The sequence below is a fragment of the Ovis aries genome, chromosome 5, assembly GCF_016772045.2.
Source record: "Ovis aries strain OAR_USU_Benz2616 breed Rambouillet chromosome 5, ARS-UI_Ramb_v3.0, whole genome shotgun sequence".
In the NCBI taxonomy this organism is placed as follows: domain Eukaryota; kingdom Metazoa; phylum Chordata; class Mammalia; order Artiodactyla; family Bovidae; genus Ovis; species Ovis aries.
In genome coordinates, this window is record NC_056058.1 from 4,797,353 (window position 1) to 4,923,062 (window position 125,710).

Here is a 125,710-nt window from a genome sequence, read left to right on the forward strand (position 1 = left end):
GCTTCTCCATCTCTGGCTGCAAAGAATATAGTCAATCTGATTTCAATATTGACCATCTGGTTATGCCCATGTGTAGAGTCTTCTCTTGTGTGGTTGGAAGAGGGTGTTTGCTATGACCAGTGCATTCTCTTGGCAAAACTCTGTTAGCCTTTGCCCTGCTTCATTTTGTACTCCAAGGCCAAATTTGCCTGTTACTCCTGGTATCTCTTGACTTCCTACTTTTGTAGTTCAGTCTCCTATGATGAAAAGGACATCTTTTTTTCATGTTAGTTCTAGAAGGTTTTGTAGGTCTTCATAGAACCGTTCAACTCAGCTTCTTCAGCATAACTGGTTGGGGCATAGACTTGGGTTACTGTGATACTAAATTGTTTGCCTTGGAAATGAACCGAGTTCATTCTGGCATTTTTGAGATTGCATCCAAGTACTGCATTTCGGACTCTTCTGTTGCCCATGATGGCTACTCCATTTCTTCTAAGGGATTCCTGCCCACAGTAGTAGATATAATGGTCATCTGAGTTAAATTCACCCATTCCAGTCCATTTTAGTTCGCTGATTCCTAGAATGTCGATGTTCACTCTTGCCATCTCCTGCTTGACCGCTTCTAATTTACCTTGATTCATGGATCTAACATTCCAGGTTCCATGCAATACTGCTGTTTACAGGATCGGACTTTACTTCCGTCACCAGTCACATCCACAGCTGGGTGTTGTTTTCGGTTTGGCTCTGTCTCTTCATTCTTTCTGGAGTTATTTCTCCACTCTTCTCCAGTAGCATATTGGCACCTACCAAACTGGGGAGTTCATCTTTCCGTGTCATTTCTTTTTGCCTTTCCATACTGTTCATATTCTTCATTAAGGTGGTGTAATCTGCATATCTGAGGTTGTTGATATTTCTCCCGGCAATCTTGATTCCACTTTGTGTGATTCATCCAATGCAGCATTTCTCATGATGTACTCTGTGTATAAGTTAAAGAAGCAGGGTGACGATGTACAGCCTTGATGTAGCACTTTCCTAATTTGGAACAAGTCCATTGTCCCATGTCTGCCTCCGTTGCTTCTTGACCTGCATACAGGTTTCTCAGGAGGCAGGTAAAGTGGTCTGGGATTCCCATAACTCTCTGCTTTCAGGTTGTGACTAGTTTTTTAGTCAACAGAGAAAATTAAAAAAGCAACTGCTGGTCTTCAGACTCCAATGAGCGATCATTTCTCCAATTGTCTTATTCAGTTTTCAATAATTGGGATATGGCCGCAAAGGCTGAATGAGACCAGAGAAATATGCATAAGGCCCAAATGATTGCAGCGGCTTTGTCTGCTCAGAGTTGACAAACCGGGAGACTGCTTCTTCTGGCCAATCTGGCCCTGGCAGGCCACTAGGTCCATGGGTACCCGAACAAGGAAGGTGTATCCGACGTGGACAAAAGGGTCACTGGAGGGAAGATCATGATCAATGTGCCCTTTGCACATAGCCAGGGCACGGGCAGATGGATGCCCCAGGGGCCAGAGAGTGAGGTGCGGAGGCCCTCCACCCTTGTTGGTTTCACAGTCAGAAGACCTACCCGCCCAAAGCTAAAAGGGGCTCTGCCTGGAGATACTATCTACATAACTAGCCTCAGGTGGTTATTGATGTGCCAGGCTACTTGACAGAATTTCTTGTAGACAACCTTCTCGATCATAACCCAAAGGATTGGAGAACTTAGCAATCATTATTTGACAAGTTTTAAAACTTTTTGACAAACGTCTGGAATACCAAATTTTAATTAATTTTAATTAAAGTTCCAATTTCCAGCTTTAGAGGGTCTCTGAAAGAGAAATATTTAACACACACGTATTTGGTATGTTATGTTAAATATTATTGTAATGTAATGTAATGTAAATGGTTATTGTATCCAAGATTTTTTTAAAAATCAGTTACACTGTGTGTTGTGTGCTTAGTTGCTCAGTCGTGTCTGACTCTGCAACCCCATGGACTGTAGCCCACCAGGCTCCTCTGTCCATAGGGATTCTCCAGGCAAGAATACTGGAGAGGGTTGCCATGCCCTTCTCCAGGTATCTCCAGGTATCTTCCCAACCCAGGGATCAAACCCAGGTTTCTCACATTGCAGGCGGATTCTTTACAATTACACTGTAATCCTCAGATATTTAACTATGCCTTTTAAGTCTTTTGTCATTTATAGATATTTTTGTACTCTGGTGCTGCTACAAAAAGTGCTTCATCACCCAAAAGATTCTTAAGAAGGCTAAGGAAGTGTTCACTGTAGCAAATACTGATTGCGGGACCCTGTTATGTTAGTGCTCATCCAGTCCTTGTCCTCTCCACCCATTTAACCTACAGATGTCTGTTCTCCCTCTCTTTCTTGCTTAACTGCACTCTGAGAATGATTGCCATCTAGCTACATTTGATGTGTATCCTTCCAAGACAGCACTCCCTAACAATCCTTTCCTCTGGGAGCATTCTTCATTCCAGAAAGAACGTTTCAGGAGGATGACCTCTAAGACTGCCAGAACCTGTCTTGGAATCACATGATGCCTCATGATCTCTGTGGCCCCAGGAGGAGGAGAAGAATGTAAGACCACAGCAACTCTGATACTTGTCTTCAGCCTTATTTTCCATCCTAAGACTCTAAGGCCTCTTCTAACGTCCCAGGAGGTGTGGCATGGTCTTGAAAGCATTAGCTTGCTGCGGTCTCCCTTTGCCTTGCAAAGTAATAACCCTACTCCTTTCTACTCCTCCAAAACTCATCTCCATATTCATATGTGGCATCGATGAACAGAGCCCGTTTTTTTTTTTTTTTTTTTGCAACACAGTGGTATCAGTTCCACACGAAGATGCTGGCTCTGTAGGGGTTCTAGTCCACACAGATTAAAACAAGGAGCTGTCCTGAACTGGGGCGGTATCTGGAGATTTTTACTCACTCACAGGAGGGTCCACACCCCTGTTCAGCCTTGAAGCAGTTACAGAAGATACCACCCTCGTCCTTCTGCTTCTCATAAGAACATGGGAGTAAAATCTCTGAGTGGAGAACGAAACAGGATGGGAGGAGACAGGGCACAATTTTTGAAAGAATGACATAGCCCAAGGACACAAAATAAACTGATGAGAACCAAATGGGTTCAAGGTGGTGGACAAGCCAACCTCCCTAGACCTTGAGCCTCAGTATACGCTCACTGTAACACATCCACAAGCTAAGTGACACACTCACACACGTCCTGACAGTTCCAAGGCTGACCCTCAAAGATCAAAACATGGCGGCCCAACTCCTGGAAATCTCTGTCCCTTCCCAAATAGTTGGGATAATCCTGCTCATTAACTTATGTAATTACCCAGCCCATAAAAGCTAACCACACCACATTTTGAGGCCTCACTCGCCCTCTGCGACAGCCCACACACTTGTCTGTGGAATATGTTTTTTCTAAATAAATCTACTTCTCACCTATCACTTTGTCTCTCACTGAATTCTTTCTGCAATGAGACAACAAGAACCTGAGCTTCATTAGGTCCTGAAACCGGGTGTTGTGATCTCAGCTGGAAGACTGGGTTTTGGCTGTGTTCCAGCCCCAGCCCCATGGGTTCAAGTCCTAGTCTGAGCTGAAAGTGAAGCGAAAGTGAACGCTGCTCAGTCGTGTCCGACCCCATGGACTGTAGCCCACCAGGCTCCTCTGTCCATGGAATTCTGCAGGCCAGAATACTGGAGTGGGTAAGCTGTTCCCTTTTCCAGGGGATCTTCCCAACCCAGAGATCAAACCCTGGTCTCCCACATTGCAGGCAGATTCTTTGCCAGCTGAGCGACCAGGGAAGCCCACAGACTGGGCTGATGGATGATGTCATTGGCAGGGCTTCCCAGGTGATGCTAGTGGTAGAGAACCCACCTGCCAATGCAGGCAGGAGACATCAGAGACATGGGTTCAGTCCCCGGGTGGGGAAGATCCCCTGGAGGAGGGCATGGCAACCCCATCCAGCATTCTTGCCTGGAGAATCCCATGGACAGAGGAGCTTAGCGGGCTATAGTCCATAGGGTCTCAAAGAGTCGGACACGACCGAAACGGCTTAGGACGGGCACACACACAATGTCATCAGGGACTGGGAGTTTGGCTTCATCTGACCATTTGGCATTCCCTATCAATGGGTTACTGATTTCTGGTTGGAAAGAAATGGAAGATCCATTAAGGATTTAGTGCCCAGGGACTAGTTAGGGACTTCTTCGGCCATCCAGTGGTTAAGTTTCCATACTTCCACTCCAGGGGGGTTGGGTTTGATCCCTGGTCAGGGAACTAAGAACCCGCATGGTATGGACAAAGTTTTTTTTTTTTTTAAGGTTTAAATGTCAAAAGAATTTAGAGCCCATCAGGAGGAACAGCTTTTGATGTCTGGACCAGTGATTTTGGGTGTTTCTGTTGAAAGAATTCAGAACATGTCACCGCCTGCACCCCCCCACCCCCACCCCACAGTATGCTACTCTAGCAGATTGATTGAGTTCAGGCATTAGTATAACAGCAAGATGCAAGAAGGGCTCTGGGAACTTCCTTTTTCTTCCTGAAAGCAAGAAATAAACTTCCCATGGGAAAGTTTTCTTCCCTGTACTGGGAGGAAGAAACCTTTTATCCTCAGAGACAGAGTCAGATTTTTCTCAAAAGATTTTTTTCTGTGAGGAAAATCCATACCAACAGGTCTTTTGAAATAACTTATCTTCCTTGTCTCCCCCAGGTATTTCAATAGCGTTTCTGTAGTTGCTCCTCTGTTCAGCCTAGTAAATAACAAGTCTTTTGGTCTTCATTTTTTTGGTCAAAGATTCCCACCTACACATAAATAAAGTTTGTGTGCTTTCCCCCTGTTAATCTGTCTTCTATGTCAGTTTCAGTTGGAGACCCTAGAAGGTGGAGGAAAATTCTACATCCACTATGGTTCTGGAAACAAGAATGGGTTAGCACTGGCAGGGATGCAACTGACTCCTGGGTCTGCAACTTAGGGATCCAAGGACCAGGCTGGAGCAGAAGCTAGAATCCTTACCATATCTGTCTCCCTGATTGCTGTCTGTGGTACCTCGCAGAGAGAAGATGATAAACAATTTCTCCTTATCTTTTTCTTTCCAGGTGGATCGGCCAGAGAAAAGCATTCATAAGGATTAGTTCTTTGGGTAGTTAACTTTTGTGAGATTTTTCCTTTTTTTTGGCCATGCTGTAAGGAAAGCAGGATCTTAGTTCCTTGACCATGGATGGAACCTGTGCCCCCGGTAATGGAAGCTCTGAGTCCTAACCACTGTATCACAAGGAAATTCCCAGAACTCTTGTAACTTTTGTGTGGGGTACCCACTTGTTAACCCTTTCCCTCCCAGGGACAGCTATTTCCTCTTTGTTTCCTATTGTGAGCTGAGAGCTTGGCTTGGCTTTCTGTCTTCTGGGACATGCCGGCATGTTTGGTCCTAAGTGTCAGACCCTCAGGTGAGAACCTTGAGAGTATGCTGATGGCCACACACAAATGTATATTGCACCCCATTGGTGGCTAGGGTCCTACCGACCACTGGGCCCCGTTGCCAGCCTCTGAGGGAAATTGTCCAAGTCTTTCTCTCTTTTGGTCGTCTTTGAGAGAGGGTCTGGATCTTGAAAGGGCTTCCCAGGTGGCACTAGTAGTAAAGAACCCACCTGCCAGTGCAGGAAGCATCAGAGATGTGGGTTCGATCCCTGGGTTGGGAAGATCCCCTGGAGGAAGGCATGGCAATGCACTCCAGTATTCTTGCCTAGAGAATCCCCTGGACAGAGGAGCCTGGTGGGCTATAGTCCATGGGTCCCAAAGAGCTGGACACGACTGAAGTGATTTAGCATACTTGCTGGATTTGAGAGGGTGCCATTTTTTGCACTCTTCGGGAAAATCTCATGCATCCGTGAGAGGGCTTCTCTGGTGGCTCAGATGGGAAAAAATCTGCCTGAAATGTGGGAGACTTGGGTCGGGAAGATTCCCTGGAGAAAGGAATAGCTACCCATTCCAGTATTCTGTCCTGGAGAATTCCATGGATTAAGAATCCTGGTGGGGTTACAGCCCATGGGGTCATCAAGAGTCAGACACAACTGAGGAACTAACACTTTCACTTCACTTCACGCCCCATGGTTTAGTCACAGGAGACTGACTGATTTTGAATCACTTGAAATAAGTATGCTTTTGGTTTAAAAATAGCAGGAAAAAAAATGAGTTCAGTACTGTTGGGAAATTTTACTGTTTGTCTGAGCTGAAACCAGATATTGAAAGGATTTTTTTTTTTTTTAAAGGAAGCCTATGGCTTATTTGGTGGAGAAGGCAATGGCAACCCACTCAGGTACTCTTGCCTGGAAAATCCCATGGACGGAGGAGCCTGGTAGGCTGCAGTCCATGGGGTCATGAAGAGTCGGACACGACTGAAAGACTTCACTTTCACTTTTCACTTTCATGCATTGGAGAAGGAAATGGCAACCCACTCCAGTGTTCTTGCCTGAAGAATTCCAGGGACGGGGGAGCCTGGTGGGCTGCCTGCCGTCTCTGGGGTCTCACAGAGTCGGCCATGACTGAAGCAACTTAGCAGCAGCAGCAGCAGCAGCATGGCTTATTTGGAGAAACTGGCTCAGTTGGAGATATATTCAGAGTCTGATTGGAAGGATAATCAAGGCCTTCTCTCCTAAGCTAAAATGGAATTATATATCAGAGGGCTATTTGGAAACACACTGGCAAGCAAAAAAGTTTTAAAAGCCTCTTTTCAAGGGCTTCCCTTGTGGCTCAATGGTAAAGAATCCCTCTGACAACGCAGGAGACGTGAGTTGAATCCATGATCGAGGAAGATCCCACGTGCCTTGGAGCAACTAAGCCCATGTCCAGAACTTCTCCACAATGAGAAGCCTGCGAGTCTACTAGAGAATCAGCTGGAGAGTAGCCACCACTCTCTGCAACTAGAGGAAAGCCTCTGAAGCAACGAAGGTTCAGCATGGCCACAAATAAATGAATAAAATTATTTTCAAAAAGCCTTCTTCACAAACCTTAGTAAACTTGGTCCATCTGCCAGAAACCCAATTTGCACCCAACTGCTATTTCTTAAATAATGAATTTAAAATTCTGGTACCTGCTTCACGGCTAAACTTTAAGAATAAAAGCTACAAACTCTCTGCTTGCTTCTGTCTCTATGATCGTTTGTCTGTATATCTATGTTGTTGCAGTCCTTTAATGGACTGGAACCTGGTGGTCCAGAGTCGACGATAAGAAAGTGAGAGAGAGAAAGAAGCTAGTATTTCCTGGTTTATGCAGAGAACCAATAAAACCCTAGAACAGGGCTCGCACTGCTCATGAAGGCACAGGACGTCCTTTCGAGGAGGTCTTGAAAGCCCGGGCAGGTTTCCATGCTCCAGAGAATTAGACGGAGGGAGAGAGAGAGAGAGAGAAAGAAAGACACGGGGACCCAAGTCTCTGGTGGAGCAAGGGTGTTTTAATGATCTTTTTGTGAGTAAGTATAGGCTGTTATACAAGGAATTTCTTTTGACAATGATAAAGATCAGAAAACCAAATGTACAGCAACCGGTATCAAGGAAACAAGGAATCAGCAATGATCGTAAGGTCAGAAGACAATCCATATCTCAAGAAAGAGAGTCGTGACTAAGCAGTTTTGTCGTAAGGAGAATGTTTACTGAAGGAAATCCACAAATGTGTTTTATCTCATGACCTCATTCCTGGGAGCAACATGACTCTCCACTTGTTCCCGTTATCAGGAACTGATAAGGAACAGAGGATTTATGAGAGACAGGAAACAGCACACAGGAATCCTGTTAAATGTTTCCTGACAATTCCCCCTTATTTATTATATTTGTTAAAAGGGTCTTGACCATTTGAGTTTGTTCAGTTTTAACAATTTTTGTATGAAGGCAATGGTAAACAACAAATATAATTGTCAAGACAATCACCAAAGTCATAGTTCCAGACCCAATGCTATGAGTAATGTTTTGAAACCATCTGCATGAGTCCAGCCCAGATAATTGATCAGCTAGTTGTTCAGCTAAAGTTTTCAAATTAGTAGAAGAGGGCAAACTTTTAGAAAAGGTTTCAAAGATTTTCTTTTTGTAATAATTGTACATTCAGAGAAGTATTATCATGTATGTTTTGTAAATGAATTGATTTGTTCCCAGTTGTAGGCACTATGATTGAATTGAACAGGACTGGAAGAAACACAAGCTGGAATCAAGATTGCCGGGAGAAATATCAATAACCTCAGATATGCAGATGACACCACCCTTATGGCAGAAAGTGAAGAGGAGCTAAAAGCCTCTTGATGAAAGTGAAAGAGGAGAGTGAAAAAGTTGGCTTAAAGCTCAACATTCAGAAAACGAAGATCATGGCATCCAATCCCATCACTTCATGGGAAATAGATGGGAAACAGTGGAAACAGTGTCAGACTGTATTTTTCTTGGCTCCAAAATCACTGCAGATGGTGACTGCAGCCATGAAATTAAAAGATACTTACTCCTTGGAAGGAAAGTTATGACCAACCTAGATAGTGTATTCAAAAGCAGAGACATTACTTTGCCGACTAAGGTCCGTCTAGTCAAGGCTATGGTTTTTCCTGTGGTCATGTATGGATGTGAGAGTTGGACTGTGAAGAAGGCTGAGCACCGAAGAATTGATGCTTTTGAACCGTGGTGTTGGAGAAGACTCTTGAGAGTCCCTTGGACTGCAAGGAGATCCAACCAGTCCATTCTGAAGGAGATCAACCCTGGGATTTCTTTGGAAGGAATGATGCTAAAGCTGAAACTCCAGTACTTTGGCCACCTCGTGTGAAGAATTGACCCACTGGAAAATACTCTGATGCTGGGAAGGATTGGGGGCAGGAGGAGAAGGGGATGACAGAGGATGAGATGGCTGGGTGGCATCACTGACTCAATGGACACGAATCTGAGTGAACTCCGGGAGTTGGTGATGGACAGGGAGGCCTGGCATGCTGCGATTCATGGGGTAGCAAAGAGTCGGACACAACTGAGCGACTGAACTGAACTGAACACAAAATCGAGTAGAATTTCAACCACATTTTAGCATCACCTTTTTTTGTTCGTCTATTAATTGATCTCCAACCCATTTGATGCCTGTTTTTAGTTCCTGTATTTCATCTTGAATATCTTCATCTATCTGAGCCTGAATGGCCCACATAGTATGAGCATCTTTAGTCCAATTTTGGATAAAATTATGTGTTTGAAGTGAGGTTTGTAAAGCAACGTCAGTGACAGTAGCAGTGGTGTAAATAGCTGTTAATCCAAAAATGCCAAGAATCAGCCATCTGATGAATCGTTTAGATCACCAGAGCAGTTTAGTAAGTAACTAGGAAGCAAGTCCAGCCATGAGACCTTCTTCCCAGGGCCGCTGGAGATTTATTGGTAACCATAGACTACGTTGAGATCAAAGAATCAAAAGGGGGTTTATTTTTTAAGAGAACAGAAGAGTTAAGATAAGTATATAATTTACAATTTATATAAGTTACAGAACATAAAGTCTTATTGAATTGTAAGTTTTCTATGTTATAACAAAAGGAAGGGGAACACAAGCTTGTATGAAATATGATTGATTATAATGGAAGAAATCGTTGATGTGACTACAACTGGTCTCTGTGAAATGTCCAGTCCAAGTTCCAAGTTCTTCAGTGCTTGCAGCAAGTTTTCAGACGTCCCATTGTTTAGGCCCAGTTCATTTATTGAGGATGATTTGAGGTCGAGAAGGTGTCATTTCGCCATCAAGCCAGCCAAGGAGTCCTTTTCATGGAAGTGTTTCATTGAACTGTTGGTAATCTTTTATGTTACTCGAGTAACACAATCACATATAGTACTGCTAATATCATCTGAGCAGTTAGACAGCCATACAGCATGGGGTCTCTAATCAACATTGGTGCAATTGGCCACAAACATTAACTTTTCTGATTTAGCTTGACATCTATCTCAATAAACAGGAGTATATTTAAAGTCTTTATAAGTAAACCTCTCATATTCTAACTTTTGTCTTTTTTCTAGAGTTTTGATAGTATTGACATGGTTTTCATAAAAGGACGGGGCAGTAAACAGTTTAAGCAATGTGTGGAAGTTCTTTTTTGGAGGCAGGACGAAAGCCCGTGTTTGTTGACTAACATTAATACATAATTTTGTTGGGCCCATGTGTAAAGGAAGGATTTCAGAGCCTAGAGAAATGTTCATTAGTTTTCTTTCTTTTTCAGGCAGGATGAGAGGGACCCTCCAAGCTCCAAGGAGGGGGCATATGTGTTGAGTCATTAGTGGATATGATTGGTCTTATATCTGTCCATCCTACAACCTACAATAAAAGGGGGGTTAGGTATATAAGCCCAGTAAGTGTGATCAATCAAGTCAGCCTGAGCGGGGGAGGCAAAAGCAAGCAAAGCAAGCATAGCAACAAAAATATTTTCAGGATTCTGAGGCATTCTCTGTTGAGAAACCAGATTTTCTGTTTGATTAGTAAGGGTTTTTTAATCTGTCTCCAAGTAGGGAGATCATAAGGTTGATGACGTCGAGTGTGGTCTTTCTTGGAAATTTTTAAAGCCGCCATGGCCTGTACTGGAAATATCTCTTCTGGGGATTTTGCTGTTTCTTCTCTATCTTTAATGTTGGTGACTCCCCTGGGGTGGATCTTCTGAAGAGGGAGCCAACTGATTTTGTTGGATCTATCTGGAGAAATACAAACAAATGCAAAAAAGCAAAATGGCTGTCTGGGGAGGCCTTACAAATACCTGTGAAAAGAAGAGAGGTGAAAAGCAAAGATATAAGCATCTGAATGCAGAGTTCCAAAGAATAGCAAGAAGAGATAAGAAAGCCTTCTTCAGCGATCAATGCAAAGAAATCAAGGAAAACAACAGAATGGGAAAGACTAGAGATCTCTTCAAGAAAATTAGAGATACCAAGGGAACATTTCATGCAAAAATGGGCTTGATAAAGGACAGAAATGGTCTGGACCTAACAGAAGCAGAAGATATTAAGAAGAGGTGGCAAGAATGCATGGAAGAACTAAACAAAAAAGATCTTCATGACCCAGATAATCATGACGTGATCACTAATCTAGAGCCAGACATCTTAGAATGTGAAGTCAAGTGGGCCTTAGCATCACTATGAACAAAGCTAGTGGAGAAGATGGAATGAGCTGTTTCAAATCCTGAAAGATGATGCTGTGAAAGTGCTGCACTTAATATGCCAGCAAGTTTGGAAAACTCAGCAGTGGCCACAGGACTGGAAAAGGTCAGTTTTCATTCCAATTCCAAAGAAAGGCAATGCCAAAGAATGCTCAAACTACTGCACAATTGCACTCATCTCACATGTTAGTAAAGTGATGCTCAAAATTCTCCAAGCCAGGCTTCAGCAATACGTGAACTGTGAACTCCCTGATGTTCAAGCTGGTTTTAGAAAAGGCAGAGGAGCCAGAGATCAAATTGCCAACGTCTGCTGGATCATGGAAAAAGCAAGAGAGTTCCAGAAAAACACCTATTTCTGCTTTCTTGACTATGCCAAAGCGTTTGACTGTGTGGATCACAATAAACTGTGGAAAATTCTGAAAGAGATGGGAATACCAGACCACCTAACCTGCCTCTTGAGAAATCTGTATGCAGGTCAGGAAGCAACAGTGAGAACTGGACATGGAACAACAGACTGGTTCCAAATAGGAAAAGGAGTACGTCAAGGCTGTATATTGTCACCCTGCTTATTTAACTTCTATGCAGAGTACATCATGAGAAACGCTGGACTGGAAGAAACATAAGCTGGAATCAGACTGCCGGGAGAAATATCAATAACCTCAGATATGCAGATGATACCACCCTTATGGCAGAAAGTGAAGAGGAGCTAAAAGCCTCTTGATGAAAGTGAAAGAGGAGAGTGAAAAAGTTGGCTTAAAGCTCAACATTCAGAAAACGAAGATCATGGCATCTGGTCCCATCACTTCGTGGGAAATAGATGGGGAAACAGTAGAAACAGTGTCAGACTTGATTTTTGGGGCTCCAAAATCGTTGCAGGTGGTGACTGCAGCCATGAAATTAAAAGACACTTACTCCTTGGAAGAAAAGTGATGAGCAACCTAGATAGCATATTCAAAAGCAGAGACATTACTTTGCCGACTAAGGTCCATCTAGTCAAGGCTATGGTTTTTCCTGTGGTCATGTATGGATGTGAGAGTTGGACTGTGAAGAAGGCTGAGCGCCGAATAATTGATGCTTTTGAACTGTTGGAGAAGACTCTTGAGAGTCCCTTGGACTGCAAGGAGATCCAACCAGTCCATTCTGAAGGAGATCAACCCTGGGATTTCTTTGGAAGGAATGATGCTAAAGCTGAAGCTCTAGTACTTTGGCCACCTCATGCGAAGAGTTGACTCTTTGGAAAAGACTCTGATGCTGGGAGGGATTGGGGACAGGAGGAGAAGAGGATGACCCAGGATGAGATGGCTGGATGGCATCATGGACTCGATGGATGTGAGTCTGAGTGAACTCTGGGAGTTGGTGATGGACAGCGAGGCCTGGTGTGCTGCGATTCATGGGGTCGCAGAGAGTCGGACACGACTGAGTGACTGAACTGAACTGAACCCTTTTCCCTGTAATATTAATTTTCCAGATTTTTATTGTTGTCAACCCGTCTTGATACCAAATGGGCAGAGGAAGGAAGGTGTCCTTCAGTGTCTCGAGACGTTTTTCTGTTTTTGTCAAAATATCTCCTTGTGGTAAGTTAAAAAAAATTTAAAGCAAATAAAGCTGTATTAACAATAGTTATAGGCTTAAAGAACATACTGCATTGGAATCTAGTAGAGTCTGTTCTGGATAAGGAAGATAGAAGTGTTTCTGTGTATTCCCCCCCTTTTAGTTTTTTTTATTTGTAGTTTTAGTGTGTGATGTGTTTGTTTAATTATGTCTTGTGTTTGTGGATTATAAGGAACGTCTATAATCTGTTTAATAGAGAATGAATGTAAAAATTGTTTGAACTGTCTAGAAATATAGGCAGGGTCATTGTCTGTTTTTACAGAATTAGGTGTTTTCATTACTGTAAAGCAAGCTAACAGATGGGTTATAACATGTCATGTAGCTTCACCTCGGAGAGGTGTGGCCCGTATAAAAGAAGAATTTGTATCGATTGAGATATGTAGGAAGGAATAGGAAGAAAGTTTAGGGCAATGAGTTACATCCATTTGTCATAGGTTATAGGGGCGTTGTAATCTTTGAGCATTGATATCTTGTGTAATGGGCCGAAGATGTAGGGGCCTATAAGTAGAGCAATTACTAATGAATGTCTTAAGAAACTTGTATCACGTATAAAACTCTCTTTTATTTGTCACAAACTTTTTTTTACATTTTCTGTTTTCATCACTTATTTGTCTATTCATAGAACAGCCATTGGTAAGCTATACTTCTTTTTGTCTTAATAAAATGTACCACACATAGAACTTTCTTTCTGGGTTTCACTTTCCACACAAAGGCAGTTTAATGTCTTAAGCATGCATAAAACTCTCTTCTACTTACCACAAACCTTTTTTACACTTTCCGTATTCAGCACTTTATTTGTCCATTTATAGAGCAGCCATTTATAAGCCATACCTCTTTTTCTCTTAATAAAATGTACCACACATAGAACTTTTTTGGGGGGTTTCACTTCCACAAATCTTTTTACACTTCCTGTATTTATTGCTTTATTTGTCTATTCATAGATATTCTCTTGGTTTAAGGAGAGCTTTTACTAAAATTTGTCAATCATAGGGAATAAAGTTTCTGATAGAAGATGTCACAGCATCTTAGAAGTTCTTTAGTAAAAGGTGAATGTGGGTCATGCATAGTTACAGCCTTTTTTCATTTGCTGGGGTTAATATCTTTATACTGCACCAAGGCAAAACGTGACAAGAGTGTTTCAGCTTACGGACTCTCTGAAGGTTATCCAGCCCACCTGTATAGGTTTGTCCGGCCACATTACAGCCTACCTGAGAGCATGAGATTTTAGTGGGACAAGGATGTCTCAGGTCAAACCTCTCTGCTGACAGACTAGCTTGTGTGACAGGATTATCCTTACCACCACATGATTGTTTACTACCTCTCAACCATAAACAGCACAGAGAGTTTTGGAGTATTTTGAGAGTCTTAATTAGCATAGGACTTTTCTTCTGTTTGAGTCAATGATTGCAAAAATACTAGACTTTTTAGTTAATGGATTTTCTCGCAGAAAGGATTTTCATTTGCGCTGAAATAAGTATTAACCTTTAAACATATAGGAGATAAGTATTAACCTTTAAGACTAATCATGTTAACCTTGATTGTAACTCACTACACCTCACCCTATAGGAATGTAACACTCATGGCTAAAAGATGATGTAATATCCTAAGTTGCTGACACGTGACTCTGTATATTATTCAGTGCACTATCCATTTTACAATCTCTCTATATCTGTGCAGAGCACTGAGGATTTTTTAAAACTGGAAAGGCAGAAAAACTATTGGCTTTAGAGACTTGTGATTGTAAAGCCAGCAATTTAGAGAGGCTCTGTCACAAAGGAGAGTGAGTAAATGTCGATTTTTTTGTAAATATGAGTCTGCGTTAAGGACTTATCATTATTATCCGGAAAAGTTTGGTCAGTTTTGGTGTCAAAAAGTGTCTCAGGAGAGTTGTTGTCAGAATCATTAGGTTCTAGCAAAGAAGAGATTTTTGGATCCATGCCTGCTGGCAGAGGAGGAGCGTTTGGAGCAGCTGGGACAGGGCTTGTATGAAAAATTCTGAAATATTTTATGTTGTTCTAATTGGGACTTTTGTAAAGTTTTATCATCTAGTTTATATCCATGTAATGTGTTCTGTCTGTTGTCAAATATTGGGAGGGCTAGAATTACCCTGAAATGGCAGAATTACAACTTTAATGAGAGCCACAGGGGCCAGAAATCAACTGGAATATTTTTTCTCTGTCTGGTGGCTCGTTCAACATTTTCTTTGACCCAGTGCCAAGTTTCTAAATCAAAACTGTCTTTATCAGGGAACTAAGGACTACATTCAACCTACCGTTTGAAGGTAAGCCTCTGTTTGTTGGCGTGTAACCAAAAGTCCCTGAACTTTAAACAAGTGGTGAGGTAAAGTAGAGAAATGATCGGGCTTTCCAACTGTTTGACCCATGTCGTAGTGCTTACCGACCTCAATAGGTCCTGAGTCACTCCATCCGAAATGCCATGTATACCGGGTCCCTGTTCGGGCGCCACTTGTTGCAGTCTTTTAATGGACCAGAACCTGGTGGTCCGGAGTCGTCGATAAGAAAGTGAAAGAGAGAAAGAAGCCAAAATTCCCTGGTTTATGCAGAGAACCAATAAAACCCTAGAACTGGGCTTGCACCGCTCACAAAGGCACAGGGCGACCTCTCGAGGAGGTCTTGAAAGCCTGGGCAGGAGAGTGAGCTCGGCGGGTTTCCACGCGCCAGAGAATTAGCCGTGGAGAGAGAGAGAGAGAGAGAAAGAAAGAAAGACATGGGGACCCAAGTCTCTGGTGGGAATGATAAAGATCAGAAAACCAAATGTACAGCAACTGGTATCAAGGAAACAAGGAATCAGCAATGGTCGTAAGGTCAGAAGCCAATCCATATCTCAAGAAAGAGAGTCGTGACTAAGCAGTTTTGTCCTAAGGAGACTGTTTACTGAAGGAAATCCATGCATGTATTTATCTCTTGATCTCACTCCTGGGAGCAGCATGTCTCTCCACTTGTTCCCATTATCAGGAACTGATAAGGAACAGAGGATTTATGAGAGACAGGAAACAGCACGCAGGAATCTTCCTGTTAAACATTTCCTGACACTATGTTACATGTATGTAGTATTTTTCTACCTCTAGGAAGTATTGCTTGGAGAAGGACATGGCAACCCACTCCAGTGTTCTTGCCTGGAGAATCCCAGGGACAGGGGAGCCTGGTGGGCTGCCATCTATGGGGTCGCACAGAGTCGGACACGACTGAAGTGACTTAGCAGCAGCAGCAGCAAGAAGTATTGCTAAAAATTAACTTGTAAAAGACCTCTATTTAGTTGGCTTTAAAAAAAGGCACTTACATAAATTGATTAGTCAAACAAACAAATTTAGTTGTCTCGGCTAAATGTTTAAGATTTTAAAACCATGAACCCAACTTAAGGACAAAACAAATGATAACAGTGAGTTGCTTGACATATACCAATAGTAAATTTTAAAATTACAGAAGTCTGGGCTTCCCTGGTGGCACAGTGAATAAGAATCCCCCTGCCAGTGCAGGGGACACGGGTTCCATCCCTGGTCCAGGAAGATCCCTCTTGCTAGGGAGCAACTCAGCCTGTGTGCCACAGCTACTGAGCCAGCTCTAGAGCCCGTGCTCTGCAACAAGAGGGGCCACCACAATAAGAAACCTGGACACGGCAGCAAAGAGTCGCCCCCACACACCACAGCTAGAGAGAGCCTGCGCACAGCAACGGAGATCCTGCGATCCAAAAATAATCGATCAATTAAGAAATAATTAAAGGAAGTAATATATTTAACTTTTTATAGTCTTTGCTTCTGTGATTTTTGACACTTGCCTGATTTATCAACAAGAAAAACAGTGTAAGGTCAAGGCTAGCTATTTAACGACTCAGGAAAATTTCATGAGTAATCTAAGTATAATTGTTAGAAAACAAGTAATACATATAAATGAGATACATGTTTATAAGTGAGCTTTTCAACAATAATTATGTGTTACAATATGTGTACTTAAAAATAGCTTCCAGAATCATTATGGAAACTTGAAACTTTGGAGTTATACTAAGTTAAGAAATGATGGATATTCATTGAATACGTAGATCATTTTCAAATAAGGGAAAATACTACAATATTAATTAATAAACATAAGCTTATCTCCTTGGCTTCTTAATTTTTACAGAGGCACTAATGATGTTTAGATTACTAATGTGTCCTTTGCCACATCAAAAAATTGTATTATAAGGAAGCATATGCCTCTACAGATTATTAAATTATATATTCATAATTTTGTGAGTCTACTGCAGAATACTGGGATAGACATTAGTACAAATGTTGGTATGGCTACAGACAGTTTACAATTGCTTGCTTCCTAGTTTTCATTGGAAATTAGAGTTACTAATTACTATACAGTCCATGGAATGCTCCAGGCCATAATACTGGAGTGGGTGGCCTTTCCCTTCTCCAGGGGATCTTCCCAACCCAGGGATCGAACCCAGGTCTTCCACATTGCAGGCAGATTCTTTACCAGCTGAGCCACCAGGGAAGCCCAAGAATACTGGAGTGGGTGGCCTATCCCTTCTCCAGCTGATCTTCCCGACCTAGGAAACAAACCAGGGTCTCCTGCGTTGCAGGAGGATTCTCTACCAGCTGGGCCACCACAGAAGCCCATAATCAAGGTAAGTAAATTAAAAAAAAGAAGAAGAAGACATGAGTTTGAGCAAATTCCAGTTGATAGTGAAGGGCAGGGAATTCTGGTGCGCCGAAGTCCATGGGGTCTCAAAGAGTCAGACATCACTTAGCAGCTAAATAACAACAAGAGTAAATGAAACCACTGGGAATAATAAAGGTACAGAAATAACCTTGTATGTGAAGTATGTAAGGAAAGTAAGATGTGTTTTTGTTATGAGGTAGGAAGGATCATTCTTTTTTTAAAATATTTTTTAGATTTATTTTATTTTTGTCTGCTCTGGGTCTTTGTTGCTGCGCACATGGGCTTGCTCTCATTGTGCACTGCGGGGGCTACTCCTCATTGCGGTGCACAGGCTTCTCACTGCGGTGGCTTCTTTTATTGTGCACCTTGGGCTCTAGGGCGTGCAGGCTTAAGTAGTTGCGGCTCCCAGGCTCCAGAGTGCAGGCTCAGCAATTGTGGTGCAGGGGTTTAGTTGCTCGGTGGCATGGGGAATCTTCCCTGACTGGGGATCGAACCCTTGTCCTCTGCACTGGCAGGCTGATTCTGAAGTCTGAAGGATCAGGGAAGTGTGAAGGCTCATTCTTAAGAAGGAAAAAGAACAGTGATTTGATCCTTGTTTAAAAGTATTTAATGATTGTTTCAAAGTACAAAAGAGGAAAATAAAGAAGATGAAAACCTAAATGGATTTAGAAAGTGGAAGAGGAAGAAAGAAGAAATCTTATCTAGTGTGGTCAAACTGGTGAAAAATAAATGGATTACTCTAAGAATTTTAACAATGACCTTTATTTTCTAAAATTTTTATTGAAATGTAGTTGATTTACAGTGCTGCGTTAGCTTCAGATATACAGCAAAGTGATTCAGTTATACATATATATCCTCTATGCTTTTTTAGAGTCTTTTCCACTGTGAGTTATTCCAAGATATTGATTATAGTTCCCTGTGCTACACAGCAAGGCCTTGTTAGTTATCTACAATGAGCTTTAATATCAACAATGTGACTATGCAAAACGCAAATTTGATTTTCTTTCTTTGCTAAAAGGACAACATTTTCTTGGATTACTGTAAAAGATTTTTCTTTACCTGTTAAGTAATTCATATTGAAAACAAAGATTCTGTTTTTATCAAAATGTTGTCTTTATTGGATCTCTAACTAGGAAAACTGAGTCGTCTCAAAGTTATAAGACCTGGAACTTTTTCTTTCATTATGTAACTTATTGTATTTGCCTATACGATCTTTTACAGTCACTTTGGTTGAACAGGTAACTAAGAATGGTTGCATAGTAATCTATGAACTTATTTAACCAAGTGTTCAAATCTTTGATGTTTTGGACAGTTCAGTTCAGTTCAGTTGCTCAGTCGTGTCTGACTCTTTGCAACCCCATGAATAGCAGCATGCCAGGCCTCCCTGTCCATCACCATCTCCCAGAGTTCACCCAGACTCATGTCCATCGAGTCCGTGATGCCATCCAGCCATCCCATCCTCTGTTGTCCCCTTCTCCTCCTGCCCCCAATCCCTCCCAGCATCAGAGTCTTTTCCAATGAGTCAACTCTTCGCATGAGGTGGCCAAAGTACTGGAGCTTCAGCTTTAGCATCATTCCTTCCAAAGAAATCCCAGGGCTGATCTCCTTCAGAATGGACTGGTTGGATCTCCTTGCAGTCCAAGGGACTCTCAAGAGTCTTCTCCAACACCATAGTTCAAACACATCAATTCTTCGGCACTCAGCCTTCTTCACAGTCCAACTCTCACATCCATACATGACCACAGGAAAAACCATAGCCTTGACTAGATGGACCTTAGTCGGCAAAGTAATGTCTTTGCTTTTGAATAAGCTATCTAGGTTGGTCATAACTTTTCTTCCAAGGAGTAAGCGTCTTTTAATTTCATGGCTGCAGTCACCATCTACGGTGATTTTGGAGCCCAAGAAAATAAAGTCTGACACTGTTTCCACTGTTTCCCCATCTATTTCCCATGAAGTGATGGGACCGGATGCCATGATCTTCGTTTTCTGAATGTTGAGCTTTAAGCTAACTTTTTCACTCTCCTCTTTCACTTTCATCAAGAGGCTTTTTAGCTCCTCTTCACTTTCTGCCATAAGGGTGGTGTCATCTGCATATCTGAGGTTATTGATATTTCTCCCAGCAATCTTGATTCCAGCTTATGTTTCTTCCAGTCCAGCGTTTCTCATGATGTACTCTGCATAGAAGTTAAATAAGCAGGGTGACATTATACAGCCTTGACGTACTCCTTTTCCTATTTGGAACCAGTCTGTTGTTCCATATCCAGTTCTCACTGTTGCTTCCTGACCTGCATACAGATTTCTCAAGAGGCAGGTTAGGTGGTCTGGTATTCCCATCTCTTTCAGAATTTTCCACAGTTTATTGTGATCCACACAGTCAAAGGCTTTGGCATAGTCAAGAAAGCAGAAATAGGTGTTTTTCTGGAACTCTCTTGCTTTTCCCATGATCCAGCAGATGTTGGCAACTTGATCTCTGGTTCCTCTGCCTTTTCTAAAACCAGCTTGAACATCAGGAAGTTCACGGTTCACGTATTGCTGAAGCCTGGCTTGGAGAATTTTGAGCATTACTTTACTAGCATGTGAGATGAGTGCAATTGTGCGGTAGTTTGAGCATTCTTTGGCATTGCCTTTTTTTGGGATTGGAATGAAAACTGACCTTTTCCAGTCCTGTGGCCACTGCTGAGTTTTCCAAACTTGCTGGCATATTGAGTGCAGCACTTTCACAGCATCATCTTTCAGGATTTGAAATAGCTCAACTGGAATTCCATCACCTCCACTAGCTTTGTTCGTAGTGATGGCTTTCTAAGGCCCACTTGACTTCACATTCCAGGATGTCTGGCTCTAGATTAGTGATCACTTCATCATGATTATCTGGGTCGTGAAGATCTTTTTTGTACAGTTCTTCCGTGTATTCTTGCCACCTCTACTTAATATCTTCTGCTTCTGTTAGGTCCATGCCATTTCTGTCCTTTATCGAGACCATCTTTGCATGAAATGTTCCCTTGGTATCTCTAATTTTCTTGAAGAGATCTCTAATCTTTCCCATTCTGTTGTTTTCCTCAATTTCTTTGCATTGATCACTGAAGAAGGCTTTCTTATCTCTTCTTGCTATTCTTTGGAACTCTGCATTCAGATGCCTATATTTTTCCTTTTCTCCTTTGCTTTTTGCCTCTCTCCTTTTCACAGCTATTTGTAAGGCCTCCCCAGACAGCCATTCTGCTTTTTTGCATTTCTTTTCCATGAGGATGGTCTTGATCCCTGTCTCCTGTACAATGTCACGAACCTCATTCCATAGTTCATTAGGCACTCTATGTATCAAATCTAGGCCCTTAAATCTATTTCTCACTTCCACTGTATAATCATAAGGGATTTGATTTAGGTCATACCTGAATGGTCTAGCGGTTTTCCCTACTTTCTTCAATTTAAGTCTGAATTTGGTAATAAGGAGTTCATGATCTGAGCCACAGTCAGCTCCTGGTCTTGTTTTTGTTGACTGTATACAGCTTCTCCATCTTTGGCTGCATAGAATATAATCAATCTGATTTCGGCGTTGACCATCTGGTGATGTCCATGTGTAGAGTCTTCTCTTGTGTTGTTGGAAGAGGGTGTTTGCTATGACCAGTGCGTTTTCTTGGCAAAACTCTATTAGCCTTTGCCCTGCTTCATTCCATATTCCAAGGCCAAATTTGCCTGTTACTCCAGGTGTTTCTTGACTTCCTACTTTTGCATTCCAATCCCCTATGATGAAAAGGACATCTTTTTGGATGTTAGTTCTAAAAGGTCTTGTAGGTCTTCATAAAACCATTCAACTTCAGCTTCTTCAGCATTACTGGTTGGGGCATAGACTTGGATAACTGTGATATTGAATGGTTTGCCTTGGAGACAAACAGATATCATTCTGTCGTTTTTGAAATTGCATCCAAGTACTGCATTTTGGACTCTTTTGTTGACCATGATGGCTACTCCATTTCTTCTGAGAGATTCCTGTCCGCAGTAGTAGATATAATGGTCATCTGAGTTAAATTCACCCATTCCAGTCCATTTTAGTTCGCTGATTCCTAGGTCAGGGGGAGCGGCCTAGAGTGCCAGGCTGCTATGGTGCAGGAATGGCCGAGAGGAGCTACCCCATGTCCGAGGTCAGGGGCAGCGGGGAGAAGCCACCTTTCGCCCGAGGCCAGGGACAGTGACCCTGAGGAGCCACCCCGAGCCCAAGGCCAGGGGCGGCAGCTGGGAGGAGCCACCCACACCCAAGGCCAGGGCCGGCGGCCGGGAGGAACAACCCAGGAGCGGTGGCTGCGCAGGCACAGGAGGGCCTAGAGGAGCTATCCCACGTTGAAGGTCAGGAACCGCGGCAGTAAGGAGATACCCCTTGTCCAAGGTAAGGAGCAGCGGCTGTGCTTTGCTGGAGCAGCCGTGAAGAGATACCCCACGCCCAAGGTAAGAGAAACCCAAGTAAGATGGTAGGTGTTGCAAGAGGGCATCAGAGGGCAGACACACTGAAACCATACTCACAGAAAGCTAGTCAATCTAATCACACTAGGACCGCAGCCTTGTCTAACTCAATGAAACCAAGCCATGCCTGCGGGGCAACCCAAGACAGGTGGGTCATGGTGGAGAGGTCTGACTGAATGTGGTCCACTGGAGAAGGGGATGGCAAGCCACTTCAGTATTCTTGCCTTGAGAACCCCATGAACAGCATGAAAAGGCAAAATGATAGGATACCAAAGAGGAACTCCCCAGGTCATTAGGTGCCCAATATGCTACTGGAGATCAGTGGAGAAGTAACTCCAGAAAGAATGAAGGGATGGAGCCAAAACAAAAACAATACCCAGTTGTGGATGTGACTGGTGATAGAAGCAAGATCTGAGGCTGTAAAGAGCAATATTGCATAGGAACCTGGAATGTCAGGTCCATGAATCAAGGCAAATTGGAAGTGGTCAAACAAGAGATGGCAAGGATGTTTTGGACAAGCTTCCCAAAATCAAATTCTAAATTTTACTTCCCCTATGCTGTTTCTCTTGACCCACAGCTGAACTTTATGAAGCTATAAACTCTGTCTGCATGCCTGGTGATGGTTTAGTTGCTCAGTCGTGTCTTAACTCTTTGAGACCCCATGGACTCTTGCCCGCCAGGCTCCTCTGTCCATGGGATTTTCCAGGCAAGAATACTGGAGTGGTTTGCCATTTCCTTCTCCAGGGGATCTTCCTGACCCAGGGATCAAACCCAGGTCTCCTGCATTTCAGGTATTTCTTTACTGAATGAGCCACCACCTGCATGCCTGCTGCTGCTAAGTCGCTTCAGTCGTATCCAACTCTGTGCGACCCCATAGATGGCAGCCCACCAGGCTCCCCTGTCCCTGGGATTCTCCAGGGAAGAACACTGGAGCAGATTGCCATTTCCTTCTCCAATGCATGAAAGTGAAAAGTGAAAGTGAAGTTGCTCAGTTGTGTCTGTAATTCAGAGAGGCCTTTATGTCTCACTGTGAGTATATTTTTCTATATCAGGAAGTGTGAGAGGCAGCATTCTAAGATATGGCCCCAAGATTTCTGCCTCAGATGTGCATCTGTACATCCTCCTTGAGTGTAGGTAGAACTCGTGAATATGATAAAATGTGAATATGATGTGATGTTGTATTTTAGAAGGAATTTGTAAAAAATTTTATTTTACTCTAGTTTGGTTGCTTTACAATGCTGTGTTAATTTTTAGAAGGGATTTTGTAGTCACAATTACTCTAGTCAGTTAATTTAAAAGGAGCTTGGTTAGTGCCCTCCCTGTGACATATTTCTTTTTTTTCATTGATGTCTAGTTGATATATTATAATATATAAATTAGTTGTACAATATAAAGATTCAAAATTTTTAAAGGTTACACTCCATTTGTAGCTATTATAAAACATCGGCTATAGTTTCCGTGTTATACACTATATCCTTGTAGCATATGTGTGTTGGTCGCTCAGTCGTGTCTGACGGCAACATAGAATTCTCCAGGCAAGAATACTGGAGTGAGAAACTGTTCCCTTCTCCAGGGAATCTTTCTGACTGGGGGAATCAAATCCTGATCTCCCACATTGTAATCAGGTTCTTTACCGTCTGAGCCACTGGGGAAGCTCATCCTTGGAGCGTGTGTGTGTGTGTGTGTGTGTGTGTGTGTGTGTGTGTGTGTGTGTGTTCAGTCACTTCAGTCCTGTCCGACTCTTTGAGACCCTAGGACTGTAACCCACCAGGCTCTTCTGTCCATGGGATTCTCCAGGCAAGAATACTGGAGTGGGTTGCCAGGCCCGCCTCCAGGGATTCCTCTCCACCCAGGGATTGAACTTTCATCTGCTTCCATCTCCTGCACTGCAGGCAGATTCTTTACCTACTGAGCCACCAGGGAAGCATATTTTATGCTCTATACCCTTTGTAGCATATTTTATGCTGATGGTCTGTACCTCTTAATCCCTTACCTCTATATTGCCCCTCCACCCTCTCCACTGGTAATCACTGTTTTGTTCTCTATATCTGGGAGTCTGCCTCTTTTTTGTTATATTCACTAGCAGATTGTAGTCTCTAGCTCTGTGAAACATTTCTACGTGGCAGATTCCTGAAGGGGCATTTACTGATATCAGGGAGCCACAGGACAGACTTATCAGTCCTAATTCCAGTTATTTGTTCAAATGTAAACTTGGCCATGATCCCACCATACTGGGGGATGTTATCCCTCTCCTTAGGCGCCTCCGGTCTCTAATCTTTCAGTGTTTTTTCTTGTTTTTTATAACCATGATGCCTTTGAAGAGGACCGGTGGGGCATTTGGTAGAATGTCCCTCCATCTGGGTTCAGGTGCTGTTTTCTCGTGGTTAGACTGGGGTTCACAAAGGTGGTGTCCGTGTGAAAGCGCGTGATACTGCATGACTTACTGTTAGTGACGCTGGCTAGAAGCCTGCAACCCTCACCTGGACCATGTGGTTCAGGGGCTGTCTGCCAGCTGTTTCTGCTCCACTATCGAGTTACCATGTCTCACCTTCCCTCCTTTGGAATTGAGTCCCCAAATCCAGCCCACTCTCAGGGTTGGGGTGAGGGGGTGGAATTAAGCTCCACTTTCTGGGAGAGAGAGAACATCCTCAGATAGGATTTCACCAACCAGTGTCAAGAGACTAAGTCGGACTTTTGGGAGCAAGTGCTACAAAACCCTCTCAGGAAAGCTGGCTTGTATCTAGCTTGCAGGGTAAGCCTTAGAGATCCAGCCAGGCCAACCAAGATCCTTCGCATATTTCAGGGACATCAAAGAAGAGCCAAATTCAGCAAAAGGCGTAGATACAGCAGGTGAAGCTCGGGCTGTTATCTTCAGTTAGCAAAGGATAGAGGCTTTTGGAAGTCCACTTTGAGACTCCTTATGGAAACTTCCAGTAAAGCAAGCTGAACTCCTGCTGTACCTGTGTAAAATAATCAGGGCAAATTCAATGAGACCTGGTCAGGAAGGTCTTACTTTGAGATTATTTTTAACAAAAGGGACAGCTCAAATATTATTTAGTCATTAAAAAAAACCAGAAGGAAATCCTGCTATTTGCGGCACCGTGGATGAAGCCAGAGAACAGAGAGAAATTAGCCAGACAGAGAACACTTAAAATCTGCATGATTTCTCTTATACGTGGAAGTTAAATTAGCCCAACTCACAGAAACAGAAGAATGCTGGTTTTCAGGAGGTAGGGGATGGGGTGAGGAATGGGGCGATGCTGGTCAAAGGGTACAAACTGTTACCATAAGCCCTGAGGATCTAAGGTACAGCATGGTGACCATAGTTAAGAGTGCTGTATTGCTACATGAGAAAGTTGCGAAGCAAGTAAATTTTAAGCATTCTAACCACATACACCAACTCCAGATCACGTAGGACTGTATTTATTGGGGGAAAAAAATCTGCGTAGGGTGTTTCCCTGGTGGTCCACTGAATAAGAGTCCGCCTTTCAATCGCCTTGCACCGATTCCATCTCTGGTCTATTAAGATCCCACATGCTGAGCAGCAACTAAGCCTGTGTGCCACAACAAGCCTGCGCTCTAGAGTCTCTGAGCCGCAATGAAGCCTGAACACCTTCAAGCCTATGCACGGCAACAGAACACTGCAATGAGAGGCCCATGTACTGCCGTGAAGAGTAGACCCCAGCTCGCTGCAACTAGAGAAAGCCTGCCTGCAGCAACAAAGACCCAGCTCAGCCAAAACTAAATAAATAAAATTATTTTACAAAATCCGTGTAGAAGCGGATCCATGCAGTTCAAGCCTGTGTTGTTCAAGGGTCAACTGTATTAAAATTATACACATCATAAAACTGGGTGCAAAAAAAAGGGAAAGCTGATCATTTCTCTGCCCCTTGAGTCAGTTTTGCCCGATCAATATTCCTGATCTATAAACCTGTTTGTTCTTTGAATATCTGATCAGGTGCCCCTCATAAATCATGAAATAAAGACAATCTGTAACATGTATTCATTTCACACCAGCGTGAGAACTGTGACTTTTTCCCCTTCTTTGAAAGTTATCCATGCCCTGTTGTTCTTAGATGCCTCAGCCTGGCAGTCTAACTCCAGATCTTGTTGCTGTCTGGGTCTTTTCACACTTGTTTCCCTTCCCTGGAACTCCATGACTTCTCCCCAGTGAACATATTCTTTCAAACTCCCCAGACAAGGTCACTGCCCCACCTGTGGCCTTGCATGATTCCAGTTACCACCTTCTGGCTTAACCCATAACACCCTAGTGTGGGGCAGCGAAAAAGAGTAGCTAGGGATGTGTGTTGATGTAACAGATATATGTTTTGCCTAATGAACTCCTAGTCACCCTTCAAAACCCCAACTCCAATGTCTCTCCTTCCTATGAAGAATCTTCATTTCTCCTCTGGACTCCTCTAGTACTGGTGTCTCCCCGTCTGGCCCATCCCCGCCCCCATGGGACTAGGGACTCTGGCTCTTCATCCCCAGGACAGGGAGGTTCTCAGGAGTCCCAGCATTGTGCATATCTGGAAAAAGGAGATTTGCTGAATCACAAAATCCAAAAGTGTTTATTAAGTGAGTTTTGATGTAGCACCATTCACAGTAAGGCAAGATTCTTGATCCTGGGGCAGAATTTTGAGTCTGGGCTTTGTAGAGTAGGTAGAAGTAGTGGCTTTGCCGAGTCAGGGATCAAAAACAAGGACAGGTATGACTTCGTTCTTGCACCAGCTCCCTCCCAGGACACGGGTTGTCAGTCACTTCAAGTGGACTTCCTTGGACAGGTCAGCTGTGAGTTGGCAGACATCTGGCTTCTGGCCCTGGAGAAGGTGGCCATGAGTTGGGGTCCTGAAAGGAGATCCTACCCTACCTCCACCAACCAGATCCCTCCATTCCCTGCCTGGCTTACCTGGTACAACCGGCAGACAAGGTGTAGGAGATGTTCCTCATCTTCCATGTGTTCCTGAACAAGCAAGACAGGGGGTTAAAAGTTCCACTGGCCCCCAGTGTGGCCCTTGCCTCCTGCCTCCCAGATCAATGTACATGCCCATCAGCCTGGTCCCTGCCGGGGGGCCCCAAGAGTTCTTACCCCATTGACGACGACCCAGGGCACATATTTGTGGGGTGGCCGCAGAGCGTCCGTGAGCTGAGCGTTGAAGTGCAAGAGCTGCATGCCACGGTTCCCCCTAGCACACTCCATGATGGAATCTGGGGACACCTTTGGCGCATAGATCTGCAGGCACTGAGGGCAGGTGGCGAGCTGGTCAGCAGGGGCATTGCTTCAGCTTCCTCCCTGTTATCTCCCCAACGGTCCTCCTTCTAGCAACCCCCAGTCCCCCAAGCCCAGTTTCTGCTTCCTTACTGCCAACAGGAGACAGTTAGGTTTCCAGGGATGCAGCAAGGTTCCTAAACAGCAAGTGCTAAACACATGCCTGAGTGGAGGCCCCCAGGGCAGGGGCTCAGGCTGCCTCCCAGAAGACCAGACCTGCAGCCCCACCCCTGCAGTGTTTTATTTTCCCCAGAGCATCCGTACTTGCTGTTCCCTCTGCTGGGAACACTCTTCCTCCTCCTTCCTCTGAGTCTCCTGAGTGTTCCCTCCTCCTTGGCACACCCCCAGCCACACTATGACTCTGCAGGGCTTGGAGGTGTCTCAGGGCTTCAGGTCTCTTGGGTGGCCCAGATGCTTGATGAATAAATAAACAATCAGGGCAGATGAGTCACCCTTTTGGGAGTTCTTTTTCATAATCCTCCAGGGAGGGAGGTGGGCCAGGTGTGTCATCTCCATACCCCAGAGAAGGATCACTGTCTGTGTCCTTGTATATTCCTGTTCAACGAAGCCCAGCTCAGAGGCACCTTGTCCAGGAAGCCCTCCCTGATCTATCAGGCAGCCCCGCAGAAGATCTTGGTTCCTTCCATTCAGAGACTGAATCTTTGAGAAAGGAGGCTGTATTCCTGGGACTGCACAGAGAGTGGCAGTCGGGGCCAGGACTTGAGCCTGGGTCTGTCTGGATGCAGGGAGGCCAGGGCCCCCCAACCCAGGCTGAATGAGGGGTGTTACTCACCGGCTTCAGATTTTGCTCCATGTCATTCATTTCCTCTAGGCAGACAATGGTCAGGAAGGCCATTTTCTGCTCCAGCTGGTCCAGCAGGCAGGCCTGGGGGTGGGAGCAGACAGGCAAGGATGTGAGTGGCTCAGAGCACCCTCCACCCCAAGGACCACCCCAGGAATAATCACGAGGTGTCCACCAATCAAGCAGAGAACAAAGACGCGATTAAATGGAGGCTCACAGGCAAGGGACAGAGCTGTCTGCAATCCCTTCTGAGTCATGATTTCACCTTCCTTAGCAGGGCAGTCGCCACAGCCTCCGTGCCCCTCCCTTGGGAACTGAGGGAGAGGAGAGCTGCTCACCTCCACTTTGTTAAGCATGCACTCCCGCTCACCATGCTGGCACGTGAACTCCCACTTGCCGCTGACGTTTCTTTCCTGAAAAGCAACGAGGTGAGTGCTGGCTGCCCCCTTCCCCAGGCCTCCTTCCTGTGGCCACGTGCCTCCATTTCCAGGTCCCCAGGCACCTGAGCGTTCCCATAGGGCACCAAGGTGACGTTGAGGATTTCCCACACCATCAGCCACGTTGGGAAGAGCTCTCGGATCAGGAATTCCCGGCAGCCGGGGCACAGAGCCTCATAGTAGAGGCTCACGTTGACCAGGGGAACATCAGGCTTCTGGGGCGATGCCTGCAGGCACAGCTCACCGACCTGCCCGGGAGGAAGGGGTGTGAGCCAAGTTAAACTCTCTGGCAGGACGGAAGCTGCAGACCGTAGGTGTTCTATCTCACACTCCTTCCCCACCTTGCCAGGTGGGAGTCTGATGCTGAGGCTTCACCGAAAGCCTAAATCTTCCTAAATATCAGCCAGATTGCAAGATGGATGTGACACAGATTTGCAAACAGTAGGCAGTTAATGGAGGCACAAGGCTTGCTTTCCTCCAGGTGATGAAACTTCTTACCCAGGGGGAGACAGGGTGGAAGAATTCATGGCCTTCACCCGCCTCGGTAGACTTCTGGGGGTGTATATCACCACCGCCTGCTCCTTTGTGGCCACTTCATCCCCTCGAGCCAAGGCCCTGGGCTGAGCAAGGACCTACACCTCTCTGACTCCTTATTTGCTCTTCCTCTCCACCAGCCCGCTGAACTCCTCCCAAGGCTACTGCAGAGGCGGCGCCTAATAGGTGCTGACTTCCGGCTCCAGCTGAGGGGTGGCCGGCGGCCTTGTCTGTGAGCAAGTGGTTTAGCCTCCCGGGCATCTGTTTACTCCGGACCACAAAAACGCGTGCTCTCCCCGGAACGGAACGCACCCTCGATGAATGCCCGTGGCCAGGGGCCGGCAGCTCAGCTAGTCTGGGATTCCTTCCCCTGGCCTAAAAGAGGGGACTCTGATTCTCGCTCCAGATGTACACAGCTGGTGCTCGGTGCACCTTGGGGGGAGGAGGGAGTTGCGGGAGGATGGGGTGGGGGGCAGCGGAGGGACTCGGACTCCAGATGGGAAAGCGAAAGGGAAAAGAAAGTATGGCCAAAGTGCCGGACTGAAGGGTGGGGTTGGGGAGGGGGTCGCCACCCCCCTCCCCCCGGGTAGCATCCTCTCCGGCCCCCGGTGGTCCCCGTCGAGGTCGGGGGGTGGTGGGAGGAGAGGAGCGACCGGCCCCTGACCTGGGCGCGGGCCCCGGCTGGCCCGCCCGCCGCGTCGCCGACGCTACCTGGCAGGGGGCCGCCCCCTCGGGGAGCGCTTCCAGCGAGGGCCACCGCGTTGCGGCGGGGACCTCCGGCGGCAGCAGCAGCAGCAGCAGCAGCAGCAGGAGAGGCGACGAGGCCATCACAGCGGCGGCGAACGCGCGGCGGCGGGGAGCCGTGGCCCCGGGAAGAAGCGCCTTTAACTCGGCGGTGGCCCGGCCCCCAGGCGGAACCCGCCTCCCGGTGCCCACGCCCCTCGGGGGCCCGGGCGGGTGCCTCTGGGTGTCTCTACTTTTCTCTCTGGGTCTTTCTTCCCATCCCAGCCCCATCCTTCCCCAACCCCCGCCAGGTGCTGGGACCCCAGTCACCTGAACAACGCGCTGCCCTTCCATCTCCCCCAACCCTTCCCCGCAATCAGCCCGGCTCAGCCCTGTGAAGCTGAGGCTGAGCACCTTGAGCAGAAGTGAGGTGGGGGCTTAGAGACTGAGAAACAGAGAAGTGGAGAGGAAGGAGGTCTCTATGGGGCCCGCCGCAGCCCCCCACCCCCACCCCAGTCCTAGCCCATGGACCCGACTCTCCGACCTCCCTACCCTGTGTTCCCATGGGAGGTGATCCCTTGCGCTGGCGTGGGCAGCCAGGCCCCCTCTCCTAGCTTGGCCCATACCCCTCCTCATTCCCAAGCTTCACCCCTCCCCCTCTCAGGCTCCCCGACTCAGACAGCGTGGTCCCGTGGGGCTGACTCAGGCTTGACCACAGCCAGGGCCAGAAAGCAGAAGCCAGTGCTGGGAGTGGCACCTCAGTTCTCTTGGCACCCCCATCCCTGGCTGGGGGGGTGGGAAGAGAAAGCTGGTCTTCCTTCTTGCTACTCTCCTGGGCTTGAGGAGGGGTGCACCCCTGCCCTCTGCCAGCTCCTTTGGTAGAAGAGAAGCCTGGGTTGGAGCAGTCACTACCTGAAGCCTGTATGCTGTATTAATACATGGGATGCAGGACTGGCCCCGTAGGACCCAAATCCGGGGGAATCAGGCAGACTCAGGTTTTCTCCAGGACTGTGCTGGACACCTCAGGTGATGAAGCCCCGACTTCTCCTTTTATTAAGCAGGAGAAGTGAGGTTTAGGGACTAAAGCTGGGCAGAGAGAATAACCCAGATAAAGGCTTGGAGGCTGGGAGTGTTGGGGATGGACCCAACACACTCAGACTTTGCAAGGCAAAGATCTGGGCCCCACCGGAGGAAACGCTCCCCACCCTTGCCTGGAAATCAGTCCAGCCCCCAGCTCCACAGCCCATGTCCCCCGCCAGTTCTGGGGAAACCCCAGCCCACATGGCCACACTCATAGCAGCAGGTTCGGGAGCTGGGGTTCCCCTGAAGTCCCCACAGCTGGACTATCCCACCTTATTCTTTTGAACCCTTCGCAGAACCCCTTTCCTTTGTGAAGCTTCTCCAAGGCTAAGTGACACGGCTTTGGGGAACTTGGTCTGTATTCTGTCCTGTACTGGGCTGAAGAAATAGCAATAAATATAATTGCTACAATTTTTTCCAGTGGGTATTAAGCACCAGCTGTATTTGGAGGAATTCCTAAAGGTAACCTCACCCATTTGAGCATGAAATTCTCAGAGATGCCCAGTAGAGACTGTTGGCCCTACTTGGTAAGAGGAAATGGGACTGGAGATGGGAGGTGACGCTCCCAAGGAGATACAGTTGGTTGAGTGTGAGACCAGCTAGAGGTTATGTGGGACGTTCTCTTCTGTGCTCAGGCTCCACCCGGCTGGGCTCATAGGACTGAGGTGAGCTTTACCCTGTTTCCACTCACGCTGTGGGTGAAGCCCTCAGCGGGGGCAGAGTCAGCTGGAGTTATTTAGAGGGGGCCTCCTGACTGGTCAGTCACTCAAGTGGGGACAGTGCTTGGGGAGTACCGGAGCCTTGAGGCCCTGGAAGGTAACTCCTGTCCCTCTGAGAGCCCAGGGGAGAGATGGATCAGACAGCGACTCCATCCCTGGGGGCTGTCTCAGCCACATTGGGTCCGGACAGGTGCGGTGGGCTGGGGAGGAGAAGAGGTTTGCAGCCTTGGGCATGAGTGAGGGGAGGGTTGAGACAGGGACCCTGGGGAGGGTAGGGAATGGTGACTGAGTCTGGGTCAGTGCCACCATGAGGACCCAGCTCAGTGTCTCTAGAGCCACAGCAGGCCGCACCGGACAGGTGTGGAGAGAGGGGCTGACACTACAGGGATCCAGGACACAGGAGGCCCCTCTGGGTGGCATGGGAGGGAGCGTGACAGTCTTTTCTGCATGGCCATGAGGAAGCTGCACATTAGAGGGGTGGCGGTTTTCTGGAGGTAGGGATGGTGGCTGAGTGTCGGAACTCAAACTCAAACCTGGGAGCTATGGTCTGGGGTCCCTGCAGCAGAGGTTGGGGTCTGAGCCTCTCTGCCGTGTGACCTCAGGCAGGTCTCAATTTCTCTGCACGTGAGCAATCTAAACTGCAATGGGGAGGGAGGTCGGGGAGGAGGCAGGGGTTGGCAGCCTTCATTTGGCAGCCCAGAGCTAAAGTGTGTCACTGAAAACAGAAGCATCCATCGATTTCAATGTTTTATATCCATGTCAGTATCAACGTACCATACAAAACCCGCCTGCCAGCCTAGCCAGACAGGTGGGAAAAGGGGGCTGGGGTCCGTGGGTGGCATAGAAAATCAGGGCTCTCGTCCCAAAAGAGGAGAGAAAAGAGGGCTTCAGGTACACTTAAGGAAAAATAAAATCAGAGCCCAACAGGATGGAGAAGAATTAAGTCTGTGATGACTACGGTGCTGTGGGCAGCGTTATGTGCCGGCTGCCCAGAGGTGCTGGTGGCCTCAGTTCCTGGGAGGCCTGGGGTCAGCCTGTGAGTTTATTTTTAATTATTTTCTTTTTCAGGGGTACTTCTTGGCAGCAGCCCCATGGTGGGGACAACCCGGGGCTGGGTTTCACTTCAGGGTTTGAAGGGGAAGTTGGGGTCTATGGGGCAGGTCCCGCCTGGCCCCAGACGTCACGGCTGAGGTTCTTGGAAGTGGCCAAGCGAAGTTCCTTCCTGCCCTGACCCCAGGTCTATGGCTTAAAAATCGGGGCACCCAGGCGGGGGCCACGCAACCCAGGGGCCTCTGTAAACACGGCAGGTGCAGCCAGGTGGGGCTCTGGGGACCCCTGGAGGCCCGTGGGGGACAGGGCACAAGGTTGTGGGTGGCCAGAGCCGTTGGAGGGCAGTGATTATGGGGGCAGGGGCTGTGGAGTTGGGGAGGCGGGACCCCCAACACGGATACACAGAGACGGGGAAGGGGAGAGAGAGAGAGGGGACGGACACATGGAGCTAGAAAGAGACAGAGTGACATCGGGGGACAGAAAGAGACCCAGATAAAGATGGAGAGAGAGGCAGACACAGAGGAGACTGAGACAGAACTGCAGAGAGAGAAAGAGAAAAACAGACACACCTGGAGAGATTCACAAAGAAGAGACAGGCGGAGGAAACCCAAGGAAGAGACATTAGAAAGACAGAGTCCAGATGCGCGGCCACCGCAGCCTCCGGCCGGGCGCGGCTCCGCTCTGGGCCCGCGCGCCTGCTCAGCGTGCAGCGGGCGGGGGCCCGGGCCCGGGGGCGCGCACGGGGTGAGCGAGCGTGACGGTCAGCGCGTCATTGTGCTGCACCAGGGAGGCGTGCTGGTAGTGGAGGACGAGCTCCTTCAGGGACCCGTACAGGTTGTAGGGCTCCGCGAAGCCGAAGCCCGTGGCCGTGCGGTAGATGACGCAGTGCTTGGTATCGCCGTCCACCCTGCGGGGGGCCCGACTGGGTCAGAAGGGCGCCCACCCTCGCAGGCTTTCCCAACTCCGCCCCACGGCTCCTCTCAGGTGACCCCGTCCGGGACCCCTACTTCCCCACCTCCTGGGTGCTGGCTGACGACCTGGCCCCGACCCTGTCATCTCCTGCTTTGATCTTGCCCCAGCTTCCTGCCCTGTTCCCAAGAACCCAGGGGTTCTTCCCGACTGTCTCCCAAGGCTGTCTCCCAAGGCCGAACATACAGCTGGTGCTCAGTGAGAGCCCTAAGAAGGAATGGGTGGATCCCCCTCCCAACACTCAGCCATTCTCAGTTCCCAGGCCAGGCACTCACACCACAGAACAGGCGTAGCAACCCCGCTGGCTGCTCTCACGGATGAGGAAGGTACCGTCCCGCTTGCCACTCAGCATTTCCTCAGCTTGGGTGCGGTTGATCTTGCCTACATACCATGTGCGTTCCTCGTGGTGGGGGAGGTCATCCTCATCCTCCATCAGTGAGTACTGGCTGTGGGGGCGGCAGGGAGGAGCCCTGGTCACTTACTCACCAGCCTCCAAGGTCCCTCTGTCACCTGGACAACGCTCCTTCCCTGGTGAACTCCTATTCACCCTGCAAAACCCACAAAAACGGCCCCTCCTCTAAGAACACCCCTCCACCCTCCGCCTGAAGTGGTCACTCACTCCTCAGTCTCGTTCTTGATCCCCAACCATTCGTTGATTTTCTTCTGCCGGGCACCTTTCTGAGTGAGCCACCTGGAGGGAAGAGGAAAGGTGGGCTCCTGCTGCTTGGCTGGGAGGGGAACAGAGGCTGCAGCATAGGAAAGGCAAGCCCTCCGTGGTCCTGACCAGCCAGGCTGGAGGCAAGGGCTGACCAGAGTAGGTTTTGGGTGCAGTACCCCCGGTTGCCACAAGGGGTCAGCCTCGGCCAGGACAAGGACAGCTTCAACCCAGGTGGATGCCCTAGGCATGCCAGGGAACCCCGCTCCGCTGCCCGCCCCCCTGGCACCCCCCCATTTATTGTTTCTGTTAACACTTTTTTGAGACCCCAGACTGTGCCATCACAAGGTGCTATCAGCATCAGAGGTTCAGTCCAGGGGGCTGCACATAGCGTGCCTTTGCACATGGCAGCTGTCCGTTCTGAACCTTAGTTTCCCCCACCTGCGAAAGGGAAACTTCACAGTATTTCAGAGGACCAAGCGAGCTAATGTATGCACGGTGCTCAGTGCACACTAGGTGCACACAAGTGTCAAAGGCCCAGGTGGGAGGGGGAAGCCTCAGAAACGGGATCTTGGGCTCAGGCTGGGCACTGCATGCCGGGTCACGGAGTAGGCATTCATGGAGCGGATCCTGTCGGGGGCTCCCAGTGACTCAGCCGTGTAGTGCTCCCATTTCACAGCTGAGGCTGAATGGAGCTGCTGTACAGGGACCCCTTTTTTTGGAGGCACCATGCTTAGTTCCTCGGCCAGGGATCAAACCCATGCCCCCTGCCATGGAAGCAGAGTCTTATCCGCTGGATCACCAGGGAAGTCCAAGAGCCCTTCTGAGAGGGCCAGGAGGGGCCTGATCAAAGGGGAAGGGGGCTGGTGGACAGAGGAGGGGGTAGGGAGGTAGATGGGACTACCTGGTGGAGGTGAGCGAGACGCATGCAGAGGTCACCCCTCCAGGTGCCCCTGCATTAACGGGGGGGGGCCCCCCCAGGCGAGCGCAGAGCCAGGCACTCACACAAGGTACTGGTCTCGGATCTTGCGCAACTGCATGAGGTCTGGCTTGAGGCTGTTCATGCGCTTGTCGATCTCTCGGTTGTCAGAGGCCTGTGCCCGCAGCTCCTGCTCCAGCTTTGTGCGGCTCTCATGGATCTCAGCAATGCGAGACTTGAGCCGCTCCGAGTTGAGCAGGATCCTGTGGGAGGAGTGGCTCAGAGGCCGCAGACTGGCTCCCAGTCTCTAAGCCTCTGGACAGGCTGCTTCCCTGAGTTCTCTTTCTGGTAAACTCCTATTCATCCTTCAAAGTCCACTTAAACTGACCCTCTCCCCGCCCCGGAACCCAGGCTGCCCACCCTGTTTCCTCTCTTTCCCCACTTGAGCTGTGTTGGAGCAGGGTGCGGCAGGGCAGAGGAAAGGAACTGCACTCACCTCTGCATTTCTTTCTCGTTGCCCTCACGTCGGAAGCGCTCCAGATACTCCTTGCTGCACTTCTCCTGCGTCTGGCCCTGCTCTTCAAAGATCTTGATGGTCTCATTGAAGGCTTCGATGGCTGTGCGCTTCATCTGCAGTTCCTGGAAGAGGGGGTAAGTCTGAGCACCTCCTGGGACTCCCGGCAAGGCCCTCATGAGAGGTAAAGGCAGATCCCCACTCTGATATGGAGACATTGCTCAAGCTGGTCCCTCCACCAGGCGCACTGTTCCTCCAGCTGCACCGAAGGAACTCCTATTCAGCCTTCAAAGTCCACATACCCCAACCCACTCTTCTTTTAGATTCTCCTTTGGGCATCTTACAGAACACGTGGGTGCATGAGCGCTGCTGAGAATTAATGACAAATCTAGTTGCTACAATTCATGGAGCTCCTTCTCAGGGTAGATGCTGCTGCACCAAGCCCCTTTCATGCATCCTCTCATCAAACCTCCCAACAGCCTATACAAAGTCAGAATTGTTAATGGGGAAACTGAGGCTCAGGAGGCCTAAGCCATTTCCAAGGTCATGATGCTCCTAACTGATCCCAGACAGTTGTCCTGTCCACTCAGAACCTCAGGTAACCGGTCTCTAGAAAGGAGACAAGGAGACTGCTCAGAGATTACAGGGGAAACAGAAACTCCCTGAGGGAGATGGGATGTTCAGTCTGAATAAGTTGCATCTCAACTTACAAAAGAAGTTTATTAACACAGTCCTGGATTGACAAAACCTTTCCCCACTTGCCTGTTTTTAAAAGGTACTGCTCTTTCTCATGACCTCCTGGCCCTTCATCTTAGGCAACTCTCGGTGAGGTGGTTACCATCATTTCGATAACATCCAGGTTGAAGGGGATGGAGAAGAAAAGGAACCGAAGCTCATGGCCCCAGTTTCCAGACGGGGAGACTGAGACCCAGGGGCTCAACCAAGACACCTTACATGGCTCAGCCGCTCGTGAGGCTGCTTGGTACCTCCTCATCTGTGTTTTTGTTTGTTTTTAGAATCATATATATTGATTTCTGGGCTTCCCTCATAGCTCAGTTGGTAAAGAATCTGCCTGCAATGCAGGAGTCACGGATTCAATCCCTAGGTCGGGAAGATCCTCTGGAGAAGGAAATGGCACCCCACTCCAGTATTCTTGCCTGGAGACTCCCATGGACAGAGGAGCCTGGCGGGCTGCAGTCCACGGGGTCGCAAGAGTCAGACGCAACTTAGCAACTAAACCACCACTGCACTGATTTCTGTTTTCAGGGCAGTCCCTGGCGCTAAGAGCCTGCTCTGTGACCTGGAAGTGGACGTCTGGCACTGCCACCTTGGCACTGCCCTCCGTGCCCAGGCCTCCTTGGGGTGTGCTTGCCAGCGGTACCTGGGAGGTGCGCGTGTACTCCTCGTAGAGTTGGTCGTACTCGCGGCTCTTGTCCTGGTACTGCTGGTGGTAGACCTTGAGCTGGGCACCCACCGCCTCCACGCTGTCCTCCTTGACGATCTGGTCCTGGGAATACCCGGCGCCATCAGGCAAGCTACCTGGGAAACTGAGGCCCAGTGCCAGCTGGGCACTGCCAACCCCCACCCCCAGCGCCCACCGCAGCCCCCAACCTGTTGGTACTTGGACACCGGATAGAGGAGCCGCGTGTCCAGCTTGGCGTTGTACTGGGCCAGTGACTCGTGGCGGTAGTGGGTGATGAGGTCCACAACAGAGCAGAAGGTGAGCGGCTCCGAGAAGCCGTAGTGCCCGTCTCGGTGGAAGACCTTGATCAGCTTGTTGTTTCCGCCCTTCCTGGGGTGGGTGAGGGGGTGTCAGTGCCCAGCAGCGGTCCATCCATGTGCCACGGCCCGTGCGGCCCCCAGTTCTCTGACCTGAGTGGCCCCCTCCCACCCCTCACCCCTGGACTCCTTGAAGGGATGGGCCCCCACCTGAGGGTCAGCGTGTACTCTCCCTGGATCTTGCTGGAGGCATCTCGGACCAGGAAGGTGCCATCGGGCGTGTCCCGCAGTTTCTCGTTTACCTCCTCCCTGTGGAGACAGCCGGGATGGGGGCTGCCCGCCGGGAGACCCTGCCCCTTGGCTTCTGCGGCCCCGCCCAGCAGTCCTACCTGGAGATGTCACCCCAGTACCACTCAGCGTCTTGCAGGGAGGGTGGGCTGCCCCCATTGGCCAGGCCTGTGGGGGCTGGCTTTGTCTTGGGGGGTTTTGGTGGCAGTGCTGGGGGACAGGAAAACAAATACGCATTGAGCACCAACTGTATACCAGGGTGAGCTCCCCTGGCAACTGAGCCTGCTGATACTGGCAGGGCCCCGAGTCAGCATTCTCATCCCCAACAATAAGAGCTAATCCAAGGGGGTGGGGGTCACCTGGGGGGGCAACCTCCTGCTCCTCCAGGTGTTCCTGAAGCAGCTTCTCCACCAGCAGCGCAGGAAAGTCGGGGGTGGGCTCGGTCCTAGGGGGAAGGGGAGCGTGGTGAGTGCCGGTGTGCACATGGCCTTGTGTCTACTTGCACACCTGGCAGGGGGTATGTGTGAAAGCACGCGAGTGGAAGAAGAGTAGATGCTGCGGGCAGGCGTGGGAGACCCACTACTGCTTCTGTACATGCAGCAAGCGACGGGTAAGTGCTCACACAACAAACAGGAGTCCAGCGCCCGGGGTGGGGAAGCAGAAAGGAGTACAGACACAATCCACTTGCCTGCTCTGGTCCAAGCCCCTTCGCCTTGTCCCCAGCCCTGATGGAGTCTTCTTGGAGCTCGTCTCACCCAGTTATCTTTCCTAGCCCGCCCATCACGACAGCTCTGGCCTCTTCCCCGTGGGGCCCGGATCCACACTCCTCCCTCCTAGACCCCTTTCTGGCTACGTCTCCAGCCACACCTTCCTCTAGAGCCCCGCCCCCCAGCGTCGGCCTCTCACCCGTCGGGCGCGCCCCCTGGCGGCGGAGAGGGCGGCGGCGGCGCGCGCAGCAGCAGCGGCCCGAAGGTGGCGCCCAGGGCACGGACCGCGGGGCCCGGGGCTGGGGCGCGCCCGGCCACCCGGCCCAGGTGCTGGAGCAGGAAGCGCAGCGTGAGCGCATGGTGCAGTGGCAGCGTCGGGGGCTCCAGCGCCGGCCCCACGGGCCCCGCAGCCTCTGCAGACAGATGACCAGGGTTGGGTGAGACAGAGCCTGAGCCCGCCTGCCCCGATGCCTTCCCCAGCCCGGGCTTCCCGCCAGATTTACCCCGCAGGGCTCGGTGTGCCTCGGCCGCGGCCTCGGGTGTCACGAGGGGTGCCGGCAGCGCCAGCAGGAAGCTTTTCACACCCTCTGACAGGGCTGCCGCATCCCACTGCTCCACATCACCCAGGGACCAGTCTGCGGGTGCAAGGGGGATACCTCGGTCCAAGGCGGGCACAGGGACAGGACACATCTGTCCAGGGCAGGTTCCTTTCCCACTCGCCCACTGAAGCTCGCCCTCACCTGTGCGCATGGTGGGTGGCTCAGGCCTGTAGCTGTCCAGCCCTGGGGGGAAGGGATGGGGTAGGTCAGGGTCACCCTAGGTGCCAAGGCCAGCTCTCAAATGCTGCCTCTACCCCATGTGGGGTCTGGGGTGGCTACTCAACCTCCCAGAGGTGAGAGCAGAGGGAGGGGAGGGAGATGGTAGCAGAGGGCAGGGCACATGCTATGAAGGGGTCCACTTCCCTAGGGAGTTATTCCTTCCCCAACTCAACATGGAGACCCGGGGCATCCAGACTCAGCCTCTCCATGCAACTTGAGCCTAGGGAAGAGGATGAGCTGCCCATCCCCAGAGGCAAGCAAGCAGAATCTAGGGGCTGCAGCCAGGCCAAGGCTCACCTGTCCGTTCAATGGCCTCCACCAGCTTCACCAGGATAGGGGGAGCCACATCAGGGGGTGAGAACTGCTCGGGTAGGTCAGGGAGTGTCAGGCCTGGCAGGAGGGGACACAGTGTTGGCAGGGTCCCTAGAAGGACCCCACCCCAGTCTTTGCCTGCTGCATCTCAGCCCAAGGGCCTGGCATCCAGCCCACCACCCTGGGGGAGACGGAAGGCCCAGCTGGGACGGCTGAGCTGGTGGGACACAACCTTGTGGGTTTAAAAGGTCAGTTCACACAACTAGATGCGAGGTGGAGTGGGTTGAGCAGTGTCAACCAAATGAGATGTCCACTCCCTAATCTCTCAGGTATAATTAAGGATTTCACAATGAGACCATCATGGACTAGGGGTCCTAATAAACCCAAGGACTGGTGTCTTTATAAGAGAAGGCCATCTGAAGAGAGAGGCAGAGATTGGGGTGATGTAGCAATAAACTGAGGTATGCCTGGAACCCCTAAAAGCTGGAAGAAGCAAGGAAAGCTCCTCCCTTAAGGTCTCTGGAGAGAGCACAGCCCTGCCCACACCTTGGTCTAGACTTCTGGTCTCTAGAACCATGAGAGAACATGCTCCTGTTGTTTGAACGGCCACTGGCTGTGGCCGTTCATTACAGCAGCCACAGGACGCTCATCAGCAGGTTTAGGACTCTGCTGTTGCTTGCTGGGCAATCTCGGGCACAGGACCTACCCTCTCTGTGCCTCGGATCCTGCAACTGAGAAACTGGTCAATGGCATCATGTCTCCTTTCTTAGCGGGAACAACAAAGCAGTTGAAAAGAATAAAAGGAAAATATCTCATCGCGGTCAGGACATCTTATCCCAAGAAAATTTCTCCATTTTCTAAGTCATTTTTTTTTTAATGTCCCCCCTTTTAAAAAATGCTGACCCCCCTTCCCTGTCCCAGCCCCCTGCTGGCCCCACATTTCGCCCCACCCAACCTTTTGTGTTCAGGCGCTCTCTGTCGGCACAGCCACCATTTGATGCAGCTTTGGCCCTTGGCGGGGACGCCCTGGCACACAGCAGGGGCAAGCCAGGGCCTGTGGGGCCTCCCTGAGTGATGGGCCAGGTGGTGCTTGAGCTGCAGAAAGGCCCAGCTGTGTCAAAAATGCAAAAAAAAAAAAAGAGCAAACAAGGGGAGGTGGGTGACATCCGGCTGGTAAGGGGGCCACAGTTCCGAAACTCCACTCTGAAATTTGCCTGTCTGCAACTCAGGGAGGGAGATCCCATTAGAATAGGCGTCACCCCCCATTTTAAGGATGAGAAACTGAGTTTCAGGAAAAGAGCAAGCTCCCCTAGATGCACAGGCCGGTGGGGCCCCAGGTGCCATCAGGGCTAGGCACGCAGCTCTCTGTGCAGAGCTGCATGGAGGGAAGGCAGGCAGCTACAGCGCGTTGCCTAGTGGTCCTTGGAGGGTCAGGGCTTGAACAAAAGGACCAATACCTCCCCCCCATTTCCAGATGAGGAGACCGAGGCCTGGAGAGGGCTGGCCCTGGCCCATGTCACGTGGCCCCGGGAGACTGAGAGGGCGGAGCTGGGTGGCTGCCTGGGAGTGGGGATGTGTGTGGTGGCTGGACCCAGGCCAGGCAGAGGAGGGAGGCGGCTGTTACCAGGGGGAGAGGCAGACTCTGGCGGGGAGCCCGGATGGGGCCGCCTCCCGCTCCTCCAGGCTGAGGCGGGACGCAGGCACAGGCTCTGGAGACACCAGATGCTGCAAAGCCCCAGCCTGCAGCATGCCGCCTCGGCACCCCGCCATGCCACTCCATGCTGTGGGGACTCTGAGCTGACCCTCTTTGGGCATCAGAGTCCCCTGGGCACAAAACCAGGCGGGCCATTGGGAGGGGCCATGGTGCCTCTCAAGGCTTTGGTCTTCACTGGGTGACTCCCTGAGCGAGTGGTTCGACTTCCTGGCACCCTGGTCTCCCCATGTGTACACGGGGCCACGCTGGGCCACCATGAGCGATGAGGCAGACCACGCTGGGTGCTCAGCACTCATCGGCCTCCTTCCTACAACTTGCGCCTCGGTTTCCCTGCCCAGCATACAGCCTGGCATGCAGTCACAATGTATGTTCAGTGCCCTGGTTCTCCACTCCCAGCATGCTCTTTGGAGGGAGGAGTGGCCGAGGGTCTCTTTGAAAGGGATGGAGCATCCTCACACGCCACTGTGCTGCGTGGCCTCGGCTGAGTAGCCCACCTTTGGGCTTTTTGGCTCCCATCATTCTGGAAATCAGAAAACCAGGGTTACAACAAAGGGGGGCGGGTTTCTCAAGGGATTCCGTCTGCAAGCCACAAGATGAAGTTAAATTGAGCCTCTGAATCTTACTGGACACTCCCTATTGTCTTCAAAACCAACCCCATGAAATCCAAGGGGAGGACCTGGCCCCTTCTTCACTCTGCTTCACTTGTCAGGGCTGGCTCCCTGAACCTGCTGCGACATTCCCTTAGGGCCTTTGTCTTTGCTATGTCTGCTGCCTTCTCCCCCTACTCTCTGAGAGGCGTCTTTCTCTCGGCAGCTGATATCACTTGATCACCTTTTTCTCACTTCTTGAACCAGAAGCCCCGTGAGAGCAGGGCGAGGCTAGTGTGTCCGCCTCTGGGTGCCCAGCCACAAACTGCACCCAGCCCTCCATAGCAGTGTAATTGACATCTGCCAACCAATCAGATATCCTCATTCCTCCTCTCCAGGGAGAAGCACCATCGCCTCATGGGAAAGAGGAAACTGAGGGTCTGGGGGCACTCTCGGTTTCCCTCATCCCTGCCAGGGGCCCAATCTGCTGCTCACCTGGCTCAGGGGGCCCGTCTCGGGGCCTGGCGGGCAGTGGGCGGGGGCCACGTGGGCGAGGGCCAGGCCGGGCCAGGGCCACGGGCCCCAGGAACTCCACATAGGTGCCAGGGAAGTCACCGCGTTGCCGGGTACGCTCATTGAGGCCAGGCATCCAGCCGACGCTCTGCGGGCAGCGCTCGTTGCCCTCGGCCACGCCCAGCGCCTGCAGGGCGGCCCTGCTCACCACCAGCACATCACCCGGAAGTAGCTCCAGGTCCTCCGGCCGCTCCCGGCGGAATGGGTACAATGCACGGTATTGGAAGCCCTCAGGGCCAGCCATGGCTGGCAGGGTGGGGTCTGGATGGTCAGGTGGCTGCTTGGGGCCCCAGTGGCCCCATCAGCCCGGGGTGGGGGGCCGGGAGGGTCCGATGGATGGGCTTGGGGACTCAGGCTTCGATTTCCACCAAGAAGTTACAGGCGACCACCTGGGATGCTCACGCTTTGCTTCCCACCATTATTTCACGACCCTAACAAGGGTCACTCGTTGCTTGTTCCACCATTCGTCAACTGGTGGGAGGGGGTCGGCAGCCTGATCTCAGGTCACTCAGCTGCTGCGTCCCCCCTCAATCCGTAGGGTGGGGCCAGGTTGCTCACTCCCTCACGTGGGGGGCCATCGGCTCCCGAGGCTGGCGGCTCTTCCAGCTGCGCCAGGCGAGGGGGCCGAGGGCACAGGCTGTCACCATGCTCGGCTCGGGACACCGACCTAGGGGGAGAGGGGCGGGGCAGCATGAGTCGGTTTGAACTCCTGCCACCCTCAATTCAGAGCCAAACCCAAATCCCAGGTTAGAGTCCCCTAACTGGGTACCCTTGGGTCAGTCCCTGCACCTCTCTGGGCCTCCGTTTCCCCAGCTGTAAGATGGGTGAATAGCCCTCCCTTGGGGTTGTTGGGCACAGAGCTCCCAAGAATCTGCCCTGGGCACACTGCAAGTTCAGTAAACAAGTTTTTCTTCGCCCCTGTTAGAGATGGGGAAACTAAGGCTCAGAGTAAGCAGGTCTCTGTTGGACCATTCAGTGGGCCAGGAAGCCAGGACTGAAAAGCTCATTTTCACAAGGCCCAGGATGCATCCATCCCCAATGGCCAGTTAAACCCTGAATGCTCAGGGCGTAATGTGCAGGGTGTAATGGGAGATGATGTTCAGTGTGCTGTGGAGCCCTGAGGAGGGGCTGGGATGGCTGAGCGCAGTAAGAGGCGGCAGGGGCCAAAAGGGATAGGGAATGAAGTCCAAGCAGATGTCATAGCACAAGCAAAGGTGAGTCCAAGCAAATGGATCTCTGATCTCTGCAGGGGGAGGAGAGAACGGGGCGCTGTGGGGGCGGCGGGTGGTTCCTGACATGTCTCAGCTTCAGGCCCACAGTAGGTACTTAAAACAGAAGAGGGTTGGTGGGAATCCAAGAGGGCCTTAGCCCCAGAATAGACATGGAGCTGGGAAAGGGTAGCAGGAAGGACGGCACTGCAGTTGCCAAGCGGGTGGCTGCTGCATGCAGGGGCAATGATCACCCCCAAGGAGTCACCAATCCTGGGAGATATGGCCCAGCACAGACACATTCTCAATCACAGCCCTGCAGGTTGGGTCTTCCTGAGAGATTGGGGGTGGGGTGGGGGGGGGGGCGGTGCTTTTCTGAAAGGCGGTTCCTCACAGAGGACAGGAGGAGCGCTGGTCAGAAAGACTAGTACAGGCAAAGGCTTGACGGCAAGAAATACTTGTCAAGAGTTCAGAGTGGCCTTAAGAAAGCCACAGGCCAGGCAGGGCCTTGGGGGCCAGGTAGAGGGTCAGGCTTTATCCGTCGACCACAGGGAAACGCTAGAGGTGTCCAAGTACTGGGCACAAGCTCCACATTCCGGGACGCCCCAACATATCCACTCCCTGGCCCCTGGTCCCCCATTCTACAGATGGGGAAACTGAGGCCCAGCGACAGAGACGTCCAGAAAACCGCCTGAATCCGCTTGCCTGCCCGCCTCCGCGCCCTGCCGTGCACACGTCTGCACACGCCCCGGTGTGCGCGCCTGGGAACCAGCGCTCCCCGAATCCAAGAGGCGGGGTGGAGGGGCCAGGCTGGGGGCTTGGCGGAGGATGCAGGGCCTGCGAGCTCACGCGTGTGCAAATGCGCACTCGGGCCTGCGTGGACCCCGAAGCCCAGCTCGGGGGCCAGAGCGCAGTCGACCCTCTACCGTCTTGCACCCCACCACCCCACTATGCCCTACACAATGCCTGGGCGCCCCCTCTTTACTGCTCGACGCCCCACTCCCGGCAGGGCCTCCCTCAATTCAGGGCCGCGGCTCCAACCCCTTCTCTCTGCCTACAGTTCGCCGTTCCACCCTCATCTTCCAGGGCAGGCTGCACCAGGGCCAGGTCGAGCCCGAGGCCTCCCGCTCCCTGCGGCCCCCAGTTCCCGCGGGGCCCGATGCAGCCCTGCTCGCGTTCCGGCTTCCACCGCGGCCCCATACTCTGCCTGGGCGCCCCGCATCTGAGCGCACCCTCAACCCCGCCTGCCACGCGGACAGCTCACACTTACCTGGTCGTAGCCGCCACCGCAGCCGCCGCGGCCACCGTCACGCCGAACCGAGCCAGACCCGTGGCTTCACCGCGGCCGCCGTCGCCGCAGCCGCGGGATCCCCGCCTCCGCCGCTGCCGCCGCGGTTCCGAACGGTCGGGCCCGCCCCCCGGCGGAAATGGCCGAGTGCATTCGGGCCGGGCGGGTGATCTGGGGCCGAGGTGGGGCCAGAGGACGCCCGACTGCTTCCGGAAAGAGCCGAACGTACTCCCGCGGGACTGGAGGGGAACGTGGGGGGAACGTGGCCAGAGACAGCCGATCATTTCCGGAAACAGTCGAACACAATCGGATCAGATGAGTCACTCGCAGGCTGGACCCGGCTAGACTGGGCTGTACTGAGATGCCTGAGATTCCGGAAACGGCCGAGCGCTCTCCAGCCGGACTCGCAAAACAGGCTGGGCCTCGAAACTTCGGAAACTTACTGGAAAGAACCAAGTGTGCTTGGCCCCAAACGAGGCCCTGAGGACTTAGATCCAGAGGCGACTACCCACTTCCGGAAACTGCCGAGGCAGGGACGGCTCCCGAGAGCAAGTGAGGTGGCCCTGAGCTCAAGGAACTGAAGGTGGCATTTAGGTGGAACGGGCTCGCCACAGAAAGCTGAACGCTTCAGGAAACAAGCTGAGGGCCGAGAAGGGATCAGGCTTCAAAGCCGGGGTTTCCATGGTAGCCCAGAGCGTCTAGAAACAACTGAATTAACTCGCGGGCGGAGAGAACTACCCCAATGCCGGCCCGCAGGCGTATGACTGTTTCCGGAAAGAGCCGAAGACACTCGGAAATAAGGGGCGTGGCTACAGTTTCCGACCCTTCCTAACACTTCAAAAGTAATCTGAACGCACTCAGGCTGGGTTCCGACGTGGTGAGGGGAATTTTAGGGCACAGCCCAAGCGAAGACCAGTATAAAAAGGTCACAAAGATGGTTTATTTGTTCATTATCACAGTTTCAAGGCCCAGACGGTGTCTGTAGGAAGCTTTTAGGGACAGAGCCCATGATAGGTACTCAACCGGGAGAGGGTAGCTGGAGACCTGGATCAGAGAAGGCATCAAGAAGGATCTCAATGGTGCTCCCAGCAGCCTTCCAAACCCACTTCCGGCGACTTTGAGCCAAGGGTCTATTTTCATCCGACCCCACCCCACTCTTCCCTTACCCTTTTCTCAGCCCCTCAGAAATCCAGACATCGGACCTCCTCTTTGTAAATGTGAGCTTTTATTCACTGTCAGCTCCAGGATGGAAGGCGGGAGCAAAAGTCATGCACAGCCTTGATCTAGCTCCAACACCAGGCAGTGCTGTGTGGGTGGCTCCGGAAGGAACGCAGAGTGGGCTGCAGAGCCTGGAAAGTGCCCTTATCCTGTGGGACACAGCCATTACGTTAGCCATCTCCCAGTGGAAAACGGAGGCTCTGAGATGCCCAGTGGGTCACACAGCATTTCAGGGGAGAGGGTTGGAGTCGGAGTCTGCTGTATCTAACAGATTCTCCACAGCTCCCTTGACAATGCCCAGGACGGGCTGGCTGCATGACTCTTACCAGGAAAGCGTGGGGCATGTCTTTGCCCCTTGCCAGGCCTTAGTTATGGGGAGGACGACACTACCTCCAGCCTTCTCAAAGCTGACTGAGGAAGAAGCCACAAGTAAAAGCGCTTGGCATACAGTAGGTGCTTAATAAATAGTCATTAGTATTAGTTTTGTAAACACAAGGAAACTGAGGCACAGAGTGGGGAAGCCATTTTCCCAGAGCCAGTGAAGCCAAGATTGCAACCTGGGCCTCACTGCCCCCCGGTTGGATTTTCTTATTCGGATTTCATCCCAGCAAGGCTGTCACATATCGAAGGCACCTCCCAGGGGGTGTTTCAGACACATCATCGTCAAGTTCTCACCCTGGTAGGCATCAAATACAAAAAATTCTTGTCCAGGGTGGACATTCTTCCCCTACCCTGGCAGTACCCTTTGAGGCCTCTGCCTCCTGGGGCATCAGTGTCTGCCTGTGAAGTGGATGACTCCTCTGTCTATATTTGGTGAACTTCTACTCATACATCAAAGCCCCAGTTCCCACAACCCCTAAGCCTATAGAACTGGAGGCAGACTCTAGCAAGGCTGGCCTAGAGATGGAAGCCATGATAGTGGCAAGTGGCCTGCAGAATCCAGTCCATCATCAGAATTACTTTGTTTTGTGGTGGAGGGGAATTGTCTACAGACTCTCCAAGTCATCCAAATTGGGCCTGGACTGATAAGCTAGGCTGCATCCCTTCAAATGTATGGGTCTTGAGTCAGGGATGGGATCAAGTAACACACACACAAAAAAACTTTAAAAGAACAGAAAAACCATAAAACATGAACACGCGTTGACTTGTCCAAAGTGCTTCCTTCTCAGCCCGGGGGGGCAGGGTTTACAGATGGGTCCCAGGTGCCTGGGGCAAGACCTGGGCAGCCGCCTTAAGGTGGTGACTCAGTCTGACTGTCGCTTATAAAAAGTAATAAATTAGTTGCAGGGATCTGCTGCTATTTACAATGCCACCCTAGTCTCCCATTCCTGCCCCTACGGGCCCCTGATCGACCAGCTCCAGAACATGAAGGAGGCACTGTCTACACCGTCCGGCAAGAACTGTGATGGCCTCTCTTCTTTCAGATGTCAGAGGCTGGTGGCTCAGTCTCCATCCAGGTGTCAGTTTATGGAAAACACATTCCACAGAAAATGCATTGACTGCCAGGCCAGGGGGAGGCCAAGTAGATTAGTCTTTCCCAGAGGGTCCAAGGGCTCCTGACACGGCCTCAGCGCCCTCCACGGCAATTTGCGGCACCAAGGTGGGTGGCCCAGTGGCTTCTTCCAGTGGCTCATCAAAGCTCACCTCCTGCACGGCCTCTTGCTTCTTGAAGGAGTCTCGGCGCTCAGATAGATGCAGCCGTCGCATGATCACCAGCTCAGACTCCGGGCCGCGGCTGCGGCGCCCCAGATCCCCATCCAGTCGCTCACCTGTACCCAGCTTGTCAGCTGACTGGCCTCGGCGCAGCCTTGGGGATCGGGCAGGCACAGGCGGGTGCCCTGGCAGGGGTGAGGGTGAGCGGGGTGGGGGCGCGGGCACAAGTGGGCAGGCCAGTGGGGAGGGTGGGATGCTGCTGGTGGACTTGCGGCGGCCGGCTTTGGGGCGAGGTGGCCCGAGCTTGGCGGCCAGGCCATGCAGGGAGCTGGGGCGGGTGTGGCCGGCGGCAGCTGGAGATGCAGGGCTGCTGGAACTTGGGGATACACTGGGTGGAGACGCTGTGTCTGCGAGTGACAGGGGAGGGTCAGGCCACCAGTCTCAATGTCCCAGCCTCGAGGTGGGGTCCTGGGACTGACTGCAAAGCCCATATCATTTCCAGGCATGTGGTCACCTATCAGGCCTGGTTTTCCCTTTGCGCAGGTTCTTCCTTTGGCTTAGATCCGGTAAACTCCTATTCAACCATCAGAGCTCTAGCACCTTTCCATCCACTTCTTATCTAAATGCCCCAGCAAATCATTCGGCCAAAGGTACCTGTCCACTGTCCATCTGTCCATCCCATGAGCCATCCACCCACTGGTCCAGGAATTTATCCAATAAGGGCCCTGCCTCTGCCTGTACCCACTCTCCACCCCTACGCCTCAGCCTCAGAGGATGTCTGGTCTAAGGAGGGTAACGATGGCACAGATACCCCCAGCCCCGTGAGGTCAGGGTAGGCTAGAGGGAGAGACAGCAGTGGGGTCCTCAGAAGGCAGGGAGGGCTTCCGGAGAGCAGCTCTGTGGCTCTCCTCTAGGATGCCTTCCTTCCTCTGTGGACTGCCCCAGCCTGTCTCTCTCCCCCTCTAGACTGATGCTAACCCAGTGGAAACAGGGCTGTCTCTCACAGACTGGGGAACCTCAGGGGGACCATCCTTTCCTGCTCTAGAACTATCCTTCCATATCTTCTCTGGCTCACTCACTCTCTGTGGCTCCCTATTGCCCCCCCCCCCTCCCCCAGTTTGAGCCCAGCTCTTTGGCTTGATCCATCCCCCAATCCCCTCTCCCTAGCCTCCCTCTAGCTTTTGCATCCCTCTTGTCTAGACCCCCATTGCTTATGATGCTCCCTTCTGCTGGACACACCCTTCCCTGCCCTCACATCTGCCCTGCCCACCCCAGGCTGCCTTTGAGGCTGTCATTCATCATGTCACCATCCTTCCAACTCTGTTCGTCCCCCCTCCCTGGGCCAAACACTGCAGCCCTGTGTGGCCCTTCCTCCCAGGGTGGTTCTGGGGTGTGCACCCACCTGCTGGGGCATCGGGAGCCGGGCTGCGGCAGGGTGTGGTGGGGCTGGGGGACAGGCTGTGGGTGGGGGAGCCTGGGAGGCTTTCGCTGGACGACAGGGACTGGTGGAGGCCGGAGGAGAAGCTGCGGCTTGTGTGCAGTACAGACGACTGTTTTGAGATCTTCTTGAAGAGCGACTTCCGCCTAGGGGTTAGAAATCCAGATTCTCCACGAGTCCCGCCCCCCAGTGGCCAGAGCTGCCCAAGCTCTCCATGCATCCTACCTCAACCCTCCACGGGGGCCGGCCCACTGCTCACCGGTCCTGTGTCTCCCGCCTTCGGCTCCGCTTGCTCCTGCGCGCCATGCGGCCCTTGGTCACGTTCTTCCGCGCGGGGCCCACCTTGATGGATGTGTTCTCCAGTGCTGTGGTCCGAAGGGCAATCTTGTTGCCACTCTGCAGGAAGGACGGCGAGGGGTCACCAGTGTGCCTCCTAGCCAGTGAGCCCTCTACCCACCTACTCGTCCATCAAAAGCCCTGGATCCTAACCACCCAGTTCACAACTAGTGACCTCCCCACTCACTGGGCCAAAGGTGGATATGTGCCATCTGTCCCTCCATCCAATGAGCCATCGACTCACCCACTGGTCCCAGGAGCTATCCAACCAGCGGCCTGCCTCCTCACTTGTGCCCACCTTTCCTCCCGCAGGCCTCAGCCCTCAAGGAGGCAGGAGGCCAAGATGGCCTCCTGATACCACCCCCACAGGGTCAAGATGGGCCAGAGGGAAGGTCAGGAGTGGGGCCCCCAGGGGGCTTCCTGGAGGAGTGGCTATGAGGGGCGATATAAGGGGGCTAAAGGAGGAAGCTGGGGCTTTCCCGGCTGTCCAGGGATTAGGACTGGCAATTCCACTGCACGGGGTGCGGGTTTGATCCCTGTTCAGGCAACTAAGGTCCCACAGGCCACTTGGCCAAAAAAATGAACAAGAAGGAAGAAAAAGAGAAGAAAGAAGCAGAAGGGAGGAGGAATGCAGGGCCCAAGTGGAATGCTGTGGTTGGAGGGGGAGAACCACACAGAAGAGGCAGCTGAGACAAAGGGGAGGGCACGGGGGTTACCGCAGCAGGGCGGGGAGATCAGGGTGCTCCGAGGATGGACCAAGGGTGGGGGCTCAGAGCCCTGTGGGTAGGCCGGGGTGGGTGGGTGGGGGGTAGGGGGGAGAGGGCTGCACCTTCAGCAACAGCTCCACGACGTCCCTGTGCACCAGTCCCAGGACGGACTCCCCGTTGATGTGGGTGATCAGGTCCCCAGCTCGCAGGCCCGCCTCCTGGGCAGGGCTTCCTTCCTCCACACTCTGGGGTGGGGGTAGCAGGGGGCAGGCGGTCAGTGGTCTGGGCCTCACAGACAGAGACCCCAGCCCAGCTGAGTCAGCCTCGGGCCCCCAGCAAGCTGATGCTTCCACTCTGCCTGGTTTCCCAGCTTTCCCAGACTAACAAACGCAGCTCTGCAGGGAAAGCCCTGCACCAGGGCAGGGCCGGACTCCAACCAGGTCCGGCTGTTCCTGCCCACCCTGGGGCCAACTTACCCATACCACGTGGTGCACAGTGTAGACGTCACTGTCGCCCATGTAGACGCGGATTGCCCGCAGATTGAAGCCGTACTTCTTGCCCGAGCTGTGGATGACGATGGGGGGCCGCAGGTTGCCACACACAGGGGAAGGGTCTCGGCTTGGAGAGGAGTCGCGGGACGATGGGTTAGAGGACAGTGAGCGTGGGGACAGGGGGCTCATGAGGGGGCCACCGCTGCCATCATCTGCAGGGACAAGGTTCAGGGAGGGGGTCAACTGCCTTGCAGGGCCCCTCACAAGGCACCTTCCCCTTCCCCTGCACACTGATGGCTGTTTAAAGTTTTTGTGTTTTGACCACACCACGTGGCCTGTAGGATCTTAGCTCCCTGACCAGGGATCGAACCATGCCCCCTCTAGTGGGAGCACAGAGTCTTAATCACTGGACCACCAGGGAAGTTCCCATACTGATCACTCTGGCTGCTTTGCTGCTGCTTCAATGCCCCCAGACACCTCTCCCTCCCCTTTGAGTCCTGGCACATGCAGCGCCCACTGCCAAGAATGCCAGCGCCCTCCCCATGCTGCTTCCCCTCTCCTGGGCTCAGCCGTAAACAGCAGCCCCCACATCACCTGGAAGGACCCCTGCCAGCTACCACTGGCCAAAACTGCCTCCACCCTGTGGTTAAAAATGGATGTGGGCAGGCACGCCAAGACAAGGCTGGGCCATGGGCGTTACCTGCTGTGATGATGAGCGACAGGGCGGACACCGAGGCTGACTTGGGCACGCGGCCTCCGCTGGGGGAGGTCCTGGATTTCTCCGGGGCAGAGTCTCTCTGGCTCCCGAGGCGGCGGCCCCGGCCAGCATCCAGGGCCCGTGGCGTGGAGTGTCGTGCACCGGTGCTGTTGCTTCGTAGGCGCGCGTGGCTGAGGGCAGCGGTGTCAGCTGTGAGGGACAACACGGTCCGGGGTTACTCTGCCCTACCCTCCAGCTTACCATGTGGCCCTTCTGCCCTCAGAAGGCAAAGCCCCTTCCTTCCTGGTCGGCATGCACACAGTCCAGTCTCCTGGCTGTTACACAGGCCGTTCGCTTTTCTTGCACACCCTTCCTGCACTGCTCTCCCTGGGAAGCTCCATTCTTCAGGTCCCCTCCTTCACGAAGCTTTCCCCCCATTCCAGTTAGATCCCTACTCCCACTCTCAGAGCTCCCCAGTTCAATTCCTCTCTCCTGTCCTGATCCACTGAAGCTGAGGGTATCAGCCCTAGACTGAGGCCTTTCAAGTGAACGTTCTCTCTAGAGAACTCCTACTTATCCTTCAAAACCCATCGTAAATAGTCCCTCCTGTGGGAAATTGGCCATAAGACTACCGCTCCCATCCTGGATTCTACCTACCAGAGAGGCTGGAGGGCTTGGGTATCACTGGGGTGGCTTCTGGGGGAGCATCGGGCTCCCCCAGAATGAAGATGGGCCTTTTGGGGCCCACAGGACCAGGGCCAGCTCCCTCATCCTCTGATGAGAAGGCAAACTTGGGCATCGTGTCCAGGCTGATGGTGTTCAGGAGAGATGGGCTAGGGCCCCGCTCAGGCTGGGAGGAGGAGGAGTGGCAAGAGGAACCAGAAGATGTGCAGGATCTCAGCCTGTAGTGGGGAACAGCCTGCGTCACACGTGCCCGGTGCCCTCACCCCAGAGCACCCAGTCTCCTCTAGTGGCTGCATCTTGACCCTCAGCCTAGAGTCAGAGATGATCTGTAAAGACAAAGTGAGCTCCCGTGCCTGCTCCATCCTCTGTGACTGCCCAGAGAACTCCTATTCATCTTTCAAAACTCAGCCTCCAATGCCCCTCCTCAAGTAGACATTGATTATTTGTGTTGAGCCTGGACTTTGACAGATGAACAAGACTTTGTGAGCATGACCAAAGGGCATTCTGGGCAGAGGAAACAAGCAGAAGCCTAGAGGCATGATGGTGTATGGCTACTTTTACCTGTATGGTTAGGAATGCAAATCCAAAGGGAGTGGTAACAGAGGCCAGGTTGGCAGGGGTCTGATAGACCGGCCAATATGTTTGACCCTTTTCTACTGGGCCACTGGGCAGCTCTTTCCAGTGTTAGGCTTGGTGGCTCCACCTCCCAGCAGGCTCCACTCCCCGGCCCACCTACCGGACCTCAGTGGTGCTCAGCCGGCGCCCATAGTCCCCCTCGTTGCTGCGCTCCCACCCTTCCTCCCGGTCCTCACTGAAGCTCCGTTCAGCGAAGGTTGGGGTGGGCTGGGCGGCCAGGAACTCAGAACTGCTATAGACCTGGGAAGCAATTAAAAATAACAGTCACAACAACCGCATCCCTGGGGATGGCTTAGTTGAGTGCTTCCTACATGCCCGACACTTCTGAGTCATTTCCTCAAATCCTTTCTCACCACTTCTTTAAAGACACAGTGTCTTTAGCCTACTGTACAGATGGAGAGACTGAGGCTCTGACAGGCTTGGTTACCAAGGGGCCACAGCTGAAGTTCCCCGCCCTTGGGGCCCAGGCCCATAAGCAGTGCAGGTTTTGGGAGGTTTTGGTCACGCTGCGCGGTGTGCAGGCTCTTAGTTCCCCCACCAGGAACTGAACCCATGCCCCCTGCCGTGGAAGCTTGGAGTCTTGACTGCTGGGCCGCCAGGGAAGTCCCTGCGCAGGTTTTTTGATCCAATTATAAAAAAAGAAAGGAACTTAAGTGAAGCTCATAACACCCAGCAGAGCAGGTCTATCCACAATTGCCCCAAAGTGGAAAAAACCAAAATGGTTCATCAACTGATGAGTGGATAAACAAAACGGTGGTCTAGTCACACAGTGGAATATTACTCAGCCACAACAAGGAGTGAAGCTCGGACAGGCTATCGCGTAGATCCGTCTTAAGGAGCCAGAAACAGGGAATTCCCTAGTGATTCAGTAGTTAGGACTCCGAGTTCTCATTGCTGCTGGGTTCAGTCCCTGGTCAGAGATCTAAGACCCTACAAGCCATGCAGGGAAGCCAAAAAAAACCAAAAAAGAGCCAGGGACTTGGCGGGTGGTCCAGTGGCTAAGACTCTGAGCTCCCAATGCAGGGGGCCAGGATTTGATCCCTGGTCAGGGAACTAGATCCCACGCACTGCAACTAAGAGCCCACACAGCCAAATAAATACGTATTTTAAAAAAGCAGCAGCAGCAGCAGCAGCCAGACACAAAAGTCCACAGAGTGTATGGAGTAGACACATGGAAAGGGGCCCCGGAAGGAATCTCTCCTGAGGTCCTGGGGTTTCTCCAAGTGTTGGGATCTCAGAATCCAGACGAGGGGAGATCAGGGCCTAGGTTCTAGCCCTAGCTTGGTTCCCTTTCGGGCTGGTTTTCCCCTCCCATCTCTGTGGTTCTGCGCTGGCCAAGTTTGGGCTCATAACTGGCCCAGGGGGTCGTGGGGGGTGGGGATCAGCAGGGCTCAGCCGGCCTTGTCTGCAGGAGGCTCCCACGAGGTGAAGCAGCACCCCTTCTTCCGGACGCTGGACTGGGTGATGTATGATATGTATCACATCCATTTATCATGTATGTGATATGTCCAGAACAGGCAAGTGCACAGAAACAGAAAGCAGATTGCTGGTTGTTGGGGGTGAGGGAGGGGGAGACAGGAGGGGGAGATGAGTGACTGCAGACAGGTACAAAGTCGCTCTTTGGGCATGATGGAAATGTTCTGGAACCAGATAAACGTTGCGATGGTTGCGCAACACTGTGAATGTACTAAGTGTCACTGGATTGCACAGTTTAAAAAAATAGTATATTTTATGTTATATATATTTCACTACAATGAAAACAAAAATTTAAAAAAACCCATCAGGGACACCCCTGATGGTCCAGTGGTTAAGAATCTGACTTGCAATGTAGGGGGCACAGGTTTGATTCCCAAGACGGGGAACTAAGCCCGTGAGCTGCTGAGCCCGTGAGCCTCAACTAGGGATGAAGCCCACAGGTTGCAGTGAATATTCCACATGCCGCAGCTAAGGCCTGACACAGACAAAAGAAACAAGACAACCCCAAACAAACATCCTGCCCTGCTTCCTGAGTGCCAGCTACACTCAGGGTCGCAGGCTCACCTTGCTGAAGCGGTGGGAGCAGGATGAGAACTGGGGGATCTCCGTGGACGACTCCTCGTCGTTGGTCTCGTCATCTTCAGAACCCAGGTGGCGGTAACGTTCCGAGCGGGCTGCAGGAGGGAAAGGCGTCGCCATCAGGTGATGCCCGGAGGCAGACACAGGGGTGATGTGGGAAGGGCTCCCGGGTGGGGAGACACTGTCAGAGCACAGGCGCTGAGGTGGGACTATGCCTGGTACGTTCAGGACAGAGGAGGCTTGGGTGGCAGATTTAGCTGCTGTTTAGTTGCTCATTCATGTCCGACTCTTTGCGACCCCATGGACTGTAGCCTGCCAGGCTGCTCTGTCCATGGGATTTCCCAGGCAAGAATACTGGAGTGGGTTTGTGCGCCCTCCTCCAGGGAATCTCCTGACCCAGGAATCAAACCCACATCTCCTGAATTGGCAGGTGGATTTTCTACCTGTGAGCCACAGGGAAGCCCTGGCAAATTAGTGTCTGGGAATAAATCCCAGGTGTGTCCCTAAAAGTTGTGGGGCCCTGGATGGGAATTCCTGTGTCTCAGTTTCCTCACTCTTGAGATGGGGCCCCTAGAGCTGGGTAACACTGCACAGCTCGAACATAAAGGATGTTCCTCATTTTACAGAAAAGGAAACAGAGAACCTCTGCCATGCTCAAGGTCACACATCCAGTTCTGGAGGAGGCACTGGAAGCCAAGGGCATTTACTCTGGGATTGGCCAGAGCCCCACGTAGGGAGAGGGAGATTTGTCTGAGCCCATCTGAAGTGCTTGAGGGGAGCACCTCCACCCAAGCTGAGTGAGGTAGCCCACCCTCCTGTGTGACAGGCAAGGTTCCATGCCTGGTCAGGGCTGAGATTCAGAAGGCTGAACCTGATGGGGGATCCCAGAAAAGGGTCTGCCACCCTAAGTAGCTTGGTGTCCCCTCCTGAAACCCGAGGGGGTGCTGCAGTACCTGAGCTCAGATGCAAAGGAAATCCTAGCAGGGGGGTGTGTGGGGGTGTGGGGGGTGGGGCAGAAAGCACACACATGCCCAGAGTCCTGGAAAGCTCAGGAAGTCAGAAGCTCTAGGCCCAGGGTGAGGCACCGAGCTGGGATAGGGACCCTGGCAAAGACCCCTTGCTGCCCTAGGAGAGTGCGGGACAGCATAGCCCATCTCCTGGGCCCCCGCTTACTGTCGAAGTAGCTGGTGTCGTCCTCCGCTTCCAGCTGTGGCACAAACTCGGCCTTGTGTCGCAGAAGCCCGGCCCAGTCCAGCGTCCAGAAGAAGGGGTGCTGCTTCACCTCATGGGTGCCTCCTGCAGACAAGGCCGGCTGAGCCCTGCTGGGCCCCACCCCACAACCCCCCAGGCCAGTTATGAACCCAAACTTGGCTAGCGCAGAACCACAAAAATGGGAAGGGAAAATAGCCGTCATTTAAGAGCCCAGAGAGGAACCAAGGTAGGGCTAGAACCTAGGCCCTGATCGTTCCTCGGCTGGATTCTGAGATCCCAACACCTGGAGAAACCCCAGGACCTCAGGAGAGATTCCTTCAGGGGCCCCTTTCCACATGTTTCTACCCCAACGAGCAAAGCTGACTGCACAAATGTATCCTGTTCCTCAACCTCAGCCCTTGTGGTCCTCTCCAGTGGCCAAGTTTTATCCTGAAAGTGATCCATAGTGGGCACATACTGGGTGGCTGCATCAGTATTAAACAATCCTTTTATCACCATTTTGGTGGCTGGGGAAACTTGGACAGTGGGATCCACTGCGCTGGTCCTTAGGGACCTTAGGACATAGCCCACGGTGACCTGGTGGGCTCCCATACACAGCCTCAGTCCCCCGTGTCTGCACTAGACCCAGTCACTTTCAAAGTCTTATGCAAGTTCCTAGTGAGCTCATACGCATCCTTCAAAACCCCAGCTTTAAGTCCCCTTTGTCTATGCAGCCTCTCAAATAGAGCTCATGCTTACTCCAGCCTCCAGCCCACCCACACCAACATACCAGTGCCCAGGCGGTCCAGTGGGCTCTGTCGGAGCAGCCTGGTGATGAGGTCCTGGGCATCAGCTGGGAGGGCCTCCTCTCCCTCTGGCCACATGATCTCGTCTGAAGTGAGAGGAGGAAGTGAAGAGGCCCGGCTAGAGCTTCCTAGCATCTCCTAGCCCTTCTGCTTTCTGCACTCCAAGCCATCAGCCTGCTCTGCTCCTTCAGCATTCCAGCTTTGGTCCCTCACAGCCTTTGCTCTGGCCACGCTCTCTGCCTTGAGCACCTTCCTTTCCTCCATCTCTTGCGCCTTTCAAACTCTGCTCACATGTCACCCTCTGTGTCATTCTCTGTGACTCTTTTAATATAGCTCCTCTACCCCACACCTGGGGCTTCCCTGCACTGCCATGCAGGAGACCCAGGAGACTGAGGTTCAATCCCTGGGCTGGGAAGAGCCCCTGGAGGAGGAAACGGCAACCTACTCCAGTATTCTTGCCTGGGAAAATCCCACGGACAGAGGAGCTCATCTGGGCTCCTACAATCCATAGGGCTGCAGAAGAGCCAGGAGTGACTGAGCAACTAACCACTCCACACCTGCCACCCCACGCCCTCCCTTCTTCCTGCTGCTTTTCTTCCTCTGCATTTTGCCTCTGATTTCTTACAGTTTTTTTTTTTTTTTTTTTGGACACACCAGGGGAGGCATTTGGGATCTTGGTTCCCCGAGAGGCACTGAACCTCCCACCCCTAGCCCCACACAGGAAGGTGGAGTCTTAATCACTGGACCACAAGAAAAGTCCCTTCATAGCTTGCTTATTTATCTCCCTTCCTGTCCATCTTGCCCTCGGCTGTATCTCCAGTGCTCAGCTAGGGCCTGGCACGCCAAAGGTGCCCAAGCCATCCACACATAGGGATCCATCCCCTCCCCGACACAGGGATGAAACCTTGGCCATGGGGGTGGGGAACGCACCACTGACCACCTGGCCAAAGAGTTCCTCGGGGGTATCGCCGAAGAAGGGCACACAGCCCACCAGGAATTCATAGAGGACGACGCCCATGGCCCACCAGTCCACCGGCTTCCCGTAGCCCTGGCGGAAGATCACCTCGGGGGCGATGTACTCAGGCGTCCCGCATACCTGGGCCGGGTGGGACAGGGAAACTGAGGACGGCTCCCAGCCGGGGAAGGAAGGGTGGGGAGATCACGGGAAGGGGCCCTTCTGCTGCAGTCTCCCCATGGCCCGGGGCTGGGCTTTGGGCAGGGGAAGGCTGCCCACCTGCTTGTCCACGAACTCCCGGGTGTCCTTCTCGATGTGGCCTTCATAGAGGTTGGTGGCCATACTCATGAGCCCAATCTTAGACAGGCCGAAGTCAGTGAGCTTGATGTGGCCAAGCGAGGTGATGAGCAGGCTGTGGGCAGGTGGGTGGGGTGCTCAGGGCTGGGGGGTACTTGGCTGCTCCTGCCGCCCCCCATCATGAACTTCGTCCCATACAAGGTGGCCCAACCCCACTACGGATCGGAATGCACGTCCTATGCCTGATTACATTACTGAAAGAAACAGAGGTTCTTGGGGAACATTACAAATTTGGCAAACATCTCTGTGCCCCTTCTGGGTGCATCGGGTATTACTGTTGAGCACCTACTGTATACTTTGCTGTGCAAAAATTAAGTTCCTGAGAATCATTGCATTTCCCCACTGGGCACTGAAACGTTTCCTGAACACCCCCTAGCAGGAGAGCTACAGTGTATTTTTGCACCTACAGCCATTATTTTTAACAAACTAAATATTGTGTAAGCACCTACTCTGAAGTGAACATGTCTTTAGCACCTGCTATATACAGAAATATTTGTGCCCCTCATGGGTGCAGTTGTTTAAAACTCACACACCTATACGCTGCTGTTCCTGTTCTCTTGCAAGTTTAAATATATAAATATTTTAAGTGATAAAAATCCCATGCATCAGATTTATAAAGTCACGTTTTCACGTACCTCCTGGGTACACCTGCCCATTTAAAAATAAATATTTGCAGGACTTCCCCAGTGGCCCAGTGGTTAAAACTCTGCTCCCAGGGCAGAGGGCATGGGTTCAACCCTTGGTCTGGGCACTGAGATTGCGCATACCGCATGGTACAACCAAAAATAAATACATAAAATGAGAAATAAGTAAATAGGGGTTTCCGTGGTGGCTCAGTGGTAAAGACTCTGCCTGCGAGTGCGGGAGACACAGGTTTGATCCCTGGTCCAGGAAGATCCGACACGACATGGAACAACTAACCCCAGACTATTGAGCCTGTGGTCTAGAGCCCGGGAACCACAGCTACTAAAGCCCGTGGGCTCTGGAACCTGTGCTCCACAAGAGGAGCCCCCACAAGAAGCAGCTTGAGCACCACAGCTAGAGGGGAGCCTCCGCGCGCCGCAACCAGAGCAAAGCCCACGCGGCAACCAAAATCCAGCACAGTCAAAAAAAAGTAAATAAATAAAATCATTTTAAAATAAATAAATACATACATTTCTGGAGAATTCACTGTCTGTATTCAAGTTGTCTCAGGAGTCATTTATTTGACACCTACTGCGTACCTCAACTCTAGAAAGAAACAATTCTGTGTGCCCACTCCGTGCCTCTGCTGGTTTTTGTTTGTTTTTTTAAATGATGCTTCTTAAGCAACTACTGTGTATACCAGCTGTGGAAGAAACACTTTGGTGTAGCTACCAGCTAAGCCAACTCCCTCCAAAATCCAAGGCCTCAGAGCAGGCCTTTGGCCATCCTCTGCTAAGACAAACCAATGTTTCCTGAGCGCCCATGGGCATGTCCCTGCCTCAAAAACGTTCATTTCCTGGGACTGCCCTGGTGGTCGGGTGGCTAAGACTCCATGCTCCCAGTGCAAGGTGCCTGGGTTCGATCCCTGCTAAACGAACTAGATCCCAGAAACTGCAACTTAAGCCCCGGTGCACCCAAATAAATAAATAAAATAACAAATAAATAAATCTTTTTTAAAAAGTTCATTTCTTGAATGTTGACTATATGTGGTATTTAAAAATTTGTTTCCTTTTCACAGAGAAAATGAGAAATGCCTGGAATTTGCTTCAACTCAGTGGGGAGGACTGAGTGGCCTGGGAGGAAACGGGACTGGATGAACGTTGGGAGCTGTGGGGGTGTGACGCTGTCCCCCTCTTCCGTTATGGACTGAACTGTGTATCCCTCAACTTCACACGCTGAGCTCCTAACCCCCAGGAACTATGATGTGATCTTATCTGGGGATGGGGTCACTGCAAATGTCATTAGTTAAGGTGAGGTCATTCTGGAGTACGTAGCTAGCAACTGTGCTATGCTGGGCTTAGTCGCTCAGCTGTGTCCAACTCTTTGCAACCCTATGGACTGTAGCCTGCCAAGCTCCTCTGTCCACAGGGATTCTCCAGGCAAGAATACTGGAGTGGGTTGCCATGCCCTCCTCCATGGGATCTTCCTGACCCAGGGATCGAACCTGCGTCTCCTGGGGCTCTTGCATTGCAAGCAGATTCTTTGCCCTCTGCGCCACCAGGTGACCACTAATCCAGCAGGACTGGAGTCCTTATAAAAGGTGGGGATTTAGACACAGACTTGCACACAGTGGGGGACACCACACGAGGGTTAGAATTATGCCACCACAGCCTAGGAACTACCAGAAGCCAGGAGAAAAGCCTGGAATACATCCTTCCCTGGCACCTCTGAAGGGAGCCGACCCTTTGATCTTGAACTTCTAGCCTCCAGAACTGAGAGAATAAACTTCTTTAAAAAAAAAAAAATTAAGTTAGTTAATTTATTTTTGGCCACACTGTGCGGCATGTGGGATCTCAGTTCACTAACGGGGGATCGAACCCACGCCCACTGTAGTGGAAGTGCAGAGTCTTAACCACTGGACAGCCAGGAAGTCCTGAGAATAAACTTCTTGTTGTTTAAGCCCTTAGTTAGGGCTGCCCTAGCAAATGAATGCACCTTCTCTTGACTTGGGGTGTACCTGAAATTTTCTGAACTGCAAAGGAAAAATTATTTTTCTCCAGAACCAATTGTGGGAGCCTGGAGGGATTGGGGGCAGGAGGAGAAGGGGACGACAGAGGATGAGATGGCTGGATGGTATCACTGACTTGATGGACATGAATCTGAGTGAACTCCGGGAGTTGGTGATGGACAGGGAGGCCTGGCGTGCTGCAATTCAGGGGGTCGCAAAGAGTCGGACACGACTGAGCAACTGAACTGAACTGAACTGAATCCCTCCCTGAACCCTCTGGGGCTGGACCCCTTCCCATCCCATGTTGCAGATGAGGGCCATGAGCATGGGAGGGGCCAGTCCTGCCTCGGGAACACTGGGAAGGCCCCAGTCCAGGATGATCGCAAAGAGGTCTGATGGGCACAAAGCAAGCAGCCAGAGAACATGGAGCATGGAGGCCCAGGTATACAACAGGTGCCAACTACACGTTTGCTTGTTTCCTAAGCCAGGGGTCCCCAACCTCCGGTACCTGATGCCTGATGATCTGAGGTGGAACTGATGTAATAATAGAAATAAAATGCACAATATATATAATGCACTGGAATCATCCCAGAACCATTCCGTGCCACCCCGGTCCGTGGGAAAATTATTTTCCATGAAATGGGTCCCTGGTGCCACAAAGGCTGGGGACCACTGTTCTAAGCCTCTGGCAAACTACAAGATGCCCTGAAAACACGCAGGGCTCTTAAGACTCAGATTCACAACTCCACACGGCAAGTACCTTCATTGGAGTAAAGGATCCCTGTCCCCAGTAAACAGCAGGTGTTCATCCCATGCTGACCTCAGCAATAAAAACTTCATATAAAAAGACAGTTGCAGTGTTCAGGGCCTGACACAGTCCTTGCTTGCTGCTGCTACTGCTAAGTCACTTCAGTCATGTTCGACTCTGTGCGACCCCACAGACAGCAGCCTACCAGGCTCCCCTGTCCCTGGGATTCTCTAGAACACTGGAGTGGGTTGCCATTTCCTTCTCCAATGCATGAAAGTGAAAAGGGAAAGTGAAGTCGCTCAGTCGTGTCCGACTCTTCGCGACCCCATGGACTGCAGCCCACCAGGCTTCTCTGTCCATGGGATTTTCCAGGCAAGAGTACTGGAGCGGGGTGCCACTGCCTTCTCCACAGTCCTTGCTTAATAACACATTTACTAAGCAGAGGTGCTCTGATCACCTCTACGCAGCTGGTGACCAGTAAATACACACCAGCAAAAAGAGGTGCTTTATAAACTCAGAAGTGATCAGCGTGTGAGGAGTCAGTTATATTGCCATCTGGGCTCCTTAAAATGAGAGCACAGGCCCAAGGTAGACAGTAAGTGCCAAACACATGTGCTTTGTTTTCTAAGCCATTTGCAAAACATAAGATGGCCTGAAAACATGCAGACTCTCTTAATTAATTATAGACCACACCGCGCAGCACGGCACGTGGGATCTTAGTTCCCCGGCCAGGGAATGAACCTGTATAGCCCGCACTGGAAGTGCCGTGTCTTAACCCCTGGGCCACCAGGAAAGTTAAGTCCTAAAACATGCAGACTCCTGATGCTCACGTTCACACCTCCCCACGGCAAGTAGCTGAGAGTTCACACGTCCTGCCTGATGTCCAGAGGGTACTTGATCTAAGAGCAGCCCCTTCCTCTGTACACAGCAGGTTCTCAATTAATGCAGGAGGAAAGTGCTTTGAAAACTATGGAGGGGTTACAAAGCCTGAGGGGTTATTCACACTCACATGCGTGTTTTCCAGTCACTCACAGAGGACCTGGCCCTCAATAGATGCTTACAAGATGCTAGAAAAAAATAAACAGCCTGAGACTCTCTTCCCTACACTAGTACACAGCAGGTGCTCAAGACACGCACAGTCCTTCTTCACACATGAGGTTTTGCAACGTGCATGGCCCTGCTCTTTGTATACAGCTGGTGCCTCATACAGTCAAGTTCACTTCTGCTATGTTGTAGCAGTGCTCAAGTGCATGGGCCTTTCCCCTGTCTGGTCTGGGCACCCTCTTTGCCAGAGCACCTCCATAAGTGCACTGTCCTTCCCCTGCACACAGCAGGCGTCTATTATCTGCTCACTGCTGGGGCCCCGTGATGCCAGCGGGATCCAGATAATGCTGCTTCCGAGCAGCCCCAGACCCACTCAAGCGAGCCCGCTCCCAGAGGTCCCCGTCGCTCACTTGTCAGGCTTGAGGTCACGGTGGACGATGCCGTAGTTGTGCAGGTACTCCAGTGCCAGTACCGTCTCGGCGAAGTACATGCGGGCCATGTCCACCGGCAGCGGGCCCATGTTCTTCAGGAGCGTGGCACAGTCGCCACCTGCGGAAGCGTGGACACGCTCACAGAGATCCTCGGTTCTGCAGCTGTGCCTAGACTTGTACCCCCCTGCCCTCCCCACCTCCGGCACAGTGCCCCCAGTCTGTCCTGAACTGGGATGGGAGCTGGTAGGGGCGGGAGGGTATGCAGACCCTACTTTCTGGTTTGCCCTGGGCAGGGCAGCAGCTTTGTTAAGTGCACAGTCCCTTCCCTTGCACAGAGCTGGGGCCTCCTAAGTGCATGCTCCCTCTCCTTGCCTGGCAGCTACCTTGGCACATGCTTGTTCCTGCCATTACCTGAAGACACTATTCTTTCCTGAGCTGGAAACCTGATCCTACAACTCCTCAGCTGGCCTCCAACTATCCCAGTCCTTCCAACCCACGCCTCCTGCCCTCCCTTGCTTTTATTCTAGCCTCCAAGCTTCCTGCCCACCAGTCCCTTCCGACTAGGCTGTCCATCCTACCCCTACCCTATACCCTAGGGTTCTGCCTTCACACTCGTCCTTGGGCTTCCCCATGTCCAACCCCACTGCTGGGTCCCCCACTGCAGAGTGAGCCCTTCCTCTCACCAAGGCAGGCTGGGACCCCACGGAGGACAGAGCAGACTCTAGCTGGGTCAAAGAAGAGACTGTCTCCTGGATAAGGGGTGAGCTCCCCACCGCTGGAGGCAGGCAAGCCCTCGTGACCACACCTTCCACATACTCCATGACCATGCACAAGTGGCGCCGGGTCTCGAACGAGCAGAACATGCTGACCACGAATGGGTTCTCGGCGAAGGTGAGGATGTCGCGCTCCACGAACACCTGCTGGATCTGGTTGCGCAGCATCAGGTTCTGCTTGTTGATCTTCTTGATGGCAAAACGCTGCCTCGTTTCCCGGTGCCGCACCAGGTAGACGGCCCTGGGGTGGGGTTGCAGCGGGGTGGGGGGCCTGCTGAAGCCCCGGCAGGCACCGGGACCTGGCCTGGGTCCAGAACCCCACATGCCTTGCCTTGGCCTGTGCCCTCCACCCAGGCAGCCACTCCTAGGGTTTAAGCCACACTCCCTGGCGTCATATAAAGAGTCAAAGATGGCTCCTAGGTTGTTTATTTCTTCACAGCTGACTGAGACCCGTTAGTTCAGAAGCCTTGCTGGCACAAACTCAAACTGTGTTCATTATAACTCAAATAAGCAGATTTTTTAGCCATTTAGAGCCTGTTGATTTTGCGTACCCTCAGATAAGGTAAATGCTGGGGCTACGAAAACCCCAAGCTGCTTCCGCCTGATGGAGCTCTCTGATTCAGAGACTCCCCACCGCGTTGCTGACACTTAAGCCTGGACACGTAAGCCCCCTCTGTAATTCCCCCCTCCGCCCTCCCCCACATGACAGTCTTATGCTAAGAGGGATTCCCCACTACCACCTCCACCAAAGCAAATCTGTCAAAGTGGCATTTAAATAATGCTCGCTGCACACTACTGCCATCGCTTGCTCAGCCCCCAAACTCCTAGAACGCTATGCTCGGGGCGAGTAAGGACCAAGATCACGGATGAACCCTTCCAAGCCATGTCCCTGCTGGGTTGTGTCTGCAGATCTATTTCTCTGTCTACATACTCAGGGGCTGTGTGGGCATCAGTCATCCCCAAGGGCATCTGAGAAATGGGTCTACGGGGGACCCAAGGACTCACCCGTAGGCCCCATTGCTAATGAGTTTGATAGTCTCGAAGTCGCTCTCACATGGCTTCCTCCGTGAAGGGCCGACCAGGGCACGACTCTGGCGGGGCAACAGGGGTCAGGGTCCTGCCCCAGCTCAGAGCAGGCTGTGTTCTTCCTGCCCCCAAGTCCCAGCTGGCACCTAATGCTACTTCTCCTGTACATACTTCTCAAACTCAGCCTCCAAGCTTGAGATTTTAGCTGAAGCCATGCATGCCCTCCTACCAGGAAACTCCTACACAGCCTGCAAAACCCCACTTTCCAGTGCCCCCTCCAACCCTGCCCTGCTCAACCTTCCCAGCAGGGCAATCTCACCTGCCCTTACCTGCCCCCACAGTCACAGGCATTCATTAAGCACCTACTGTATGCAAAATCTCAGCAAATGGCAAACCTAGCCCCTCTCAGGGTCACCTGGTCTACCATCAAAAGAACAAGCCAGGTGGGGGCACCAAAGCTCTGTGCTGTCTCACCTCAGGGGACTCCTCTGGTGCTGGTGGCTGTCCTCCACTGTCATCGAGGTGACTCAGAGGCACCATCTCTGTAAAATGTGGGAGAAGCCTCAAATGGGGTTTCTGAGCCCGGCCCCTCCACCAGTCAGAGACTTCCTGAGGCCTCCAGGGCTCATCTTGGAATGGGGAGAGAGTGCTTCCCCTGACCAGCTCCCATGATTCTGTCGTTGAGTCCCTACTGCGTCCAGATTTCGGTCAAATCCAGGAGGCTGGACTGAGCAGTGACTGAGGAACCTTCTAGACGGGCCAGTGGGAAGCCCAGGTTCTGCTTGCTCCGGCTATCTTGAAGCCTGGCTCCAAGTCTCGGGGCCGTGAATACCCCGCTGTGACGCAGGCCCTCTAGGTGGTGGCTGACATGCTCCTCAGCTCAGGGCAGGGCCCGGGGGAGCCCCCTTAGTTTCCAGCCTCAGCTGGAGTTTAGCAGGGGCAGTCTTGAGTGAGAGTGAGCGGCTGGTGAACATCAGTGGTGATGGAGACCATGAAGACAGTGTCTCGTGGTCACAGAGCAAGGCTGAGACGGGGCAGCACAGCCTCGGGTGAGTGAGGCCCGGAGCTGGATGCAGCCCCTCACGCTCTCAGAGGGCCCCCTGCGGCGCTGGGCTGGTGATCTGCACTCAGCCTCAGCTGCCACCTGTCTGCCTGACCACTTCCCGTTTTTCCTGTCACCAGGCCCCCCCCCCCCCGGCCACAGCCCCGCCTGTGGAGCACAGCCTCGGCCAGACAGCTAGTCTGAGCATGATCTGGCCTTGGGCACGCCTGGGCCTGAATCCAGCTCAACAGCACAGAGCCTCAGTCTCTGCAACTTCAAATGGGACGATGGCAGCCTGATCCCCGTGGGTGCCAGCCACTGCGGCTGGGTCCTGCTGACCCCGTTGCCCCTTCCTCAGCCACACCCCTTCCTTACTGCTCTTCCAAAAGGCCAGACGCACACCCATCTCACGACCTCTGCCTTCACGGTTCCCCTGCCTGGTTCACGTCCTCTCTCCCCCAAATCTGCACCCGGTCGCTTCTCCATCCTCCAGGCCCCAGTTTGAATATAATCTTTCCCCAGAGCTCCCCTGACCACCCTGAGACCAGGCCAGGTTCAAGTTCAATGCCTCCCCCAGCACCATGTCTTCTTCCCTGTCCTGACTGTTTGGGGGAGGTTCCTGGCCGTTTCAGTTGTGCCCGTGGATTGCCCTGTCTGCCTCCATGTCCCACTTCCCGGGCCACAGTCAGAGGAAATTGGGAAAGTGCTTTGGAATTCAAGTGAGTGCCACTGCTCACGGTGGTTCCCTGGCACCCTGGCCCAACTCGATTTAGCATTTGAGGACGCTGAGGCTCCAAGGCAGGGCAGGTCACGGGGTCCAACTTGTGGCCACCTTACCCTGGAATCCTGGGCAGCTTACCCAAAATGCGCCCTGCAGGTAGCTGAGGACAGGGCCAAACAGAGGGGAAGGACAGTGTGGTGCACTCTGGAGCCACACGGGCACAGGCTGGAACCCTGGCTCCTCCCCACTCTCACCCCAGTTTCCTCTTTTGGCCCCGCCCCCACTCCAGCTCACCCTGGAGCGGATCCTTAGCCAGGCCCAGCTGCCCAATGATGTACTGTGGCAGGTCAGTCTTGATGCCCTGGCCCTCTCGGGCCTGGCCCTCGGCAGCCTCCAGCAGGTGGTAAAACTCCTCCGGGTCAAACTCCTGGGGATGCAGAGGGATTGGTCAATCGAAGCCTGGTCCCACCTTCAGGCCTTTGCACACCCCCCTCCCTCCATCTGAAGCATTCTACCAGTGGCTCCGACTTGTCCCCGGGATCCTAGCTCCTGGTGCCTCTTCTGGGAAGCCCACCCGAGTCTGGCGGCCCCTGGTGTTTCTCACAAAGCCCTACATGATGGGGACTGCCACTTTTTAATCTCAGGACTGCTGAGGGCCTGGTCTGAGCCTTGCATCCGGCCATGTGCCAAGACACTCACCAGACACTCGAGGAGCCTCGCTGGCCGCGAAATGATGATCAGCAGCTTCCGGACGAGCTGGACAATGAAGCCAACTTCCTCACTGTCTGAGCGCTCGTGGGCCTGGGAGCAGATGGGTGGTAGCATCATACACCAGCCCCTGTTCCCGCCCTGCCCTGCCCGGGGACCCCAAAACCCTGTACCCACTCCCTCCACCACCCCACCCCCACGCACATCCTGCAGCAGCCGCTCCAGCTTCTCCTGCATCTCCAGGAAGTAGCGGGAGGTGACAAGCGCCTCTCCAGACTTGGCCAGGCAGTCACGGGCCAGCTCGATGATTTGGTGGTGGATGAAACCCAGGACACCGTCAGCCAGTGCCAGCCGGGCGCCGGGCGAGAAGGCGGCCAGGAACTCCTGCAGACGGCCCTCCATCTGTGCTGTGGCCTGGGCAGAAGTGGGGGGTGGGGGGGAGATGGGGTGACTTGGTCATTTGGACGGGGCCTGGGAGCAATGTGTGCAGATGGGGGCGGGAGAGAGAGATGTGACGATGGGGTCCAAGGATCGCAGGGGAAGAAGCGATGTGCACAGACGTGAGAGGGGGCGGGGGGCAGAGTGACAGGGAAAAACAGAAACGAAGAGATGGGGGAGGGACACAACCAAGAGGACAGCGCGGGCCATGGAGGGACAGCAACAGGGAGCGGAGCTGGGGCTGGTCCGGCCACCAGGTGCTGCCCACCTTGGGGAATCTCTCCCGGTACACATGATTCATCATTACGATCTCATTGTCGAAGGTCCCTGTGGTGCGTCCAGGGCTGAAGGAGGGGACAACTGGCTTAAGACATGGGACCCAAAACACAGCCCAGGGAAGGGTGGCTGAGCCAGGACTGAGCTCTACCCAGGGCTAGAGGCCAGGCTTGGGCGGGGTCAGGACTGGAGGTGGAGGAGGAGCTGCGCCCAGGGAAGGGCTGGGGCTGGGGCTGGGGTCAGAGGTGGAGGCCCACCTGAGGCTGCGGGAGCGGGGGCGGAGGCGAGGTGAGCGGTGGCCGCCCTCCTCATCAGCCACACTGTCTGAGCTGCGGAAATGCTTGGACAGGAAGCAGAGTTCGTCCGGCGTCGGCTGGAAAGGAAGCTGGTGGAGGCGCTCCCGAGAGGATGAGCTCGACTGGCAGGAGGGGGTATCAGGGCCACGCGTTCACGGTCAGCTCCACAGCCAGGACCCCAGCATTATCCTAACTCTCAAGGCCCAGCTATCCATAGGTCATCATGGTAACTCTCCTGCCTCTCTCCTGTGCATCCTTCAAAACTCCAGCTTTGATGTCCCTTCCTCCAGGAAGCCCTCACTGCTTCCTTGGCAACTCCAAGACCCCCTCTGACCAGACCTTCCCTGACCACACAAGGATGCAGATATCTGTGTATACCCGAACAGGAGCCCTTTGGGCCAAGGCTGGGTCCTTTCAGGGACCCCCACATCGCTCAAAATGGAGCACAGAGGGGGGAAGCCAGGATGTTTTACTGACTAGACAACTACTCAACACCTTAAAAAAACCAAAACAAAACAAAGATGTGTCTCCCCCACCCCCAACCTGGCACTCCCTGCTCTGCCTGCCGAGGCGGGACTGTGGGTACCGAGACAGTGGAGCTGGGCGTGTTGGTTCCATAGCCAGAAGACGGGAGCGATGCGAGGGACCATCTTCTGCCGTCAGCCCTGGGGAGGAGAAGGAGAAGTTGGAAGGGAGGCATGGCCCCTGCGGTTTCTGGGGACCAAGGGCAGGCACTGTGCCTGGCAGATCCTGGCCCCGCCGGAGGAAGGCCCTTCTGCAAAGGCCAAGAACAGGAATACTGGGTGAGCAAGTCCACTGTGTTTTCCTCCTTGTTCTCCAGACGCGTCCTCCGGGAAGTCCTCCCTGATGCCAGCTGCCATCAAAGCTGCTCTCTGAGTTGCAGCTGCTAGGGTACATGCTGGCCACTCCCACCAGCCTGAGGATGCCCTGAGGGCCAAAGTCCAGCCTCCCATTCCTCAGCCCCCCAGGGGAGGGCATGGCACCCAGCAGGAACGCAATAAACGTTGCTGACTGAGTAAGCGGCATTTAAATAAATGCCTGGCACACAACAGCTCCTCCGCCAGCTCTTGTTAGGTGAATTAATAACTTTCAGTGAGTGAGAGATTCCTGGACCAGGCCATGCCACCCCCACCCCCACCCCCTCCCCAAGGGCTCCTAGAAATTACCTGTCTGTGCGTGCGATGTGGCTGTAGGAGGTCGTGCATGCATGCATTTGCCAGGGGAGGGAGCCAAAGGGGGGACCACCGCAGGGCAGAGGCCAGGGGAGGGGGAAAAGGCTGATGAGGAGGCAGGTCCAGCCACCAAGAGCAGGCCCCTGCCTGGCCCCTTGCCCGTGGTATCAGCCACCATCCCCCAAAACTGGCAACCACTCACCTCCGTGCAAAAGGGAAGTTGATGGCAGAGGCAGCTGAGAAATTCCGAGGACTATCTAGGGGGCTGCTGCCTGCTGAGGAGGAGGTGGGGAAACTGAGTCAGCGGGAGTGGAAACAGGACACCTCCACTCCCTGCTTGCCCCCCCCCACTCACCTGTTGGGATGGACAGTGGAGACAGGGGCCGGGAAAGGGTGGGTGAGGGCGTTCCTACCACCAGGCTCTTGCGGTTCCCACTGCGGCAGCTATTGGGGGAGGTGGGGATAAAGTCAGACCTGGGCCTCCTGGCTCAGAGAACCACATGCCCAACTGGGAGCCCATGGGCAGCAGCTTCGGGGGCATGACCGTGCCCTCTCTGCTCCCCAGATGGACTCCATGACCCTGAGTTCAGCCCAGGAGTCCCTGGCCCTGCTTCTCCAGCTTCTGCGTGCACAACCCCACTCCCAGAGCCTTGCCAGGAACACTGGCAAACAAGACAGAGGGTGAAGCGGACGCTGGAACCCCCAGAGCGGTTGAGGCAGATCCCCTACTCCGTATTAAGCATCTCTTCCCAGGACCACTGTTTCAACCTCCTGGCCAATCCCCTCCCCTGACACCCCCCTAAAACGCCAACGTGACCCTTGGAAACCCTAAAGCCGGCAACATGCACAGTTGCATCTTGCTCTGCCAAACTTTGGCCCACGTGTTTTCCTCCCTTCATCCCAGCTCCTTCCTGGCCACCAGATCCCTTGCCCAGTTTCTCCCACCTGGGCCCTGGCCCCAACCCCCGCCCTGGCATAGGGAAGTTGCGAGCAACATGGTTCCCCCCTCCAACTCTGGCAGTCGCCTGGCAACGGCTCTGCTCGCCCGACAAGTGCATCAGCCCACGCAGCCAGAGCTGCCAACGCAGCCTGGCCTCGGCAGAACTGCGTAGAGAGGGAGAGATGAAATGCTGGGGCCTCGCGGGGCCAGGAACGGTGTTCCAGGCAGAGGCACAATGCAGGCCAAGGAAGGCGAGGTCAGCAACCCACTCAGGAGACTAAATGCACAGGGCGGAGGGGCTCAGCCTACCCACTGCTCTACTTGCCACTGCCCCCTCTGAGCCTCAGTTTCCCCATCTGTACACCTTGCAAGGTACACACACAGTACTCAGCTTTGGGCGGGGCGTAGGGTGAACTGTGGTGAGTACATATACATTGCTCACAGGGCTTGGTGCATGGTGAGAGAGAAGGCAATGACTTGCCAGGGAAATCACCAGCATCCACCAATACCAATAAGCCTAGAGGAGGGAGAGACCGGCTACACCCATTTCCCAGCCCAGAAAACTGAGGCCACGCATGTCACCAGCCACAGAGATTGTCCTCTAGTTTGAGGCGCAGAAGCAAAAGTGAAACCCACAGGTTCCTGCAAAACTTCCTGTCAACCCCCCACCCCAACACACACACACACACACACTCCACAGCCCACATCCTCTTCCAACTCCTCACCGGACTCTTCATTCCGACGCATCATTTTTCACTTCCAAAAGCATTTGGGAAAAACACTTGGCCTCTTCCCTCTTGCTCTCAGGCAGGGCCTTCTCAGAAACAGCTACATCTGAGCTCTCCAAGGGGAACTGGGCATCCTCTGTTCAATTCCTGAGCATCTATTGAGCACCAACTATTTGCTCAGCCCTTCCTGGAGAAGGCGCAGGACCCCAAGAAGCTGCCTAGTTTTTCAAGAATCACCTTTGCGGTTCAACAGAGAGTGAGAAGTATGTCAGAAAAGAGGGGCCTGAGGTCAGTTTCTGGCACCTGATCCCTGAGGTGCCCATGAGCTTTCTGCGGCTCCCCGGGTTCTGCAAGAAGGGCCTGAACCATGAACTAGGCATTCAAGGTCCTTCAGCTGCTGGTCCCATTCCTCAGCCTTTGCCTGTGTTCCCCCTGGGAATGCCTAGACCAAGCACTGGTGAGGCACTTAAGCACAGCGAGGTTAAGGAACTGCCTGAGGTCTCATATCCTGACACTGGCTGAGCTGGAACTTCCACACAGGTCCAGCAGGGCTCACAGCCCTCACTTAGCTTCTCTGCTTTTCAGAAGGAGAAACTGAGACTCCACTTTGCTCTGTATAGAACAACGTGATTTTTCACCCCCCTGATAACCGACATGCACACCAGCCTCCTGCAGCAAATATTTACTTCTGAACCAACATTTCCGCTGTCTGGGCCCCAAGGACCAAACAGCCTCAGTTTTTCCAAGAAGCTCCTCCCCAGGTCTGGCCAGAGGACTGACCCAGGTTCGAATCCTGATTCAGTCCCAAATCCCTACAGCCTCTGTCACCACCTGAGCTGACCCTGGCGGACGGACACTCCAGTCTGGGTAAGGAGCGGTGAGAGGAGGGTACCTGGGACCCCAGGGGATACCTAGATCCCAAAGCATCCTCCCACTTCCCCCTATCGCCGCACACAGTGGCCCTCGCCACGCTGCCGAGACGCACTTTCGGCATCTCGTGTCTGCTCGGTCGGCCGCCGCGCCACTCAGTAGGTCCGCGCGAAGCCCCCTACCTCTTGGAGCGCTGCAGCAACGCTCCCTTAGCCAGGCGGCTCCGGTGGCCGGGCGCCGCCACTGCCGTCCAGTAGCTGGGGTCGGACATGCTTCTTCCCTTTGTGCCGCCGCCGCCGCTAGAGGCCCGAGAGGCACGGGGGCGCAACCAGCGGCGGCGGGGCGCGAACCTTCACCGTGGAATCTGCTCCCGGAGCCCCACGGTGAGGGGCGGGGGGCGCGCCGCGGGGCTGGGGGTGCGGGGAGAGGAGGAAGCGCGCGCCCGGGAGCGAGGCCGGGAACCCCGCCCAGGACCGCGCGGGGGCGGGGCCTGGCCTGGCTGGGAGGGGTGAGCGACGCGGAAGCAAGGCCGGCGGACTCGCGTGCTGGCGAGTGGGCGTGGTGTTGCTATGGCCGCGGGCGGAGGGGCGGGACGTTGCCAGGGCCGCGGGCGGAGGGGCGGGACATTGCCAGGCGGCGGGGGCGGGGCGTTGGCGGTACCTGGATGCAGGGCCTTGGAACTTGGCTCTCTTCCAGCAAAATGTAAATACCTCTTCTCCGTCTACCCATTCCCTAGGCATTAAGCCCTTCGGGAGTGTGGCACTCAGACCCAACCAGTGGCCAGGTTCAGCTCATGCTACCACGCCCACGCTGGCTTTACTCCTTGGAATGCCTTTCCTGTCTGGCAAAATCCAGTGTCCCCCTCGTCCAGGAAGACTTCTCTTGTGTCTGTCCAGCTCTGTCTTTCCCTGGCTTGAGATTCTTTGTCCCAGCATCTTCCAATAGTGGAGGTGTTTAGCAAATTGAGTCAGAGCACCTGATATGCTCTTCTTGTCTGTATGACAGGAAAGGCCATCAGCCTGGCTACTATCAGGAATCAGACACCTGATTTGACTTGTCAAGCCTCAGTATTCTCAACTGTAAAATGGGAGGAATATGGGGCTGACATGAAGATTACTCTGTGTCTCCAAGAGTGCTTGGTAAGCATTTGATAAATGTTAGCATTAGGTAAACTTCCAGGCCTCTGTTTCCCCATCTACACAGGTCTGTTTGTGAAAATGCAATAAAAGAGCTGACTCATTGGAAAAGACCCTGATGCTGGGATAGGGCCAAAGGAGAAGGGGGCAGCAGAGGATGAGATGGTTAGAGACCATCACCAACTCAACTGGACATGGATTTGAGCAAACTCTGGGAGACAGTGGAGGACAGAGGAGCCTGGTGGACTACAGTCCATGAGGTCCCAGAGTCCGGCAGGATTTAGCGACTGAATAACAATGAAATCAGAGGCACGGAAAGTGCCTGGTACAGAGCTGGGGCACAGATCGTCTTCATTATGTAACGCGTCACACAGTAGACTGTGAGTTAATGCTTCCTCCTTTCATGGCAGCCCCCCCAGGAAACCAGGGACAGTGTCACCCTGAAGGTAAACCCTCCACAGGCCATACGACACTTTGGGAACTAGCCCAGGCGGGACTGACCTGGAGCCTGACCCCACATCTGAGAAAACCGAGGCATATAGAGGGCGCTGCTGCCTGGTACATAGCCCTAACCCTGCGCACCCATGGTGCCACTGATCTTGCTTCTCAAGTCTCTCTCAGACTCCCCACCTTGCTCCCTCCAAGCCCGGTGTCACCTTCGGGTGGCCCAGATTTTGCTGAGTGTCTCCCCAGGCCCTCCAGACTGAGGCTCAAACAACACATACCTAGCCACTCGTTCACTCAAAAGAACACCCTTTGTACTGGACACTGGGGATGCAGGACACAAATAGTCCCTGCAGCCAGGGTCCCCAGTCTGGTAGGGGAGGCTGAGAAGAGACAGGAAACAATTACGTGAACCAGTTACTTCCTGAAGTCAAGGAAGGCAAAGAACAGGGGTAACACTGGCGAAGGACAACTTTAGCCTCTCTGAAGTGACACTGAGAAGGCAGCAGCGCCAGCCATGGAGAAAAGGCATCTCAGGCAGAGAGCACAGCTCATGCAAAGGCTCTGAGGCAGGGCTGAGAGGAAGACACCAGCAAGACTCTCCATACAGGCCTTGTGGGCTGCAGGGAGATGGCAGTTTTACTGCAGGGGCAACAGGGAGCCTTGGAGGATGTGTGAGCAGAGGAAGGGTGTGATCCGGACTATTGTAAATCAGCCTCCCTCGTGTCTGCCATGGGGAACAGGAGCTGTTGGGGCAGGAGTGGAAGGTGGCAGGAGGCTAGTGAGGGGCTGTAACAGGGTCTGGGAGGGGGATACTAAGGGTTGGACCAGGGTGAGGCTGTAGAGTGAAGTGGGTAAATTCTGGTTGTATTCTGAGGCTAAAGAAGAGGTGCTGTTAAGGGGTGAGATGAAGAGATGAGGATAAGAGAGGTCACTCAGGATCCTCAGGTATTTAGCCAGAGCCACGTACAGGAAACAGAGCCTCCTGCCTGGGAGGAATTCGAGGTCCCATAGGTCTAGGAACCCAAGTGGGGATGAAGTCATGGTCTCAAGCACCATACGCTAACACGCTGTATCCACAAGCTCCCCCCTCCCCACCACACGTGCCAGGGACACTTCTGCACACAGCTAGAAAAGGAGCTGCCCATCGTTCCCAGCCTGCACTGCCTGCCTGCCTCCCATTACGCCCACGAGGCTGGCATCCCCAGCAGCTGCTTCTCCCACGCCCATCTGGCCTCCGTTTCCTCCTCTGCAGACCAGGCTACAGCTGGCAATCCAGGGGACCCATGGCCATGGCAAAGACCTCCCGTGAAAGGCTGGCTGAGCCAGTAATCTCCAGCACCAGCCCACTGCCCACCAGACCAAGGTCCTCCCCTGCTCACACACCCTCCACGGCTCCTCATTTTACAGCAAATCCACACTCCTGGATTAATCCCTTTCCTAGAGCTCGGATCCTAGCTTTGTGCCTAGGGCTTTGCCTCTCTGCCTGTGCCAGTAACTGTGTAAACAGGAAAGTCGTCAGTGGACATACAGACCCCCATTCCTGACCCCACATCAGTCGGACCATTGTAGCCCCTTCCACCTGCCCAAGAGCTGTCCACACCCCTCCAAGCCCCATACCTTGCGGGGTTCCCAGTACTCTCAGTAGAAAATCCAAAATCTTCCTGTCCTTGGTGTTCAAGGCCAGAGGGAACCCTCCTCCTCCTGTTCCTTCTTTGTTGTCCCCTTGGCCATATGGACCCAACTCAAGACCCCTTCTCTTCAATCTGCTCCCTGCATCCCAACACAGGTGGGGCCCTCCCAGCCACTTCCTATTTGTGCCCCAAGCATTAACTGAGCACCTGCTGTCTACCAGGCTGTGCCTGAGGCTATAGGATGACCAGGACAGATGAAGTCAGGTCCTCAAGGGGCTCCCATACCTTTGGGTGAAAAAAAACAACCCAATAATCACACAGGAAAACATAGAGGGACTTCCCTGGTGGTCCAATGGTTGAGAATCTGCCATCTAATGTAGGGGACACGGGTTCGATCCCTGCTTGGGGAACTGGGATCCCACATGTTGCGGGGCAACTGACCCCGCCCCAACGACTGAGCTTACATCCTGAGCCCAAGTACCACAGCTAGAGAGAAACCTGTGCACTGCAACGAAAGACCCCGCATGCATCAACCAGGAGCCTGAGGGCTGTAACTAAGGCCCACCACGTCACACTCACGGCGGGGTCAGGATGCACAACACGGATGTAAGTGGGGCTTGGGGCCCTTATGGTGGGGCAGGTGCGAGGAGGGTTGGTCAGGAAAGGCTTCCTCTCTGAGAGCTTGACGGAGACTTGACAGATGAATAAAGGAGTAACTAGGGAAAATGGAGCTCTAAGCAGAGGAGGGGACAGCAAATGCAAAGGCCCTGAGGCTGGACCAGCTTATACTCTGGCCGTCCAGAAAGCCACAGGAGTAGTCAGGTGAGCTCCAGAATGAGACGGATGGGCGGGGAAGGAGGGGTGCATCACTGTGTTCACCTAACACTTTCCTATTTACACAGTTACTGGCACACCGTGGGCTGGACCCATAGGGCTTTGGAGACTGAGGGGACAAGCGCGGGCTTATTCTTAAAGTGCTCAGAGCAGAGGAGACTGGGACCCAGTTCTTTGCCTGGCCCAAGGCAATGTGGCTCTGCTGCCCCCTGGTGGTGAAAAAGGGGACCAGTGGACTCAGCTTGGGCCCCAAGCTCTCTGCCTCCATTTCCTCCTGGTAAAACTGGCTCATCTGCTTTTAAGAGGTCCCTCCCCTCATCCGGTCCTCACCTGGGGTTGAGGCCAAAGACTCAAGAGTCAGATCTGGCCTGATACTCTCTCCCAAGGTGCCCCTGGACAACACACTCAGAGGTCCTAAACTGCAATCGCCTCCTCTGCTAAACAGGAGGCAACACCATCTCTGCCTTCCATTGAGGCACCCCAGCCTGGCCCAGGCCACACCGTCTCCTACCTGGATGTTGCCCTAGCCACTTCCCTGCCTCCGTCACCTCCATTCCTATCTCCTGTCCCCAGCCAACCTTTCTCTCCCCAAGGCGGCCACAGAGGCTTTAAAATCTTGGTCCTGAGGCTTCCCCAGTGGTCTAGTTGTTAAGACTGGGTGCTTCTACTGCAGGGGGTGTGGGTTAGATCCCTGGTTGGGGAACTAAGACCCCACATAGTGCGGGGAGCGTGGCCATAAATTAAAAAATTATAAAAAGTCTTGGTCCAGCCTCAGGACCTCTGCATGTGCACGTCTCTCTGTTTGGCGCCTTCCTTCCCCTAGCTCTGCTCAGGCCTTGGCTCAGACACCATATTCAGAGGTCTCCCTCTGAATGCGTCTTGTTTGCCCATCCCCTTGTTCATTGCCTACTGCCTGAGAACTGACTGAGAGCCCCACGAGGAAGAAACTATGCTCCTCTGGTTCACAGATATGCCCTTAGCACCTGGCACACAGTAGATGCCCAGCACCTTGTGTGGGCTCCAAGGTGTTCTCTCTTCTCTCCATTAAAGGCCCAGGGAAAGAGTCTGAGCAGCTCATATATACTAAGGTGTAAATGGTTAACAGGCCATCAAATTCTAGACATCACTGACCTGTACCTCTGTCACCTCCCTAAATTTTGCCCAAGCTGTGCAAGGAGCCCATTATAACCCTGATGTTCTTTCCTGTACAGGGGCAAGAGCCTGAGACGCCCACTTCTCCAGTTACAAAGGGTAGTTCAAACTCTTAACAGACTCTGATGGCAAAGTTTGTCCGGACACTTAGCCCCCAGACATACTGGACCAGGAGAACTGATGTCTCCTCTCCGAACCTCAGTTTCTTCAGTTTCCTCTGCTCGGAAATGGGATCAGAAAGGGCGCTCCTCTCCCAAGGTTGTGGAGGGGAAAGAAGGCATTTGGTAGAGAGCTGGTGCCCAGTCAAGCTGGTTCTTTTCCCCCTATACCACTCTGCCTGGTTAAGTTCAGTGCCGGGGCTCCAATGATGGATTCTCAGCCTTAGGGGTGAGTGAGTGTGTGAGTGAGTGTGTGTGTGTACATTCAGAGGGAGGAGTTTTCAGGCCAGCTTCAGCTGGGTCACAGCCCAGGAGGCCAGGCCAATTCATCAAGGCCCTGAACAGGCTGGGAACCCAGCACCTGTCTCGAGGAAGTCCCTGGGCAACAGCTCAAGTTCTGGCCTTGCCCTGGCCATCTGCCAGATGGGGGACCTGCTGGCTCTGACTGAATATGGAATTTTCCCATCATGGTCCGCGTGTGGATCACAGTGTCATTTTATGGAGGGGTAAACTGAGGCCCAGAGAGTCCATGTCACCAGCCCACAGTACCTTGGGGGAGGGAGCTGGATCTGGGCGGCTTCCAAGTCTCTGGGATGCCAGGGCAATGTCCATGCCCTGCCCGCGTGCACGGTCACTTACCTCCAGGGGTGCAGGCCCAGCGAGGGGCTGCAGGGGCTGCAGGGGCTGCTGGGACTCAGCAAGGACGGGCTCTGGCTGCTTGGAGACAGACTGCAAAGAAAGAGGCTGGGGACGGTGAACCTGGCAACGGCCCCTGCGTGTGGCTGGAGACGGGACCAGGGCGTGGTTCCCTTAGGGAGAAGGGGCCTGAGGCTGGGCATACTGGGTCTACCGTAGGCCACGAGGGCGGGGCCAGATCGATGACCCGGGAGGGCTCCCCGGAGGCGGTGGTGCGATTCGGGGCGACTTGAACAGAGACGCGGAGGAAGGGTGGTTGTCACCCTGCCCCTCTTCCCCTCCCTCTCCCCTTCCAGGGTCAAGCACTCACTCGAGGGTCAGCGCCGGGATGTTCAGCTTGTCCCTGCGGGACTTCATGCCGAGGCCGCGTCTATGCGACAGCGACCGAGTACTGACGCCCCCTTCGTGGCCGCCCTGATCGTGTCGCAATCGGACGGACAGACACAGGACGCCAGGACAGCACGCCTAGCAGGCGAGGCGGACGCGGAGTGGGGGCTGGGCTGCGGGGGGCGGGGAGGGCGGGCTCTCTCCGCCCAGGGGCGGGGCTCCGAGCCCTGCACCTACGCGCAGGCCCAGCCTAGCAGGAAAGATCGGATTGCGGGAGGCAGGAGGCATCCGTGCCACCTTCTCCCAGGAAGGCCCGGCGAGGGTGCCGGGCTTCGAGTCACTGAGCTGCACAGTCGGAAAGGAAGGGCGGTCACTGCCTTCTCAACTGGTTTCATTGCTCCATCAGCTGGCCCCGCCCCTTTCCGGCTGAGACCGGGCGCTCGCCCAGCCCCGCCCTCGAAGGGGGGGGGGTCTCTTGACCCGGGTTGGAGCGTGTCCCGCCCCTATTTTCCCACTGGCCACCGCCGCAGGGGCTCAGCCCCACGTCCCTAGCCACCCGTCGCCGGTGTCAGCATCTCCCGGCACACCGGAGGCCCCGACCACGCCTCCGGGACTTTGCTTCCCTGGGTTCCCTTTGCCAGGACCGTCATCGCCCTCATTCATATCCGAATTCAGCCCCATCAGCCTCCCTAATACAAGTGGACCTCCGGCGTTCCGAGCCCCAGCCTCCCTCCTGCCCAGCCCAGACTCCCGAAAGTCTGGGGTTGTCTGTGTCTGGCCGCAGCCCCCTAGAAATCCTGGTTAGAACGAGTCAGGCACACCGCAGGTGGCTAAGAGTAGACAGCCTTCAGGGAGTGTTTGTCCCGGTCCTAAGCCGTGGTCCCGGACTTTGCCCTCTGCAGTTTGGACTGATTCACCGCCCACCACCCCGCCCCCAGCCTGGGCAAAGGCTGGGGTCAGTGCCGGCCTTCCGGATGGAGTCCAAGCCCCGCCCCTAATGGAGCCCGCAGGTCCCTCCCCACCTGCTGCACTACCCTCCGTCCAACAAGAGAGGGTCTGGACTTGGGGGCTACTCTGACACCAGCCCCACCACCAGACTTCAAACTCTCATCCAGCCCCCAGGATCTACCCCTTTTCCTCTCTCTCCACTCCGGTCTCCATGCTGTTTCTCCAATACTAAGCAGGTTTGCACTCAGGACCTTCGACCATGCGGTTCTCTCTACCTGGAATGCTGTTCCCCCTACCCTTTCCCCTGGCCTCTCTACCTCCTCTTCTAGATCTAATCTCAAATGTCACTTCCTCTAAAGCCACCCTCCAGCCTCCTCTGTCTGCCTCTAATCTCTCCCCTGTATAACATCACTCCCCAGGTGGCACAGTGGTAAAGTATCCGCCTGCCAATGCAAGAGACCAAGAGACAAGGGGTTCAATCGCTGGGTCAGGAAGATCCCCTGGAGGAGGAAATGGCAACCCGCTCCAGGATTCTTGCCTGAAAAATCCCATGGACAGAGGAAGCTGGGAGGCTACAGTCCATGGGGTCGCAAAGAATCAGATGACTGAGCGGCGCGCTCGCACACACGCACACACGCACACGCACGCACACACACACACACACACACACACACTCATGCTATAGAACATCACTTCATCATTTCATCCAAGAGAGTGCGAGCTGCATGACAGGGTCCAGCATTAACTTCTCACCCTGTCGCCTGTGCCTGGAACAGAACCTAGCACACAGTAGATACTCAAAAGAAGTTTGCTGAGGGAGTGATTTCACTGAGGCGCAAGGGAATTCCCACCCGCAACTCAGCCAAACACAGCTTCCAAGCCTCCAGAGGCAGTGTTTGCCATCATACTTCCCCAGACCACAAGCACAAGGCAAACCCCTCCCCTCAAAGTCCCCTTCCTGGACTTTGGTTTTCCCACCGATGCTGCTAAGTGTGCTAAGCGGCTTCACTCGTGTCCAACTCTTTGTGACCCCATGGACTGTAGCCCACCAGGCTCTCTGACCATGGGATTTCCCAGGCAAGAACACTGGAGTGGGTAGCCATTCTCTTCTCAGCCATCTTCCTGACCCAGGGATCAATCCTGCGTCTCCTATGTTGCGGGGGGTCTCCTGCATTGCATGCGAATTCTTTACCAGCTGAGCTAGAGGGAAGCCCAGATAAGCCTGTGTAAACCTGGGCGCTTCCCAGATGGCTCAGTGATAAAGAATCTGCCTGCCAACTCAAGACACACAAGAGACGCAGATTCGATCCCTGGGTCAGGAAGATCCGCTGGAGAAGGGCATGGCAACCCACTCTAGTATTCTTGCCTGAGAAACCCTATGGACAGGAGCCTGGTGGGCTACTGTCCAGGTGGTCACAGAGTGGCACGTGACTTGGCGACTAAGCAACATCAACAAGCCAGTGAGGACATTTAACAAATCTTCTCTGAGTCTGAGGGATCTCACAATGCCAACCGCCAGGAACATTAACGTGACCCTGAATTGTATGATTGTCCACCGATGTTCCCTGAAATAGAATGAGCTTTCTGTCATGGGAGGCATGCAAGCCGATTCCAGGACACCAGATTGGAATTTTACAGTCTGGACTCTGGAAACCACCCTTTCAAGTTGGATGCTTTTGGCCAGTGATGCAACCCTGATGCACTTCAGGTTCCTGTTTGCAAACTGGCATGATGTGTACCTCACCTCCCAGCCTGTGGTGAGGTGCCTGTGAAGTACTTTGCAAACACCAGGGGGAAAGGGGGGCAGGGCAGGATCAAGGTGAGAAGCTTTGTAGTAATTATTAAATAAATTCACAATTCAGATGCTGCCACTGAAATATCTGTGCCCAGGACCATAGGGCTCCACCCAGCCAACTGGCCCAAGATGAACTCACCCACGTCCCCGGCGTGGTAGGCTCAGCTCCTTCTGAAAAGAAAACAGGAGTCATTCCCAAGGAGACAAACCCCTCACTTCCCTAGCCTTCCACTCACCTCATCTCCCAGTTGGCCCCTTGTTCACCCTGTTCCAACCAATGCCTCTTTTCTGCTCACCCCATACACTGAACTCAGCCCTGCCTCAGGGCCTTTGCACCACCTGTATCCTCTGTCGGGACCACTTTCCCTCCCTTCCCGTGCTAGTTAATTGATGTTCATCCTTCACTTCTCAGCTCAAACATCCTTTCCTCCAGGAAGCCCTCTCAGACTCCTTACATTAAAAATAACTTCATTATTTAAAATAAATTAGTTGATTTAACAAATAACTATATCAGTAGTGGCTAAATATTAATGCTAATATTCTACTGAGGAAAGAAGACTGAGAGCCGAAGAACTGATGCTTTCAAATTGTGGTGCTGGAAAAGACTCGTTAGAGTCTCTTGGACTTCAAGGAGATCAAATCAGTCAGTCCTGAAAGAAATCAACCTGTGAATATTCACTGGTAGGACTAATGCTGAAGCTGAAGCTCCAGTACTTTGGCCACCTGATGCGAAGAGCTGGCTCGTTGGAAAAGACACTGATGCTGGGAAAGACTGAGGGCAGGAGGAGAAGAGAGTGGGAGAGGATGAGATGATTAGATAGCATCACTAACTCAATGGACATGAATTTAAGCAAACTCTGGGGGATAGTGAAGGACAGGGAAGCCTGAGGTGCTGCAGCCCATGGGGTCACAAAGAGTGAGACACAACTTAGCGACTGGACAACAACATTTGAGGAAAGGGAGATTCCTGCATCATCCTTACCCTGTGCCCTCCCAGATCTGAAAGCCATTTCTGCTCACCCTCTGCAAAATCCAGGCAGGTTCGTGTCCTGGTCATCAATGGGGGCTGGGGGCACACACCCTACTGAAGATGCAGAGCTCAGCAAGCTGATCTGCACCAATCCTGGGTGTCCTTACCGTATACAAGAAATCCCTATGCTTGGGGTCCACTGGGATCCCAGAGTTCACCCTCAAATGTGGTTTGCCCAAGAGGACTTTTTAATTCTCAAAAGGCTGTGTAGCACAAGTTTAGAATCCGAGGACACTCAGACCTGGGTCCAGATCTATTATCTCTTCTTTCCTGTCAGTGGGACCCTGAGCCAAGTGGTTGGTAGCCCCTGTGCTTTGGTTTCCCCATGTGTAATGTGGAGACACTGTAAAGCGGGGTCTGGGGTAAAAATGATCAGAAATTATTACCGTCGTGGGTTGTTGTGTTATTTTTGAACTTAGCAAGGGCCTTCGCAGACGATCGCAATACCGGCTAAATTTTACTCACAATCACTGAGCCTCCACTACGTACCAGGAACAGAGGCCTTTTTACAGGCAGGGTAACTGAGGCGCGGAGGGCAGCAGCTGCCCACATCTCTTGACTGAGGCAGGGTCGGGAATCCAGGTCTCTGGACACCACACACAAACACACACGCTGGGGCGGTAGCGTTGAGGATACACAACTATTTTTATCTCGGTGGGTTCAGGGCTGCCCACATCTAGAGTTGGGCGTTCGTCATGGCAACAATGACGTCATCAGCCCCCGCTGCCAATTGGAGGGGGCCGGAAGCTGCTGGGCGCCGAGATGACAGGGCTAGGAAGGGTTGGCGGGGTCTCCAGGCAGAGGAAGAGATGGATCTGCAGGGATAGGGCGAAGCCCCGAGGCTGGACCCCAACTACCTTGAGATCAGAAAATCAAGTCAGAGCCCTTCAAGATGGGAGGAGGCTCACCTGCCAACCTGAAGTCTCCTTGTTTGCTTGAATACCTCCGGGGATGGAGAGCTCAGTATCGTGTGGGGCAAACGGTCCCAGACCCACCACCATTCGGGGCTCCACTGGCCCCCTCCAATTGTTGTGAGTTCTTATGCCGGCTTCCTCCTTCCTCTACTAACCGGCAAAACAGGGAGGAGCTGGGATCTGAGCTCAGGGGTTTTTGCTGTGCCCACACGTGTACACACACACACATACCCCCCTATCCCAGCCAATTCCTTCTAAAACCCTCACAGTCCTTGGTTCCCAGTCTGGCTCCTCAATCTGGGCTGTATGATCTTCGCCAAACAACTTCATCCCTCTGAGCCTCAGTTTCCTTGTTTGGAAATGGTCCAGTTACATGGGGCCCTGTCAGGCTTAGGGCTGGGGGAGGCTTTGATAAAAAGAAGCCAAGACAATTGTTTTGTGAGGTTGATAATTCACAATTAATCCACAAATTTTAATTTACTTCCAAAATACAAAAAGATGTGAAGTGGCAAAGAGAGATGAGGGAAGGTCAGTAGCTCCCTGCATAGGCTCAGTGGAATGCTGGGCCCACATGGAACTCTCCCGGAACCACCCCCGGACCCTCTGCTCCCTGCACCATCTGCTTCTGCCTTCAACCTCCTCTTTGCCAGCTGTTCTCGCCTAGAAAGAGGGAGTGGTTCTCGCCTAGAAAGGGGGTGGAGGTGGCGGGGAGGGGTCCAACCCCCTGGAACCGCCCTTTAAAGATAATATTTATGGTATCCGCTTCTGGGCTGGGTGATGCTGCCTCTTCACCAGAAGCCTCAGCTCCACCTGGAGGAATCCCCAGTCTGAAGGAGACAGGGGAAGGCATGGACACCCCCATACTGGAGGCACTAGCAAGGACCCAGAGGAAGAGAAGGGGCTAGAGGGAGTGGAGAGCCAAAAGACTTCCTGGAGGGGTCTTCAAGTTGGACCAGCAGGCTAACGGGAGATAGTAGGGTGGAGGTGGGACTCAGCCCGGTAGGACCAAGTCTCACGGGAAGGCGGCAGCTGGAGCAGAGAGAGAGAGATCAGTAAGGACCACATGGCACAGCCAGAGGACTTCCTGGAGGAGGAGAATAGTTGGAACTGGGCCATGAGAATGCCAGATGGCCCTTCCAGGGAGCTTCCCCAGCAGCAGCAGAGACAAAGTCCAGACACAGACTGGCCAATTTCTCTGTCCCCGCATGCTCTGTTTGGGGATCTGGTGTTATAAAATTCTGTCATTGGTGAAGCAAAGGGCCAAATGGGAAAAGAAAATAATGATAGACTAATAGTGGTAGTAATCCTAGTAATAACAGCTTATGTTAACTGGCGCCGACAATCGCTACACAGAAGGCTGAGCTTAACCCAAACCAGGAAGAGCCAGTCTCCTCTTCCCTTTACCCACAGCCAAGGCAAACTGGTGGCCCAGGGGCCAAGCCAGGTCCTATTTATCACCTGCTAGTATTCAGTCAGGCTTCCCTGGTGGCTTAGCGATGAAGAATCTGCCCACCAATGAAGGAGACAAAGGCTTGATCCCTTGGTGGGGAAGATCCTCTGGAGAAGGAAAAAGCAACCCACTCCAGTATTCTTGCCTGGGAAATCTCATGGACAGAGGAGCCTGTTGGGCTACAGTCCAAGGAGTTGCAAAGACCTGGACACACTTATCAACTAAACAACAAAACCACTCAGCCAACAGCATACCCTGCATTGCCACAGTCAGACTGGCCAAGACACCTCCATGTATTGTCTGGACTGCTCAATCAGCTCATGACTTTCCCGAACTTTTATGAATTGACTCTTTGACCTGTGGCAAAGATTAGCCTCCAGGATAAATGATTGACTTGATTGACTCTGATCAGCAGGCTGCCCCCTGATGGGGAGGGGGGAGGTGGGATGGGGGGGCTGCTCAGGGCTCCAACTGAAGGAGTGTGTGACTGATCCCCCAAATCGAAGCCCTCAACATCTTTGCACTCTCAAGTGCCAGACCAGTTAGAATTTCAATTCTGACTTCCTGGCTGTTACTTTCCCTCTCTGAGCCTCAGTTTCCCCCTCTGATAAATAAAGCTAATAATCCCCTGGGCTGTTGGAGACTTAAATACATGCTTAGCATTTAGCATTTGTAGGTGCCCCATAATGTGAGCAGTTTTATTTACACTCCTACTGTTATTTTAAAAAATATTTTCATTTTATCTCCTACTTGGTCCTTTACAAGATGCTTTCCTTGTTTCTGGCTCTTTTTTAGACCCCCACCTGCTCCAGAGGAGTCTTTCAAAGCTCTCAGATCTGACATGACCTCCCCTGCTCCAGCACCTTCCACAGCTCCTAATCACCCTAGGGAGAAAGTCTAACCTCTTCAAAATCAGTGCTAGAAGCCCTAGAAGAAGATGAATCCATCTCACGTGCCCAGTTCCGCTGCTAAGAAATGGTCTCTGCTTGCCCCATAAACACATATGTCTGCATACCTCTGAGCATTTCCACGTGCTGTTCCCTCTGCTCAGGTTGCCCTCACTCACCTGGGCAATCCCTACTCATCCCTTCACCTCCTTGGATGGAGTCCTGCCAATGTGGGGTTGGTCTGGAGGGAGAGCTAGGTCGGTGTGGGTTCAGATCCTGATTCTGTTAACCACTGGGACACCTGGACAGAGCTTATGATTCTATGAGCCTTAGTTTCCCCATTTGTAACATGGGATTCGTCCTCAGGGAATGGGTACCTCCTCCCCATGGAACAGGCCCCCACTTTCTGACGTCAGTTGCACCCCCATTCGCCTACCCGAAGGCAGTTTCTCTATTTTAAGAGGCTGCGGGCGGGGCTCAAATCTATCTGGGGCTCTGGGCGGGGCCTGGTTCCCCAGTGCTCACTAGTCCAGCTGAACCCCTTCGTCTATGCTCACAGTCCCCCTGCTCTTGCCTTGGGCAATGACCCCTGCCCTTCTCCTGCCCCTCCTTCCCCATGCCATCAGGGTCTCTGCCTTTCAGCTCTACCCACACCCTCCCTGTTCCCCAACCCAAATCCAGGTGACCGCACCCCCCTTCACCTTTAGACAGGTTCACAGTCTGGCAGCCAGGTTCAAGGCCTGCCTTTCCCCATTCTCCTCAGCTTCAGTACCCATTTCCCCTGTCCTTTCTGGCTTCTCTCAGCCTCATTCATTCCCCAAACACCAACCCCCTGCCCTGCCACCAGGGGCTGCCTTCTCTGTCCCAAAGCCACTGGCAACCATCAATTCAGGTACCTTCTCCAGGGGTGCCTGAGGGTGCCCCATGGCACCTGACCCCTCGGCAGGGTCACTGCTGCTCAGGCATTCATCTCCCCCAACAGGCTGGGAGATCCAGGAGGGCAGTTCCAGGGGTGAACACCCCTCACCACCACTGCTGCCTCTTGGAGCCAGGAGACTACAGTAGGCACTCAATAAGTGTTTTTTGGGTAAATGATGAATCCCGGTTTCCCCACTAGCAACCGGTGGCTTCTACATTGTGGTCTAAGCTCCAGGGAAAGGGCTAGATTGTCTAAATTCCCATTGAACTGACGGAGAAACTGAGGTCCAGAGAGATCAAAGGAGTGCTGCCCGGGGTCACCCACATTGGAATGTCAGCCTCTGCTAGCTGTGATGCCTTTTTTCTTATCTCCTCGCGGCGCAGCCTCCCCCACACAAACCCGAGGCAAGGGGTCAGAAAAGGAGGGCCCTTATAGCGAATGGGGAAACTGAAGTCCGGAGACGCAAGAGTGCCTCCCACCGCCCCTGCCCCCACACCCCAGGCCACACAGCCAGTTGGCAGTGGCTGGTGCACCAGAGAGCTGGTTAAGGGTGGGCAAATTACATGCCGCTGGGCGACCTCGGGATTGTGACTTTCTTAGACTGGAGCCTCAGTTTCCTTGTCTGATGAAAGGGCTGCCTGACAGCCCCAGCCTCCCCATCTTGCCTTATAGGTGAGCTGAGACAGGGGTGCGATGGCGCTGCGAAGGCACGAAGCACGTATTAATACACATTAATTAATATTACTATATCCCTAGTAAAAAGATTAATACAACATATCACTAGTAAAAGGATTAACACCAACGACATGAACATACGATGAGCACTCAAAGGCTGTCGTTGCTCGTATTATTAGAGCTCCTGCTGGAGAGAGCGAAACCCTCAGCCCCTTTCCCCCAAGGAGCCTCAGTTTCTCCATATGGCAAATGGGCATACCCTCTTCTCACCTAGGGAAAAGCACTTTGAGATTTGAGTGCATAAGCGGGAGCCCCCGGAGCGCGCCCCTCCCTCTGCCTCGGCTTCCCCCCGGTCCGTCCAAGCCCGGATCCCGCACCCAGGCAGGTTCACTCCACCAGCGATCTCTGCCCGCTCGCACGGGGCCTCACCTGGAGCCCACGGCGCCGCAGGAGGCTCGGCTCGTCCATTGCCCGCTAGTCCGCACTGCCGGCCGGCTCCCGGCCCCGCCTCAGCCATCCAGGCCCCGCCACCCCGCGCCATTGGCCAAACAGGTCAGCTGACGAGGCCTGACCCCGCCCCTCTCCGGGAGCTGGCTACGAAAGGCCCGCCCCTTTCGGGAGAGCCTGCCCCGCCCTTCCAGGCCCCGCCCCGCCCCTAGAGCCTAGAAGTAAACACTTTGCAATACATCTTCCTAGAAGAATTATCCCCATTTTGCAAACGAGGAAACTGAGGCTCAGGATCCATGTGCCTGGAGCACACAACAAGGGTGAGGTGGTGGGGTATTCACTGCTGTGCAAAATTTAACAAGGGCTCACACACACACACACAATCCTTAAGATACACAACATTTAAAAAACAATAAAGAATCAAAGCTAACGCAAAAATGCATGATGAACTAGACATCAACATTTTAAATACAGGATCAGACTCTGCCTTTGCACGACCCTGACTGCTTGCCTCACTCCAATTCTGGCCCTTGTCCCAATAAAACTTTATTTAGAAGAATAAGAAACCACTGTAGTTGTCAGTTTCTTTTTTGATGATGACTGCCTTTGCTGAGTGTCAACTGAGCACCCAACTAAATGCTTCATGAGGACCTCCCCTCATAGGTATCTGATGGTAATTGTTCACCATGACTTTGTAGAAGGGAAAGGGAGGCTGGAAAAAGCCTGAAGTCCCAAACTGGCATCTACATTCTCTCTTTCCCCGGAACTCCCACTGTCTCTGCAGCTGCAGGTTCCTTCTTTTACCCTAATGTTCCACCTGACATGACTGTACATTCTCAGGTTGGAGGTGACCTGGCTAATCGTCTGTGAGGTACTGTAAGATCACACCAAGTTACGGTAGCCAGACTGAGCACATAAGAATATAGGTGGTTGTTGTTTAGTTGCTAAGTTGTGTCCGACAATCTGCAACCCCATGGACTATAGCCCGCCAGGCTCCTCTGTCCATGGAATTTCCCAGACAAGAATACTGGAGTGGGTTCCCATTTCCTTCTCCAGGGGGTCTTCCTGACACAGAGATCAAACCCATGTCTCCTGCATTGCCAGGTGGATTCTTTACCACTGAGCCACCAGGGAAGCCTGTTTGGAAAAAAAAAAAAAAAAAAAAAAAACAGGACTCCAAGACAAAATTTGTTTTTCTCATACGTGTGTTGAAATGGGCATGTGACTTGCCTACCCTAAAGTTTACCCTTTTAAAGCGTACAATTCTGTGGTTTTTAGACATATTCACAGAGTTGTGCAATCAGTACTGCTATCTAACTCCACAACACTTTCATCAACCCCAAAAGACCTCCTACACTAGTGAGCTGTCACCTCCTACTCTCCCTCCCCTCAGCCCCTGGTAAACACCAATGTACTGTGAATTTGCCTTTCTGGACATTTCATGTAAATAGAATCATACAACGTGTGGTCTCTTGGGTCGGACTTCTTTCGCTCAGCACAATGTTGTCAAGATTCATTCGCATTGCAGCAAATGCCACTCCTTTCCGTTTTAGGGGTGAATAATGTTCTATTGCATGGATAGTGTTTTGTTTATTCATTTATCCATTAATGGATATTTGAGTTATTCTACTTTTTGCTTCTTGTGAAGAGTGCTGCTGTGAACATTCATGTATTACCTGTATTACAAGTTTTTGTGTGGACATGAATATGCTTTCAGTTCTCTTGGGTATATACCTAGGAGTGGAATTCCTGGGTCCTATAGTCACTTGCGCTTCCAAGGTGATGCTAGTGGTAAAGAACCTGCCTGCCAATGCAGGAGATGTAAGAGACGCAGGTTTGATCCCCGAGTCAGGAAGATCCCCTGGAGGAGGGCATGGCAACCCACTCCAGTATTCTTGCCTGGAGAATCCCACAGACAGAGAAGCCTTATGGGCTACAGTCCATAGAGTCGCAAAGAGTAAGGCACACACACACACACACACACACACACACACACACAAAAGAGTAAGGCACAACTAAAGGGACTTAGCATGCATGCGTGGTAACCCTGCTTTTAAATATTTTTAAAAAACTACCAAACTGTTTTCCAAAGCAGTCACTGTTAGGGGTTGATTTGTGTTCTCCCCAAATTCATAAGTTGAAATCCTCATCCCCCAGTACCTCTGAATGTATTTGGAGAAAAGGCCTTTGAAGAAGTAAAGTAAAATGAGGTCATATGGGAAGATCCTGATCCAATGTGGCTGATATTTTTATAAGAAGAGGAGGTTAGGGGCTTCCCTGGGGGCTCAGATAGTCAAGAAGAGGAGACTGGAATACAAAAATGTATGAGGGAAGACAATGTGAAGACAGGAGGAAAAGAGGCCATTTTCAAGCTGTGGAGAGAGACCCTGGAAGAAATCAAACCTACCAACACCTTGATCTTAGACTTCTAGCCTCTAGAACTGTAAGGAAGAAAATTTCTGTTGTTGAAATCATTCAGACTATGATACTTTGTTATGGCAATTCTACAAAACTCTTACAGACACCTAGTTACATTTCATTTCAGATAAACCATGAATACTTTTTCAGTATATTACTCTGCACAATAATTTGGATGTAAGTATGCAAAAAGCCCTCTATTATTTATCTGATTCCCTGATAACTCAGTTAATAAAGAGTCTGCCTGCAATGCAGGAGACCCCAGTTTGATTCCTGGGTCAGGAAGATCCGCTAGAGAAGAGATAGTTTACACACTCCAGGATTCTTGGGCTTCGCTTGTGGCTCAGTTGGTAAAGAATCCATCTGCAATGCAGGAGACCTGGGTTCGATCCCTGGGTTGGGAAGATACCCTAGAGAAGAGAAAGGCTACCCACTCCAGTATTCTGGCTTAGAGAATTCTATGGACTGTATAGTCCATTGGGGTCCCAAAGGGTTGGACATGACTTTCACTTTTCACTTTCATTTACCTGAGATTCCAGTTTAACTGGGGGGTGACATATTTTATCTGACAACCCTACACCAAATGGGCTTCAGTTGGAGCTTGCATACACCTAGGTAATAGTAAACTCACGCCCTAAAATAGCCAACTTTCTGTCTCTGGCTGCAGCTGCTGCTGCTGCTAAGTCGCTTCAGTTGTGTCCAACTCTGTGCTACCCCAGAGACGGCAGCCCACCAGGCTCCCCCATCCCTGGGATTCTCCAGGCAAGAACACTGGAGTGGGCTGCCATTTCCTTCTCCAATGCATGAAAATGAAAAGTGAAAGTGAAGTCACCCAGTCATGTCCAACTCTTAGCGACCCCGTGGACTGCAGCCTACCAGGCTCCTCCGTCCATGGGATTTGCCAGGCAAGAGTACTGGAGTGGGCTGTCTCTGGCTAGTTCTGCCTAAAAGTTCTATTGGAGGCCAGGCTGGGGTGGACATGTGACCTAGAGTCTTGCATCCAGCCACTGTGATTGGTTCAAGATGGAGATGTGACTCAATTTCAGCCAATCAGTATCTTCCCTGGGACTTTGGCCGGAACCTGGAGGTGAAGAGGTTCCCTGTATGAAAGGTTGCTTCGAGCTGTGCATTACAGCAGGTTTTGTGACCTCCGGAGGCGAGGATTTCAATCCAGGATCAGAGATGAGGCTTGACTGCTTGAAGCTTTTTGTGTAGCCAAGTTTTATTAAAGTATAATAGAGATAGGGAAAACTTCTGACATAGACATCAGAAGTGGACAGAAAGAGTGCCCCCTTGATAGTTTTTAGCAAGGCGTTTTATGTCTGTTAGAAAACTATTAATCAGATAAGAGAGACACCTCAAAGCTGAGGGGGTTTCCCCAGGCCCCTCTCCAACAATATGTATTTTCGAGATAGGATGACATGAGGTGTGTCATCCCCCAGCCATAAAACAACTGGCAGGAAAACTGGCTTGTTGAGCCATTATCAGCCCAAGATTTGAGAAGAGTAAAATAAGTTAGTCTTAGGTGGATAAAGAAAGGCAGATTCCAAGACAATTACATAGTTTCATTAACAAAGCTTAAGAAAAACATCTCTGTAAGAAAAAGGCATTGGTTAGGTCAAGGCAGAACCAGGTGCCGTCAACACATAGCTGGAAGAAGCCTCTTTTAATTTTGTGTAGAGACGGAAGACAATGCCTGCCACTTGAAGTTTATTTCCCCCTGCTGCTTGGGGACTGCTGGCCTTCCTGCCTGCGACTCTCATGTTCCAGAGGTGGTTGGGTGGACAGATGAGGAGCTAGCAGAGGGGAAGCCACCAGAGAGATCTCAGTGTCCTTGATCCCTCTGAAGAACTCCCTCACAAAACTCCTTCCCGAAAGACCACTTCAGTGGGCAACAGGGAGCATTTGTTGACCGGCAAACTGACGGACTGACTGAATGCAGTTTTCCCACAGTGAACACCTATTCTTCAAAATCCACTTCAAATTCTCTTTGAGAAACATCAGAGATCATTTATTGAATGGACATAAACGGTTTTTTTTTTCTTGCAATCTTCTACACATTCATCAAAACCCTCTTCAAATGTCTCCATGAGGGGCATCAGGGAGTGAATAATGGGTATGTAAATGGGCATCCCTGGTAGTTCAGATGGTAAAGAGTCTGCCTGCAATCCCTGGGTTAGGAAGATCCCCTGGAGAAGAGAATGGCGACCCACTCCAGTATTCTTGTCTGGAAAATCCTGTGGACAGAGGAGCCTGGGGGGCTACAGCCCACGGGGTTGCAAAGAGTCAGACATGACTGAGCAACGAACACACACACTTTATATGTATTCTTTAAAAAAAAAAAAAAAGAATGAATAAGGGACTTCCCTGGGGGTTCCAGTGGCTAAGACTCCATGCTCCCAATGCAGGGTGGCCGGATCCGATCCTTTCAGGGAGCTAGATCTCATTATTGCACGTGCAGCTAAGAGTTCGCACGCTACAGCTGAAAAAAGACCCCACATGCCGCTCCTTTGCCAGGTGGCACTAGTGGTGAAGAACCTGCCTGCCAACGAAGGAGACGCAAGAGGTGCGCCTCTGATCCCTGCGTCGGGAAGATTCCCTGGAGGAGGAAATGGCACCCCACTCCAGGATTCTTGCCAGGAGAATCCCACAGACAGAGGAGCCTGGTGGGCTACAGTCCATAGCGTCGTAAAGAGTCAGACACGACTGAAGCGACTTAGCACACACATACATGCCTCTGCTAAGACCCGTCACGTGCTGTGCTCAGTCACCCAGTTGCGTCCGACTCTGCAACCCCAGAGATTGTAGCCCTCCAGGCTCCTCTGGTCACCACTATGTATCCTTTAAAACATCCTCAAATAATCCTCTGGAGGCATCAGAAAGTCCTGGCTGAGTGAATGAAAAATGCTCTTATTGGTGAAAAAATGTTCTTATTAATAAATGTGTTTGTTACAAGAGCTGATGGATCGTTCCCTTGCCAACTCCTACTCATCCCTCAAGATCCTCCTTAGATACCCCTCAAGGGCATCAGACCTCTTGACCACACGGAGGGCAGCTCAGCTCTTCTCAGGCTAAAGGTCACTACCCACCCTCCCCACAGAAGACGGAAGCTGAGGGGGTGGGGAAGTTCTGCGGTTCCTCCTGTTACCATTTCCTGGGCAGGGGGGGCCTATGACCCTCTCCTTCCTGCCCCTCCTCACTTTGTGGGGCATCTGAAAGTGGGGCGGCGCTGGGGGCGTATCTCAGCTGTGCTTCTGGGGCAGCTGGGAGGGCATCCTGAAGTAGGTGGCAGGCAGGCCAAGAGAGGTGGGTGTACAAAGATTTGACACGGGGAAGGTAGGCTGCGTGAACCTCAGGGTGAGCCTCCAACTGCGACCTCAATAAGGGTGGAAACAACACCTCACACGTGGCTGGAGTCCTGCTCATGCTGCCGCCAGAGTTTCTTGGGAAGAAGCCCAGCCCTTCAGCCCAGCAGCCAAGCGTCTGGTCCACTCCACCATCTTCATCTCTCACATGGAGCCCCAGACCTGCCAGTTCATCTTGGTGTTCCCCAAAGCGCGTCCCCGACTTTTGCTTCTCCTTTGACCTCTGTTGGGAATGCCCTTTAGCTCTACAAAGCCAGTTTAAGACTTCCCTTCTCGGGGCAGCCCTCTCTGGTCCCCCTCAGAGGCCCCCCCAACCTCTGCCCCTTCCTGCAGCCAGCCCCTAACCCCCAAGGAGCTGGAAGCATCTGTGTCCAGCTCTGCTCCAGCCCCTTGAGGTTTTCTCAGTGGCTGCTCTACCTTTGGGGGGATGGGAAAGAGGTGTGATAAGAGCAGAGATCACTGAGAGCCCCCAAAGAATGACAAACCGTCCTGGCTGTCTGGTGGGTAGCAACCCTTGTTTATCCCTGTGCTCAGTTGGGCAGTTGTGTCTGACTCTTTGTGACCCCATGGACTGCAGCCCATCAGGCTCCTCCATCCACGAGATTTTCCAGGCAAGAATATTGGAGTAGGTAGCCACATTCTTCTCCAGGGCATCTTCCTGACCCAGGGATGGAACCCGCATCCCTTGTGTCTCCTGTATAGTAGGTGGATTCTTTACCACTGAGCCCCTGGGGAAGCCCCATTTATCCTCACTCTAGCCCATATGCAGATGAGGAAGCTGAAGCTTGGGAAGCCTGGCTTTCCTGGGGATAGGAGGTAGCCCTAGGGCATGAGCCTTGCTCCTGGAAGCTCAGCCCCACTGTGTGCGGGGCTCTGCCTCAGGGTTTGCACCTATGTCTTTATCTCTAGCCAGGGCCCTGAGTAGGCTGAGTGTCTCTGGACTCAGTTTTTCCATCTGTGAAACGGGGCACCTGGGGTAAGAGTCTCAGGATCATTGAGAGGGGGCCCGTTGATTGACCCCATCTCCAGTGGTCTCTTCCGCCTTCACACTTCTCTCTCTCTGTGTCTCTCATTTCTCTCTCTGTCTCTGCCCCTCCCCCAGACATCACAGCTACTCCGCCCCTGGCCTGGCCTGGGCCCTGCTGCCAGTGAAGGCTGTTCTGTACAGGATCACAGGGTCTCCGTCCCCACTGTGCCAGGCCTGGAACACTGCCTCTTTGTTCCAGTGGCTCTGACTTCATGGCCTGCTGGGCGCCTGACCCTGGCTGGCCCAGCTGCCTCTCGGAACCGGCTCTCAGAAAAAGTGCTTCCTCCCACCCACCCTGGGCCTCAGTTTCCCCAGATGCTTTTCCCCAGGAGAGACCATTATCCTGTTTTTTGTCCACCTGGGTTCTGAGAACAGCTTTTTTTTTTTAAGGTGAAAGTCACACAACATATAATGAACTGTGTTAATATATACAATTCAGGGGCACTGAGAACATTCACTGTATTGTACAATGATCACCTCTATTTCGTTCCAAAACATTTCCAGCATCCCCAAAGGCAACCCCATCCCCATGAACGGTCACTCCTCATCCCCTCCCCCAGCCCCTGGCAATCATCCTACCTTCTGACTCTGGATTTACCTGTTCTGGACGCTTCATAGACACAGACTCGTACAACATGTGGGCTGCTGGGTCTGACTTTTTCCACTCAGGATGCTGCTTGGGAGTGCTATCCACTTTTTGTAGCATGAAACAGCTCTTTCCCGTGGACATTCTGGACCTTTGTTGACAGTGGGGAGAGAAGATCAGAAACTGAGCCACACCCCCCGACCCCCGTCCCCAGCCTCCCTGTCTCTGGCCCAGAGACAGACATAGAGAAAAGGCTAAGTCGAATCTGAAGGAAACAAGGGAACTCTTCGGACACGGGGCCCAGGGTGCCCTGAGGTTTGAGTTTGGGAAATGATGAGGTGGACATTTGGTGGGGAGAGCAGTCCAGCCTACAGAATGCACTTCATAACAATTTTTCGGGAGAGTGGACTCTGACGTCCAAAGGCCTCAGGCCTCTCATTGAGCTCCTGGATCTCAGAAGTGGGCCAGAGAGGCCTGGCTGCTGCCGCCCAGTCGCTTCAGTCGTGTCCGACTCTGTGCAACTCCAGAGACGGCAGCCCACCAGGCTCCCCCGTCCCTGGCATTCTCCAGGCAAGAACACTGGAGTGGGCTGCCACTGCCTTCTCTCAGAGAAGGCTGGAGACCTGGCCAAGCACACAGAGGCCCAGGCCACCGACGGGGCTCTCACCTGGTGTCCGGCTCCCGTCTGGAGCCAGCAGAGAAGACCCCAGACCCTCAGGGGGTTGAGCTCAAGGTATAGGGCTCAGGTGGGTTTGTAGCCTAGATGAGGCCGCCACCCCCAAGCTGACTTCCTGGGTTTCTCTTTCACTTTGACTTGCCCTGGGAGGGGCTGTGTTTCATAACTTTTTTTTTTTAATCTCTAGTCTTTCTTTATCAGCTTCAGCGTGTTCCTGGGTGAGGAAGGACCTGGTGCCTAGGGCTTCACCGGCAGCACAGAAGTTCATCTGGGGCTACTGCTCTCTTCAAGGACCGGATGGGACAATGGGGGTTCAGGCTGGTTGCCTTCCTTCTCCTCTTGTGCCACAGACAGGGCGGTGAGTCCCCTACCCTGACAATTCACCTCTTCTTGTTGGGGGTGGTGGGGTTGTGTGTACGTGGGGGGCTAGTGGCCTCGGTTCCAGGGTTTGTTCCGTGTCTTTGTGCCTCAGTCTTTCCCTCTGTCAAATGGGACATTAGTAATTAGGACTTCTAATGTCAGACTTGGGCGTTTCCTCTCCCGTCTGGATTTTGTCTTTTGTACTTTGTGCTTAGTCACTCAGTCGTGTCCCACTCTTTGTGACCCCGTGGACTGTAGCCCGCCAGGCTCTGCTGCCACTGGGGCTTCTCCAGGCAAGAATACTGGAGTGGGTTGCCATGCCCTCCTCCAGGGGATCTTCCTGACCCAGAAATCGAAGCAGGGTTTCCTGAACTGCAGGCAGATTCTTTACCAGCTGAGCTACCAGGGTGGAGTGGGCTAAATCTCTGAATCTTTCCCACTTGCCAGAGTTTGGTGAGGAGTAGCTAAGGAAGGGATAAAGAGCAAGTCTGTATATAATAGATATGTGTCTAGCGTATGTAACATACATACTCTCTCTCCATCTTGTGGAATCCAACGGGAAAGGACTCAGCCCTTTCTAAGAGCCAAGTTTGGACTCTCATCCCAACTCTGCTGTTCCATAAACTTGGATAACTTCCTTGTGCCTCAGTTGCCCTCTCTGTAAGCTGGAGATCAGCAAGGTTTTGGGACTTCTGGAGGTCAGGCAGGCCTAGAGACCAGCAAAAGGGAGGGGGCAGAGGACACCGCGTTGCTTTAGAAGAGCAGCCTGAGAAGCAGATGGGTGCATGGATGGACAGATGGCTGGGCAGATGAGTGGGTGGATGAATGGCTGGGCAGATGAGTGGGTGGGTGAGTAAATGGACAGGTGAGTGGATGGATGGATGAATGGATGGACAGGTGAGTGGGTGGGTGGATGGATGATGGACGTGCGGGTAGATGGAAAGACGGATAGATGACTGGATGGACAGATAAGTGGATGGGAGGATGCCCGGATGGATAGAAAGCTGGATGGATGGGTGGGGTGTGCATAGATGGGAAAGTGGACAGGTGTGCGGATGATCCCTGGGTGAGTGCCTCTCCGTCGGCAGTGAAAGGCTGAGACTGCCATTACCTCTTCATTGCCTTTGCAGCTGAAGCCTGCGGTACCGTCGGATGCTGTTTTCAGAACCCACCATACCCAGATGCAGACTCAGGTCTGGGCCGTTCCCCATCGTGGGAGGGAGGGCTGCTGCTGGGCTCTGACTGACTCCTCCCTAGCAGCCCCTCCCTTAGCTCCTTCCTGCTCAGCCAAAGACTGGGGTCTTTGGAGCCCTGACCTGACATCCTGACAGCCTGTCCTCATCAAACTCAGTGCAGTCTTCCACCTCTGTAAGCTTTGTCTGCCCCCTAGCAGAGTCACAGGAGTGTGTCTGTCCCGACTGGTCAGCATGGGGGTTAAGCAGCTGCTAAACATTTTGCCTCCCCCGAAGCAAGCATTGCTGGAACACTCATGCTTATAACAAATTCACTAATCTGCCCCTGGGCAGGCATTTCATCTATTCTTTTGTTCAAGAAATATTTACTGAACAGTTACTATGTGCAGACACGGTCCTGGATGTGAAGGAATCAGCTGCGAACCCAGCTGTCCTCCTGGGGCCACAGCCTAGTGCAGGGGGCGGACGACAGTCACACTAATGCGTATCCTGTGTATAGTGATATGCTATGCAATAAACAGAGCAGAATGGGAGGTGGAGAGGGAAGGGACAGCTTCAAATAAGCTAGTGTTTGAGGCAGTGACCCTGAAGGAGAAATTGGAATGTGACGATCTGGGGCAAGGGCATTTCAGGCAGAGGGCACAGCCCATGCGAAGGCCCCAAGGTAGGAGCGAGTCTGATATGTTTGAACACCAGGGAGGAGGCTGAAGTGGCTGGAGCAGGGAGTGCTGTGGAGATGGCAGGAGACAGGTGGGAAGGGCAGTGGAAGGTGCTGGAAGCCACAGCGTGTTTAAGCTGAGGTCCTACTGGGTTACATAAGTGTCACGAAGATACCTCCCTGAGTTGTGTCAGTTTGGGGACGCCCCCTCCCTGACACAGTAGCCTGTTCTCAAACCTCCAGGCTCAGCTTCAGGCCCCCGGGCCCTGAGCTGCTACCGGCTGTCCAGCAGCGCTGGTTATGAATGTTCCTGGGAGTATGAGGGCCCTGCAGCTGGAGTCATCCACTTCCTCAGATGCTGGTGAGGACCCTACCCTTTGCTCCACCAATCCCCGCCTCTGCTCTCAGGATCTGTGCCCCTTCCTGAGCCTCAGCTGGGGCTCTGTGTTGTGGGCGCTCAGCAAGGTGGGTACCCAGTTTGGGCAGCAGTTAGGACCCCTCTGTCCTTCCTTCACCCTCGCCCTCTCACTGACTCATACTTCTATTCACTCATCCACCCATGCATTTCCTCCTTCCCTCCGTGACAGGCCTTGTTAGGAGATTCTGGGGTCCTCTAACACCCTTAGTCCCAGGCTGATCCCCGAGAAGCCCCCAGGCTGGGGAGGGGAGGTGAAAGGGGCAGGAAAGGACAGTGGGATATGATGCACGTCATCCACTGCGGCCGCCGAGACTCAGCACCAACACTTTCCTTCCTGCAGCCTCCAGTCTGGCCGCTGCTGCTTCTTTGCCACAGGCTCAGCCACCAAGCTGCAGTTCTCCGACCAGGATGGCATATCCGTGCTCCACAATGTCACTCTCTGGGTGGAATCCCGGGCCGCCAACCGGACAGAGAAGTCCCCCAATGTTACTCTGAACCTCTACAGCTCGGGTCAGCACCCTGCTCTCCTCCCCACGACCCTCTCCTCACCCAGAGAAGCTTCTGGTCCCCAAGCCAAGACCTGAGCCAGGGTGCGGGGGATTCTGGGTCTCTGGCAAGGGGTTGGATAGTGCCAGCTGTTTTCCTATCCAACACTGCCCTATGACTTGGCAGAGTCTTTCATGGGCCCCTTACCGATCCCCTACTGCTGGACATTTAGGTAGCTTCTGGTTTCTCCTTGATACCGTAATGCTCCCAAGATCCTGTTGGGTCTTTAAAATCTGTTTTTGTTAACCAACAACACACCCTTGGTTTAGATGTATTGAGCAGCCACTGTGAGGGAGGGGTGAATGAGGCACCCTCCTTGGCCACAAAATTTAAGGAGGGGCAGTGGTGAAAAATCTCAGTAGTCAAGATAAACGGTATCATGATTCAATGTTCAAAAAAATCGATATTGATGCAAAAAAAAAAAATGAAACCATGACAAACAAAATATCAAGATTTTAAATAAAGAGAGGCTCTGACCCTGTATTTGTACAACCCTGCCTCACTCTCCTCACCGTACTCCCAACCCTATCCCTGCTTCATGGAGCCCAGATTCAAGTAGGGTGATGGATAGGGCATGACCATTACACATGATGAGATACTGCTGGCAGATCAGGAAGGCCCCTGGTTCAGGCTGAGTCTCTGAAGGATGGAAAAGGTCCAGCAGCAATAAAGATAGGGAAGTTTGGTCCAGGCAGCAAGTGCCAAGGCCGTGAGGTAGAATCAAACACCATATGACCAAAAGACAGGAAGGGTGACAGATGTCTCTCCTTAGGTCAGGCTCCCTGAAGTGAGTTTAAAAGGTTAGCAAGAGTTCCCCAGTAGTCCTCCAGGAACACAGAACCAGTTGATTACCCTCTCATCAGCAATTTACAGAAGTATGTCTCACCAGAGCTTTGCCAGCAATGAGTATTAATATTTTAAAGCTATTTTTACTAACAGGATCCTGTGTATAAATCTTGACCCTGACTCATAGAACCCCAGGCGTAGAGGGGTCTTGCTAGGGTGGGCCTTGGGGCTTTCTCTGGACCAGGAGGATCACATGCAGGTTTTCTGGGATTTTCAGAACCAACAACTCACACACACTTGCTTCCCTTCCCCAAACCCCACCTCTGCTTCCAGTTAAATACGACCCTCCCCCAGGAAACATCAAGGTGTCCAAGTCAGCAGGGAAGCTGCGTATGGAGTGGGAGACCCCAGCCCGCCAGGATGGTGCCGAGGTACAGTTCCGGCACCGCACACCTGGCAGCCCGTGGAAGCTGGTGAGTTTATTCCCCAGACCAGCGGTTTGCACAGGGCACCCGGCCCCCTCACATTTCCCCCATCAGCTTTGCAGTCTCTGTATCTATCACCCCTTCCACCTGGCCTCCACTCTTGCCCCATAGTTAGCCTCTGACTTGAAGATCTGATTATGACTGCCCTTGCTCACACAAACCAGGGATTGAACCTGCATCCCCTGAGTTAGAAGGCGGGTTCCTAAGCACGGGGTCACTATGGAAATCCTTCATTTGCTTTTGCAAGGATGTCCTCTCACTGTTCCCAGATCCAATCCAGGGCTCTATGTGGCATTTAGCAAAATAATTGTTGAAGATTTCAAAAGAGCTAACTAATGCTTTCAACACCAAATGTAAAATCATGTATAAATATGATCTCATTTTAGGGTGACTGTGGACGTCAGGATGATGCTGGCTTCGGTGAGAATAATACTGAATAATGACAGCAGCAGCAAGTTAGCATTAATTAGGCACCCACTGTGTGCTACTGCTAAGTCGCTTCAGTTGTGTCTGACTCTTTGTGACCCTATGGACTGTATCCCACCAGGCTCCTCCATCCATGGGATTCTCCAGGCAAGAATACTGGGTGGATTGCCAAGCCCTCCGCCATGGGATCTTCCCAACTCAGGGATCAAAACTGCATCTCCTCCAATTCCTACATTGCAGGCAGATTCTTTACTGCCGAGCCACTGGAGAAGCCCCCTCTGTGTCGTAGGCCCAGTGCTAAATTCTTTATAGACTTGTTTATGCCCCCTTGTAGTTCAATACTGGATGATTCCCATTTCACAGGGGAGGAAACACAGGCTTGGGCTTGAGAAGCCCAATAAGGCCAAGGTCACATCCCAAGGAATGGTATTGCTGAGACGCAAAGCCCGGACAGTGTAAGAAATGGGTGATCCTTGAGGCACCAGAGCACAGGACCTGGCCTATTCTGACTGTCCTTGTCCCCAGGGTCTGGCACGCAGTTACCTCTCAATAAATGCATGAACACAGTTGGCACTCAATAAGTGCATGGACACCGTTGATGCTCAATAAGTGCACATGCAGTTGGTGCTTAATGTGTACATAGTGGCTAAGTGACCATCCCAAGCTCTGGGAACTCCTAGCTTTGGGACAGGCCCTTGGCCTGAAGATTGTTTTGCTTTTCCTCAGAGTCATGCCTCTGCCCCTTGGAGATGGACATGGCCCAGGAATTCCAGCTGCGGCGGCGTCTGGGGCCAGGGGTCCCCGGAGGTCCCTGGAGCAGCTGGAGCAGCCCTGTGTGCATCCCCCCTGGTGAGAAAACCCTGGGCCACAGGAAGGGAGACAAGCATCTGAAAGATGGTAGTGGGATCAGAAGTAAGGTGGTGAGTGTTAGCAATAAGGTGATGGGCGTTAGAAACAAGGTGTCAGGAGAAATTAGGGAAAACTGGTGCCAGGTGACAGGGCAGTGAACGAGTTTCACTTTATAAAATGCAGCCAACCCTTAATCTAAAAAGAAAACATTTCTCAGTCCTTCTCTCCTTCCGGTTAGTTTGGTGGGGTTTGTTCTCTGAAAGCTGAACAGGGAGCTGATGGGTGCGTGTAGCTGTGTTGTGAAGATGGATTTTCCCAAACAACACAGGAAGCTGGAGCCTGGGCAGTTCCAGAGTGGAGATGTAGCCCAAGGTGGGGGTGCAAGGGAGAGATGGGGTGACTGTCAATATTTGGCCCCCACCCTTTGAACTGGAGCTTCCTCCTGCCAGCCCAAGAGTGTATCTGCTGGGAAACAGCTCCAGTCGTTGTTTCCAGATTTGTCTAAAAAATCTGTAGTATTTTGGAAAAGGACATGATACGAAATTGACCATTTGAACCATTTTTAGCCAATTGCATCAAGCATATTCACCCTCATGAGGTGGATCTCCATGTTTGCAGATTCTGAAAACTATGTAACCCATGGAATCCCGTGTTTCATGGGAGGGAGGGAAAAGGCCCCATGTCTCCATCCAGGGTCTGCAGGAGGTTGTGAGCAAGGGCACCACCCCCAGTGTCACCATCTTGCTGTCTCATTGCAGAAACCCCTCCACAGGCTGAGGTGAGGTTCTCAGCAGAGCAGCTTTGCCCAGATGGGAGGAGGCAGGTGGCCTTACATGAGCAGGTAACAGGGTTGTCACTGGGCTGTGGGCTAGCCTGGGAAGAGGGAGAAGGAAGCCAGAGGCTAGAGTGGAAATGTGTAAAGCTCAGGGAGATAAACCGTGAAGGTGACTGAGACCGGAAAGACTGTAGGTTGAAATCTGAAGGTAATCAGGAACCATGGTAGGTGTGCGAGCTGAGGAATATGGCTGGACTCAGGTGTTTGCAGGCTCCCTGGGGTGGCCATCGGGAGAATAAATTGTGGGGGGCTCAGGTGGAAGCTGGGAGGCCAGGAAGTAGTTGACTGTAGTTGGTCTGGATGGGAGATAATTTCTTTGAAGTCCCCCAAACAACTCATTAAGTATGTAAGTCAAATGTACCTATTTTACAGAGAAGGAAACTGAGGTACAGAGGGAAAGTCTCCTGCCTGAGTCAAGGGCAAAAACATATGTTTCAACCCCTGATTTCACCATAACTGATTCAGCCAGATCCCCAGTGACCTGTCACAGTAAAGTTATAGGGAAGCTCCTTCTCTTCCTAGGTTTCCTATAAGTTGAATCCTTTTTCTTAGAAAAAATTTCCAGACTTGAGGTAATTGGATTCAAAGATGGAAACTTTTTTTTTTCCTGGCTTTTACTGGGTTTTGGCAAATTATTTCCCCCTTCGCCCAGACCAACAATCAGTGAAAGAGACAGTTTCCCGACAGTCTTGCCAGCGTTGAGGTTTACTAGTTTGTAAATTTTTGCTCAAGTCATCACCTGGGCCTGTGGATGAGTCTGTGTTCATGGGTTGAATCCTGATGTCAACCCATGGGGACAAGGAGCATGTTCAGGTCCCCAGAAAACCATCTCTCACACTCATAACAGCTGCCCCAACTGGAGCTTCCAGAAGGCTGCCTTGGGCCTGACCCTGGCATGGAGGTGACCTACAAGATCCATCTCCACATGCTGTCCTGCCCATGTAAGACCAGGGCCAAGAAGACTCTGCGCCTGAAGAGAAAGCTCGTCCTCTCGAGTGCTGCCTACGATCTGACCATCGTTTCCCAGAATCGCTTTGGCCTCGGCCCCAATCAGACATGGCGCATTCCTGCCTGCATCCACTCAGGTGCCTTTGGCTGGGTGGCGGGAGGGCCCCTTGGAGCTGAGCACATACTCTGAACCTCAGCCAGACTAGGGGAGGCAAGCGAAGCACAAAAATTTAAGGGGGTGTCTAATTTAGGAGCGTATCAAAACTTAGTAATCAAAAATGCATAGTGTTTTTAAAAAGGCATAGTGTTATAATGTAATAGTTCAAAAAATAATCTCATGGGCAAACTACAGCTCAGGTCAAATGTTTGCTTTTGTAAATAAAGTTTTATTGGGACCAGGGGCAGGATCAGAGTGTCAAATGAGGCAGGGTTGTACAAGAACAGGGTTGATCCTGTCTTCATTGAAAATCTAGGCAATTTGTTCACTTTATATACAGGCATACATATATTAAGGGCTTTCCAGGTGGTGCTAGTGGTAAAGAACCTGCTTGCCAATGCAGGTTCGATCCCTGGGTCGGGAAGATCCCCTGGAAGAGAGCATGGCAACCCACTGCAGTATTCTTGCCAGGAGAATCCCATGGACAGAGGAGCCTGGGAGGCTATGGTCCATAGGGTCACAGAGTTGGCCACAACTGAAGCGACTTAGCATGCACGCAGGCACGTACATATATTAAATATATACATATATTTACATATAAATGAAAAAATAAATGGCGATGATGTGGATAAAAAGGAATCCTTGCACGCTATTGGTAGGAATGTAAGTTGGTGCAGCCACTAGGGCAAACAGTATGTAGATTCCTCAAAAAATTAAGACTAGAACTACCATGAAAAGTGAAAGTGTTAGTTGCTCAGTCGTGTCTTACTCTTTGCGACCCCATGGACGTGCCAGGCTCCTCTGCCCATGGAATTCTTCAGACAAAAATACTGGAGTGGGTAGTTATTCCCTTCTCCAGGGGATCTTCCCAACCCAGGGATCAAACCCAGGTCTCCTACATTGCAGGCAGATTCTTTACCATCTGAGCTATATGATCCAGCAATTGTGGGTATTTATCCAGAGAAAAGAAAAACATAATTGGAAACAATATATGCACCCCTATGTTCATTGCAGCGTTATTCACAATAGCCAAGATATGGGAACATCCTAAATGATCATCAAAGGGGCAAAACGACGCAGTGCATGTATGCAGTGGAAAACTGCTCAGCCGTGGAAACAGTGAAATGTTGGCATTTTGTGACGGCAGGCATGGGCCTGGAGCGTATTATCCTTAGTGAAATAAGTCAGATGGAGAAAGACAGATACGCTACAATTCCTCTCAGATGTGGAATATAAAAACCAACCAACAAACCAAACTAACTGACTACCCAAATAAATAAATGGGCAAGCCAAAACAAACACAGGGGCAGAGAAAAGAGTAGTGGTTACCAGAGGGGAAGAGACGGGGGAGGGAGGGGTAAAGAGGACCAACTCTATGGTGACAGACGGAAACTAAATTTCCTGTGGTGAGCACACAGTAGGGTATTCAGAAGTTGAAATATAATGTAGTACTCACGAAACATATATTATAAACCAGCTGCTGCTGCTGCTGCTGCTCAGTCGCTTCAGTCGTGTCCGGCTCTGTGCGACCCCATAGACGGCAGCCCACCAGGCTCCCCCGTCCCCGGGATTCTCCAGGCAAGAACACTGGAGTGGGTTGCCATTTCCTTCTCCAATGCATGAAAGTGAAAAGTGAAAGGGAAGTCGCTCAGTCGTGTCCGACTCTTAGCGACCCCATGGACTGCAGCCCACCAGGCTCCACCGTCCATGGGATTTTCCAGGCAAGAGTACTGGCGTGGGGTGCCATTGCCTTCTTCAGTATAAACCAGCATTACCCCCAATAAAAAATTAATCTAAAATTTTAAAAATCAAGATTTATGTGTATGTACATACGCATTTTATGGAGGAAAGGTTCACATGTCAAAATGAACCGTGTTAACAAGCCCACTTTGGCGCACTAATCGTATTCACAGCATTTCACCTCATCTAGTTCCAGACATTTCATCACCCCCAAAAGGAGACCCTGTCCCCATTAGCAGTGCCTTCCCATGCCCTCCCCCAGCCTCTGATGATCGCTGCTCTCCTTTCTCTGTGGATTTTCATGGGCTTTTTCATAGAAACGGATCACATGCTTTGTGATCTTTTGTGTCTGGTTTCTTTCACTCAGCCTGATGTCTCCAAGATTCAACCACATTGTATCGCGTGGCATGCTTCATTCTTTTTTATGGCTGAGAAATATTGCGCTGTGTGGACAGGCCACATTTCCTTTATCTGTTTTTCCACTGATGAACATTTAAGCTGTTTCCATTGTTTGGCAACCCTGAATGGTACTCAGTACATATTTTTCCACTCATTTCTGTCTTTAAAAAATATTGCATTAAAAGAGCATTGATACTGATAACCGAATTCTTTGACACCTCCTTAAATTTCATGCCTGAGATAAGTGCCCTGATTGTTTCACCTTACTCATGATCCTGCTGAGCACCCAGTAGGGTGGTTATGATGATGCCCATTTCAGAGATGGGATGACTGAGGCTCAGACAGATGCAGCCACTTGCCAGGGTGGCACATCAGAGAGTCTGTCAGTTCCTCGTCTGGTTTGGGCCATGGCCTTGCTATGTGACCTTGAGCTGGTGGCTCTCTGTCTTTGAGCCTCAGTTTTCATATCATTGATATAATTTGATATGATGCGGCATGATATTGATATGATTTATATCATTGATCATGGTGACTGTAAAACAGCCCTGGCCTGAGGCATACAGTCAGAACTCAATCAATGATAGCTGCTCTCTCTAGAACTGGAAGCAGTACCCACCTCTCAGCCTGGTGCTGATACCCTTGTTGTAGGGAGTGGCAGAGATGAGCCCCAGAGGGCTGAGTGGGTGTGTCCTCTGAGCGCTGGTCCGACGAGGAGGCCCTCCACCACCAAGCCACCCACTGCCGCAGCGCGAGGCGGGTGGTGGGCGGCCAGGCATCTGCTGGAGCGTCTGCTAACCAGCCTGGCAGGGTAGAAGTGGCAGCATTGGGAGCTGTGATGGTAGGCATCCTGGCAGAGAAACGTGGTCAGGCTGGGGGAGGACTCGGTTCATTCAAACGGCTGCTGCTGTCCCCTTGGTGCTCAGCCCTCAACTCGGCAGCCCCCAGCGTGGGGAGACAGAGTCAGATCCAAACACTCCCGGCCCCCTGGGGGTTAGAGTTTGTCAGGACAGTGGGATGGGCTCTCAGAGCCTTGGGTGGGTGGTTGGGGGCGGGGCATAAGATCGCGGGTCTGATGTGCCGCCCTTGTTTTCTTCCAGAACCAGGGCTTCTGAATATCAGTGCGGGAGCCAACGGGACCACCATGCATTGGCCAGCCCGGGCCCAGGGAATGAGGTACTGCATTGAGTGGCAGCTCCAGGGCCAGGAGGAGAACCTTGCCGCCTGCATCGTGACGGCACCCCAGGACGCAGACGCTGCTGGAATGGGTACGGTAGTATTGGTTACCCTGCATCCTCCATTAGAGCTCCCAGTCAACTCAAACTTACAGGCATCCTCCATGTGGGGTATCTGAGGCCCAGAGAGGTCTTGCTACTTGCTCAAGGTCACACAGAAGTGGGGACAGGCCAAGACCTGTCAGACCCTCCTACTCACGCAAGTCTGGAGTTTCCTGCTGCCAGTTTCCTGGTTTGCCAGGGCTCAGCCCTGGGCAGGTTGCACCCTGGCAGGAAATGAGTCTCACGTCCCAGGGTGTTTGTTAAACACTCACTGGTGCCAGGAAAGGTGGCAACTAGCAAGATGCTAGTGGCAAATTAATGAGGCCTCTGGAGGGAAAGAGGGGGTGCTGAATGGCCTAGGCAGCCTCTTGCTCTCTGCCCTGTTCTTGCCAGGTCCCCCCAAATCCTCAGTCTTAGCCTGGCCCTCCAAGAGCTTCCAGCCAGAGGAGACAGGCTGGACACAGACACCCCTGGCACCATGGAGTAAGAGCTGTGCTGGAGAAGATGGGGATGCTTTGGGAGAGGGCAAAACGAAGGAATCCTGGAGGAAGGCACATTGGTGCAAGGGTTTTGAGGCATGAGTAGGAGTGCTCTGAAAGTTCCTGGTAGATGGCACAGGTGCAAAGGTGGGGACACAATCTATTTACTGGCCTGACCCTTGCTAATCCTTCCAGCAACTCACAGCTGGAGCCAAGAATCTGGAGCACTGGCACAGAAGGCATGTTACCACATCGCCATCTTTGCCTCTGCACACCCGGAGAAGCTAACCTCCTGGTCTACAGTCTTGTCCACCTACCATTTTGGAGGCAATGGTGAGTGGCCCAGTCCTGCAGGGTGGCCTCCGCTGGGGACTCAGCAGCGGTCCTTGGGTATAAGGAATGGGCAATACCATTTAGAGGCACCTACTCCTATCAGGTGCTGGCCAAGAGCCAGACACTTGGAAGTCAGCTCAGTCAGGACATCCTGGTGGTTCAGTGCTTAAGATTCTGCTTCTACTCCAGGGGGTGTGGGTTCAATCCCTGCTCAGGGAACTCAGATCCCATATGCTTCATGGAGAGGCAAAAAAAAAAAAAAAAAAACCAAAAAAGTCAACTCAGTCGACTTCTAAGACACCCAAAGAGGCACTGCCCATTTTATAAGTAAGAAAACTGAGGCTCAGAGAGGGGAAGTGATGGTACTAGAGTAGTGCGGCGAGGACTTGAACCCAGGCCCACTTGACTTGGTGGTCACGGCTCCCTGGGTCTCTGGACGGTACCAGCTAGGCAGGCAGAACGTGCTGAGCCAGCACCCTAGGAAGTGACCATGGCTGTGTTGTGATTGCAGCCTCAGCGGCCGGAAGCCCACAGCACGTGTCGGTGAGGAAGCTCAGCCAGGATTCGGTGTCTGTGGACTGGACACCATCTCTGCTGAGCACCTGCCCTGGCGTCCTGAAGGAGTACGTTGTGTACTTCCAGGAGGAGGACAGCAACCAAGCGTCTGGTAGGTGAGGCCGCACGGGCCTGGCTGGGGGAGGAAGGGGTCTGGGCTGGGGTCTGCCTTGCTGTGTGACCCTGGGCACCTCAGTGTCCCTCTCTGGGCCTCGGTTTCCTCACCCATAAAATGATAGAGTTGGATTCATCATTTGATTGGCCCTGATGGCAACTCCCACGGAGCAGGAATGACTGTCCCCATTCCACAGACGGGGAAACTGAGGCCTGCAGAGGGATTCAGCTGCCCAAAGGTTAAGCAAGTCTGGATTTGAACTCAGGTGTCCCTTCCTGCCCCATAAGAGGGAAAGAAATGAGGATGTACAGGGCAGGTCTCACCAAGGCTGGATCTTCCTGTCATTTCCTGCACTGGGAGCCTCATTCTCCCACTGGTTAGCACAGTATTGCAGATACAGCCTCACCCATCCATCTCCTGCAGCAACAGGCCAGGCTAGCAAGACCGTGGCTTTACTTCCTGCCTTCTCTGCACATGCCCAGCCCAGGGCAAGGCATGATGCCAAGGGGAGGGGAGGGGGGATGGGAAGATGGGGGATGGGGGATGGGGATGGGGTGGGAGATGGGGATGGGGATGGGGGATGGGAGATGGGGATGGGGGATGGGGGGATGGGGCATGGGGGATGGGGAATGGGGGGATGGGATGGGGGATGGGGGATAGGGGTTCTCCAGATTCAGACATAGACACCCTGCCGCCAGTCTGGCCACCCTGTGATGTTTGGAGGGAGTGTGCGCACTCCTGCAGGCTCTGTCAGTCGCTTGGTTGTGTCCGACTCTTTGTACGTAGCCTGCCAGGCTCCTCTGTCAGTGGGATTCTCCAGGCAAGAGTACTGGAGTGGGTTGCCATTTCCTACTCCAGGGGATCTTCCCAACCCAGGGATGGAACACTCATCTCTTGCATCTCCAACAGCTAGATTTAGAGGGGATAAATGAAGCCTAATGGGAGTTGGTGATGCATTCCAGCACAGCCAGAAGCAGCCCCATTTGCTGAAAACTGATTTGCCAAAAGCCAAATTGCTAAAGATTCATGCACCAACTGCCCATTTAGCCAAATGTACCGACTTCCCTGAAATTTCTTTTGAAGAATAGTCCTCTTGGATATTTACAAAGAATACGGATTTAGGGTTCTAGGAATTTTTTTCTTCTGGACAACCACCACCAACTGTATTCTCATTTTAAAGATTTTTATAAGGTGCTTTTTTTTTTTTAAGTCAGCCCATTCCACAAACACTTGTTGAGGTTCTACTGTGTGCTGAGGTGCTGGGGACACTGGGCGGGGAACAACTTAGACAAAGGTAACCCTGACCCTGACCTGAAAGATGGGAAAGATGTGAGGGAGGAAACCATGTAGTCATCCGGGGAAAGGGTGGCCAGGGTGTCAGTGCAAAGGCCCTGAGGTTGACGGTGGGACCTGTTGCCTTTAGGGGGCTCTGAGGAGAAGGCGCATGTGGCTGCCAGAGACGGGCTAGGAGTGGGGGAAGGGTATATTGGTCAGAATTTGAGAAAAACAGCATCATTTGCTGAAGATTTTGATGAAGAATAGTTTTCCAAATAAACTTGAGGTGAATGGGTGCATTTAGGGAAGAGTTTTCCACAAAATTTCTGTGAGTGCCCACCCCCATCCTCACCTCCCAGGGCAGAGCCCAGAATAAAGGGGGTCTGGGGACTCAAGGCTGCCTCCCATTCACAGAGCTGCACGTGAAGCCCACAGAGACCCAGGTCACCCTCCAAGGCCTGCGGGCTGGCACAGCTTACAAGGTGCAGGTTCGCGCAGACACAGCCAAGTGGAGGGGCGCCTGGAGCCAGCCCCTGCATTTCACCATCGGTGAGTGAGGGGGTGAGTGACAGTCGCTCAGTCGTGTCCAGCTCTTTGCAGCCCCATGGACTGTAGCCTGCCGGGCTCCTCCGTCCATAGGATTCTCCAGGCAAGAGTACTGGAGTGGGTTGCCATTTCCTTCTCCAGGGGATCTTCCCCACCCAGGGATAGGACATGGGTCTCCTGCACGGCAGGCAGATGCTTTACCATCTGAGCCCCCAGGGAAGCCGGATTGGAGGAGGGTGGGAGGTGCACCCTGTATTCACCCAGCATGCACTGCCCCACATCCCACATCAACAAGCATTTCTGCCCTGACCCTCCAAATTTCCATTGCTCCCCATGAATCTCCCTCAGGAGCAAGTCACAGGCTGACCTGCTCCCGCCTCCTTCACCAGCTTCCTCTGCTGTATCTTCTTCCCATAAATCTTTTCTCACACTCCCATGTTCTTGCCCTTGCAGGCCTCTGCCTAGAATGTTTGGCCTCCTTGTCAAACTCCTATTCATCCTTCATAACTCAGCTCAAACGCTGTCTCCTTCAGGAAGCCTTCCAAACTTCCTCCTGGGGCATCCCCCTCCCCTCCAGCTGTGATTGCCCCGCCTACCTGGCCTGACACCTTGGGAGCAGCTGGGGGTGTCTTTCTGGGCTCTGCCTCCCCCAACCTTGGAGCTACTGGGGAGAGGGAGAGAGCAGGGGTGGGTATTTATTGAGGGAATGAATGAATATGAATGAACATCTCTCATCGCAAGCATAAGGAAGTCGGTGGGCTCTGTTGTCTTGGGGCATGTGGAAGTGGGAGATTTGGGGACCGAATGACCCCTGTTCTTGCCATAGTCCCTACCTGTTGTCCTTGCAGTGGAATCTGGTTATAAAAGAAGCAGTGAGTCAGACTAGGTGTGTGGTGGGCAGGTCTGGGTCCAGGGGGGCCACCGCACGAGCCCCACCTGTGGGTGGTTGGCGCTACGGTGTCCTGAGCATTTAGTGTGTGCAGGGTTTTATCCCACAGTCACAGGGCAGGCCGGGCCCCACTTCCCAGAGGAGGAAACTGAGGCTCGGAGCGGCTCGCATTGCGCCAGGGTCAGCAGTGAGTGGATGGAGGGCCCGCCCCTGCCAGTGCCCCCCTCAACGAGAGGCAGAAGGTGTGTCTGCCTCAGCCCAAGCTCTTCTGCTCCTAGAAGTCCAGGTTTCTGAGTTGTCCGACTTGTCCATCTTCCTCGCATCTTTGGGGAGTTTCGTGAGCATCCTTCTCCTGGGAATCTTTGGGTACCTCAGCTTGAACAGGTAACTTGCACCCCCTCCCCTGAGATGATCTGTAATAGTGATAGTATGAATAATAATAATTGTTAACCCCAAAGAGGTTTTTATGTCCACTTTCAAAATGAGGAAACTGAGGCCCAGACAGTCAGGCCCAGGGCATCCAACAGTGCTGGAATTTCAACCTGGGTCTGTCCGTTTCCCTCCGCTCTGACCCCTCAGCCACATCTTCACTCCCCTTATTGTAACCTAATGGAGATGACAAAAATAAATCAGAACAATTTAAAAGTAAGAACAAACAGAAGCACTGACCAGTTCCCCTCTCTCCCCAGGGCTGTAAGGCACCTGTGCCCACCCTTGCCCACACCTGGTGCCAGCACTGCCATCAAGTTCTCTGGCAGCCAGGGGAAGCAGGTAAGGGCCCCTCTTTCTAATTCCAAGTCTTGTTTATTGGGTCCGTATCTGGATTAGCACTCTGAAGAGTCATGGCCATGCATTAACTCATTTTATTCTTTCCAAACCACTGGTGCAAGGACTCAAAAAAAAAAAAAAAGAAAACCTACCCTATTTTATAGACAAGCAAATAGAAGCCCAAAGTGACCCTCATGTGGATCATTTCCTAGTAGCAGAAACAGAACTCAAGTGACTTCACAACATAACCTGATGGAAAAAAAAAACTTCTAAGGTTGTGGGCTTCAGGTATGGCTGGATCCAGGAACTGGGACTCCATCTCTCTGGGGTGCTAGCTTCCCTGCAGGCTTCTTTTCCAGGCAGGTTCAGCCTTCTTCTTGTGGACACAGGGTATCCCTTTTTCCCATTAACTGCAGCAAAATTCTGGGCCATCACTGATTGGCCCAGCTTGGGTCACATGCCCATCCATGAGCCTATCACTGGAACCAGGGGGCTGGAATGCTCTGATTGACTGGGCCAGGATCACATGCTGTCGGCAAGAACCAGCCTGGGGCTACTGCCCTGCGCAACCACATCACTCATCAGAGGAAGAGAGACAGTTTTCCAAAGAGAAATGGGGAGCCCTTCCTATTGATCCTTGAATTGGCCTCAGGATTTTAGAGAATTTAGCCAGAAAGGACCTGGTCCAGTCCATCCTTGTGTGGATGAGCAGTAAGGCCCCGCCCACAGCCTTGACCCCGCCCTCCCCTCCAGGTTTGGCAGTGGACCAGCCCAGCAGACTTCCCAGAGGAGGTGTCTCCACACGAGGCCCTGATGGTGAATATATCCTGGGAAAAAGGCGAGGGAGCTGACATGGGCACACTTGGGACTCTCAAGGAGAAGATGGAGCTGCCTCTGCGTGCCCCTAAGCCAGCCCCGGACACAGAGCTGCCCTTGAAGGACAGGAAGCAGATGCAAGGATGCCCTGAGGCTGGGGCTCTGAGGCCTGGCTGGCAGGACGGTCTGGTGGAGGACAGCCTTGCCCAGGTGGCTAGACCCCCACTGCTGCTCCTGGGGGGCCTGAGGCAGGCCCCCAGGTTTGGTTCCCAGGGAGAAGCAGGAACAGCTGCCTCCTCTTACAGAGAAGACTGACAACTGCCTCCAGGACGGCTGGCTGTTGTTCACTGCACACTTGGCCCGTTTTTTCCAGACACTCACGTGATGCCCTTGAGCGATATGGCTGTCCTATTGACCTATTTCAGTGAGCCTCAGTGAGGTTCAGAGAGGGCTAGTGGCTGGCCTGGGGCCACACGACACACGCAAGACTCTAATCCAGGCCGAGTGGCTCAGACTCCATCCTCACTCCCCAGGCTTTGGAGCCACTGCCCTCCCTAGACGCCGACTCTGCCCAGCACCACCTGCCACAATCCTATGGTGGGAACCTTGCAAACCACCTTGAAACGGAAGTTTCTGCCCAGGGCCAGGACCTGGCATCCATGGAGCAGGGTGCTGTGATTGGCCTGTTGAGTGGGTGTGGGATAGACTGAAGGGGCCCCAAAGAGGCTCAGGCTGATCCCAGATCCTGGGCTGGGCATCTTGTCTGAATAGGAATATGGGTGCTAGCTTTGCGCAGTGGCAGTATCGTAGCCAATGAGGTTTATCCGAGGCGCGATTATTGCTAATTGAAAAAAAAAAAAAAAAGGAATATGGGTGCTAAATTCTCTGTTGCACTGCAGGGTCTCCAGGCTTGGATGACTCAGATGTGGGGGAAAGAAGGCTAAACATTCTGAGGGAGGTGATGGCCCCTCCCTGACCACAGATGTCTCGCCTGTAAAGTGGGGGTGAAAATATAAAATAAAAAAATAATAAAATGAGGAGGTCGCTGCTGCTGTCACTATATCTCATTACAAAACTGCTGAGCAGTTCCAGAGGTACTTGGAAAAGTTGGGGGTCCTGGACATATACGAAGAACCAGAGAAACCTAATAGGGCTTTGGATTTTTTTTTTTTTAAGCATCACTCTGAGCTGCTACCCCAGAAAATCCAGAAATAGAGCTACTTTGCATAGAACTGGAAAAATTGAAAGGGAAATATGAAGTTATTGTAGGAGAAAATGAAAAACTGAAAACTAAGGAGAAAATTCAGTAAACTTAGGGTGGAGAGGAAGAAACTACCTTGCTCTAAGCCACAACATCTTTAGGAAGATATAGATTATTGCATTAGCAAAGAGTGCAATGCAGTCATGAATGGGAATTAAGTTTTAGTTTTCCAGTCATTTTAAAGGTTTAGATAAAAAGAGCTTTCACTAGGTTTGATTGTATTAAATATTAAAAATCGTTGAGTGGTTTTAAAACGATAGAATTAAAAAATAAAACAAAAGGATGGGATTTTAAACTTACTGAATCAGTAATTAAATTTAATAGTCAACTGCTTTTGTTACTATTCAGTTTTATTACCCCATTTAGAATAAAATTCACCTAAACTCCAAAAATTAAAAAATAAATAAAACAAGAGTGATGATCATGTTGACCTCACAAGCTGCTGGGGCGGGGGGTGTCTAAGGCTTAATAAATAAGTAACAGGAGGAGACTTGGTTGCCCCCAACCCCATCCTCTGTCCAGGGCTCCGGCGGAGACCTGGGATTCTTCTCTCATCCTGATATCGAACACCCGCTGCAGAATTTTTACTCCCCAGACACACCCTGAAACCACAGCTTCCGGTACTTTCCCGACCAGACCTTCCCTCATTCTTAAACCAGTTGGTGCTGATTCCCTCCATGGCCACCAGGTGGCAGCAGCAGCGCGTGTTCCCCCATGCCCAGTCCGCCCAGCCCCTTCCCACCTCCCAGAGAGTTTGCAAAACACACTCTTCCGGTTTTAAACCCGGACAGGATAGAGATTAAAACTCAGAACCACTGAATTTTGTGGCAAAAGATGAGACCTCTGGGTGAAGAAGGTGTGGCAGCCGGTAGGGTCGAGCCCTTCTTCTTTGGGGTCTTCTGTTTCTCCATCTGGAAGGGGAAATAGAAGACTTGGTCCAAGCACTCAACCTGTGCCCTCCGCTAGATAAACCCTCCCCTAAAGATCAGCCCTCCTCATTCCTGAGGGCTGGGCTGCAGCCTGAGGAGGAGGCCTGGACAGTGGCAGGACCAAGTGGACAGGATAGAGAGGATGCTGGGTCAGCAGCCTCATGAGAAAGACCAGAGTGACCCGACCCCCAGAGGCTCAGAGCTACCCACCTCAAGTCCAGAGTTCCCCTCTCCCTCACCCAACATACACATGTACACAGTGGAACCTTCAGGGAGCTAAATGTCCCCATGCTGGCCGTCCCAGTATGGGACCCATCAATAGCACAGCACCCACTTAGGTGGCCCTTGGAGTTGGCAAACTCACCCTCTGGGTCCATGGAGTTAGGAGTTTGATGTTTATGGAGCAGCACTGGAAACTCTTGCTGAGATGAATGGAGAAAATGAACACCCTGCTTGTGTTCAGGGAAGGTTGAACATGCCTGGAAGAGAAGCTTGTGGAAAGGACAGCAACACAGAGAGACGGCGTCCTAGTTCCTGGATCCAGCCATGCCTGAAGCCCAAAATTCTGGTTTTCTTGTTGTTAAAGGCATTTTGAGCTCTGTTTCTGCTGCTAGAAAATGACCCACAAGAAGTTCCTCTCTGGACCTCTACTTGCCCATCTGTGTAATAGGAGAGGGCTCAGGGCACTGGCTTGAGGGCCCTACCTCCTTGGGTTGGGCAATCCTACTTAGCAGAGCCCTGGCCCAGAGTTAACTGAGCACTTGCTGTGTCCTCATCATTCTAGGGCTTCTCTGAGTGTTGATTCCTCAGCTGCTCCCAGCAGTTCCAGGAATCAAGACTGTGGTAGACCCTGTTTCACAGTTTCCTTCCTTCCTTGATTCAGGAAATCAGTTTTGAGCTCCTACTGTATACCAGTTCCTGTTCTGCACAGGTCAGAACTGGTCTAGTCATGAGGGGCTCCTGGTTGGGTAGGGAGGACAGAAGCTAATCTAATCATCACAAAGAAAGTTACAATAAACCTGGGCGAGTGACAAGTGAAAGTGCGAGGAACAGAAGTGAGGGAGGGCTTCCTGGAAGAGGTGGTGCTGGGGCCAAATGGTGAAGAGAGGCCAGAACAGCAGGAGCAAAGGCCCTGTGGCAGATGTGGTTGGTGGGGAATAGGTGGGGGTGGGGATAGAGGTCACAGCCTCCAGCGGCCTGAGGACCTAAGAGTTTTTATTCTTAAGTTTGTGGGGGGTTGGAGGGGAGGTTCTGGAGCAGGAGAAGTGGAGGGTCTCAAGAGACAAAGAGACTTATCCCCCTATGAGTCAAGATGTACGTTTCCATCAGGGAGACAGGCCGCCTCAGTTTACCTCCCCAGGTAACCTGCTTCTTCTGTCACTCCAGCACCCTCTGGGTAGTTTGGTCATAAAGAGATGTTGTCTCTGCCTCTTCCCTTGAGCCAGGATGGGGCTGGGATATCAGGGATCTCTAGGGTGCAGGAGGTGACACAGACCAGCCCTGGCCTGGCCTGTTATGAGACCCTGCCCTCACCCTGCAGATGCCAGGCCCTTGGCCTGAAATGAAATGCCCTTCCCCTAACTGTGCATCTTTGCCCATTCCTCTTTTATTTTTTTTAAGGCTGTATCCACATACCGCACTGTTCACCCTTTCATTGAGGGCTTTCTCTATTGCAGTGCGCAGGGCTGCTCTTCGTCGCGGTGCCCAGGCTTCTCATCGTGGTGGTTTCCCTCGTTGCAGAGCATGGGCTCTAGGCACACGGGCTTCCGTAGTTGCAGCTCATAGGTTGCTGTTGCCCGCGGCATATGGAATCTTCCTGGACCAGGGATCGAACCCATGCCCTCTGCAGTGGAAGCACACAGCCCCAACCCCGGGACCCCGGGGGATTCCCTCACCCTTTTATTGACTGATTGCTTGATTTTTTTAGCTGCACTGGGTCTTTGTTGCTGTGCGAAGGCTTTCTCTAGTTGCGCCACGTGGGGCTACCCTCTGTTCCCCTACACGGGCTTCTCATTGCAGAGGCTTCTCTTGTTGCGGAGCGCAGGCTCCAGACGCACAGGCTACAGTAGCTACGCCATGAGGACATTTGAGGCTTGAGGGCTCTAGAGGGTGGGCTCGGCGGTGGTGGCTCCCAGGCATGGCTGCTCTGAGGCATGTGGAATCTTCCTGGACCAGGGATCGAACCTGTGTCCCCTGCACTGGCACGAGGATTCCTATCCACTATACCACCAGGGAAGTCCTCTTATGCTTTTAAAGTGAAAAATCCAGTGGCATGCACAATGTTATGGAACCATTATTATTGTTATGGAACCATTATTATGCTCTAGTTCCAGAGCATTCCCATCACCGGCAAAAGAAAACCCTAACTCCATGACTAGTCACCCTCATTCCCACCCCCCCAGCCCCAGGCCACCGTTAATCTGCCTTCTGTCTCTATGGATTTGCCTGGACATTTCATATAAATGGGATCATATAATATGTGGCCTTTGTGTCTGTTCTTTGGTAAAGAAACTCAGCTTGGTGTTTTTGAGCTTCATCCACGCTGTAGTGCATATCAGAACTTCATTTCTTTCTTTCTTTCTTTTTTTTTTTTTTTGCCTGTACTGCAAGATTCGCGAGATCTTAGTTCCCAGACCTGGGATTGAATCCAGGCCAGCAGTGAGAGCTTGGAATCCTCACCAACTGCCAGGGAATTCCCCACTTCATTTCTTTTTATGGCTGAGTAATATTTCGTTGTATGGCTGGGCTGCATTTTGTTTATCCCTTCATCTACTGATGGACACTTGGGTTATTTCCACCTTTTGGCAATTGTGACTAGAGGTGCTATGAACATGCATACAAGGGTTGGTGTGAAAACCTATTTTCAGTTCTCTTGGTAAATGCCTAGGAGCAGAATTATTTGATCACATTGTACTTCTATGTTTAAATGATTAAGAAACTGCCAGATTGTTTTCCAAAGTGCCTGCACATTTTTCATTGCCATCAGAAGTATGTGAGGGCTCCTTATTTCCCCACATTCTCATCAACATCTATTATTTCCAAGTGTTTTTTTTTTTTTTTGAGTCTGGTCGTCCTAGTGAGTGTGAAGTGGTATCTCAGGGGGCCTGATTTGCATTTCCCCGAAGACTAATGATGGCGAGCATCTTTTCATGTGCATATTGCCGTTTCTACATCTTCTCTGGAGAAATGTCCATTCAAGTCTTTTGCCCAGTTTTCACTGGGTTCTCTTTTTATTATCGAATTATGAGTGTTCTTCATACATTCTGCATATGAATCTCTTGTCAGATGTATGATTTGCAAATCTTTTCTCCTATTCCGTGGGTTGGCTTTTCCCTCTCCTAAGTGTCCTTTATCAAAGAAAACTCTTAAATTTCACGGAGTCCAGTTTATGCGTTTTCCTTTGGTCCCTTGTGCTTTAGGTTCATATCTAAGAATTCTCGTTGTCTTTGACACCCCCTCTTGCAGGCACGGGCTTCCCAGGTGGCTCAGTGGTAAAGAATCCACCTGCCAATGAAGGAGAAGCTGGAGAAGCAGGTTGGGTCCCTAGGTGAGGAGGATCCCCTGGAGAAGGAAACAGCAACCCTCACCAGAATTCTTGCCTGGGGAATCCGCTGCACAGAGGCCCCTAGGGGTCTACAGTCCATGGGGTTGCAAAGTGTTGGACGCTACTGATCCACACGCGCGCGCGCGCGCACACACACACACACACACACACAGATACACACTTGGAGGTATCTCTCCCCATCCTCGCTGCTGCACAGCCTCTCCCTCCGGCCAGCGTTGACCTCCCCACCGCACCCCCCCCCATCAATTCCTGTTGGGGCATCAGCAGTCCAACCCTGTCTCCGCACTGGGAGGCCCCCTGGCAGACACGGGGTAGCTCCCATCAGTGCTTAATAACGGAGCGCTCGAACCTTGGCAGCCACGCGGGAAACCCCGCCCGCAGGCACCCACCCCTTGGCCACATCAGCGCCGCTCCCCCATGGCCACGCGTGGGAGCCCGCAACTTTCCAGGTGGGGAAACCACGATACGGAGGGAGCAGGAGGGAACCTGCCTGGTCCCCGGGTTGGGGTGATGGCAGAGGTCGCCTCCCTCAAGCTGCTTCTGGCTCCGGTCCCTGCCCTGGGCTGACCCTGGCGGGCGGGAACCGCCTGTAGGCAAGGCGGTTCCGGATGAAACCGTAACATCCAGGAGCAGAGAAGAAAAATATTCTGCTGGCCGGCGAGCTGGGCCGGGAGGGATGGGGAGGGGGGACAGGCGGGCCAGGGAGGAGGGGCGGGGTGGGTTTCTTTACCAGCCTGGGTGTGCTTTCGGGTGGGAGGCTGGAGGGATGGAGTGTTACACAGCAGAGAGAAAAATGTCTTACAGGTCTTGACCGAGTTCTGCTCTGCCTCCAGCTAGCTGTGCAGCCTGGGGCTCTCCAGCCAGTTTCTCCATCCGTGGGATGGGGGTAGTTAGTGGTTGAGACGGTAGAGAATCTGCCTGCAGTGCCAGAGACTCTGGTTCGATCCCTGGGTCAAAAAAATCCCCTGGAGAAAGGAATGGCTACCCTACTCTAGTACTCTTGCCTGGGAAATCCCAAGAACAGAGGAGCCTGTTGGGCTACAGCCCATGCGGTTGCAAAGAGTCGGACACAACTGAGTGACTAACACACACACACACACACACACACACACCCCTCCTTGGGTGTTGTGAGAGGTGAAGAGGGTGCCTGGCTCTGGAAGCACACACCTTAGGAAGCTGTCGTAACCTCATCTTCAATAATATGAAAGCATGGTTTGTTCAAGAGCGCAGGGAGATTGGTTCAGCGCAGGGAGATTGGTTCCGCCCAGGGGGCCAGGTGGGGGCACCTGTGTCTCCCTAACTGCCCACCTTCCTCTCTTTTGTCCCTGTCTTACCAGCTCTCCTGTTTCTTGCCCTCCTCCTCCTCCTTCTTTTTTCTTAGTTGCCACGTTGTATCTAGTTCCCTGACCAGGGGTCCAACCCGGTCCCCCCACCCTGCATCAGGGTCCCAGAGTTTTGGCCTCTGGACCACAAGGGAAGCTCCTCCCTTTCTCTTGTCTCGTCTCTCCCTGTCTATTTCTCTCAACCTCACTTCTCTGGCTCTCGCTGTCTCTCTGTATCTCTCACGGCCTCTGTCTTTACCTAAAACCTCCTCCAGATCCCCTAGACCAGGCCTGCCTCAGCCGGCTCAGCCCGGGCCTGGCCAGTGTCTTAAGCCCACATTTCCGTGAGACAAGGTCCAATCTAATCTCCCTGAAGCTGCCCCCATCCCCACCCCCATGGCCTCAGGGTGAGGATCCAGGCAGCTTGGGGCCCTCACTTGCTGCCTGGAAAACTCAAACAGCTTAAGAGTCTCTCTCTAACCCCCAAAAGCCCAGCAGATCAAAACCCACAACCCACAGTCTTGGACACACCGGTTCCCCCTCTCCCGTGATTCATTTAGATGGGGAAACTGAGGCCTGTATAGGGCTTCCCAGGTGGCTCAGACAGTAAATGAGGGAGACCTGAATTAGATCCCTGGGTCGAGAAAATCCGCCTGGAGAAGGGAATGGCTACCCACTCCAGTATTCTTGCCTGGGGAATCCCATTACAGAGGAACCTGGCGGGCTGCAGCCTGTGAGGTCACAGAGAATCGGACACGACTGAGTGACTGACTTTAAGGCCTGTATCATGAAGACTCTGGTCCAGAGCCGCCAGCTCCAGAGCCATCACTCATCATCCTTGTCCAGCCTCTAGGGTCTGTGGTTCTCAGGTGGCCCGTCCATCTCTTCACCCCTGCCCCTGGCCTGCCCCATGAATGGTAATCAACCTGATTCCACCCAGACAGGCCAGGCAGTGACACTCCCACCTCCCAGAGCTGCCCGATGGCTGGGGCTGTGTCCCAGTGGCATTGGCAGCTGCCTAGTGCCAGCCGGAAATGGGGACCGGAGGGTGGGGTCTGAGGTGGGTCCCGCAGTGTTCCCACTCTCGCTGGCTTTCATCATGGTGTGTGCAGGGATGGGGCAGGGAGGGAGCCACTCTTCAGACTGAGAGTCCCTTCTTCTGGAAGCATCTCCCGCTGCCTCCCAAACTCCTGGGGACCCCCAGCTCTGAGTACGTCCTTCTGGGCTGGCCTTGACCCTGTGGAACCATAGGTACCCCTGTGGGGGGTATCTGTGTTGGGCCGGGACTCTCTCAAGCTGGGGCCTTGAACACTGACCCGCATAGGGCAGGCAACCGACGGTGGCCTGGTGAGCAAATGAGTGAACAAGAGTGTGATTTACATGCATCCTGGAGCCATGGAAACGTAGGCCTGAACACTGAAGCTGGAATTCTTAGCGCCCCTCTCCCCCAAGGGGCTCCCACTGTAGTCTGCGTCTGAAGCCTGAAGTGAATAATGCATTCCAGGGAGGGGAGGACATTCGCCGGTGTGTGTCTGCGCCCCGGGGCCTCCCACGTGGCCCAGTGGTAAAGAGTCTGCCTGCCAAGGCAGGAGATGCAGCGGACACGGGTTCCGTCTCTGGGTTGGGAAGATCCCCTGGAGGAGGAAATGGCAACACACTCCGATATTCTTGCCTGGAAAATTCCATGGACAGAGGAGCCTGGTGGGCTACAGTCCATGGGGTCGCAAAGAGTTGGACACGACTGAGCATGCAGCACACACGAGTCCATCTGCAACCGACCCCAACTCCCGCTCAGGCAGAGTGCAGTCCCAGGCCCAGGCCCTGGAGCCCCAGGTTAGGGTTCACATCTAGCCTCTGTCACTCATTGACTTGGGTCACCATTTTGCTTCTCAGAACCTCAGTTTGCCCATCTGTAAAATGGGAATGGTGCCCTTGTTTCAGGGTTGCTGGGGGAGTAAGTGAATCTGTGTGAAGCTGGGTCAGGCCTGTCTTCAAGTGTGGATGGTAAACCTCCTCCTCTGACAAGGTTTGAAATTATCGAGATAAAATCAGAGACCGAAAGAGAGTCGTTGCATCAGAAGGAAGCTGGTGCACTTGGCTGGGAAAGGAGGGTGGGGTGCAAGGCTGCCTCCCGGGCTTGGTTGCCTCTTGACTTCCTGGTGACGCTCTCAGCCTCTCCCTTACTCAGATCAAGAGCCTCCTCAGTTCCCTGTCTGTGAAATGGGACCAAGCAGGCATCCTTGACTCTTCATCCCCCACCATGCACCAGCGAAGTTGCTCCGGAACCCCCCCCTTCCCCACCTAGTCCAGCCCCATCATTGATGGGGCCAGCGCGGACACCCCTGGCCTCCCGGCTCCTGCCGTCTCCCCTGTAGCCTCTTCCCTGTGTGGGGACCCGAGCCAGACACATCCTTCCTTTCTTCAGAACCCCCGTGACGCCCCCTCCCTCAAGGTAAAAGCCGAAGTCTTCCTTGAGACCACAGGGCCCAGCTGGTCTTGCTGCTCCTGCTTCCTTTCTCCTCTTAACCTCGACTGAATCACAGTCGTGTCCCACTCTTTGCGACCCCATGGACTATAACCTACCAGGCTCTTCTGTCTGTGGGATTCTCCAGGCAAGAATACTGGAGTGGGTTGCCACGCCCTCCTCCAGGGGATCTTCCCGACCCAGGGATCCAACCTATGCAGGTCTTCTGCATAGACAAGCAGATTCTTTATCCCTGAGCCACCAGAGACGCTCTGGTCACGTTCAGCCTCCTCAAAACCCCTCCAATAAGTCTGGCATTTTCGTGCCTCGGGGACTTGGCATATGCAGTGCCTCTGCCTGGGACCATCTTCCCGGAGTCACCCAAGTGTTTGCTGAAGCTCCTTCAGGTCTTGGCTCAACTCCTGCCCACCTACCCTTTCTTCCTCTCCTGCCTTCAGGAGTCTCGATTTTCTTCACACAGTGTCAGGTTAATGAGCTCACAACTCAGATGCCTACTGTCAAGCCCTGGGCTGGCAGCTGGGGACCGTGGAGGCATCCATGCTCTTGTGGGACTCGAGGTCTGGAGGAAGGGAGAGAGATGGACAGTACAGATAAAATGGGACACAGGACCGGAGGGAGGGTCTTTCCAGAGTGAGCAGTCATGGAGGGCCTCCTGGAAGAGGTGACATCGGGGTCCAGGTCTCAATGAGGGGAAGGAGAGAGCAGGAAGTGTGGTGAGAAGGTTCCAGGCAGAGGCAAAGACTCTGACCTGGGAATGAGCTTGTTGGCAAGGAGGCTGTGGAGTGAGATGAAGGGGGTAGGGCAGCAGGGCTGGACCTCATGGGACTCTGAGGGCCATGGGGAGTTTGTTGTGTTTTTTTTTCTTTTTTTGGCCACACAGCACAGCATATGGGATCTTAGCTCCTCCACCAGGGATCAAACCCGCACCGCCTGCATTGGAAGCTCAGAATCTTAACCGCTGGACTGCCAAGGAAGTCCCAGGGTGATGGTCTTTACCTTAGAAACAATCAGTAGGGACCTCACTGGCCCCAGTGGTTAAGACTCCACGCTTCCAAAGCAGGGGAGGCAGATTCAATCCCTGGTCAGGGAACTAAGGTCCTGCATGCCACACAGTGCAGCCAAAAAAAAAAAAGGCAAGCAGACAGCCTGGGAGAGTCTCAGGGGGCAAGGACAGAGGACTTGGCTTGTGTCTCCAAGGTAAAGACGTGACCCCGTACGCACTCACTCTGGCGGCAGGATACCTCTCACTCATTCACAGCTGGAGAAATAGAGGTTCAGAGATGTGAAGAGAAGCCTCCCTAGGTCCAATCTCCTCTGCCTGGAGCCTTCAATCCCCTCCCCTGCCCCCCACACACCCCCCATGCGGCCCAGTTGCAGATGGGGAAACTGAGGCACAGAGGTGCTGTCCCCTGGGAACAGAGCCTGCCCCCTCCAGGCTCCCTGCCCTTCCACTGAGGAGCCTCACCAGGGGACTTTCTCAAGGGGAGGAAGCAGCAGCAGCTGGTTGCATAAGTGGGTGGCCAAAGCCGCAGGCCTGGGTTTCAGTTTGCAAATAGCGTCCGGGCCCAACTGCCTGCTGCAGCCGGGGAGCTTTGCTGGACCGCTGCCTACAGGAGAGTATCTGAGCTAAGGGGACACCTAACCTACTGGCTCAGAGAGGCAGGGTGCTGCTGGGGCCTGGGGGTGGTCAGGAGTCAGGAGCCTGGGGGTGCACTGACCCCTCATCCTCATTTAGCCTCAGTCACTCGTTCAGTCAACAACCATCGCATACTTCTTGTTTGCCGTATTAGCACATTTTATTTTCCCAGTGAGCGTATACCACGTGCATGCCAGGCTGTGTACCAGGTAGTCACTCGCTTAAACATCATCCCGTAATCCTCTGCGGCAATGTTTGAGCTCCCTGTGGTGGCTGTAACAGGTGGCATAAGCCTGGTTCTTAATATAATAACAATGCATTCTCTGCCAGTTCAGGAGGCCAGAAGTCTGAAATCAAGGTGTGGGCTGGGGTGGGGGCTGGTTTCTTCTGGGAGTTCTGAAGGAGAACCTACCGCTTGCCTCTCTCCCAGCTGCTGGTGGCCGCCAGGAACCCTTGGCGTTCCTCGGCTTGCAGCCGCATCCTCCCAGCCTCTGTCTCCGTCTTCTCCTGGTCTCTCTTTGCCTTCTCCTTTTCTGTCTCTTACAAGGACACCTGTCACTGGATTTAGGGTCACCCTAGCCCAGGTTGATCTTTTTGGAAAGATCAGGTGCTTCCTTATTTTCAGCTACACCGGAACTTCACTGCTCTGCAAGGATTTCTCTCTAGTTGCAGGGAGCAGGGCTTACTCTCTAGTTGCAGGGAGCAGGGCTTACTCTCTAGTTGCAGGAGCAGGGCTTCTCTCTAGTTGTAGGGAGCAGGGCTTACTCTCTAGCTGCAGGGAGCAGGGCTTCTCGCTGCAGTGGCTGCTCCTGCCGCAGAGCGCAGGCTCTAGGTGTGCAGGCTCCAGTAACTGTGGGCACAGGCTTCGTTGCTCTGCAGCGCACGATCTTCCCAGACCAGGGATTGAACCCGGGTCCCCTGCATTGTCAGGCAGATTCCCAACCCCTGGACCACCAGGGAAGTCCCTAATCCAGGTTGATCTTGTCTCAAGATCCTCAACTAATTACATCTGCAAAGACCCTTGTCCCAGTAAGGTCACATTCGGAGATTCTGGGTAGATATATTTTTTGGGGGGAGACCATGATTCAACCCTCTCCAAGCAGATATTATCAACTCTATACGTCAAAGAGCTGAGGCATAGAGGTATCTGTCGCTGATTTGAAGGACTAGGACTTAAACCCCAGCCCGTTGGAGCCTAGATCTGTTCACTTCACTGTTCTGGAATCACCTCCAGCCTGCTCTGCGCCAAGTCTTCACCAGGAGCTGGGGACACGGAGGGGAACAAGACTTACAGTATCAGGGACACAGCTTTTGAACCTCAGGCTGATGGCTGTTTCACTTTAGGGCGTGATCTTAAGATTGAGAGTCTCCCCTAAGACTCGGAATGGTTAACCTCTGGAAGACATGTCTACCTGGTACCGATGAATGGGACCTTCCTTATTTGAAAATAAGGTCTTTTCAGGGCTTCCCAGGTGGCTCAGTGGTAGAGAATCTGCCTGCTAGTGCAGGAGATTCAGGAGACAAGGGTTCGATCCCTGGGTGGGGAAGATCCCCTGGAGTAGGAAATAACAACTCACTCCAGTATTCTTGCTAGGAAAATCCCATGGACAGAGGAGCCTGGTGGGCTACAGTCCATAGGGTCTCAAAGAGTCAGAGGCAACTGAGCAACTGAGCACAGATATAATTAAGGTAAGGATCTTGAGATGAGCTCATCCTGGATTAGGATGGGTCCTAAATCTAATGACAAATGTCCCAATAAAATGAGAGAAAGGAGGGGGAAGAGACAGCCATATAGAGACAGAGGCAGGGCCTGGAGCGATGCTGCTATAAGCCAAGGGATGCTCAGCGTTGCTGCCAGCCAGTCAGAGGCCAGGAGAGAGGCCTCGGACAGATTCTCCCCAGGAAGCTCCCACCCTTCCTCTCATCCAAATAACTTGCTCCCTGTCTCCCCTCGGCTCTCCCAGCCCTGAGACAGGGTGCCTACCCCTGGGGAATTCTGGCCAGGAGTAGAGAGGCGTGTCTTCTGGGGATTTCAGGGTTGTAGAAACTCCAGATGGTTTCCTAAAGTGTTGGACAGTCTGAGTTTCTTGTGACTCTGTGACTTGGGAAACACTGGTTTTGTTGGTTTTTTTAGCTTTTGTCAATCAAACAGCATCTCACTGGAGTTTCAGTTCGCATCGTCCTTGTCTCCTGTTGATTCTGAACATCTCGCCACACAGGTTTCCTCCTTGGCCTCTTCCTACTGTTTTTGATGAGTCAGGCATGCGTGCATGCTAAGTCACTTCAGTTGAGTCCGACTCTTTGTAACCCTATAAACTGT

At 52.4% G+C, this 125,710-nt stretch overlaps 4 protein-coding genes, 1 long non-coding RNA gene and 1 pseudogene across 25 annotated transcripts; 3 read left to right on the forward strand and 3 right to left on the reverse strand.

The window, feature by feature from the left end:
* Nucleotides 1-26,606: 26,606 nt before the first annotated feature.
* Nucleotides 26,607-29,719, reverse strand: IFI30 (IFI30 lysosomal thiol reductase). Its single transcript, NM_001205150.1, is given in 7 exon segments — nucleotides 26,607-26,669; nucleotides 26,759-26,812; nucleotides 26,939-27,091; nucleotides 27,912-28,004; nucleotides 28,259-28,333; nucleotides 28,423-28,605; nucleotides 29,603-29,719. Coding segments are annotated over 7 exon segments (738 nt in total).
* Nucleotides 29,720-32,147: 2,428 nt separating this feature from the next.
* Nucleotides 32,148-44,839, reverse strand: PIK3R2 (phosphoinositide-3-kinase regulatory subunit 2). Of its 5 annotated transcripts, none has more exons than XM_027969420.3 (16): nucleotides 44,717-44,839; nucleotides 42,161-42,905; nucleotides 39,350-39,442; nucleotides 38,975-39,016; nucleotides 38,738-38,869; nucleotides 38,434-38,647; nucleotides 37,887-37,972; nucleotides 37,629-37,737; nucleotides 37,450-37,548; nucleotides 37,132-37,312; nucleotides 36,902-37,027; nucleotides 35,503-35,645; nucleotides 35,093-35,269; nucleotides 34,052-34,123; nucleotides 33,708-33,878; nucleotides 32,148-33,370 (listed from the first exon to the last, which is right to left on the reverse strand). In XM_027969420.3, the coding sequence occupies exons 2-16, from the start codon at nucleotides 42,480-42,482 to the stop codon at nucleotides 33,163-33,165; spliced, it is 2,175 nt and encodes a 724-aa protein (XP_027825221.1). In that variant the 5' UTR covers nucleotides 42,483-42,905; nucleotides 44,717-44,839; the 3' UTR covers nucleotides 32,148-33,162. The 5 variants fall into 5 exon arrangements, with proteins under 5 accessions (XP_027825221.1, XP_042105577.1, XP_027825218.1 ...); XM_042249643.2 differs by adding an exon at nucleotides 40,320-40,475 and having other exon boundaries at nucleotides 38,434-38,869; XM_027969417.3 differs by adding an exon at nucleotides 40,320-40,475 and having other exon boundaries at nucleotides 38,738-39,016.
* A 1,101-nt stretch (nucleotides 44,840-45,940) lies between these two features.
* Nucleotides 45,941-95,477, reverse strand: MAST3 (microtubule associated serine/threonine kinase 3). Of its 17 annotated transcripts, none has more exons than XM_042249632.2 (30): nucleotides 95,334-95,477; nucleotides 94,679-94,817; nucleotides 81,088-81,119; nucleotides 77,822-77,911; nucleotides 69,642-69,730; nucleotides 69,489-69,558; nucleotides 69,281-69,301; nucleotides 68,680-68,758; nucleotides 68,055-68,215; nucleotides 67,790-67,865; nucleotides 67,288-67,497; nucleotides 67,075-67,176; nucleotides 66,670-66,802; nucleotides 65,087-65,154; nucleotides 64,592-64,677; nucleotides 63,619-63,827; nucleotides 62,793-62,931; nucleotides 57,881-58,013; nucleotides 57,577-57,742; nucleotides 56,631-56,732; nucleotides 55,823-55,945; nucleotides 54,635-54,744; nucleotides 52,695-52,834; nucleotides 51,932-52,176; nucleotides 51,278-51,484; nucleotides 50,563-50,789; nucleotides 50,209-50,331; nucleotides 49,303-49,439; nucleotides 49,008-49,189; nucleotides 45,941-48,012 (listed from the first exon to the last, which is right to left on the reverse strand). In XM_042249632.2, exons 2-30 carry the CDS (start codon nucleotides 94,808-94,810, stop codon nucleotides 47,480-47,482), a joined length of 4,125 nt encoding a protein of 1,374 aa, XP_042105566.1. In that variant the 5' UTR covers nucleotides 94,811-94,817; nucleotides 95,334-95,477; the 3' UTR covers nucleotides 45,941-47,479. The 17 variants fall into 17 exon arrangements, with proteins under 17 accessions (XP_042105566.1, XP_042105565.1, XP_042105571.1 ...); XM_042249631.2 differs by having other exon boundaries at nucleotides 69,489-69,561; XM_042249637.2 differs by lacking the exon at nucleotides 77,822-77,911.
* Nucleotides 70,930-78,277, forward strand: LOC121819584 (uncharacterized). The gene is made up of 3 exons (XR_006059815.1): nucleotides 70,930-71,821; nucleotides 77,084-77,411; nucleotides 78,175-78,277. It is a non-coding gene; the product is annotated as an uncharacterized LOC121819584 (long non-coding RNA).
* Nucleotides 95,478-95,589: 112 nt separating the features above from the next.
* Nucleotides 95,590-112,644, forward strand: IL12RB1 (interleukin 12 receptor subunit beta 1). The gene is made up of 16 exons (NM_001317360.1): nucleotides 95,590-95,700; nucleotides 96,833-96,895; nucleotides 97,797-97,914; nucleotides 98,312-98,481; nucleotides 99,637-99,776; nucleotides 100,175-100,208; nucleotides 100,941-101,063; nucleotides 101,822-101,904; nucleotides 102,746-102,983; nucleotides 106,240-106,407; nucleotides 107,091-107,228; nucleotides 107,740-107,895; nucleotides 109,588-109,722; nucleotides 110,887-110,992; nucleotides 111,298-111,379; nucleotides 112,130-112,644. The coding sequence occupies exons 1-16, from the start codon at nucleotides 95,640-95,642 to the stop codon at nucleotides 112,505-112,507; spliced, it is 2,193 nt and encodes a 730-aa protein (NP_001304289.1). The 5' UTR covers nucleotides 95,590-95,639; the 3' UTR covers nucleotides 112,508-112,644.
* Nucleotides 112,645-112,976: 332 nt separating this feature from the next.
* On the forward strand, nucleotides 112,977-113,058 carry LOC114115118 (U4 spliceosomal RNA; annotated as a pseudogene).
* Nucleotides 113,059-125,710: the final 12,652 nt, after the last annotated feature.

What these genes read in the sequence shown, in the direction of transcription:
- PIK3R2 (XM_042249642.2), bottom strand. Translation starts at nt 42,482, where the DNA reads ATGGCTGGCCCTGAGGGCTTCCAATACCGTGCATTGTACCCATTCCGC. An exon ending in GGAGGCCATTGAACGGACAG is followed by an intron (nt 39,017 to 39,349) that starts GTGAGCCTTGGC and finishes CCTTCCCCCCAG; the next exon opens with GGCTGGACAGCTACAGGCCT. An exon ending in TGCTACGCCTGTTCTGTGGT is followed by an intron (nt 33,371 to 33,707) that starts GTGAGTGCCTGG and finishes GGCCCCCCGCAG; the next exon opens with GGTGGACGGCGATACCAAGC.
- MAST3 (XM_042249631.2), bottom strand. Translation starts at nt 94,810, where the DNA reads ATGTCCACGGGAAAGAGCTGTTTCATGCTACAAAAAGTGGATAGCACT. An exon ending in CTACCACGCCGGGGACGTGG is followed by an intron (nt 77,912 to 81,087) that starts GTGAGTTCATCT and finishes CTTTCTTTGCAG; the next exon opens with TCTGTCTCCAAGCAGCCAGA. An exon ending in ATTAGCAATGGGGCCTACGG is followed by an intron (nt 63,828 to 64,591) that starts GTGAGTCCTTGG and finishes ACCCCACCCCAG; the next exon opens with GGCCGTCTACCTGGTGCGGC.
- IL12RB1 (NM_001317360.1), top strand. Translation starts at nt 95,640, where the DNA reads ATGGGACAATGGGGGTTCAGGCTGGTTGCCTTCCTTCTCCTCTTGTGC. An exon ending in AGGTGGCCTTACATGAGCAG is followed by an intron (nt 101,905 to 102,745) that starts GTAACAGGGTTG and finishes CACTCATAACAG; the next exon opens with CTGCCCCAACTGGAGCTTCC. An exon ending in CTACCATTTTGGAGGCAATG is followed by an intron (nt 107,229 to 107,739) that starts GTGAGTGGCCCA and finishes TTGTGATTGCAG; the next exon opens with CCTCAGCGGCCGGAAGCCCA.